Source organism: Pongo abelii, chromosome 13 (genome assembly GCF_028885655.2).
Source record: "Pongo abelii isolate AG06213 chromosome 13, NHGRI_mPonAbe1-v2.0_pri, whole genome shotgun sequence".
NCBI lineage: Eukaryota > Metazoa > Chordata > Mammalia > Primates > Hominidae > Pongo > Pongo abelii.
The window spans coordinates 83,120,798-83,264,976 of NC_071998.2; the positions used below are offsets into that span (position 1 = coordinate 83,120,798).

The 144,179-nt window shown below is 42.5% G+C and overlaps 1 protein-coding gene and 2 pseudogenes across 15 annotated transcripts; 1 reads left to right on the top strand and 2 right to left on the bottom strand.

Annotated features, from left to right (window-relative positions):
• Window positions 1-26,073: 26,073 nt before the first annotated feature.
• SPIN1 (spindlin 1) lies at window positions 26,074-114,933 on the bottom strand. 15 transcript variants are annotated; one of them, XM_054519456.2, is made up of 8 exons: window positions 113,807-113,945; window positions 83,863-84,036; window positions 76,651-76,860; window positions 69,413-69,553; window positions 54,911-54,959; window positions 41,148-41,401; window positions 35,302-35,535; window positions 26,074-29,689 (listed from the first exon to the last, which is right to left on the bottom strand). In XM_054519456.2, exons 3-8 carry the CDS (start codon window positions 76,700-76,702, stop codon window positions 29,490-29,492), a joined length of 930 nt encoding a protein of 309 aa, XP_054375431.1. In that variant the 5' UTR covers window positions 76,703-76,860; window positions 83,863-84,036; window positions 113,807-113,945; the 3' UTR covers window positions 26,074-29,489.
• LOC103891484 (heterogeneous nuclear ribonucleoprotein A1-like) lies at window positions 91,317-92,516 on the top strand (annotated as a pseudogene).
• A 13,015-nt stretch (window positions 114,934-127,948) lies between the features above and the next one.
• Window positions 127,949-128,033, bottom strand: LOC112135082 (small nucleolar RNA U3; annotated as a pseudogene).
• Between the last annotated feature and the right edge of the window lie 16,146 nt (window positions 128,034-144,179).

A 144,179-nucleotide genomic window follows, 5' to 3' on the forward strand; every position in this document is an offset into this window, starting at 1 on the left:
CCCAGTGAGAATTTATTTTATGTCAATCCCAAACACATAAGTAGGTAATAAACTTTGGTGGGGACTCTGCCCTTCTGAGCTCTCAGTCATGTGCTGTCTGTGAGGCTCTGGGGTGTTTTCTCAATGTGGCTTGAGGTCTACTGAACCCACACAGGACCCAGCAGGGGCCCCAGCCTCTCTGTGAAAGCCCGGGTCATGCTTGGGTTTGTGGTGTGAGCTCCTTCCCTGAGGGAGAGGCTCCCCGATCCCAGGATGACACAGGACAGGTGGGGACAGAGGACACCACACATAATAAACACACACACACCACACACAACACATGTGCCACACACCATACACAACACACACATACCACATACACACCACACACACCACACATACACAATATACACAACACACCTACCACACACACCACATATACACATATCACACCACATGCCACACGCACCACATACACATACCACACACACACCACATACACCACACACCACATACACCACACACCACATACACCACACACCACATATACCACACACCACATACACCACACACCACATACACCACACACCACATATACCACACACCACATACACCACACACCACATACACCACACACCACATACACCACACACCACATATACCACACACTACATATATATACCACAAACACCACATGCACCATACCACATATACACATACTACGTACACCACATGCATAATACCAGACACACCACACACACACACCCCTCGCACACTGCACACATACACTGGACTCACACCACATATACTGCACATAACATAAACACACAGCACACACCACACACCACCCAAACACACACACACCACACACCAGGAGCGGGGCCCAGGACCTGTCCTGGCATCCCTGTGGCTGCACTATCTCGCTAGTGCTTTGCCTGCACAGAATGTGGGTTCTTCAGCTGCCCTGTTGCTCACAGGGTCCAGCTTTCGAGTCTCCCACTGCAATGACTTTGTCAGCTGGGGTGGTGACTTTCCAAACAAGAGAATGGGTGGCCCAGTCCCCCACATTTGTGATGGCAAGTTCACATCCCCGTGAGGCCCTTGAATGAGGTGGCAGAGCACATAAAGGGTCCTCTCTGGCGGACACAACTGCACGGTGTGACATAGCGGGGACACCTGCATGAGAAGACCTCACAGGGAAGTCTGTTGGTGACAGAATGAAGACAAACACCAGTGTGTGTGCATGCATGCTGTGCACATGTGCCTGTGTTTGACAAGGAGGAGAGGATACAAGGACACGAGTACATATACATGACACACACACACCACACGTGACTCTTGCCTCCAGCGCTGGGTGAGGCCAGGCTCACCAGGCTGGCCCTACCCTTCTCCCGGCACTCTGTCCTTCTAACGGAAGCAGCTGCGGCTGCCTGGCCCAGGGCCTCTGCCCCTTCCCTAACCCACTCTTCCCGCTCCCTGGGCCTCACTGCAGTGTCCTCTCCACATGTGGATCTTTCTTCCCGGCCTCTGTCAGGCCGGTTTAGCTCAAATGGCGCCCTGTACTACTGGCACTCAGCATGTTTTGCACGTGGAGCGAAGCAGCCAAATCTCTATGTTACATGTATTTGTCTAAGGGTTCCCACGTGTGCAGCACAATGAGGAGTGTGACATTCATCCCCCCATGGCTCTGAGCATCACGAAGGGGCTGGTGGCTGTCACTAAGTGCTGGCCGGGTGGCCTGCTGTAGAGCCTGCGGTGAAAGCAGACGGGCCCCCCCTCCTTCCTCTGCCTGAGGACATCCAGGTAAGACCAGCTACAGAGCTCAAACATTTGAAATGACAGCAGTGAGGATGAAGCAGCCCACAGTCACCCAGGGCCTGAGTCAGGAAGATGCAGACACCCTCAGAGGTGAGAGCCTCAGACAGTGGCTTGGACATTCGTGTCTCTCTCAACTTTGCTGTTTCCAGAGAAACCGGCCTCAGCCACTCTGCAGTCCAGTCCTGCTGTGGCCCCATCCACACAGGCCTGCTTTGCTTCAGGCCTATCAATACATTGCTGCACTTAACTTTACCCCAGCTCCATCCTTCTCCCCAGTCCTAGAAGGGTTGTCTCTTCCTGTTTCCTAAAGATGCCAGAGGTTCTCTTAGTGAGCAGTCTCCCTCATTCTCACTGTAATGGGTCAATAAATCAGAGGACAGCCTTGTCCCAGAGCAAGCCTCTGGGGCTCCCAGTAAGAGTCTCGGCTCAGATGTCACCTCCCCAGGATGTTTGAGAACGCACATCCCAAAGTACCGTCCCCACCCCGGGCCCGCTGCCCTCCTGTCCATCTTGCTTGTGACTTGCTGACTTACTGTCTCCTTGCCAGACCATGAGCCTCAAGGGCCAGCCCACATCCCACTCACCGTGTACGCAGGACTAGAGCAGAGCCCAGCACACGGGAAGGCCCTTGTAAACCCGGAACTGTCGGTGGGCACATATGAGTGTAAATGGAGCAGTGGAGTGAGGAACAAGGGGAGGAGGTGTGGCCTGGGGGACACAAGGAGTATGGCAGCCTCCTGTGTGCTGCCACGGCTATCCAGGCCACAGTGTGAATCTGTTCAGGTCCCCTGGACACAGGCAGCACCAGGTCAGGATGCTGGCATGACAAAGGGGCTGCAGCCTTTGTCCTCCAGGCTAGATCATGGAGATCTTAAAAACTGAGAGATAATTGACACACTGTAAAATTCACCCACTGAGAGCATTATTCAATGGGTTTTAGTAGATTCACAAAGTCAGACTCCCATCACCACCAATGATCTCCAGAACATTTTCATAGTCCCCAAGAAAAACCCCAGACCCATTGAACAGTTACACTCCCTTCCCACCTGCCCCTCCCAGGCCCCGGAAACCACTAATCTACTTTCTGCCTCTACAGATTTGCCAGTTCTGGACATTTAATATCAGCGGAGTCATGAAATGTGGCCTTTTGTGACTTCTTTCACTTAGTACTTTTTTTTTTTTTTTTTTTTTTTTTTGAGACAAAGCCTTGCTCTGTTGCCCAGGCTAGAGTATGTATAGTGGCATGATCTCGGTTCACTGCAACCTCTGCCTCCCAGGTTCAAGAGATTCTCCCACCTCAGTCTCCTGAGTAGCTGGGATTACAGGCGCACACCACCATGCCTGGCTAATTTTTGTATTTTTAGTAGAGACAGGGTTTCGCCATGTTCGCCAGGCTGGTCTTGAACTCCTGACCTCAGGTGATCCGCCCGCCTCAGCCTCCCAAAGTGCTGGGATTATAGGCGTGAGCCACAATGCCTGGCTACACTTAGTACATTTTTAAAATGCATTTATTTTATAGGATGTATCAGAATGTCATTCCTTTTTATGGCCCAAATAATACTCCATGCTAGAGATAAACCACATATCCATTCGTCAGCCAATGGACATTTAGCTTGTTTCTGCTTTTTAGCTATTGCGGATAATGCTGCTGTGAACATTTGTGTGGATATGTCTTTTCATTTCCACTGAGGAGAAGAACTGCTGGGTCACATGATAATCCTGTGCTTAACTTTTTGAGGAACCTCCTGTTTTCCACAGCAGCTGCACCACTTTATTTTTATTTTTTGAATCTTTATTTTATTTTTATTTTTTGAGACGGAGTCTCGCTCTGTCACCCTGGCTGGAGTGCAGTGGCACAATCATGGCTCTCTTGCAGCCTCGACCTCCAAGGCTCAAATGATTGTCCCCCCTCAGCCTCCCTGGGACTACAGGCATGCGCCACCACACCCAGCTAATTTTTGTATTTTTTGTAGAGATGAGGTTTTGCCATGTGGCCTAGACTGGTTTCCAATCCCTGGGCTCAAGCCATCCACCCACCTTGGCCTCCCAAATTGTTGGGATTACAGGCGTGAGCCACTGCACCTGGCACAGCTGCACCCTTTTGCATTGCTTCCCACCAGTAGGGTAGAAGGGTGCCAATTTCTCTACCTCCTCACCAGCACCTGTTATTGTCTTTTTTACTAGAGTCATTCTAGAGGGTATGAAGCGAGTATGAATACATGTCTTTTGAGAGCAAATATATCTCTCCTCTCTATTATCCCAAAATTTTAAAAACCCTTTCAGTGACACATAATAATAAACAGATTCCAGCCGGGTGCAGTGGTTCACATCTGTAATCCCAGCACTTTGGGAGGCCGAGGCGGGCGGATCACCTAAGGTCGGGAGTTCGAGACCAGCCTGACCAACATGGAGAAACCCCATCTCTACCAAAAATGCAAAATTAGCTGGATGTGGTGGCGCATGCCTGTAATTCCAGCTACTTGGGAGGCTGAGGCAGGAGAATCCCTTGAACCTGGGAGGCAGAGGTTGCAGTGAGCCGAGATCATGCCATTGCACTCCAGCCTGGGTGACAAGAGCAAAACTCCATCTCCAAATAAATAAATAAATAAAATAAACAGATTCTAATGCCCCACAAGTGCTGTGGTTCAAGAGGTGTGGACACATGGGTGAGGCAGACCAATCCCTACTAACAGGATTGTGCTAGTTATTTACCATCCCTCTGCCTCAATATCCACATCTATAAAAAGGTGACAGTAATATCTGTTAAATGAGGAATTAATAAGATGACATACATAAACCATCCTGAAAAGTGCCTGCAAACAGTAACCTGTTGTTTCTTCTTACTATTAGTTTGGATAAGCTCCTATTAGCAATAGCGATACTTTTTTTTTTTTGAGAAAGAGTCTCACTCTATCACCCACACTGCATTCAGTGGTTGCAGTCATAGCTCACTGCAGCCTCGACCTCCTAGGCTCAAGTGGTTCTCCCACTTCAGCCTCCCAAGTAGCTGGGATGACAGACATGCAGCATCATGCCTGGCTAATTTTGTTCTGTTTTGTTTTTTGTAGTGACAGAGTCTTGCTATGTTGTCCAGGCTGGTCTTGAACTCCTGGCCTCAAGTGATCCCCCTGTCTCAGCCTCCCGAGTAGCTGGGATTACGGGCATGAGCCACTGTACCCGGCAGAGCAACTTCATTCGTTGCAGCAAATTAGAAACAGCGATCCACTGGCTATCATGTGATCTAATCAAGGGATAAATAAAACAGTGACAATCTTAAAGACAGCTGGCTGGGGTACAAGGCCCCAGTCAGAGACCCTCTTATATATGTGACTGACTTCGTGGCATTGCTGAGCAAGAGAAGCAAGATGGCCTGGACTGATCTGAACAGAAGCCACCGGAAAAGTCATACTCAGAGACTAATGGGAGAGACTGGAGGAGGCGGACCACAACCTTTCAAAGTGTGGGATTTACCATGCATACTAATGAGTATTAACACTTAGCTGCACAGCTTAAAGAACAGCAATAAACAGACGACCCCCAGGTTAAGACGCAGAGTGGCACCTTGCCTGAACTGACACAAGAGCTACTGGCCACACATGGCTATTTAAATTAAGTGAAATAAATCTTTTTTTTTTTTTTTTTTTTGAGACAAAAGCTTGCTCTTTCGCTGGGCCTGGAGTGCAATGGCGCGATCTCGGCTCACTACACCCTCTGCCTCTCTGGTTCAAGTGATTCTCCTGCCTCAGCCTCCTCAGTAGCTGGGACTACAGGCGCCTGCCACCATGCCCGGCTAATTTTTTGTATTTTTAGGAGAGACGGGGTTTCACCGTGTTAGCCAGGATGGTCTCAATCTCCTGACCTCGTGATCCGCCCATCTCGGCCTCCCAAAGTGCTGGGATCACAGGCGTGACCCACTGTGCCGGCCCAAAGTGAAATAATCTTAAAATTCAGTTCCGCCGTCTCATAAGCCCCATTTCCAGCCCTCTGAAGCCATGTGTGGCTCATGGCTACCATCCTGGGCAGCACAGACGAACATTTTCTCCACCGCAGGGAGCTCTATGGAGCTTCCTTAGATCCTCAGACCACAAGCTAAGTTCCGCCCCAACACACTCAGCCTGCCCCTTCTGTAACACGGGTGTGGTAACAATGCCTGTCAGGGTAAGGTGACTGTGAAGAATTTTATGCTGTATATAAAAAACATACACATGGACTGAAGTCCGTGTGTGCCTGTGTTCCGTGGTTCACTAAATTTGAGCTCTTACTACAATGAGGAGGGCATGACTTGGGCTCCTGCCCAGTGCCCTTGGGCAGGCACAGTTCTCCTTGAGTCCTTATTTTGTTGGGTGTTAGTAAGGTGTGCTCAGCTAAAGGGCTGAGGTAGTCTTTGGCTCCCAGGTGTTTGGAACGTTCCTGGCCTACACAGAATTTCTCTCCATCTTGGCTTCTTCCAAGAGGTGCTTCTAAAATTCCAAGCTGAGGCAGCTTGATCCTGGGGAGGTCCAGCCGGCTTGGTACTCACTTGGAGAGTGTTTATGAGCGGCACTGTCTTGATAGTAGCTATCTGCAGACAACACGAGGGAGGAAATTATAACCGAGGATAAGGTCCTATCCCCGTACGTATGCTCCATGTCAAGACATTTCTGTGCCCATCTCCCCTAAGTGAGAGTTTCCAAGCGTCTCTCTAGGTCCCCACACCCACAAATCCAAACAATGCTTTATTCTTAAGAGACTTTCATTCAAAGATACCCTGGTAGATTAGATTCTACTTCTTAACAGCAACTATCAAGTAATCATAATTCTAAGAATTTCTTTTTTTTTTTTTTTTTTAGACGGAGTTTCACTCTTGTTGCCCAGGCTGGAGTGCAGTGGTGTGATCTCAGCTCACCGCCACCTCTGCCCCCCAGGTTCAAGCGATTCTCCTGCCTCAGCCTCTATAATAGCTGGGATTACAGGCGCACACCACCACGGCCAGCTAATTTTGTATTTTTGGTAGAGAAGGGTTTCTCCATGTTGGTCAGGCTGGTCTTGAACTCCCGATTTCAGGTGATCTGCCTGCCTTGGCTTCCCAAAGTGCTGGGATTACAGGCATGAGCCACCATGCCTAGCAATTCTAAGAACTTCTTTGGATCAGTTATCAAATGGAGATTTAAAAAGGCAATCTCAAACTTATAACAAAGTCTCTGGGGGCGGGGGTGCACTTTCGGAGGCAGCCTCCCAATCCAGCACGGCTGCTGTGTATCCATTAACTGTTATTCATTACTGCTATAACCACAATTTCTCCAAAATAGAGAGGAAAACACCCCGCCTAGGCCAGACACTTGGCTTTATTCTTTGGCATGTAATTTAGATAAGAATATCACTGATACTTAGTGGGGCTAGCACACACACACAGACAGACATAAAATCAACCAAAGCAGGTCTGGAATGGCTGCTGCCTGAGTCTTCTGTGACACGGGATATAACGTCCGGGTTAAGGTTTTCCCTGTCAGAGGCAGACAGTGGCATCATTCTAACTGCCTTTTCCCTTGGCCTCAAGCCCATCTCACAGTTCTTCTGCTGTACAAAGAAAGTAACCAGTTCCCAAGCGCAGCCACTCCACCTTCACTGTAGTACAGGCATTCTTAAAAATTGAATTTGCACATGACACTACAGATTTTCAAATATATACAGAGCATTCGGGTGAAAGCACAGCTTTCACAACACAATGAGTGTGGTTGGAATGACCTTGAGTTGCTCTCCTCAAAAACTGAGAAAGGGCAAACATGGACACATAAGAATGGAGAGTGAGGCCCATTGGAGCCCCAAAGGCACATCTTCCCTTTAGATCTGGACCCCTGCTATCATTCTTGGGTGGATCTTGGAGAAAGATGCATGTCCCAAGCCTGAGAGGAGACAGGGCCCTGGCAGTCACTGCCTGTGGGGACAAGGCTGGAGCTGGCACTGGACTGACCGCTAGCTCACACAAAGATGATGCAGTCCATGGAAACAGTGGGAGGGCCTAGGGTGGCTTGTAAAGGACACCAAAAGGGAAATATAGAGGGGATCCCCAGTCACACCAGTAAAGCGAGAATATCCCTTGAATGACAGCAGTGGAATCTGACATGGAGAAACCTTGTGAACAAAAACACACACGGAAGGCATTGGAACAGCAAAAATAAGGTGCTCCCTCCAGCGAGGGATTCCAGTAGAGGAGACTCTTGAAACCCATATGAATTGTTATCCCAAACAGCCTCTGTAACGTCTCGCCTCCAGACTGTCCCTGCTAGCATCTGCTCCTGGATGGCATTCTGTTTCGCAAATGATTTTCCCTTTCCCCACCCCAGAGGCCTCTGACATGTTTGATTTGTTTCTCCCTCAAAGTCCAGGGACTTTGGCAGCAAAGGATTAAACATACCTTTTGCTTCCTTCTCTCATCCATGTCCATTTTGGACACGGGAAGGAGGCAGCACAAGGGAACGTGAAGAGCCAGGCCTGACTCTCGGGCGAGCCCCATGCACGGTCTGGTGTCAGTAGACGCACTACGGAGTGCACCCAGCCCCGTGCAGGACCTTGACGGGATATTTTCCCATATAAATTGACCCTGGTGCTGGGCTGACTTCTAAGATCGCCTCCATAGCTAATTTTTCTCAAAAAAACTTTCAAAACACCCCACAGAACCACAGATGTCAGAGGACCACCACTGCTTCTGGCCCTCCACACTGTCATCTGTGTGCTCTCACATTTGCTCCAGCCAGCACATTTCAAATCCACACAAACATGGTGCAGGGCATATATGCATGGAGCATGCACAAACGAGTTTCCTCCCATCCCCAAAGTGGGCTCTGGAAGGTTCTTTGGCAGAGCCGGTTTCTCACAGCAGTAGCCTGATTTTTTTTTTTTTTTTTTTAGACGAAGTCTTGCTCTGTTGCCCAGGCGGGAGTACAATGGTGTGATCTCAGTTCACTGCAACCTTCGCCTCCCAGGTTCAAGTGATTCTCCTGCCTCAGCCTCCCAAGTAGCTGGGATTACAGGTACCCACCACCACGCCCAGCTAATTTTTGTATTTTCACCATGTCGGCCAGGCTAGTCTTTGAACTTCTTTTTCTTTTTTTTGAGAGAGTGTTTCACTCTTGTTGCCCAGGCTGGAGTGCAATGGCATGATCTCAGCTCACTGCAACCTCCGCCTCCCAGGTTCAAGCAATTCTCCTGCCTCAGCTTCCCAAGTAGCTGGGATTACAGGCATGCACCACCATGCTGGGCTAATTTTGTATTTTTTAGTAGAGATGAGGTTTCACCATGTTGGTCAGTCTGGTCTCGAACTCCTGACCTCAAATGATCCTCCTGCCTCAGCCTCCCCATTACAAAGTTGGGATTACAGGCGTGAGCCACCACGTCCGGCCCGAATTTTGATGGAGGGAAATCCTGGTGAGACCTCTCAATAGTAACAAAAAGGGTGCTCTTGGCCACAGCCCGATGACCGAAGTCCACCTCCTCACAGTTCCCACCCTGAGGGCAGTGCCCTCCCTGGCACAACCAACTTAATTCCCAGCTAAACTCACCTAAAGCAGATTTCAGATACAGAACTACAGGGAGTGAAAATAAACTGCATGAGGGTCTATATTCAGTCAGCTTAACTGTTTTGCTTGTATTCTTGGGTTTTGGTTTCGGCCTTTTGCACTCTGGTCTGTGGGCCGTGTCTTTGGGATCTGCCTTTGTCACTGGCTAACCTTCCTTGAGACTGAGCCCTTCCTAGTCTCCGGGCAGGACCAGATTTCCAGCATCAGGAGGGCCTGCCCAGGGCCAAGGTACTTCGTTGAGCGCTTGGTCACTTGTGGGCCTTGCAGCACGGTCTCACTCACTCAGCCCTATCCCCTGCAGTGCCCACAGGCCGAGTGACAAGCTGCCTCCGGGAGCGCATCTCCGTGACTGTGCCTGGATGCCCAGCTCAGCCAGCACTTGTAGCTTCTTTTCTTGTGTTCCTGTTCTTGATTTCAGCCACTCCCGTGCTTTTCAACTAGAGCTTTGCAACTCATGACAACCTCCTCCTCAGTATCTTTTGGTTTTCACCATTTTCTTTCCTAAAAGGGAAACCTTTAGCTTTTCAGGACTTCAGCCCTGTCACTGGTCACCAGATTTTACCCGGAGCACCATGGCGATCAGGGCCCCCCTCAGGCATTCACCTCATTCAGACACAAGTGGATATCCTATCACACAGGGCACTGGGTCTAGTCCCAGGGCTTTGAATGCAAGCAACATGCCACCTGGGAGCTTGTTAGCAATACAAGTGCTAAGTCTCGGCCCGGTGGCTCATACCTGTAACCCCAGCACTTTGGGAGACTGAGATGGGAGGATCACCTGAGGTTGGAAGTTTGAGACCAGCCTGGCCAACATGGTGAAACGCCATCTCTACTAAAAATACAAAACTTAGCCAGGCATGGTGGCGTGCGCCTGTAATCCCAGCTACTTGGGAGGCTGAGGTGAGAGAATCACTTTAACCCGGGAGGCAGAGGCTGCAGGGAGCTGAGACTGACCCACTGAACTCTAGCCTGGGCGACAGAGCAAGACCCTGTCTTGAACAAACAAAAACAAAAAACAAATTCTAAGGCACCAGCCCACAACCACAATCATAAACTTCTTCCCACACTTTCCTTTTAGAATTCATGTCTCATCTCAGGAGCCTTGAACAGCTTTATTGAGGTGGACTTTACATACAGGTCATAAAATCACCTATTCTACTTATTTTAGTAAATTTTAACCACTCTTAAACATTCCCCTCATCCCAAAAGGGCTCCTTGTGCCCATTCACAGCTACTGTCCACAGCCAGCCCAAGTCCCAGCCCCCTGCTAATCCACTTCCTGTCCCTACAGTTTTCCCTCTTCAGGACATTTCATATAAATGGAACCATACAATACATGGTATTTTCCCCTTGGCTTCTTTCATCAGTTTTTGAGGTTCATCCATGTTGTAGCATGTACTTCGTCACTTTTCATATCTGAGCAAGATTCCATTGTGCATATATAACCTACTGTGTTTATCAATTCACCAGCTTATGGAAATTTGGGTTATTTCCAGTTTGGCACCAAGAATAGAGATACAAAGATCTATATGAACTACATGATGTAGCTACAAGTATTAGTTTACAAGTTTCCTACAGACGTATATTTTAAAATTCACATCGGTCTATTCCTACGAATATGGTAAATTTGTATTTACCATAGGAAATTGCCAAACTGCTATCCAAAGGGGCTGCAACTAGTTTCTCCACACCCTGACTGACACTTCTTACTGCCTATCTCTTTTATTATAGTCACCCTAGTGTGAGAGAAGTGGTATTTCGTAGTTTTAATTAGTATTTCTCTAATGGCCAAAGATGTTGAGCATCTTTTCAATGTTTATTGGCCATTTTATATCTTCTTTTAGATAAATGTCTATTCAAATCTCTTGTCTTTTACATGAATTACTTCTTGAAGATTTCTTCATATATTCTAGATATAAATCTTTTATCAATATGATTTGCAAATACTTTTTCCCATCTGTAATTTTTTTCATTTCTTTAATGGTGGCTTATGAGACACAAATTTTTAACTTAGATGAAGTCCAATTCATTAATTCTTTTTTTTTTTTTTTTTTGAGACGGAGTCTCGCTCTGTCGCCCAGGCTGGAGTGCAGTGGCACAATGTTGGCTCACTCCAACCTCTGCCTCGTGGTTTCAAGTGATTCTCCTGCCTCAGCCTCCTGAGTAGCTGGGATTACGGGTACCCGCCACCATGCCCAGCTAATTTTTTTGTATTTTTAGTAGAGACGGTGTTTTTCCATGTTCGCCAGTCTGGTCTCCAACTCCTGACCTCGTGATCCACCCGCCTAGGCCTCCCAAAGTGCTGGGATTACAGGTGTGAGCCACCGCGCTGGACCAATTCATCAATTTTACCTTTGAAAGATTTTGTGCTTTTTGGTGTCACACGAGAAATTTTTGCCCAACCCAGAGTCATGAAAATTCTTGCCCATGTTTTATTCTAAGTTTTAGAGTTTTAACTCTTACATTTGGGTATATGGTCCATTTTGAGTTAATTTTTGTGGAAAATATAAGGATCTAAATCCATCATTTTGCATGTGAATATCCAATTCTTCAAGGCTCATTTGTCGAAAGGGCAAATCTTCTCCATATTGAAATGCCTTGGCACCTGTGAGCAAAACTGATTGAGAATTAATCTAAGGGCTAATTTCAGGACCCTCAAATCTTCAATTGATATATATATATTTTATATATATATATATATGTCTATCCTTATACCACATTGTCTTGATTACTACACCTTTATAGTAAATTTCATCATTTGGAAATGCTCCAAATTTGTTATTTTTCAAGATTTTTTTTTTTTTACTATTCTGAGTGCTTTGCATTCCCATAAAAATTTTAGGATCAGCTTGTTAATTACTGAAAAAAAGCCTGCTGGGATTTTGATAGGGACTGCCATCTTGAGTCTTCTAACCTATGAACATGGAATGTCTCTCCATTTATGTAGTCACTAATTCCTCTCAGCAATATTTTGCAGTTTTCAGTGTATAAATCTTGCACTTTTGTAAAATTTATTCTGAAGCATTTTGATTTTTTTTTTTTTTTGAAATGGAGTCTTGCTCTGTTGCCCAGGCTAGAGTGCAGTGGCGTGATCTCTGCTCACTGCAACCTCTGCCTCCCAGGTTCAAGAGATTCTCCTGCCTCAGCTCCCCAAGTAGCTGGGACTACAGGCATACACCACCACACCCAGCTCATTTTTGTAGTTTTAGTAGAGACGGGGTTTCATCATGTTGGCCACGCTGGTCTCGAACTCCTGACCTCATGATCTGCCCACCTCGGCCTCCCAAAGTGCTGGGATTACAGGCTAGAGCCAACGCACCCGGCCCTATTTTGACCTTTTTGATGCTATTGTGGATAGTATTGTTTAGTTTTGTTTTCACAATTTATTGCTATATTGCATATAGACATATACAACTGATTTTTGCATATACATCTTATATCTTGCAACCTTGCTGAACTCATCAGCTCTGTTGTAGTTTTAGTAGAGACGGGGTTTCACCACGTTGGCCAGGCTGGTCTCGAACTCCTGACCTCGTGATCCGCCCACCTCGGCCTCACAAAGTGCTGGGATTACAGGCATGAGCCATCGCACTTGGCCTATGGATGTCTCATCAGGCTGAAAAAATTATCTTCTATTCCAATTTTTTTCCATTTTTATCATATGTGTTAGATTTTGTCAAATGCTCTTTCCCCATCATTTGAGATGACTCCTGCCTTCTGTCCTTTCATCTATTAATATGGTAAAATACATTAATTGTTTTTCTGGTATTAAACATGTCTCACCTGGCCATGTAGCTAAATCTTTCTATGTGTTATTTGACTTGTTCATGGTTTTTTGTAACTATTAATATTTTCATGAGGGATTTTCATCAGGGTAATACTGGTTTCACAGAATGAGTTGGTAAGTATTCCTTACTCTTCTGCTTCCTGAGTCTCTGAAAAATGGTATGTTTTCTTCTTTAAATGTTTGGCAGCATTCTTCTTGTTTCGTATGCTTTCGGGAATAAACCGGAGGTCATCTAAAAGTGACTGAGCTTCATTGCTGATTAAACTACCAACATCATTTGTACTGATGCCTGAAGGTTTTTCCCCATCAAGAACAGTCCCTTCTTAATAGCCAAAGGCAGATAAGGGTCACCTGGCTGGGGCTATAGGTAAAACTAAGCCTGGCTCATGAATGGGCAAGTCACAAGTACAGCTGGTCTTCCGCATCTGTGGATTCAACCAATCATGGATCAGAAATATTTGGGGAAAAAAAAACAACAAAAATAATATTCATTAACAAGTACAGTAGAACAGCTATTTATGTAGCATTTATACTGTATTAGGCATTATAAGTAATCTAGAGATGATTTAAAGTATATGGGAAGATGTCTGCAGGTTATATGCAAATACTACATCATGCTATATAAGGAACTTAAACCTACGTGGTTTTTGGCATCTGTAGGGGTCCTGGAAACTGAGGGACAACTGTAACACTATGTGCTGATAATCTCAGCAATCTGGAAGGCACATTCACAGAACTCCAAACTCAACAATTTTAATCAATCCCACAGTTCCAAAGTCTTTTAAGATTCATATATTGATATAAAACTTAATCTGCAGGTTCAAAACAGGAAGATTCAGGTCATTAGGAACATAAAATCATTTTCTCCTCATCCCTGAGATACAGCCTTGTAAATATTAGACAATAAAAAAACTCCATGACTTTTAACTATCTCTAAAATCTAAAATGGTAGTTCTTAAACCTGAGTGATGGTAGGTCCATGCCTCTAACATTACTTAAGGGTGGGGGGAATGTGCTTCTTAAACTGCAGTTTCCTGGGCCCTAATTTCAGTCTGGGTGAAGCCCAAGAATCTGTACTTTCAACACCCCTCAAACAGTTACTGTAGCTGGCACTCACACTGCATTCAGCACTCGCCTGAGGTGGGTTAAAAGTATCTGACCTGAGGACACCTCAGTACATAAGTCCTTAGGGTAATGAACTGCAACCTAACTTAGTATGTAACTAATTGAATGCCCAATTTAAGCATACAGTCATGCATGGCATAATGACATTTTAGTCAATAACAGACAGCACATAGACAGTGGTCCCATAAGATTATAATACTAGGCCAGGCACAGTGGCTCACGCCTGTAATCCCAGCACTTTGGGAGGCCAAGGCAGGCGAATCACAAGGTCCGGAGTTCAAGACCAGCCTGACCAACATGGTGAAACCCTGTCTCTACTAAAATACAAAAATTAGCTGGGCATGGTGGCACATGCCTGTAATCTCAGCTACTCAGGAGGCTGATGCAGGAGAATCGCTTGAACCTGGGAGGTGGAGGTTGCAGTGAGCTGAGATTGCGCCACTGCACTCCAGCCTGGGCGACAGAGCAAGACTCCATCTCAAAAAAAAAAAGAATTATAATACTGTATTTTTACTGCACCTTTTCTGTTTGGTGTGTTTACATACAAATACCATTGTGTTCCAACTGCCTACAGTATTCAGTACAGTGACACGCTGGACAGGTTGGTAGCCTAGGAGCAGCAGGCTATCCCAGGCAGCCTAGGTGTGTAGTAGGCTATAGCTTCTAGGATTGTGTAAGTATACTCTAAGATGTTCCTACAACGAAATATAAAATTTTGCAAAAAGTGTCCCCATCAAAAGTGATGAATAACATTAACAGTGCATAACAGTATATGTTTTCATACTTTTGTAAGTCTCAGACAATCATAGCAGCCAGTCAACACAGGTACTGTTTAAATTATATAAAAAGGTACACATCGAGTTGTTATCAATCAAGCTGTCTCTGTGTATCAGTTGTTTTTCTCTACCTCATTTCTGTTTTCTGTTCATAAATGCTGTCTGGCCATGTGACAGACGGGAGTTCTTTGAACCTATCCTGGTTTGGAGGGCTATCCAATTCTAAAATCATGAATAAATGCCTGTTAAGATCTAAGCTAAGTTTGTAATTTTGTCTTTAATGGCAGTAACAATCTCACATTCTTACTGTTCACTCTTAAAGACCATCCATCTCTGATGAGTAACAAACTTAATGTGCAATAAATTCCTATCTCTTGGATCTTTAATTTCTTCTGCCCCAGAGGAGTAACTTAATGGTGAGTTAGAAGCACAATGGCAGATACTGATGAACAAAAAGCAAACAAAACACCACTTTTTAAGGATCTAAGGTAGCAACTGAATTTTCTGGAAGGGGTTATTTGGGCTCATGACTTTTTAAAAAGTGTTAAGTGTTGATAAGGCAAGGGAAATAAAGGTATGAAAAGACTGGGAGGCCGGGCACAGTGGCTCACAACTGCAATCCCAGCACTTTGCGAGGCCAAGGCGGGCAGATGACAAGGTCAGGAGTTCGAGACCAGGCTGGCCAATATGGTGAAACCCTGTCTCTACTGAAAATACAAAAATTAGCCAGGTGTGGTGGCATGTGCCTGTAATCTCAGCTACTTGGGAGGCTGAGGCAGAAGAATTGCTTGAACCTGGGAGGCAGAGGTTGCAGTGAGCCAAGATTGTGCCACTGTACTCCAGCCTGGGCAACAGAGCGAGACTCTGTCTCAAAAAAAAAAAAAAAAAAAAGGCTGGGGAATAACTTGTATAAGGAGAAAATGGTCATGCCAGCCATCAGCTAATTAAGTTACATAATACCTAGCTAGTTGCTGACTCCCAACAAGCAACCTGAGGCTGGCCAACAGCTCTTTGCCCTGCAATCCTGTCTCCAAGAGGTGGTTAAAGTAGAAGCAGCCAATTAGACCCTGACCAGCCTTCCCTGCTACCACTCATTCTGCTACAACATTAAACCAGGGCAACCTCTGAGGCTATAAATCCAGCCTGGTCCATCAGGATTCAGATTTGGCTTTTCTTTCTGTACTGTGAGGCCCTTTTCCACAGTCCTGACCATCCACAACAGGAGCATAACCATGGAAAGGTCCAGCCTTCCGTTTATGACTCAATGGGCACCATTTCTCCCACTAGAAAGTAGCCTGAGGGGCGGCCAGGCAGCACGGGCTCCAGGACAAGCAGATATCTTGACTTTCTGAGGTGTAAGAGTCATCCCTGCATCCAGTTGACAGGAAATTATCAGTTAAGAGCTGCATTTCTTCACCAGAGACTATAATTCTCACTGGGCACCAGGCCTAGACTACTTCTTGGATCTTACAGAGGCTTCTGTAGGTGACACCAGCACCACTCAGGCGGCCTGTAACACCAATCATCACATCATAAGAAATGCTGTGCTTAACCAACTCAGCAGTCAGAGAACCACGATGGAGGGGACCTGGGGTGTCTTGATCAGCACAGCTGGAGGCGCCCCTTAACCACAGCCTGGGTCTCAGCCTGTGAAAGCCTGACATGGAGACCGACCTAAAGATTGACTCTGCTGAACTTGAGAGGAACTTGCTCAGAGCATTTCTTCTAATGCTTAAAGGTACCTTAAGGCACTATATGAATTAACTTCCTCATTTTTTCAATTAGGTACTGTCATACGTTTCTTTTTGGGGAATTTTCTTCTCAAACTCATTCAAACCCAGAATGTTTTCACTAGATAGTACTTCCCAAACACTGAACTAGAACTTAATCTGAAAAAAATTCTTCATGAGATTCTTAAAGTTGTTCCTTTAAATACTAAAAAAAAAAAAAAAAAAAAAAAAAAAAGCACAAAATTATACTATCACAAGAATCCTCAATAAAAGTACGACATTTTACTTTAAGACATTCTGTTTTTTACGAAGTGCAAAGGCAGTTGATATTATGGTTAGTTATAAAAGGAACTTTAAAGTCCCATTTTAATAGCTTCTTTCCCAAAATTTTATGAACACTTTTGAAATCCATTAAATCCCACAATATGCCCATCGGAAAGATAAAGCTGGTATTTTTCCCATGGAAGTAGAGCTCAGAACACGAGATTTTAAGTTGGTGATAAGTTGGTGATTCACCCAGATCCTTCAAGACGGTGTCCAACCAGAATCACATCAGCACCTTGTTCCCCTGTTCTAATTTGACACTGTAACTACAGCTATTTTTAAAGGGTAGAAAAAAAAACACATAAAAATGATCTCAGGAAATTTTATAGTATAAAGACATAGAAACTAGGAAAGTTTCTGGATATTTTTCTGTGGAATGGAAAGGAACCTGAAACTTAACCTTTCAATTCATGATAAAACTATAGAATAGTGTGCACATAAAACATAAGTAGTAACAGATACAATGCCTGACCAGCCAAAGGTCTTGACTGTAGCTAAATGAATCATGCTGGAACAAAAATCCTGTGCATTTGTGTTGTTCTGGGGCAGATGCAAAAACGGCCTTGGTGGATTCCAAAGTATTAACATTCTGTCTGCTAATGCTCAGCTAGGAGAATTACGACTGTAAACTGAGAATATGCTTCAATTTGTATTTTACTTTTTATTTTCTCTTCCTGAAAACTATAGCAAAATGGCAATCTTTAGACCTAAGCTCCTCAATGGATCATCACAGAACACAAGAACAAATGCCTTCATCAGCTTGATGTTTCTACTTCAAAGCCCAGATGTCATTGTTAGTTTTAAGACATAAACAGTGGAAAGTACCTAAACTAAGTGAGCAGCTGGGTGCGATGGCTCACGCCTGTAATCCCAGCACTTTGGGGGCTGAGGCAGGTGTATCACTTGAGGTCAGTAGTTCGAGACCAGCCTGACCAACATGGTGAAACCCTGTTTCTACTAAAAATACAAAATTAGCCGGGCATGGGGGTGCATGCCTGTAATCCCAGCTACTCAGGAGGCTGAGAGTCAGGAGAATCGCTTGAACCTGGGAGGCAGAGAACTGCAGTGAGCTGAGATTGCGCCACTGCACTCCAGCCTGGGCAACAAGAGTGAAACTCCGTCTCAAAAAAAAAAAAAAAAAAAAAAGCCCAAAAAAACTGAGCAATGGAAAGCTTATGACTAGTCACACTTAGAACAGACACAAATGATTTATAGACAACATGTTAGTGGCTGGGCGCAGTGGCTCACACTTGTAATCCCAGCACTTTGGGAGGCCAAGGCGGGCGGATCACTTGAGGTTGGGAGTTCGAGACCAGCCTGACCAACATGGAGAAACCCCATCTCTAATAAAAATACAAAATTAGCCAGGCGTGGTGGTGCATGCCTGTAATCCCAGCTACTTGGGAGGCTGAGGCAGGAGAATCACTTGAACCCAGGAGGCAGAGGTTGCAGTGAGCCGTGATTGTGCTATTGCACTCCAGCCTGGGTAACAAGAGCGAAACTCTGTCTCAAAAAAAAACGTTAGTGATTCAAATTATGTTGCTAGTTTTATAGGTAATGTACTGTCACTGAATGTGACACTTTGCAAAACTAAATTAATCTTTCCAAAGTGTTTTAAAAAAACAGGAAACCATACTGTTATTCTAGAGAAAGAAATCAGAAGTTCAAACATGTTAAGAAAATCACGCAAGAAAAGAAACCAAGGCACAGAGACATTTTAAAATACAGAACAGAACAGACTCCAAAATCTCTGCCTAAGGCTGATTCTTACCAGAATCTAAGTCCAACTGCCACCTGGCACAGTACTCCCTAAATCCCCCAAATCATAACCACCATATAAGTTCACTTACAGGCTTTTTTTTTTTTTTTGAGACAGCGTCTCACTCTGTTGCTATGGTGCCATCTCGGCTCACTGCAACTTCCACCTCCCAGGTTCAAGCGATTCTCCTGCCTCAGCCTCCTAAGTAGCTGGGATTACAGGCACCTGCCACCATGCCTGGCTAATTTTTTTTGTACTTACAGTAGACACAGGGTTTCACCATGTTGCCCAGGTTGGTCTCCAACTCCTGACTTCAAGTGATCCACCCGCCTTGGACTCCCAAAGTGTTGGGATTACAGGCGTGAGCCACCGCGCCTGGCCTGACAAATTTTTATAATGTAACAGTGACCACAAATTTTAGGAGCCATTTCTGCTAACTGCATCTCTGAGGATAGGTGGTGGAACACCATGTCAATTTACATTTATCTAGGAAGAAAGAATTCTTCAACATGACAGTTTAAAAATTTGTAATTATTCCTTTTGGCCCCAACCACCATCTTCCAGGAATTTGCCAAAATTATGAACACAAAAGGAAAGAGGAGAGGCACCTGATATATTTCCTCTAAACCTTTTAGAAAACCTGGAGTTGTTCCTTTGCCCACATACATGCGTATCTGTAAAGAAAAGTGATATTGTAGACATTAAGGGAATGGGTACTGTTCAAGAAGGAATGCCCACAGATGTTACCATGGCAAAACTGGAGCAGTCTACAATGTTACCCACCATGCTGTTGGTATTGTTGTAAACAAGGTAAGGGCAAGATTCTTAAGACAATTAATGTGTGTTATGTATAGAGTATACTGAGCACTCAAGAGCCAGGATAGCTTCCTGAAACTCGTGAAGGAAAATGATTGGAAAAAAGGAGGAAGCCAGAGAAAGGTGCCTGGGTTCCGCTAAACGCCAGCCTGCTCTACCCAGAAAAGCGCACTTTGTGAGAACCAATGGAAAGGAGCCTGGGCTGCTGGAACCTAGTCCCTATGAATTTATGGAATAATAGATGTTAAAAAATGGTAATTAGATGGCAAAGAACTTTCTAAGGACAAAATTATTTATATCCACTTTATCCCATAAAATATTTTAGGTGGGTTATGAAGTTATTTATATATACCCACATTTTAAAAATATACTAGAAGAAAATACACACTTTAGCTACTATCTAAATAGCATTGAAGCCAATTTAAGTTGAAACTGACTTGCTTATAAGTTACAATAAAAACTTGAAGACCGAGTGTGGGTGTCTCATGCCTCAAATCCCAGCACTTTGGGAGGCTGAGGTGGGAGGATGGCTCGAGGCCAGGAGTTCAAGACCAGCATGGGCAACATAGAGAGATCCTGTCTCTGAAAAATCAGCTGGCTTTGGCGGCACCTGTCTGTAGTCTAGCTACTTGGGAGGATCACTTGAGCCCAGGAGTTCAAGGTTACAGTAAGCTGTAACTGTACCACTGCACTCCAGCCTGGGACAAAAAGAGATCCTACCTCTTAACAAAACTAAAGTTGATAGATAAAACGTGAAATTCCAGTCTAAAGAAGTTTAATTAAACCTTCACCTGCAGGTACATTTTCTTTTTTTGTTTTATTTTTGAGACAGGGTCTCCCTGTGTTGCCCAGGCTGGAGTGCAGTGGCGTGATCTCAGCTCACTGCAACCTCTGCCTTCCGGGTTCAAGCAATTCTTGTGCCTCCGCCTCCTGAGTAGCTGGGATTAAAGGTACGTGCCACCACACCGAGATAATTTTGGTATTTTTAGTAGAGACGGGGTTTCACCATGTTGGCCAGGATGGTTTCCAACTCTTGACCTCAGGTGATCTGCCCACCTCAGCCTCCTCAAGTGTGGGATTACAGGCGTCAGCCATGGCGCCCAGTCAACAGTTACATTTTCTAGACTAGAAGTCTAGAATGTCCCTTAAATTGCTAATCCTTTAGGAAGGCAGCCTACTACCTTCACTTTCTCAGGACCAAAATATGCAAGTTTTCTTGCCATACTATTGACACCACTCACTCTCTGCTACATCACAAAGCTCCACATGGAAGAACATACAATGACCCACTTGCCTTTAGAAATCACTCCTGCAATCTTGATAAGTTATTTCTTTTGAGCACACATTAAGAGAATGAGATTCTGTTGGAATTGATAAAGCAGCTAGCTTTACTTAGAATGTGAGGACCAATGTTATAAATCCATACCAGAAACTGAATTAGTGATGCAATGTCAAAAAAAATTTTTTTTTTTTTTTTTTTTTTTTTTTGAGACAGAGCCTTGCTGTGTTGGCCAGGCTGGAGTGCAATGGTGTAATCTCAGCTCACTGCAACCTCCATCTCCTGGGCTCAAGCAATTCTCCTGCCCCAGCCTCCCAAGTAGCTGAGATTACAGGTGTGTGCCACCACATCTGGCTATTTTTTTTGTATATTTAGTAGAGACAGGGTTTCACCATGTTGGCCAAGCTGGTCTCAAACTCCTGACCTCAGTAATCCGCCCGCCTGAGACTCCCAAAGTGCTAGGATTACAGGTGTGAGCCACCGCACCCGGCTGTAACGTCCAAAAATTCAAGGTGAATTTTAACATCTGCAAATTTCTCCCCCTAGAAACACAATCAACTTTTAAAACTTTTCCAAAGACCAACTATTCCAGGTTATATTTGAAAGAAAAAGACTAATTAAATACACCACGCATCTAAGGCCTAAAGGTAGAAACAAATATAATGATGGTTACTTTTCTGTAGTATTCAACAGATAAACTTTACTGGGCACAACTGTCCGTTTTAAAAGAATGCAGCTTCCCTCTCTGCAGGAATACATTCTGAAAGCAGACCTGCTATTTAAGCCACTACTCATCTAGCCATGAGCTTAGACTGCAAACTCCAGCACCATATTTTACAAATGAACTAAGACGACAATTTAGTGTTCATGAACACTAAGACAATGCAAAAGCAAACGTAAAACACAGATTTGTCCCTTTGAACTGGGCGCAGTGGCTCATGCCCACTGCACTTTGGGAGGCCAAGGCGGGTGGCTCACCTGAGGTCAGGAATTCGAGACCAGCCTGGCCAACATGGTGAAACCCTGTTTCTATTAAAAATACAAAAATTAGCCAGGTGTGATGGCAAGCACCTGTAATCCCAACTACTCGAGAAGCTGAAGCAGGAAAATAGCTTGAACCCAGAAGGTGGAGGTTGCAGTGAGCCAAGATCACACCACTGCACTCCAGCATGGGTGACAGAGCGAGACTCCGTCTCAAGAAAAAACAAACACACACAGATGTGTCACTTTATTCATAAAAGTTAGATGTATAGTCTTCTCAATCACAATAAAGTAGAATATGTGAAACTTAACACTGCTTATTACGATTTTTATATACGCTGGAAGATGCTAGTGTTCTTAAAAAAATGTAACAACTAAAATCTTCCTAAAAACGAACATTATATAACAAGCAAAATCAACTGTGTGGAACTGAAAGTGTAATCTCAAACATCAAAAATAAAGCCAGCTGGGCGTGGTTACTCACACCTGTAATCCCAGCACTTTGGGAGGCTGAGGCGGGAGGAACACTTGAGTCCAGAAGTTTAGGACGAGCCTGAGCAACACAGTGAGACCCCTTCTATGAAAAAAGAAGAGAAAAGAAAAGAACAAAGCAAAACATTGTAAGGCCTTAAGTGACGCCCAATGATGACAGGCCAGCAGAACGGAGGCATGCCCTGTGCCAGGCATAGGCCTGCACTGTGCTTGTCTTTAACACACTGCTCTCCCCTACAGGACTGCTCTGAAAATGACCAGTTTTGTCCCTAGTAGCATCCATCAGATTTAGATTAAATTAAGAATCTAGTGGCTACTTGATTATCTAGTGGTTAAAGGTACTTTACCATAGTATTACAGAAAAACTGGAAGTAACATTTTGTTAAAACCAGGTCCCCAATAAATAAAACAGAGAGTAAACAAAGTACAGGATACAGACTGACTTTAGGAAAAAGAGCTACTGCTGATGTCATTTCTCTAATAGTCGTCAGACTTTTCTATGAGAAGGCCAGAGGCTCACACTTGTATATACAGTGTGCAGGTGCAGGGAAGACCAAGGAAAGCAGCTATCCAATTTTTTACAAAGCCATAGAAAGACAAGTTCGAGGAAAAAGCTTTAGAGTTATTTTCACAATCTGTATCTGAAGACAATTCACAATGCTGCCACTCAACCCTGGGTTGTTAACAACTGTTACTTACATTAACATCAAGGTGTTTTTTTTTTTTTGAGACACAGTCTTGTACAGACTCTGTCATCCAGGCTGGAGTGCAGTGGCACGATGTCGACTCACTGCAACCTCTGCCTCCAGGGTTCAATCTATTCTTCTGCCTCAGCCTCCTGAGTAGCTGGGATTACAGGCATGTGCCACCATACCCAGCTAATTTTTTTGTATTTTTAGTAGAGACGGGGTTTCACAATATTGGCCAGCCTAGTCTCGAACTCCTGACCTTGTGATCCATCCACCTTGGCCTCCCAAAGTCCTGGGATTACAGTAGGCATGAGCCACTGCGCCCAGCCCAACATAAAGGCTTTTAAAAGGCTTTCTGTCCTTTCACATTATAATCTGCTTCAGTAATTCCAACATAGAAACAGACAATTTTAAAGTTATGTATAATCTGCTTACCCTATTAAGGATTTTAGGTAGTTTGTGTGGTACATAAAGCTCTTAACTTTCCCCCCAGAAAGCATACATTGAAAATAATGAGAAAGAGGATGGTAAAAGCAGGGCCAGGAGTAAGCCTCCTCACTCACTGAACAGTCAACGTAAACAAACAAGTGCACAGCAAGGCCCCGCACCTGTGCGTCACCTCAGAGCTGGCAGGGGCCGACGCACCACTTGGTCCAGTGCCCTCACTTAAAAATTAGGCAGAAAGAATGCCAATGTCATGTTTAGGCAAACTTATGTGCCATGACATTATTAAAAAACCCTCTGCTACTTGGTTTACCAAAACCAATCATAAGGGCAGACAGAGACTCTAGGAATGGCTGGAGCAGTAACTTAAAGACTCAATGAATTCTCTCAACTCCCCATGCTGCCTAAAAACTTACCAGTATACGACACAGAACAAACTAATTACTATAAAAATTAAATATAAGATTGTAGATTACGAGCAAAACAAATCTAGGCTTTTTAAGTCTCCTTTGTGGTTAAAAAAATTAGGTTTATGGAGATATTACTTTCATGATATATTGAAAGTGTCTTTAAAATACAGTTATCTGGCTGGGTGCCGTGACTCACGCCTATAATCTCAGCACTTTGGGAAGCTGAGGAGGGTGGATGGCTTGAGCCCAGGAGTTCGAGACCAGCCTTGGCAACATGGTTGAAACTCTGTCTCTACCAAAAATACAAGAATTAGCCAGTCTCATAACCCAGTCTCAAAATAAATAAACAAATGAATAGATTTAAAAATTAAAATAAAGTATCTATATTCTTGATGAAAAATTATTAAAATTTCTTCAGCATACTTTCTCTCCAAAAAAGACATCATTTATTTATTTTTTTTTTTTTTAGTTATGGAAAAAATTTTTTTTTAAGTTCCGGGATACATGTGCAGAACGTGCAGGTTTGTTACATAAGTATATGTGTGCCATCATGGAGACATCATATATTTTTTAAGCACAAAAATAATTTTGGGTTATAATTCTTAGCATACAGAGACACAGATGCCTACATTCTAATGACTAATATAAAACCTTTTATTTGGCAATTTGGAAATAAACACTTTTTAGATATTAACTTATGAAATAAGGTTACAGAAAATTATTCACAGGAAATATTACACTATAGATAGATTACTCAAATCACTCCAGTGAAGTAATTTAATTGAGGTGTTCATAAAGCAGCTCAGAGTCTGGGCACAAAATAGAGATCTGAGTCTTCATTCCTCTATAATCCTGCGTGAGATACTCAATCTCTGCCTCTTCCTCAAAAGACTGTTAAGAACTAAACAAAATACTGTGGAAAGTGCTTGGCAAGGTACTTATTAAGCATTTATGAATGCTTTATTAGTATCAAATGCTTTTGTCATCACAGAGTTTAATTGTACCAAGAAAAAAAACAAAAATTATCCAACAGAGTGATGACTGCTTTAAATAGGGGAGTTGATTCATTAGTTTACAAATACTAGTTATCAAGTTTCAAACTTCAGACTAAACTTGCTTTCTTATACTTTTGGGGCAATATTTACAGAGCTGTACCCATGATAGATAACACAGACAACGAATAATCTACCTTCAGCAAGGAAGGTCAGAAAACCCAGACTCAAGAGGGGCACCTGTGCTTCCCAATGGCTCATTTCCTCCCTAAACTGCAGCCTTCTTCCACCAAAGCCGGACTAGACCCTGCCTTCAGTCCACCTCAGTAACCTCCATGGTCTTGGGGCATAGGCATTGCACTGACACAAACCTAGAAGCCCAGCGTCCCAAAGCCCAAGTTTGCATTCATCCCTCACCAAGTATCAACCATTCTCCCAAAGGCAGGTAAATATCCCAGACTTAAGCACAAGATCCTTTGGCCAAAAGGAACTAGGAAACATTAAAAAAAAAAAAAAAAAATCTTATTAAAGCATGCCATAAATTCCACTTTTTACCTCATTGATTAAAATAATCAAGAAAGATAAAACATACATAGGTGTTAATATTAGGCTGGTGCAAAAGTAACTGCATTTTTTGCCATAAAAGCAATGGCAAAACTGCTATTACTTTGCACCAGCCTATATTACTTTCATTTTTTTGTATCCTAGCATTGAGAAATAGTGATTTTTCACTATAGAATCCCATTGTTTATTATTTAAGTATAAGTAAAAGCATTATAAATATTCAAAGCAAGAATACATGTGAAAGTATAAAACACACATTATTTAATTATATTTAAAAGAATTTTTTTTTAAGTTTAAGATCTTGTAAGTTAAACTTTCTCAATGACAAATTGCAAACTTCAATATTTAATATATGTGTGATATTGATGACTGCCTCCTCTTCTTTCAGGTATTATTGAATGTTATCAATCAAATAAAAATTCTATTTCTTTCTGTTTCTATGCATATCTGACATTTACATGTGGTGAAAAGGTTACTTGGCCCAAAAAACTTTTCAGAATCAAGTTTAACACATCACATGTTGCTCATGAGCACAAACTTTACAGTCAGGAGTTGCACATAAAGGGTTTATTTTAAATGTTTTAAGGATAAGATAGAGTTACATCATAATTATAAAAATTACTTACAGAATTAACAGATTTATATTGTGTATACTTCTAAATGCAGAGAACAGGGAACTGTCTACACATTGTATAAAATAAAATTAAAATTAAAAATGAATTCAAGCTTGAAAGATGAGGTCATTTACCTAATTTTAAAATGTGAACACGAAGACCTCTGACCTATACACATTCATTCCAACTGCACTAATGATGGAAAAACACAAAGAGCGCAGCATTTCCAAGGAACCACAGACATTTCAACCATAATTATTTTGTTATAATAATTGTTCCTGTTTTGTCTTTGGAGAACTTTCATTTTTTTAAGACAATCAGCTTAAGAGTGTTTTCAGGCACTACAATTTGTGACAATCGGAACAGTCTTCTAATGGGTCTACAGTGTTCAGAGATTCAAGCCCAATGCACTTCGTGGTTTGGCACATAAAACGATAAAAGAAATGAAATCTGGTTTAGAAGTAACTGTGATTTTTTTTTTAAGAAAACACAGTCCCTTCAAATGCTGCATGACATTTACAACTAGAAAATCACCTTCTGTTGGCACTACATTTGCTTCACCAGTGCATTTTTATCCTAAAACCACTAAAACGGCACAGTAAGCAAATATACAGGAAACTGAAAACAAATAAAAATAAAGAAAACAAAAAAACCTAAATATCTTTAACATGCAATTTTAGTCAGTTACATTGAACATTCTACTTAGAATAGAGCATGCAAAAAAGGATGGTCTGCTTTTAAGATTTTTCTCTGAAGTTTTACGTGGCAGCCTGACATCACACACGCACGCACACACAATACAATAATACTAGAGCAGGTAAATGAGAAAGGCCGATAAATTTTATACATAGATTCATGTCTTGTGTTGTCACAAGTCCCATGATACTTTTGGAAATTAATGTTGAATTCCTGGAACAAGGAACCAACATTCAGATACCAGAAAAATGCAAGCAATGCATGCAGATCTGACACATGAGCCTAAAATGAAGCCCAAGATACAAGGGCTTGGGAGCAGAATTAGTCATAGCGTCATTACATGTGGTGTAAGCCACCAAAAGAAAGACAGAATGGGGGAAAATGGGGAGAAAATAAAACAAACCTTCCCTTTCCCTCAGCCCTAAAGGCAACAAATGAACAATGATTAAACTCATTGTCATCATCACCATCATCATGTTGCATTCATCTAGAAACTGGGAGACCATGTGGTATAAAAAAAGTCATTAAAGTTGCTTGCAGAAAAACCACAATGCAAGTCATTAAGTAATGCTAGAAATGTCTCAATTGACCCAACCCTCAAGATACTTCAAAATGTACTTTATTTTTCCACCCAAAGTTACCGAGCCAAGTTCTGCACAGTCGGTGCATGCTGGACACACTTGCAAACTCTTGCGCTGTAATGTCAGTCTGGACTCTAGGAGCCAGGCTCAGCTTTGAGACTTACATGCAGGGACTCTTAAGAGTCAACAGGAAAACACATAACAGATCTGCAAAATGACACCTGTTCACACACGAGAAGCACCTATGACTTGGGTATCACACTGCTTTCAGAAGCTTGTCCCTGGCTGCCCACAGTGAAGCACGAGGGACAGAGCGACTGCAGCTGTGGACAGAAAACTGAGGTACTGTGTTTACATGGTGAGTGGTCGTTACCATCCAACAGCACAAGGCACAAAAAATGGGCATCAAGCAAACCATGCATAAAGAGGCCTGGAAACCATCAAAAACAGCCACAAAAGAGGTCACTCGGACCTCTGATTCAAACTTCTGGTGTTTAAGTGACAAGCATGCACGTTTAGGCTCTGCCCAAGTATCAGGGAGGATTTCCAATCTCCACAAGAGACTGGTTTCACATATGGCCTTTCTCCTGGCTGTCAAACCACCAGGGTTCCTCCAAAACAAAATGAGAGCAGCTGTTTTGCTGATCAACCAATCACACTAGCAGTTCTATTTCAGTTTAAAACAACCTTGCAGGAATAAACCACATAAAGACTCCGTGGCTAAGGGCTGCTATTACTTACACCCACCAAGCGAACACAAACGGCTGGCTCTTCTATGGTAACGCTTCACTGGCATGCAAACCCCAAGGGGCCACTGAATGGAATGAATCCACATGAACAGCACACCTGGAGCAGGAACATGCACCCCACAAGAGGTGTCAGGAGACTAAGCTGCTATTTGTCTAGACATTCTTTGTGAGGAAAAGCCAGAGGTAGGCGGGAAGGGGTGGGTTGAAAGTTTCTGACCATAATCATACATTAGCAATAATAGTAATAAAACTTTAAAAGTCCCAGAGAGCTTGTCAGAAGGCAACAATGCCACTCAAAACATACTTCCAATATAAAAGCATTGTATTCTTCCAGAAACTTACCAAAAACACACAAACCAGTGATGGATTGTTGCCTTTTAAATCCATGTACTGAAATCCAGATTACTGATTTGTACACAATGGACCGTATGTGCTGTCCAAAATACACCTACATTACACTGTGTGGAACAAGGACCTGGGCTTTGCGAAAAAGAATTTATGACTAAAATGTAACCCAAAAAAAAAAAAAAAAAAAATCAAAGCTTACAATTAAAGGTAGCCTTTTACCCAGATTTTTCACCAGATTGTAAAATTCTAATATGGGTCATTAACTGTTCACAAGTAATTCATATTTGGACTTATGGTTTAAGGGCTCCAGATTGAAAAGGTGCTCTGAACTTCTGATTTTTTTTAAACAAGCTGAATGTTCCCATATGCTTCCTGTGCCCAAAGTTTACTTTTAAATAAAGAGCAGTGATATCATAACCATGACTGACTTGGGTAAAGCACTCCTGTTAAACTCAAGAAAATTATGTCACCCCCATCCTAATCCACAAAGAAAAGACTGCCAGTGGGGTGTGTGTGGTGTGTGTGTGTACACATGTATCTGTGTGTATATATTATATATGTATACACACATATAGATATAGGTAGATACAGATACATATATCTCAAAAAAGGCAATAACGAAAACATCAAACTATGCTTGCATTGTGGCGGCAGAATAAGAGTGTTAGGGTGAGGGGGAAAATGGTTAAGATCTATTACAATTTTAAATGACTATGATACTAGCTTAACTTTTACCAAACTTGCCTGTAACTCCCCTCGAAATAGACAGACTTCTTTTAAAAGAAAGGGGTTCTCCTTACACAAAATGCTTTGTGTTCACATCAATCTGTACTATTCAGAACAAAACCAGTTCTGCTGGCAGAGATTGTGGGTTCGCAGGGACATTTAAGCTTTCATTAAACTGGAAAGCAATCAAGTCTTTATGTCTACAAATAATACATTTCATAGTTCCACAAATTTGGCAGAGTTTGTGATGACATCTAGGATGTTTTCACCAAATCGTAGACATAAATATGGAAATCATCATCAAACTTGATGAAATAGACGGAGGGCTTGGCTTCTACTTGATGAATGACCATGCCAGTCCTTTTCGAGCCATCTTCTTTGGCATATTCCACTTGTTTGCCTACCAGGCTGTCCACAACTTCTCCTGGTTCCCTTTCTGCTGGAGGTGAATCATCTATATTAAAAAAAAAAAAAAAAAGAGAGAGAGAGAGAAAAAATTTCTAAGTCAATTTTTAGATATAAATCAACTCACATATTTATTTTCGTAACTAAAAAAAAATTTTAATAGCCTGAATTCATGATTATCTAGACCAGGAGTCAGCAAACGTTTTCGTAAAAGACAAGACAGTAAATATTTCAGGCTTAGGGGCATATGGTCTCTGTCCCAACTGCTGAACTCTGCCACTGTAGCACAAAAGCAGCCACTGATGATATGTATATAAACAGATGTGGCTGTGTTCCAATAATAAAACTTTTTTTCACAGTTTGCCGACCCCCATCTAGATACATGAACAATTCTGAAAATCATAACCAAAAATTTCTTTGGCCTATGTTTAATCTGTAGCTGTAATTAAATGAAAATAAGTTTGAGTGGCTTTGAAATATAATTTGAAAGCAGACAATTCCTACAGGGATTACTGAGAATATGGCACACATTTAAAATGCCTGAGTACCATTGGTTTTACTCTGTGAATCCTTAAAGCTTCTTCCCCCTCAACTTCACTGCATTTCACATCATCTTCCTAACTCAGTTCCAAAATTTAAGCTTTCCATGCTTTAAAAATCGGTGCTGAATGAACTTCAGCCCAGGACAACTACAAGGGAATCTCTGAGGATGGCACAGGCATCTGCACTGTTTAAAAGGTCCCCAAGATTAATGTACTGCCTCTACCCTGTAAGAAAACACATACAAACAGCAAACCATCACCACCAACAACAAAAAAACAAAGTAAAAGAAAAAAACGAGAGGGGGGGGTTTGCTAGGCAGTTATAATTCTATTTTAAGAAACTCTGCATGGGTTCTGAAAAACTCAAAGCTCTTTTCCTCGTAGTAGCAGGTGGCCTTCAGGTAGGGCAACCAGAGGATCCAGCTACATGCTACATAAGACAGTCCATGTTATCCTGGCACAATTGGTAGTAATGCCATTTTCCTCTCACAGGTATCCTGGTGTGGACCATATAATGTACATGTATTAATAGTAGTCTGCCTCTTTGGTTACAATAAATTCTCTCACTGAATGACAATCCAAAAACTGCTACTGTGATCTCTGGTACTAAGAGTCACAAGCAATAAAAATAAAACATCTGAGCATAATCAGTTCTTTTAAAAGAAACAAAGCAATATAAGCTGAACTCTTTTCTTTAAAAATTCTCTTCCCTTAAGCAGTATCATCATACTGCCATATTTTTGTGGCACGTTTACAAAGGAATTACAAATACACGATCGCACGTGAATTTTACAGTAACTCAGCTAACCAAGGGAGTCATGTAGAGGCCTGTTTTAGCATCACAGTGGGTATGCGAACAGGACCCTTTCAGAAATCATTAGATCAGAGCATCACCACTGTTTCTAAAGGTAATAAGCTTCCATAGCACGCGCACGTGCACACACACACACACACACACAAATATAAGTTTGGAGAATTAAAGGAGAGGGAAGATCAAAAAATGGCTAGGAAAAGCGATGCAGAATTGCAGACGCCCTTGCATTTCCTATGATTAAGTTAACAGTACTTGCTCTATTTATCTATAAAAAAATGTTCAAGTCACCTCATACAGGTTGGAGAAATGCTTTTTAAAGAAATGTTCTCATGACAAATTCCTGAGTATGTAATTTGCATTACCCCCTTTATAACAAATGTACACAATTTTTTTTTTCTTTTTGAGATGGAGTTTTGCTCTTGTCACCCAGGCTGCAGTGCAGTGGTGCAATCTCAACTCGCTACAACTTCCGCCTCCCGGGTTCAAGCGATTCTTCTGCCTCAGCCTCCCAAGTAGCTGGGACTACAGGCGCCCTCCACCACACTTGGCTAATTTTTTAATTTTTAGTAGAGACGGGGTTTCACCATATTGACCAGGCTGGCCTCAAACTCCTGACCTCAGGTGATCCGCCCACCTCGGCCTCCCAAAATGCTGGGATTACAGGCGTGAGTCACCATGCCCAGCCCAAAAATTTTAAAAATATGTTATCGAAGAAGTAGAAATTCAAGGCCAGATGAGCAAATTAGTATGTTAACTAACTTATTCATAGGAAGAATTTTTTTTAAAAAAGATGACTGACGCATGGCTAATGTACGGAGAGGGCCTACCAGTTACATCTGTCCAAGGCCAGAGATTCATGTGCGTGAAGAAAGGCCACTGAGTAATTTTTAAAGGAACAAGCTTATCCAAAAGTGAAATTAAGAAAACAATTCAATTCATACATACAATGGCATCAAAAAGGATAAAATCCTTAGAAGTAAATTTAATAAAAGAAATGTGGAGCCGGGCGCAGTGGCTCACACCTGTAATCCCAGCACTTTGCGAGGCTGAGGCGAGAGACACAAGGTCAGGAGATCAAGACCATCCTGGCCAACATGGTGAAAATCTATCTCTACTAAAAATACAAAAATTAGATGGGTATGGTGGCGCGCGTCTGTAATCCCAGCTACTTGGGAGGCTGAGGCAGGAGAATTGCCTGAACCTGGGAGTCAGAGGTTGCAGTGAGCCAAGATCGTGCCACTGCTCACCAGCCTGGCAACAGAGCAAGACTCCATCTCAAAAAAAAAAATAAAAGTGGCCAGGCGTGGTGGCTCACCTGAGGTCAGGAGTTCGAGACCAGCCTGGTCAACATGGTGAAACCTCGTCTCTACTAAAAATACAAAAATGAGCTAGGCAAGGAGGCGTGTGCCTGTAACCCCAGCTACCCGGGAGGCTGAGGCAGGAGAATCGCTGGAACCTGAGAGGCAGAGGCTGCAGTGAGCTGAGATCAAGCCATGAATTAGAAGACTTGTAAAGTCTTGTTAACATTGTTAAGAGGGCAATACTCTTCAAAACTGATCTACAAATTCGACATAGTCCCTGTCAGAATCCCAGGTGACTTCTTTGTTCTGGCAAGTTGATTCTAAAATTTATATGAAATTGCAAGGGACCCAGAATAGCCAAAACACTTCTGAAAAAGAAAGGAGGGGCTGGGGCACAGTGGCTTACACCTGTAATCCCAGCACTCTAGGAGACTGAAGTGGGCAGATCACTTCACCCCAGGAATTCAAGACTAGCCTGGCCAATATGGCAAAACCCCATCTCTGCTAAAAATACGAAAGTTAGCCGAATGTGGTGGCGCACGCCTGTAATCCCAGTTCCTTGGGAGGCAGAGGTTGCAATGAGCCGAGATCGTGTCACTATACTCCAGCCTGAGCAACAGAGTGCGACTGTCTCAAAAAAAGGAGGAAAAAAAAAAAAAAAGCAGGACTCAAACTTCTTGATCTCAAAATTTACCACAAAGCAATGTAATCAAGACAATGCAGCACTGACATAGCAACAGACGTACAAACTAATGCAACAGAATTGAGAGTCCAGAAACACACCCACATATCTGTGGTCAACTTTTTTGTTTTGTTTTGTTTTTTTGTTTTGAGACGGAGTCTCGCTCTGTCGCCCAGGCTGGAGTGCAATGGTGCAGTCTTGGCTCACTGCAACGTCCACTTCCCAGGTTCAAGCGATTCTCCTGCCTCAGCCTCCCGAGTAGCTGGGATTACTGGTGCCCGCCACCATGCCTGGCTAATTTTTAGTAGAGATAGGGTTTCCCCGTGTTGCCCAGGCTGGTCTCGAACTCCTGATCTCGTGATCCACCCACCTTGGCCTCCCAAAGTACTGGGATTACAGGTGTGAGCCACCGTGCAACAAGGATGCCAAAACCATTCAACAGTGGAAAGAATAGTCTTTTCAAAAAATGGTGCTTGGACAACTAGATAGGCAGTCACAAGCAAAAAAAATGAAGTTGGACCCTTAACTTGAACCACAAACAAAAATTAACTTGAAAATGCATCAAAGACCTCTAAGTAAGAGCTATAACTATAAAACTCTTAGAAGAAAACAGGGGTAAATCTTTATGACCTCAGATTTGGCAAAAGATTCTTAGGACACAAAAAGAGGTGGGGAAACAACTCAGATGTCCTTTATTGGATGAATGGCTAATCAAAATGTAGTATATCCATACAATGGAATCGTATTTGGCCATTAAAAGGAATGAAGTACTGATATATGCTACAGCGTGAATGAAATCTCAAAATATGCTAAGGGAAAAAGAAGCTAGCACAAAGGACCTCACACCATATAGTCCATTCATATGAACGTCCACAACAGGGAAATTTACACAGCAAGTATTACTGGTTGCTTAAGGCTAGGGGGTTGGAGGAATAAAGGACTGACAGCTAATAGATACAAGGTTTTCCTTTGAGGTGATGAAAATGTTCTAAAATCGACTATGGTGAGGACTGTACATATCTGTGCATATATTAAAAAGTACAGAAATGCACATTTTAAATGGACTAACTATATGGACTAACATGGCCGTAATGGCTCTCGCCTGTAATCCTAACACTTGTGGGAGGCCAAGGCTGGTGGACTACCTGAGCTCAGGAGTTTGAGACCACCCTGGCCAATATGGTGAAACCCCATCTCTACTAAAATATAAAACAAAACAAGCAAACAAACAAAAATTAGCCAGGCGTGGCGGTGGGTGCCTGCAGTCCCAGCCACTTGGAAGGCTGGGGCAGGAGACTCGCTTGAGCCTGGGAGGCGGAGGTTGCAGTGAGCCAAGACCACGCCATTGCACTCCAGCCCAGCCTGAGCAACAGAGCAAGACTCTGTCCAAAAACAAAAACCACAATAAAGCTTTTCTAGGCCTAATGAAATTAAGCCCAGGTCACATCCTCTTCTACCTTACCTGTGTGTCTGTGTGACCAGACTAGTTGTGGAAATAGCTAAATCATCTGTCTAAACACTGACTCTGTACTCCAGTTGCTACTGAAAAGTTAGCAGTCAACTGTTTTCTGAAACTGATGTTCTCTAAATCAGGAGTCCCAGACACCTGGGCCACACCGCACAGCAGGAGGTGAGCAGCGGCAAAGACAGCACTGCCGTCTGAGCTCTGCCTCCTGTCAGATCAGCAAGGGCATCAGATTCTCACAGGAGCACAAACCTTATTGTGAACTACACATGTGAAGAATCTAGGTTGTGTGTTCCTTACGGCAATCTAACGCCTCCAAAACCACCATATCCACACCCAACCCCCCAATCCACAGAAAACTGTCTTCCATGAAACTGGTCCCCGGTGACAAAAAGGCTGAAGATCGCTGCTCTGAAGTTCAAGTATTTACAGATGAAATAATCAATGTCTTGGGATTAGCTTCAAAATAATTGCACTGGGGGGACTGATAAAACTAGACAGGCTATGAGATAATAACTGTTAAAGCTGAGCAGGGTACATGGGGACATATTTTACTGATCCCTATTCCATCATGTTTTTAAATAAAAGCAAGAAGTAATATGTAGTATTGTTAGTAATTATAAAACAACTTGTATCTTATTACAGAAGCCAAGCAGAACTGATTATCAAATATTTTCTTATCTAAAATTCATAGCAACTGGATGAAAAATTTCAAAGGCTGTGTTTGTGCATGACTAAAAGAATAATCATATATCCAAAAATAAAAATGTATCTGCAAAAGAGCCAATCAAATATCTTGTACTAAAGTCCAAATCCCTTCTAATTATCAAAAGTAAAAGTTGCCAATATATACTTACTGGAATCAGGCATAATGCGAAGGTCGCCTTCTTTGTAATCGTCTAAGAGTTGGTACATGTACAAGACAGGGTCTTTCTCATAGGTAATGTAAAACCATGTGTTCATGACAGGTGCACGTGCTAAGACCATTCCCCTCCACTCATCTTTAGAACCATCCTCTGTCTCAAACATATGTTCCACTGCTTTGCCAATCATTGTGTCTGCCAAGTGTGCATCGCTGATTCGAGATGTTGCTGGGGATTAAAAAAAAAAAAAAAAAAAGTTGACAAAGTGTTTCACTGATTACCGACTATGAAGACTGAATTTACTAAAGAAGGCTACACCTGAAATTTTGTCCATGCAATGTATTAGCAAGCATCAGAATCTGGGAAAGCTTTAAAAAGCACAAAAACCAAAGACAAACTACTGGGCCCCAGCTCAGAGATGGATTCAACAGGAATAGAAGTATTTTGTCCCAAGTCAGTTAATTGAAAAAAATATAATTTTTTTTTTTTATTTTTCTGGACTCATCTGCTCTTGGTTCTGTACCCAAATCAAAAGTTTTAATTGTTCATTCAAGGTATAAAATATTTTTTGTTATTGTTTACTTAACAGTTAAATTTTGAGATAATTTCAGACTTACAGAAGAACTGCAAAAATAGTAGAGTTCCTGTATATGGTTCACTTTGCTTCTCCTGTATTAGCATCTTATATAACCACAGAACGTTTATTTAAAACTTAGAAAACCTATTCAAGGCACAGAGGTTTTTTTTTTTTTTTTTAAAGAAATTGGTGTTTGTTTTCCTTCAGTCTTATTTCCATCTTTTTATTAAGGCATAGGTTTTTACTCTCTTCCTCCTACAATCTTATTCTTCACTGCAATCAAAGTAATCGCTGTGTCACTGATACCACATTGTGTGATTTAAAATGTTCCCATGCCTTCCCTTCATAATTTGAAAAACAACCAAACTGCTCACCATGGCCCCCAAGCCCTAAGCCATCACGCCTCTGCCCTCAAGTTTCCCATCTTCTTCCTCATTACTCATGCCTTCTCTGCTCTTCTTCCTCTCCCATTAGGACACACTCTCCTCTGCCTGATAAGCTCTTCCCCATACCTTCAGAAGGCTGGTTCTTTTTGGGGTTCTCCTGACCAACAACGTAGCCCCACAAATCCCAGTCACATTACCCAATTTTACCTCTTAATAACATTCACCATGATCTAAAGTTATCCCACTTTATGTTATTTGTGTACTTGTTAGTTGCTTGTACATCCCCATGAAAGCAGAGACCTTCCCTTTCTCGTTTTATACCTAGATCATAGCAGGTCAGTATTTTGTATGACTTAATCAGATGCCCCATGTGGTTGGGAGCTCAGGTCTCTGAAATGATAGATTAATGGTCCTAGCCCTTAATATTTTTCAAAAGTGGTGAAAATTATCACCTTCATCTTTTTAATACTGGAAAAACTATGAAGGATCCCATTGGTTTTAAGACTTCTCCAGTCCACAATATTAGATAACTGTCTTTATACAAAATTAAAACAATTATCTTTAAAAAACAAACTAACAAAAAAAAACAATTAGAGACAAGCACGGTGGCTCACGCCTGTAATCCTAGCACTTTGGGAGTCCAAGGCGGGCGAATCACTTGAGCCCAGAAGTTTGAGGCCAGCCTGGGCAACATGACAAAACCCCGTCTCTACTAAAAATACAAAACATTAGCCAGGTGTGGCGGTGCAGGCCTGTAGTCCCAGCTACTGAGAAGGCTCAGGTGGTGAATCACCTAAACCCAGAAGTCAAGGCTGCAGTGAGACAAGATGGCGCCACTGCGCTCCAGCCTGGGCTACGGGAGTGAGACTCTGTCTTAACAACAACAAAAACAACAACAACAAACAATTAGCACTCCTATTTTCCTCATTCAACAGACTTCTATTTCTGTTAAATCAAAAGAAACAAAAAAGTTAGATTTTCCTGATAAATGTATTGCTATTTAATTTTATCAGCATACCCTAAACAATATGGTTGGTTTTAAGTACGCAGTAAGAAAAGATTACATAGAATTCCCCCCGTGTATGACACTAAAAAAACCCCACTAGTTTCTTAAAGCCAGTAGATCTCAGACTACTAGATCTCAGAACTCCATGTGCATTCTTAAAAATTACTGGCTGGGCACAGTGGCTCACGCCAATAATCTTAGCACTTTGAGCCCCAGGTAGGAGGACTGCTTGAGGCCAGGAGTTTGAGACCAGCCTGGGCAACATAATGAGATCTCATCTCTACAAAAAGTTAAAAATTAGCAGGGTACTGTGGTGAGTGCCTGTAGTCCCAGCAACTCGGGAGACTGAGGCAGGAGGACTGTTTGAGCCCAACGTGTTGAGACAGCAGTGAGCCCTGATCATACCACTATACTCCAGCCTGGGTGACAAAGCGAGATCCTGTCTCTAAAAAAATAATTAAAACAGAAATAGAAATTACTACAGACCTAAAAAGGCATCTGTTTACATAGATAATGCCTACCAATATTTACTACTTCAGAAAACGAAAAACAAATCTAGAAACATTTATTTAAAAATACCTATGTATCAATGTATTTTAAATTAAAAATAACTATTTCCTATCAAAATATATTAAGAGTGGCTTAATTTTACATTTTTGCAAATCTCCTAATGTCTAGGTTTTAAAAAGAACAAGTAGATTCTCATATCTGCTTTAGCACTCAATCTGTTATGATCTGCTCTTTCGGTTCATGTATAAAATCCAGCCTCTCAAAGATATGATACTGAAAAGAGTATTCTAATTGTCTTTCAGATAATTCTAGATATTCTTATATGAAACCACAAAATTCAACAGTTAGCTCCTTAAAGGTTAGTTACAATGCAGAATCTGAAACCATTAATAAATCTGTCATACTGTTACATTAAAACTCATGTCTCCAGAACATATAAAGAACTCTCACAACTCAACAAAAATCAAAATAACCTAATTAAAAAATGGTCAAAGGATGTGAGTAGATATTTCCCCAAAGATGATTTACAAGTGGCCAACAAGCACATAAAAAGATGCTCAATATCACTAATCATCAGAGAAATGCAAATCAAAACAAAATGAGGTATCATATCACACCTATCAGGATGACCACTATAACAAAAACAGTAAATAGCAACTGCTGACCAAGGGATGGAGAACTGGAACCCTTGTATACTGTAGGCAGGACTGGAAAATGGTACAACTGCTGTGGAAAACAGTAGGGTAGTTCTACCTAAGAAATTAGAATTACGATATTAAAATTAAAATTATAATTACCATATGATCCAGCAATCCCACTCCTGTGCCTATATCCAAAACAACTGAAAGCAGGATCTCAAAGAAATATCTGCATATCCATGTTTACAGGAGTGCTATTCACAATTTTACATGGTACAATTTTACATTCTACCAAGAGGTAGAAGCAATCCAAATGTCCATTAATGATAAACAAACTGTGGTATACAGATACAATGGAATGTTCTTTTCAGCCTTAAAAGGAAAGGAAATCCTGTCACACGTTACAACATGAACGAACTTTGAGGACATTATGCTAAGTGAAATAACTTACTCACAAAACAAATACTGTGTGATTCCACTTCTATGAGGTATCTAGAATAGTCAAATTCATAGAGACAGAGTGTAGAATGGTGGTTGCCAGGGGCTGAGAATGGGAGGAAAGGCATGTTGTTTTGTTTAATAGGTAGAGAGTTTCAGATTTGTAAGATGAGGAAGTTCTGGAGATCTGTTTCAACAATGTGAATGTACTTAACACACTACTGAACTGTACACTTAAAAATGGTTAGGACAGTAAATTTTATGCTATGTGTTTTTTACAATTAAAAAAAGTAGTTAGTCTTTCACTTTGAATAGCTCTTTCACCAACACATGATCTGGTACCATGCACTGCTCATAAAGAAAATATTGTGTTCACTAAGTTATGCAAATCTTCCAAATAGATACTGGGAAACTCCACTGTGTAACTGAGAAAAAAAGAGAATGAAAAGCACGAATCACAGCTTAACAAAATGAAAATATTTCTGACCTTGCAAATCTCCTGAATGGGCTTTAGAGAACCCAAGGGTCCCCAGACCTTGCTTTGGGAACCACTGCTCTGTGACATTACATGCATTCTGGCTGACTGACTTTTTTCTCCAACTTTAGCTTAAGAAAAACATAATTTTAATGATACTCTAATGTACTGCCTGAAGCAATTGCTTCCAACATAAAACGTAAGTGAAGAGCAAGTAATTTTTTAGACTAAAGTAGGTTGATGCCAAAGTAACTGCCGTTTTGGCCATTACTTTCAATTTCAGTGTCAAAAACCGCAATTACTTTTGCACCAACCTAATACCACAAATACTAAAATTAATAGCAACTATTAGCTGAATTAGGCACATGTACTGTTGATTTACAGAAAAGCTCTTGGGTTTCTTTTTATATTGCTTGAATGTTTACAAAATTACTACTGTTGGAAACAGAGATAATCCCAAACTACAAACAACATGGAACCCTTAGTCCCATCACCAGAGATATTGTACAGTTTCTATCCTTCGATGACAAAAGGACGAACAACCACAAGTCATGCAGCAATATGCAGGAACCTTCAAGTGAGCTACCTGTCATCTCAGAAGGGGCAGAGACTAAAATTCTGCTGTTAAGATTCTTAATATGTTAAAGTTTCTTATATGGGAAATGGATTAATGCCATGATCAAGAAGAAATGTAGGATGTGCATCAAGAGGAAGAGCAGGTGATCAGTCACACTTAAGAATAGATGAGAATGTTGAAAATAACAAAGATTTAAATATTACTTTTAGGAATAATAATAAAGATTTAAATTTAAAGAAAGATTTCTTTGAAAACTGAACCATATTTATACAGATGAGCAAAGATTTAGCATTTGATATCTAAAGAGAAGACTAAAACAAAATAACTTGCTACTAAGGCAGAATTAACTTCCTAAGGAAACTTGTTATATCTCAGGGACACAATGGCACAGTCTGAAGAAAAACAAAGCGAGGAGACTGAACTAATTTCTTCCTGTGACAATTTGATCCCAAAATTCCTACCTCCCAAGTCTAGATCTGCTGAAACTTTATTATTTAATGGTACAGACTTATAAAGACAATTCTAAAAGTATAAACCAGTATTTTAAACAAGAGCAGCATCACTGTAATAAGAAAATATTTCAAAATAAATACTTCAAAAAAAAGTAATATTTGTTTGGGTGTATCCCACCCTACTAATAAAATCGGTAATTATTATTTACCTTAGACCTTATGCCTTAAGGAACACTTGCAAGGCAAAACTGGCACTGCATGACATTTAAAAAGAGCCATTCATTTCCACAAACATTGTTCAATCAAGCTCTGTGTATAATAAAGATCACGTTTTGGTTGTTTAAATTTTGGCTCAAAGTACAATTATCATTTACGTTGTATACAAAGATACACTTTCACAGAAAGATTCTAAAGGCACAGCATTCTCTTATCTTTTGTATCTGATGAGATGAGATTAACACATAGGATATTTCAGCTACTGATAACCTTACCCATCAGAGTCCAGAAAACAGTGAGCAAAAATGTTAGAAATAACCATATTATAAATTATTACGTGGCAAACTTCTTGGGGGGAAAATATACATCTCTATATCTCTCACACAGTTCCTTGAACTGCTTAGGATCCATTTTTGTGGTTTTCGGTGATTTAATATAATGTTTATCAAGAGGGGTGCTTGTGTTCCAATAAAAGTGAAGTATTAATAATGTAAAATAATAAAAATGCATCCATTTCAATATCATTTTTAAAGTATATAATGCACAAATTATAAAAAGAACTTACCAACTCTATCAGGGAGGACTTCAAGCGCAGAAACTCTTTCATCTTTATTAAGTTCTAGTCCATAAACACAGTCAAATCCATCGTATTTTATAAGATACAAAGAAGGATTTACAGGCACCTGGTCCAGAACGGTTCCTTTCCACTGGGTAACAGGGCCATTCCCCTCTTTCCACCCATGCTGAATCCTGCAGCCTACGATGTTCCGCCGGGGCTGGGAAACAGGTTTGCTCGGACCCACACTGCTCCGATGTTTTCTGTATTCACACATATACACACATAAGGTATTATCTCAAAAGTATGCATGCCTAGATCTAACATAACCACTGGCTAGCATGATCTCATTACAGATGGTCCCAAAATATGTACAAATTCATGTTTGTCACATTCCTGCTTCAGGTGACTCAAGGTGGTTGTCTTCTACCCCTGTACCAGTGGTGGTGAGTGTGTAACATGGTATGTTAGTAATAGGAGCTTGTTGTGCACCTCAACTGCGTATAGGCAGAAAAAACCTACTAGTCGATAGCAACTTAAGCCCTACTATTAAGCATCAGGTTATCAACTTTCTGAGTTTATTTTAATTCAATCAACTCAAAATTATCCAAGTTAATTAAAGAAGGACTGATTCATGAAATACATGTTATCAATAATCACACAGGTATATAGCTTTATATAATATCTACTTCAAGTTAAAAAGAAATGTGTAACTATTCAATTTCACCCATTCCCCTGCCCAAATAATTCTGCCTGTACAGGCTTAACTAATAAAAATAAACTAGACAATTTTCTCTTAAACTGAAGTCCAGACTAGCTTATATCAATGCACTATAGAAACATTACTTGTCTAGAAAACATATAATCTTAAAACTGAAGTTTATAACAATGTAATATTAAAAATTATTGAAACATCAAACTACTTTTTTTCTGGTTTATTATTAGCAATTGAAAAATCTACATAGAAGGTTTATAAATAATACACCTGGCTCTTGAAATCAGGAAAAATCTTCATTTCACCTTGAAACCCTGGCTTCTTGGATGCAAGCTGAAGGCCAAAACCAAGATAACAGATGCTGATATATGCCAAGAACAAAAAGAGCTGAAAGGAATTCCCTTCCCACAGTTTTATGGGTATAAAGCTCTCATTTCGTACACCATGAATAAAAGTGATTAATATCTGACATATAACACAAACAAGTTTTAAACAACAATTTATTGTAGGTTGTAATAGTTAAAACTAAAATTATATATTTTCTAAATAGAAATAATTTACTCTAGACTGGTAACATAAATTTAGCTAAGTCAGACGGGAACAGGCCATAAGAGATTATAAGGAGTACTCGCCGCAGAAGGGAAGCTTCTCCCCTGGGGGTGAAAAACTAAGCAAGGGGGTCTGAACCTAACCAAGGAGACTGGGAAGGAGATTCACAGGGTTAAGTGGAAGACTGTAAGGCCAGAAAACCCAGGTCTGCCTAAGCCCCTTGGGACTGTGCAAAAACCCAGCAAACCTTCCTTCCAGAAAGACAAAGCCCTTCTGAGTACACAATCCTTACTGACCAGGACAGGACCACAGGGTGAGGAAAGCAGGATTCAGGCAGAAATGAGGGTGGCAGGTCTCAGAAAGTATGACAGAGGTGGCTACCCAGAGAGGTCTTAAGCTAGGAAAGCCTTCTTGGAATCCTCTCATTTACACGGGTCTGAAAGCATCATGGTTGGACAACATACGAAAGTATCTTGAGGAGGAAAAGGACTAACTATGTGACAGATGTTCTGACAGGCAGGAGCAGGCCTCAAAAACAGGCTCATTAAGTAGATGAAAACTACTATCTAACACTGAGCAAATAACAGAAACCATGAAATAGAAACTGTGATGATTAATTTTATGTGTCAACTTAACTGTGCCACAGAGTGCCCAGATTAAACACTGTTCATGGGTATGTCTGTGCATCTCAATCAGCAGACAGAACAAAGAAGATGCCGTCACCAATGTGGGTGGCCATAATCCATTCTGTCAAGGGCTTGAATAGAAAAAAGGTAGAGGAGGGAGGAATTTACCCCTTTTTCTTCCTGCTGGCCTGCCTGAGCTAGGACATCAGTCTTCTCCTGCCCTTGGACTGGAACTGACACCACTGGGTCCCCTGGTTCTAGACCTGCAGAATGAATTCCACTTCCAGCTTTCCCAAGGCTTGGCTTACAGACAGCACTCCATGGGACTTCTCAGTCTTCAAAATAGCATAAACCAATTTCCTCATAATAAATCTCCTTCATATTTTATCTATTTCCCAACGCTTCTATTTCCCTGGAGAACCCTAACGTAAGAACATATATCAGAAACAGAAAAGATAAGAAATGAGGTCGCTAGACAAGAGAAGATGTGAGAACTACCAGACAAACTAAAGAATCAATAATTTGAAATTTTTTTTCAGAAATTAAGACTAGAAGAACATGAGAAGAAACAGACACCATGGGAGTGTGTGAGGAAAGTGGATGATGAAAAGGGGACAGACGGGGACAAAAGTAAAAATAATTAAGAGATGGTAACAAATATTCCAACTTCTGTATAACAGAAGAACCTAAAAACTAAAATCAAAGTTCACAGAAGAGAGTACTAAAAATCGTAATTGAAGAAAACGTTCCTGAAACAAAACACTTGAATGTACTAATGCACCCCATGGGAAAACCCACAGTGACTGGCGCTAAGGCATATCCAAGTCAAATAAATGAATTTTAAAGAAAATAACACCCTTTGGGCATTTACACAAAAGGACCAAATCATGTGTAAGGGATAGACTCAGAATTTGACAGCAATACTCTATGCCAGAAGGCAACAGAGTAATAAACTTAAGGTTCTCAAGGAAAAGAAAATGTGAGCCAAGGATTTGTTCATCAGTCAAGAATGTACACTGACCTTCAAGTATAAAGGCCTCAAACAAAACTGTAACGAACATGTCAGAAGGCAGGGGATACTGTCCTTATAAAGTTACATGACCATGAGCTTCAGATAATCAAGGAACTCACAGAGAAGGTTCAGTACTGCACTGAGAGAAAGCAATGAATACATTTAACTGTAGAACAAAGGGCGGCAAGGAGAGACAATAGTGTGTAACCGTTATCTGTTCTGATATTTCAAATTTAACATAACTCTCAAAAACAGGAGGAAAGAATATGTAAAGCAGAATAAGTATAGTGAGTGTCTTATAAACTTAGATCAAAAAAGAATTAAAATTAGGATTGTAGAGAGACAGGAGATGACAAAGAGCTAAATTCAGTATTGTTCACAGTAAGGAACCAATATATATATATAACATAAAAATAAACAAAAAGTCTGTAACTTTACTACTCAGAAGTAGAAGAAAGTTGATTTCTAGACATCTGCATAATTTCTAGGAATATACAGTAACATCCAATTGGCCTCTATGGGAAAACAGCTGGTGAAGGAGATTACATTTCCACTTTAGAATACAAGAATCCTTTGTAGCAATACTTGTTTTCTTAAACTGACAACCAGTTACGTATCTTCTTTTGATTTCTAAGCCAAAGATCCAATGAGTTACTCCCTGTACAGGATCAGGCTTTCTTCATATTTAGTGCAAAGGCTAAGGTTAGTTCCCAAACCTCACTAAGGATAGAATTCAGTCATGTGTCCCATTTTGTAATTTACACAGACATTCCATGATTACTAACAAAATTATAAGCAAATACAGCATCTTCACCCATATGGTGCTTAACTTCGTGTGTCAATTTGGTTACACCACAGTAGTCAGATATGTGGTCAAACACTACTCTAGATGTCTCTGTGAAAGCATTTTTTAGCTGGAATGAACATTTGGATCGCAGACCATGAGCACAGCAGACTACCCTCAATGTAGGTGGACCTCATCCAAGAAAAAAACTGGCCTCCCAAGAGGAGGAAGGAATTCTGCCTCCAGACTGGCTGTTTGTGCTGCAGCTTCAACTCTTCCCTGGGTCTCTAGATGGCTTGCCTACCCTATAGATTTTGAACTTGTTCAGTCCCAACTGCATTAGCCAATTCCTTAATATAAATCTTCCCCGCTTCCCTCCCCATGTGTTTCTCTCTCTCTCTAGAGGCATGAAACTTTCTACCCTTGATTTTCAAGAAAACCAACATAAACGTGACCTATGACAGCAGAATTTTTCGTTTTCGCTGCTCCCTCCTACACCTGTTAGCAGCATTCCTCTGTAAATGGGAATTATCTGCAGTTGCTCCTGATAATGGCTAGAATCACATTTCAGAATAAGCAGTTTTCATACTAGACACCTCCAAGTAGCAAATAAGGTCTCCTCCCTCTTGAGCATTATACAAGGGGCTTGTATCTGGCCAAGAGTCCTCCTCAAACAGGACCTGGGGTCCTTTAATTCTGAGAATGCATATTCCTCCCTTTTGAACTGATTTTATTTCCTCATCTTCTTATTAAGAGTTAGCTTTTGCTGTGGTAAATGATACTACGAGTCTCATACTTAACATTTTGTTCTGTGTTGTCTACCTGTCTTTTCATTTCCTCACTTTCCTCTCTTCCTTCATCTGTGCCACTAGAATGATTGAAGTTTCTTTTCACTAAATAAAGCTTCTAATGCAAATGATGTACCTTGTTTCTAGCCTTCCAGCAATTATCTTTAACTTTCCATATACTATACCTAAACTTTCATTTTTCTATTAAAATCTATGATTAATCAAAACCTATACTTTTCATCCCCCAACCAAAGCAACACTAAAACCAAACAAGAAAAAATCCTTAGTAAAAGAAAAACTTAAAACCTTACCTGGCTAATTCTACTGCATTGCTGAAATGTAGACTTTTGTTACAAATTGGTATTTTTCATTTTGCTACTATCTTAGTAACTTTTTAATTTAGAAACAAGAAAGGTTTTTTGGTTGCTTTTTGCATAGTATTTTCACATTTTTTTCTCATGTATATTCTGTCTTTCTAGATATATCCTCTGGTAATTCTTTCAGGTAAAGTTCAGAAATACAAACTTGCTAGATTTTTGCAAGCCTCAAATTATTATCTTGCCCTTATCCCTGAATTGCCTATGTATACAATCAGGTTCAAAGTCTTTTTCCCCTCAGTACTTTGAGAGAAAAAAAAAACTTTCATTTTATCATCTAGAATTACAGACAATAGAAGCCAATCTGATCCTTGTTCCTCTGAGGGGCAATTTTCTCTTCAAGGTGTTTTATTTTATTTATTATTATTTTTTGAGGGAGTCTCACTCAGTCACCCAGGCTGGAGTATAGTGGTGTGATCTCAACTCACTGCAACCTCCACCTCCCAGGTTCACATGATTCTCGTGCCTCAGCCTCCCTAGTAGCTGGGATTACAGGTGTGCACCACCACACCCGGCTAATTTTTGCATTTTTAGTAGAGACAGGGTTTTGCCATGTTGGTCAGGCTGGCTCAAACTCCTGGCCTCAAGTGATCCGCCCCACCTCAGTCTCCCAAAGTGCTGGGTCTTCAAGGTGTTTTAGAATTTTCTTTGTTCCTAGATTCTAAAATGTCACAAAGACTTGTGACATGTGTTTTTAATTATCCCTCACAAGAAGTTGGTCAATCTAAAGAGGGCAAAGCAAAATTATCACCCATTTGTGGTCTGGATTATTCTCCTCCTCCACCCGCTTTTGAAATGTCATCAGACAAAGCTAGCACTTCTAGATCAATTCTCCATGATTCAACTGCCCTGTCATACTTTTCATCTTGAAGAAATTTTTAGCTCAATTGTTAGTGAATTAAGTAAACTCTACTTTCAGCCTGTTGAATATCTTGCATAATATTTTTAATGTCTTTGTCATATCTCGAATGGTTCTTCTTTTTAATGAACATGCTTTCTGATATCTGAAGATAAGTTTCATTTTTTCCTGATTCTTCTAGGAACTCTTTAGGATCAAGTCTCCTCTGTTTTCTACACACACATGATGATTCCTGGCTTGTTCTTCTGTTTTGACTAGTGACTGTCTTTTATGCGTTTAGTGCTCTAAGATGCCTCATGATTCTTGGTGTTCGTATTTGTAGATGCAAGTCAAGATGAAGTGGCATTTGTAGATACAGTGTATGTCTTCAGCTCAAGTCAGACTCTCTGGCCTCTGAGCAGTAAATGCAGGTTCTGATGACAGAAGCCACGACCCTGGTAGCTGCACAGAGGTTAAGAAGTGACAGGTATCTTTAAGTCAAGAGGAGGTAAGCTGAGCATCTTCTGTTCCAATGCCAATTCTGCACAATCAATTTTCTTACCCTTTTAATATTTGGTAACTGTACTTAAGCCATTCTATTGTCCAGCCCTTACTATCTCTGATTCTGGCAGTATTCTAAATCTAGTTTATTTACTTGTTGGCACCAGAGTTCCTCAGTGGAGTCTTGATATAAACTTGTTCCTATCTGCTTGAGATCTAGAAATTTCTTAGTGTTCTGGTCTGCCAGCAGGATGACCTTTTTATATTAACAGTAACAAAACTTAGAATTTTGATAATTTCGTCATAATTTTAGTACAAATTATGATGAAGTACTATTTTCTATCTGTGTATAAAGTGAATAAAACCTTTCTAGTCATTAGTTTGGCAGTATCTGTCCAAAGCCTTACCATTTGGAGTTTCCATTGTTCCGTGAGTCCTCATCTACAAATTTATCAAAAGAAAATAATAATGGATGTGCACAAAGATATTGCAAATACGGGAAACTAAACAAATAAAATGTTTAACAATAGGCCCCATTAATTTAAAAGCTCAGAGCGTTAGCTCTATGATGAACAATATATGTATTAAAAATCATGAAAAAGAATTTAAAGAACTGGGGTCTTGCTTTGTTGCCCAAATTGTCCTCAAACCCCTGGGCTCAAGCAATCCTCTTCCTTTATAGCCTCCCAAGCAGCTGGAACTACGTAGGGGTGCCTGCCACCATGCCCAGCTAATTTTTAATTTTTTGTACAGACAGGGTCTCTCTATGTTGCCCAGCCTGGTCTCAAACTCCTGGGCTCAAGCAAACCTCCCACCTTGGCCTCCCAAAGTGCTGGGAATTAGAAGTGTGAACCACTGTACCCAGTCTTAAAAACTTTTTTATTTTAAAAACCCACAAGTGTAAAAAATATGACATGAAAAATTTTTATACACAATCCTTACAGGTACATAGGAAAAAGTTTTTTAAAATATACATTAAATTATTAACAATCTCTGGGTGATGACATTGTAAATAAGTTTTCTTCTTCTCTGTTTACCTATGTTTTCAAAAATTTTCTACAACTTAAGTATTTCACTTTTGCAGCCACATAAAACGCAACTGTTTTTTCTGAGACGGAGTTTCACTCTTGTTGCCCAGGTTGAAGTGCAATGGTGTGATCTCAGCTCACCACAACCTCTGTCTCCCAGGTTCAAGCGATTCTCCTGCCTCAGCCTCCTGAGTAGCTGGGATTACAGGCATGTGCCACCACACCTGGCTAATTTTGTATTTTTAGTAGAGACATCATGTTGATCAGGCTGGTCTCAAACTCCCAACCTCAGGTCATCCGCCAGCCTTGGCCTCCTGAAGTGTTGGGATTACAGGTGTGAGCCACCACGCCTGGCAGAACACAGTTTTTAATTACTGCTACATTAATGCAATGCGTATACTAACTTGGCAAGAAATTATATATAAAAACAGATTTGCATATTTTAAGGATGGCAATTCCTACATTTATTTCTATTGCCTTTTTGTGATTCAAGAGCAATTCTTCTTTCAGAATGTAATTTTATTGTTTCCAAAAGAAAGATTAAGGAATATCTGTTATAGATACTATTTATGTCCAATTTGTTTAAAGGCAAAGGAAACAACGGTAATTTTCCCCTCAAGGCTGAAGGCAAAAAACAAGTAATTAGAATAATATACTAATTTTAAAATCAGGAGTCCAGCTTTCCAGTTATGGGGCTTCAATGCACAAGCTGCTCAGCAGCCAAAGTTCACAACGAAGAGTATTTAAACAAACCTAGACTGTGCTCACTACTAAGAGCACTGAAATATGGAAGCTATTAATAAATTTCAGTTCTTCCAACTAGTACCTACTTAAGACAGGTTTAGATACACTAAGAATATCTGATGTTTGATGTAGATTATTGAAGCTAGGTGAAGAATGCCAAGATTTATGATACACTACTCTATATTTTTATGTATATTTAAAATTTCCCACAGTAAAGTTATTTATATATTGAACAAGTTCCTAAAAGAAATTTTAATTTCTAATCACCTATTTCGAGTTCTAAAAAATAAAAAAAACACTATTAATAACAAAAGCTAAAGCTTACTTACATGAGTTGAAATAGTGTATATAAAAGCAAACCACTAGGAATTACTAGAAAGGGAATAAAATGACCAAACACCCTTTGGTCATATCTGGATCATTCAGTCTAAGAATATCCCAAATAGAGAAAAGTGATTAGCAACTTAAATGTGATTTAAAATGAAGGTTCTTTGAATATAGTGATTTTTATTTAAATACTCTCTGAATATATGTATTCTTAAAAGCCCTTCAATCTCTTATATTTTCTTGGGAAAGAGTCTAAAATATTCTTACTCTCACTTACCAGTTAGTAACATCCCCTCACAGAGCAATACTGTAAAACAAATACCAATTTGTTTTACATACTTCATTCAACCTAGGACATCTTGAAATGCAGCCAGAATTAAACATCTATAACCTCTTTTCTTGTTTCATAACTCCAGAAGCTATTTCTTGAAACAATTCCAGAAAAAAAAATAAAATGATCGAAAGGTATTTAGCATCATTAGGGATAAACTGGTATCTGTGTAATGGCTAAAAAAAACTTTTCTTGTAGTTTGAATGTGAGTAAATGGTGAACAATTACACAGCATTGCAACGACCTTTCATTGCCATAATTTTGTGTACTAATTTCCAACCACAATTTAACTTAGTTCTCCGATGTGCTTAAGATACCATTCCAGGGCGGGCGCGGTGGCTCCCGCCTATAATCCCAGCACTTTGGGAGGCCAAGGCGGATGGATCACCTGAGGTCAGGAGTTTGAGACCAGCCTGACCAACATGGAGAAACCCCGTCTCTACTAAAAACACAAAATCAGTCGGGCGTGGTGGCGCATGCCTGTAATCCCAGCTACTCGGAAGGCTGAGGCGGAAGAATCGCTTGAACCCGGGAAGCGGAGGTTGTGGCGAGCCGACTGCACTCCAGTCTGGGCAACAAGAGCAAAACTCCGTCTCAAAAAAAAAAAAGATACCATTCCAACAATGATTTAAGGCCACTGCTTCTCAAACTTCAGCATGCATGTGAATCATCTGAAGATCCTCTAATGAGATTCCCCAGACCTGCCCCCAAATCCTCTTGGATTCAGCAGCACGAAGAGGAACAAAAGAATTCCTATAAGCTCCCAAGTGCTGAATTGATGCTGCAGCCAATCCACGAACCATACCTTGGGTGGCACTGATACAGAACAAACACTATGTGTTCATGTTCCCAAAAAAGTAAACTGAGATCGTAGGAGACATTATGTACTCTTCTCAATACTTCAAAGAAGTTCTGAAAGTACCATCACTTTGTGCTGAAGTCATGTGTTGAAAAACCTTTTTAGGAGTGCAAAAGGCTTATTGGGAAAATAAAAAAAAATTTTTAAAAAGGAAAGGAAAGGGAAAGGGAAAGGAAAGGAAAAAGACCTTTCATCTTTTTACCTAGACTCCCTTAATGGCTTGAATTAACTCCTATTCCTAACCAGCATTTAAATACTAATCTTGGTAGCCAACATTTACAGACATCATACATGTTAAATTTTCAACAATCACAATTCTACCACATACCAGTAAATGCCTGTCATACACTGTATACTAGGTTCTAAGGATTAATTACTGATACTCTTGGTCTATTTGGTATTATAATAAAGCAATTCTCCTACTCTGGGCTACAGTAGATTTTAGAAGAAAAGACTGGTTAAATCAAAATAACTGTCTTTTTGCAAGATGCAAACCAGAAAGAGAAAAAAAACCTGCTTTGCTGGTAATTGTTATTCAATAAAAGTTCCATGCCAAGTACTGTCACTCCCCAGATTAAAATGTCAACAATAAAACAAGATAGACCCTAAAAAAGTCAGTTCTCCATCCACACATTAGCATGTTTCCTTTCACTACTTTGTCTACACACTGTGCACTATGGGAATACCAGAGATGTCCATGACAAACATTCAAACAGCTTTAGGGCCTCCAAGTGCTATTCTCATTGCTGGCATGAATGACTTACTGCAAGGTGATTAAAAAGCATTCAATGTTCTGACCAACTTAAGACTGTATACACCATGGTGCACACAGATGCCCGCACCAATAGTTACCTAGACTTCATGTCCACGACTGAAATAACCAATCTCTGAAAAGAGAAAACAAAACCTGAAGTTCAGTAAATATGGCGTGGTACTTAATAACATGGGCTCTGGAATCAGACTGTCCTATTTGAGTCCTAGCTCAATCACCTACTAGCTGGATGACCTTGGACAAGTTACTTAATCCCTCCACGCATCAGTTTCCTCATCTGCAGTAAGGGGTCACAGTTCCTACTTGACAGGGCTATCATGAAAACTACTTGAGAACACACCAGGGACAAGGAGGAGTACAACGACACTTTTGTCAGTGACTAGTATTTGTGTCTTATAAAATGGGAGGAAAGAAATCCCTGGAAATACCTCTATTTAGTGTTCAGTAGAGTCTAGTCCACTTTCTAAGTTAGTGAAAAATATACCAAAACCCAATCACCCCTTTCAACAGTAGCATGGAATGGAAATCTATTCCCTACTCAAATTGCAGGAGGGGGGAGGGAATTTACATTTGAAAACTGAAACGAAGAACCACTAGAAATAAACTTCTCTTAGACACTCCCCCAACTATATTTTCCCTCCAAGATGTACTTTTAGGCTGGGCACGGTGGCTCACGCCTATAATCCCAGCACTTTGGGAGGCTGAGGTAGGTGGATCACTTGAGGTCAGGAGTTCGAGACCGGCCTAGCCAACACAGTGAAACCCTGTCTATACTAAAAATACAAAAATTAGCTGGGCGTGCTGTGGCACGCCTGTGGTCTCAGCTACTTAGGAAGCTGAGGCAGGAGAACCAGTTGAACCCAGGAGGTGGAGGTTGCAGTGAACCAAGATTGCACCACTGCACTCCAACCTGAGCAACAGAACAAGACTCCATTTCAAAAAAAAAACGAAAAAAAAAAAAAAAGATGTACTTTTAATGCAAATGTTTGTCCCAAATCATGGACAACCCAGAAAGGTGTATCCACCAGTTTCACCCAAAACACCACAAGGTGCTTAGCCTATAGGAAAAAAACAAGCTTGCTTCTATTCTCTTAAAAAACAAAAACCCAGCTATATAATGTTTCCTGTGTGGTCTCAGTACTTCACACCAGACTCCTTGAACCTTCCTAACACCTTCAGGGACAGGTGCTGTTGCTCACTCAGTGCAGTTCTGTGACTTTTCCCTCAAGCAACCAGAGCTTCTTTCTCAGGCCCCCCATACTGACTTGGGAAGAGACAGAAGGAAGGCCACGGTCATTGAGCCCCAGTGTCAAGCCAGGTGGCCCTTATTCCTTACAACTCCCGTTGAGTCAGAAGTGGAAAAAGTGAAGGGGAGAGGGATGCTACAGTTCTGTGTTTTTTTATATTTGATTTCCATAAAAATTGCATTTTAGAAAGGAATCTATGCTAAAAAGCTGCAAACCTCATTGTTCTAGTCCAATACCTTGATTTCAGACAGGATTAAGCCAACCTTAGATACATTAAGGAACTTCCACAGGCCTAACAGCCAAGCTCCATCAGGCTTCCTAACTCCAAAACCAGCACCTGGGAGAGCCTGCCTCCCCACCAGGCAGCCTCTTCAAAGCTCCATGCAGCTATCCCTGCTCACTCCATGTGAAAAACATTAATAATCATCATTCGTGAATGTGGAAACTTCTGTTTCAGCCTTTCCTTCTACCCATCTTCAGATTCACATTGAGAATAGGCAAATGGGACTCACAACTTTTCCTTTCCATTTCTCCCTTTTGCTAGACAGTAATATGCTCAAGGCTTCCAGTCTTCAAGACAACTATGTATGCTTGTGAAAGCACTAAATCAAGGTCCCCAAATGTGGAACATACAGGATGAGAGATTTTTTCAGTTACTATGTATATGAACTTTAGGTGTTTCGTTTCTTATGCTTTAGGGAATCAAACCTACGAATTAATGAACAGTATTGCTTATTAGGATGAGGCAGATGGAATCTTTTTGCACAAAACGCATTATAATAACATGCCCAAGAGCTCAAACCTATTAATATCTGAAATCCTAAGTAAATGAACTTTTAATCATAGATGATTAGAAAACACGGAAAAATGATTAGAATGCACATTAATATTCTATAAGCCTTTAACTTAATTTGCAAAATCTATTTTGAATGAACTGTTCTGGTCTTGCAAAGTTAAGGTTTAACTTGCCTTTGTCCCCACTGTATTTAAGTTTTTCATCATTACCTAATATTTATGGCTTACACTTGTTTTTATTGTTATGTTTTATTTGTGGCAAGACACAGCTTACCATTATAGGAATGACATGATAATGAGCAGAAACATATCACTGGATATGGCAAAACCATGAAGATGATGAGCACACGGATAAAATTTGAGAAACTATTAAACCTCAGAGAAACAAGAACTTATGTAGCTTACCTTCACATTTTTACTTTCCAGGTAGTTTCTTAAGCTAAATATTACAAATATTTGTATTATGTATCACGTACACATTTTGGAGACTTTTGTTTGGCCCAATCACTAAGAATTACTGAAGGGCATTCATCCAGCCCTTCCTTGAGAGCCTCACATCCTCTTCAGCTATTACAGTGTGGTGGCTAAGGGGCATACACTTTCAATATAAATATTTTGGGGAAAAAAATGTTTTTAAGAGTGCCTCACATGATAGTCAAGGAGTGTCTTCTCCATATTTAATAATCTATGACTAAGAAGAGTCTCACAATCAGAACAGATTGTTCAAGTGACATTTCCATTTTGAAGTGGCATAGTTATCAGTATAGGATAGATAGTTGTGAAATCTATTAGATATAATAAAGTAAAAGTGAATATTATAACTGAAAACAATAGAATCTTAATTTTCTTTTTTGGAAGTAACTATGTCACACACACAAAAAAATTAGGGAAAAAAGTGGCTTCTGTAAGCTGGTATCTACAGAATTCAGGATTGAGAACACACTGTTGGTTTAAGTACATGGCTATTGCACTATCTTTTAACATGGATATGCTTCCCCTAAATTCATAAGCTTTTCCTTCATTTAAAAATGCTATAAAACAGTGAGCATGTGACACCATGCTAGGCAGGCCGTCCCAGCTTAAGACATGGTCTCTGCCCAAAAGGAGCTCCTTGTCAAACAGTGGACCAAGACCAGGAGAGGAAGCCTGCATGCAAGGCTCACACAGGCATTCTAAGGAGAGAAGAGGGAGAGGTTCACAATGCACCTGCCACACTTACCATAACAGTTTTCCTTCCATTGGCCCAGTTCCCAAAGGCTTTTAAAGGCTGAAGGGTAGACCTGGCACACTTCAGCCAGGCCAAGGGGAAGGGAAGAGACAGAGAAGATGACTACATACTATTTCCTCATCGCACACTACATCTCCTGTGAGATAGGAAGCCCTCGATCACAGGGGAGGGGGCCTTACCTAGGTGACCTTGTATGCTGCGTAACAAAAGGTCACAAAACACTATCTAGAACCAGTTTCAGAACTGCTTACTTGTGGGATGTCCTCTTCTTCATCATGTTGGCAGATACTCCAGCATGGCCTGTAAGAGAGATGCGTATACAGTCAATGAAAACCAGATAAAAGAATACCTCAGAATGCAGGAAATCTTAACTTCTGAAAAACTGCTATACAGAACATGAAAAGAAAATACACCATTACCAGCAAACATGTAAGAAAGCCATTTGTTTACTGAACTTCTAAAAAGGAGATACACACAAGAGATTCTTGAAAGACAAAACAGCAGAGACAACAGTTCTCTACCCCCTCAAATCAGCCATAAAAGCACAAAACCAGAATTGCATGGACAAGAACTACAAGAAAAACTAAGTGTCAGCCTGGTGTGGAGGCTCATCCCTGTAATCCCAGCACCCTGGGAGGCTAAGGCAGGAGGGTGGCTGAGGCCAGGAGTTCGAGACCAGCCTGGGTAACATAGCAAGACCTTGTCTCTACAAAAAAATAACAAGCCAGGTGTAGTGGTGTGCACCTGTGGTCTCAGCCACTCAGGAGGCTGAGGTGAGGGCAGTGCTTGAGCCCAGGAAGTAGAGGTTGCAGTGAGCTGTGTTTGTGCCACTGCGGTCCAGTCTGGGTGACAGAGGAAGACCTTTTCTCAAAAAACAAAAACAAACAAAAAAACCTAACTGGGCACAGTGGCTCACGCCCATAATCCCAATACTTTGGGAGGCCAAGTCAGGTGGATTCCTTGAAGTCAGGAGTTCGAGACCAGCCCGGCCAAGATGGTGAAACCCTGTCTCTCCTAAAAACACAAAAATTAGCCAGGCATGGTGGCGTATGCCTGTAATCCCAGCTACTTGGGAGGCTGGGGTGGGAGGATCGCTTAAACCCAGGAGGCGGAGGTTGCAGTGAGCCAAGATTGCACTACTGCACTCCAGCCTGGGCAACAGAGTGAGACACTGTCTCCAAAAAAAAAAAAAAAAAAAAAAAGACCAAAACAAGACTAAGTGACAATCCTAGCCATAAAGTCCTAAATGGTACAGAACTGTCTTACTGTCATAAACAACTGAAAAACAGGATGAAATATATGAAACACCTGGTTCCAGATGCTGGCCGATAGGCAGCACAGGTATGTGGGACCTAGGAGCAGAAAACACACACGAGAACCCTGCACAGGCCCTGACCTCATTCCTGGAAGCAATTTTTGGGCAATGGTGTATGAAGGCGGAACCAAGAACACCACCGTTTTACCATGTTGTGACTCAGTCTGGAGTTGGGAAGGGTGGGCTGGCTGGAATTTGTGGACTACATGTACATGTGGGCAAGAAGGGATCTACTCAGAAGGGAAGCTTGAAAAGTCTGCATTTGGGGGAGGATGTCTTAAGTCTGGCTAACACAAATCTGCACATAATTCTGAGAAGTCACAAAGGGACAGCTGTTCAGATTCCATTGCCACCTCTTAAACACTTGGGGCAATCAATAAAAATGGCAAAAGATGGCCCTAACTAGGAAATGTGAGGAAGCCTGGAACAAAAGCTCAGCACCTGCTTGCCAAAATAGACTCCAACACTCTCCAATGGGCATCAACAAAGTCCCAACACTCAACAACACAAGGTTTCAAATGTTCAACACCAACAAAAATTATTAGACACAAAAAAAAGTAGCAGATTGTAACTCCGTAAGCAAGTAGACTATGAATGAAATAAAGTATTTAGCAGGCAAGGACATTGATAACATTAATAAATATGTTAAAATATTTAAAGGAAAATAAAAATACTTAAAATACAAAATGGAAAATACAAAGAAAAATGAAATTAGTGAAAAATACATAATCTGAAATTAAAAATTCACTGAATGTGAGATACAAAGAGCAGTGACCTTAACACAAAGCAATACAAACTACTCAAAATAGCACACAAAGAAAAACCTGGAAGAAAGCAATGAGCACAACCTCAGTGACCTTTAGGACAATATCAACTGGCCTAACACATAGGAAAGTGGAATCAAAGACAAAGAGCAGAGAGAGGAATAAGGGGAAAATATAATGATACAAAGTTGTCCAGATGTGATAAAAAGTGTATAACCACAGAGCTAACAAGCTCAACAAAGCCAAAGTAAGATCAAAAACAAAGGAAACCACACCAAGGCAATTCTTCATCAAATTTCTAAAAACCATTGATACAAATAAGTTTTTTTAAATAGCCAAAGAACAGAAGATACATTAAATATAGGAAAACAAAAATAAAACTGGCCCCAAAATTGATGTCAGAAACAACGTAAGCCTGAAGACAGTGGAATAAATCTTTAAGGTGCTAAAAAATAGGGAAGCCGGGCCGGCGCAGTGGCTCACGCCTGTAATCCCAGCACTTTGGGAGACCGAGGAGGGCAGATCACATGAGGTCAGGAGTTCAAGACCAACCCGGCTAACATGGTGAAACCCTGTTTCTACTAAAAATACAAAAAATTAGCCGGGTGTGGTGGCGCACACCTGTAATCCCAGCTACTCGGGAGGCTGAGGCAGGAGAATCGCTTGAACCCAGGAGGTGGAGGTTGCAGCAAGCTGAGATTGTGTCACTGCACTCCAGCTTGGGCAACAAGAGCAAAACTCCGTCAAAAAAAAAAAAACAGCAAACCAACTAACCTACGGACTTAAAATACTATATCCAGCAAAAAATACCTTCCACTTGCAACACATTGATAATTAAACTAAATAGAAACAGTCTAATTGTACCAATTAAGACTGTAAAGGGAAAAGCCAAACAGACTAGCTTCAAGACAAACAATATTACCACAAATCAAAGGACAATTCCAAATTCTAAAAGTGAATTAATTAAAAAGCCATAATAATCTTAAATGCATATGAACCCAATTACACAGTAATGAAACACATGAAACAAAACTGACAGAATTAAAGACAAAGACATATCCATAATTATACTTAATTATACAACTCTCTTCTCTCAGCTGTTGATATAACAAGTGGATAGGAAAATCAGAAAGATACATCATGAATATGCCAATCAAAATAATAGAAAAATTAAAAAAAGAAATCAAAAGGAATACAGAAGAGCTGAACAACCAACCTTACTTAGTTGACATTTAAAGAATACTAAAAGAATGCCAAAATAGTTTTCCAAGTTCACATGGAAATACTCACTCAGATACATATTTCTGAATCATACAGGTCTCAGGCGGAGCATGGTGGCTCACACCTGTAATCCCAGCACTCTGGGAGAGACCAAGGCTGGTGGATGACTTGAGGTCAGGATTTCAAGACCAACCTGGCCAACACGGTGAAACATTGTCTCTGCCAAAAATACAGGGGGTAAAAAAAAAAAAAAAAAGCCGGGCATAGTGGTGGGCACCTGTAATTCTGGCTAAGGCAGGAGAATCGCTTGAACCCAAGAGGCAGAGGTTGCAGTGAGCCAATATCACACCACTGCACTCCAGCCCAGAGCAAGACTCCATCTCAACATCATCATCATAATAATAATAATAATAATAATAATAAAAGTCTCAATACATTTAAGACAATCTGAAATCAAACAAAAGTTTACTCTACTACCTTGGAGACTAAAACTGGGAGATGGGCCTGACTGCCAAGAACCGCTCTACCCACTTCACCCAGCACGTTCATACGCACTGAGACGTGGACAGAGGCTTGATAATGGCTAATGGGTGAAGAATTAAGTATGTGATGGCCTCAAATAGTGAAGACAAGACACAGACAGGAAGCAGGAGCAAGTCTACCTGAAGCATCCCTGGAGCATGTCTGGGCTTAGAGTAGACAAGGATGGAAGGAGGTAAGAAATGAAAAAAAAGAAAAGTAAAAAGTCTTTCAAGATCTGCTGGAATCGCACCCTTGTCAAGAACCCTTTTCAATACCCAACCTACACACAACCCCACACTGGATGTACTCAGTGCTGGGTTCCAGGAAAGGGTGCCTCAAATGCCAAACATCCCCCTATGTCTCCAGTCAACACTCCCATTTAGAAGAAACAGAATCTTGCTATTTATCACTCAAGAAAAGGGGCCGGGCGCGGTGGCTCACGCCTGTAATCCCAGCACTTTGGGAGGCCGAGGCGGGCGGATCACGAGGTCAGGAGATCGAGATCATCCTGGCTAATAACATGGTGAAACCCTGTCTCTACTAAAAATACAAAAAAATTAGCCAGGCGTGGTGGTGGTCACCTGTAGTCCCAGCTACTCGGGAGGCTGAGGCAGGAGAATGGTGTGAACCCGGGAGGTGGAGCTTGCAGTGAGCCGAGATCGTGCCACTGCACTCCAGCCTGGGCGACAGAGCAAGACTCCATCTCAAAAAAAAAGAAAAGAAAAGGTAAACCATTCATCATCAAAGAATTGAGAAAAATGGAAGTGACCACCACCAATATCCCTGAAATGATCTGAGATCTAAAACGATTATAAAGAATTGGCATCTCCAAAGAAACTGAAGATATTATAAAAACAGAATGGGGGCCGGGCGCGGTGGCTCACGCCTGTAATCCCAGCACTTTGGGAGGCGGAGACAGGCAGATCATGATGTCAGGAGACCGAGACCGTCCTGGCTAACACGGTGAAACCCCGTCTCTACTAGAAAATACAAAAAAAAGTAGCCGGGCGTAGTGGCGAGCACCTGTAGTCCCAGCTACTTGGGAGGCTGAGGCAGGAGAATGGGGTGAACCCGGGAGGCGGAGCTTGCAGTGAGCCGAGATCGCACCACTGCACTCCAGCCTAGGTGACAGAGTGAGACTCCGTCTCAAAAAAAAAAAAAAAAAACAGAATGGGAACAAGAGGCTATGAAAAGGGAAAGCAGCTCCTGAAAATTAAAAAATAAAAAGAGATTCTGGCATTTAAAAAGCTTGCAAGTTAATTTGTCCATAAAAAGCTAAACAAACTTAAAAAATCAAAAACTTCTTAGACTAGTCAGAGAATTGAGGTCACAAGACAAACAACTGTTCCCAAAACTGGAGAGGCAGGCGGAGATAGAGTCACAACTTACTAGATCAGAAACCTCCACACAGGAACCAGGGCCATGGTAAGAAATCCTAAACTGCAACCGACATTGCTAGAGGATCAGCATGGGCAGGTCTGACAAAAACTCCAGGGGTTGGGGGCTCTCTTAAGAGGACCCCTACACTTTCCTGAATTTTTCCTCTACAAGCTGGAGAAGTTGATCAAGCCATCCTGTCCCACAAGGGGTGGGGGTGGGGAAACTGAGAAGTACAAGCAAAGGTCACAACCCAGGGGTACAAGCCTCATGAAAAGACTGACAGGCAATCATAGGCCTACAGACTGCTTCCCCTCCCCAGTATACCTTACCACTACCTTGCTAAAGACCTATTACCACAGCTCCTGTTACCCAGACATCATCTGCACCTTTCAACAGGAAATCACAGGCTTATTGAAATGCAAAAAGCAGTATTAACAGAGAAAACAAGCATCAGAACCAGACTCAACTAAGCAGGGAATTACCAACTACATCTGTTAATTCCACCCAGACCAGGAACTTAAATGAACTATGATTAATATGCTAAATCTCTAACGAGTAATACAGACAACATGAAAGAATAGATGGACAATATATACAGAGATGGAACTTCTAACAATCAAAAAAAGCTACAGATAAACACTTTAACAGAAGCAAAGAATGCCTTTCAGAGACAGGCTTATTAGTAGACTGGACAAGACTAACCAAAGAACCTCTGAGTTTAATGGCATGTTAATAAAACTTCCAAAACTGAAAAGCAGAGAGAAAATCCCCGGAATATCCAAGAACTATGGGACAAGTACAAAAGGCATAACTTACACATTATGGAAATGCAAGTAGGTAAAGGAAGAAAGGAATAGAAGCAATGTAAAGCAAAGACTGAGATTTTTTTTTTTGAGATGGAGTCTCGTTCTGTCACCCAGGCTGGAGGGCAGTGGCACCGTCTTGGCTCACTGCAACCTCTGCCTCCCAGGTTCAAGCGATTCTCCTGCCTCAGCCTCCCAAGTAGCTGGGACTACAGGCATGTGCCACCACGCCCAGCTAATTTTTGTATTTTTAGTAAAGACAGGGTTTCACCATGTTGGTCAGGCTGGTCTTGAACTCCTGACCTCGTGATTCGCCCGCCTCAGCCTCCCAAAGTGCTGGGATTACAGGCATGTGCCACCATACCCGGCCAAGACTGAGATTTCCCAGAAATTAATGCCAGACACCAAACCACAAATCCAGGAAGCTCAGAGAATGCCAAGCCAAATAAATGCCAGAAAAAAACTACACCAAAGAGTATCATATTCAAACTGTAGAAAATCAAAGGTAAAGAAAAAAAAAATCTTCACCAGGCATGGTGGCCCACACCTGTAATCCCAGCACTTTGGGAGGCCGAGGTGGGTGGATCACTTGAGGTCAGGAGTTTGAGATCAACTGGCCAACAAGGTGAAACCCCATTTCTACTAAAAATACAAAAATTAACCAGTAATCCCAGCTACTCGGGAGGCTGAGGCAGGAGAACTGCTTGAACCAGGGAGGCAGAGGTTGCAGTAAGCTGAAATCAGGCCACTGCATTCCAGCCAGGTGACAGAACAAGACTGTCTTCAAAAAAAAAAAAAGGAAAGAAAAAGAAAAACATCTTGAAAGAAACCACCTTACCACAGAGGAATAAAGAATTACATGAGGTTTCTCCTCAGAAACCATGCAAAACAAGAAGATAGTAGAGGGAACTATTTAAAGTGTTGAGAGGAAAAAAACTACTAACTTACAGTTTTATATCCTGCAGAATTACTTCAAAGGGAAGGAGAAATAAAAGCCTTTCTCAGACAAACAAAAAGTGATGGAATTTGTCACCAAGCAGACCTGCCTTGTAAGAAATGTTAAAAAGAAGATCTTTAGAAAGAAGGAAAATTTAGCTGGGTGTGGTGGCAAGCGCCTGTAATCCTAGCTACTTGGGAGGCTGAGGCAGGAGAATTGCTTGAACCCAGGAGGCGCAGGCTGCAGTGAGCTGACATCGCATCACTGCACTCCAGGCTGGGTGACAGAGCAAAACTCCGTCTTAAAAAAAAAAAAAAAAAAAAAAAAAAGGAAAATATAGGTCAGAAGCTCAGATCTATATAAAGCAAAAACATTAAAGAAGAAATAAGTGAAAATAATATAACAACATATAATATACAATTATAATAAAAATATATAATAAAAAATATAATATAAAAACTTTTGTTTATTTATTTATTTATTTTTTAGACAGGGTCTCACTCTGTAGCCCAGGCTGGAGTGCAGTGGTGCGATTATGGCTCACTGCAACCTCAACCTCCCAAGACTCAAGCGGTCCTCCCGCCTCAACCTCACAAGGAGCTGGGACTACAAGAATGCACCATCATGCCTAGCCATTTTTATTTTTCATAGAGATGGGGTCTCACTACATTGCCCAGACTGGTCTCGAACTCCTGGGCTCAAGTGATCCTCCCACTTAGGCCTTCCAAAATGCTGGGATAGGCATGAGCCACAGCATACTGGCCTGCCCTGTTTTTCTTAATTGAGTAACAATGTGTACACACACACACACACACACACACACACACAACACACACACACAACACACAACACACACATACACACACACACGAATGGCAGCAATGATGATACAACCAGACTGGAAAGAGAATCAGGAATACAGCTAACCCTCTGTATCTATGGGGGACTGGTTCCAGGACCCCCTTCAACACCAAACTCCATGGATGCCCAAGTCCCTTATATAAAATGGTGTAGTATTTGCATCTAACCTAGGCACATCCCGTCCCATATACTTTAAAATCATCTCCAGATTACTAATAATGCCAAATACAAAAGTTATGTAAATCGTTACAATGCATCATTTAGAAAAAAATGACAATAATGTACATGTTTATAGTATAGGCACAATGATGTTTTTCTGGATATTTTCAATCTGTGTTTGGTTGAATCCACAGACGTAAAACCCACGGATACAGAGGGCCAACTAAATTTTATCGTCATAAAGTACGTGGCACTACCCCTAAAGCAATATAGTATTATTTCGAAGTAGGCTTGGTGGGGGGGGAGTTTTTTGTTTTTTGTAAGAAAACACAAAGGGGAGGGGAGGGGAGGGAAAAGGGAAGAAAGGGAGAGGCCAGGCGCGGTGTCATGCCTGTAATCCCAGCACTTTGGGAGGCCAAGGCAGGTGGATCACCTGAGGTTGAGAGTTCAAGACCAGCCTGGCCAACATGGTGAAACCCCATCTCTACAAAAATACAAGAAATAGCTGGGCGTGGTGGCACACATCGTGTAGTCCCAGCTACTGGGGAGGCTGAAGTGGAAGAACTGCTTGAACTCGGGTGGCGGAGGTTGCAGTGCGCTGAGACCACGCCACTGCACTCCAGCCTGGGCAACAGAGCGAGACTCCATCTCAGAGGAAAAAAAAGGTAGAAAGGAAGCGAGAGAGAGACACAGACAGAGAAAGAAAAGAAAGTAGACTTGGATTACTGGTAAATATATATTGCAAACTACAGGGCAATCACTAAAAAAGTTTAAAAACTTAACTGGCTGGGCACGGTGGCTCACGCCCATAATCCCAGCACTTTGGGAGACCAAGGTGGACGGATCGCTTGAGCTCAGAAGTCCGAGACCAGCCTTTGTAACATGGTGAAGCTCTGTCTCTATTTTTAAAAATTAAAAAAAAAATTAAAAACAAAAAATATCCTTGATATGCTAAGGAAGGGAAAAAAGTGGAATCATGTAAAATGCTCAATTGAAACCAGAGAAGGCAGAAAAGAGTGGAAAGCAAAAATTGGAAAAAAGAACAAGGGCAAAGAATAGATAATAGTAACATAAATATGACACGATATTACTCCACCTACATAATCATTTTCTATGTTACTGATCTAAATATACCAATTAAGACAGACTCAGAGTGGATCAAAAACAACATGCAACTTTATGCTAGATACAAGAAACCCATTTTAACTATAAAGATACACAGATTTAAAGTAAATGGATGAAGAAAAGATACAGCTTGCTACCAATAATCAAAGAAAGTGGGAAGCTATATTAATTTTAAAGAAAGCAGAATTTGGAGGAAGAAAAGTTATCAAAGATAAAGGGGGGCATTACATAAAACAAAGGTGTCAACTCTCCAAGAAAACAAAACAATCCTTAATGTGTATGTGAGGAAAAAAAACTGATGGAACTATAGGAAGAGACAGATTAACTCCACTGAAGGTTGAGTATCTCTTATTCAAAATGCTTGGGACCAGAAGTCTTTCACATTTCAGAGTATCTGTGTATAAAATGAGGTACCTTGGGAATGGGACCTAAGTTTAAACACAAAATTTATTTATGTTTCATATAAACCTTCTATATACCCCCTGAAAGTAATTTTATGTAATATTTTAAATAATTTTGTGCATAAAACAAAGTTTATACTCATTGAAGTATCAGAAAGCAAAGGTGTCACTAGCTCAACCCATGTGGACAATCTGTGTTTGTTATCATCATCATTCCTGACACTGAATTTATATGCTACCAACAGCAACCATTCTCTTACACAAATTCACACGTAAGTTCTTAACAGTAAAAAATAGAGCATACCATTAATACAGTGAAAAAATAATGTGTTCAGGATATCTAAGCAGCACAGTAGCAGCGCCAGAATATCTGTATCAGCTATTAACAGCAACAACAAACAACAGCTTGCCTTTACTCTCCACCTACAATTCTGTGTTTTGTGTGTTTTATTTTTTTAGGTGAGAAAAAAATATCAGAAGCAGTTGAGGGGCCAGGAAGTGGGTCCTTAGGAATGAGCAAGCATTCTACTGGATGGTTTTTTAAAGTGTTTCCTCTAGTCAACTGCCTCATGAACAAGTTTTTGTCTTAAAAGTCTCTCTTCGATCGTATAAATTGACATGGTTTCTTGTTGTGTTACAAATGCACCCTGCTCTAGTCCTCCAATAAGCCCATCACACATTTTCCCCATGTCATCAACAGGCACTTTTTCTTTAGTATTAATGTAATCTTCATCACCCAATTGTGGAATCACGTGAGTTACTCAAAAAGTTTCAGATGCTGAAGTATTCTGGATATTAGATTTTTGGATTAGGGATGCTCAACCTATATTATGGTTATGGATTTCAACATCCTTCTGTCAATAATGGACAGATCCAGAAGGCATAAAATCAGTAAGGATATAGATGAACTCAACAAGCACCATCAAATCTAGTTGACTATAGATCAAATCTAATCTATATATTTGATCTATAGTCAAATCTAAAGACTACTTCGCCCAACAGGAGCAGAACATAAACTCTCTCAAGTTCACACGGAAAATACACCAAAACAGACGACATTATGAACTGTAAAACAGTTTCACAAATTTAAAAGAATAAAAATCATACAGTGTATGCTGTCATACAACGATGTAATTAAACTAGAAATCAGTAACAGAGAGATGGCTGAAAAATCTCAAAATACATGGAGATTGAACAACATACTTCTAAGCACATGGGTCAAAGAAACTGCAAGAGAAATTTAAATATATTTTGAACTAAGTGAAAATGAAAACATAACTTACCAACATTCAGCAAAAGCAGTGCTTACAGAGAAATTTACAGCAATTAATGAATTAATTTATAGCAATTAAAAATCTTTGAGACAGGGTCTCGCTCTGTGGCCCAGGCTGGAGTGCAGTGGCATGATCTCGATGCACTGCAAATTCTGCCTCCCAGATTCAAGTGATTCTCCCTCAGCCTCCCGAGTAGCTGGGATTACAGGCACGCATCACCACGCCCAGCTAATCTTTCTATTTTTAGTAGAGACAAAGTTTCACCATGCTGGCCAGGCTGGTCTTGAACTCCTGACCTCTGCCCCACTCAGCCTACCAAAGTGCTGGGACTGCAGGCTTGAGCCACCACGCCCAGCCAAAGAAAGAGCTAAAGTCAATAACCTAAGCTTCTGTCTTAGGAAACTAGAAAAAGAAGAGAATATTAAATCCAAGATGAAGATAGGAAAATAAAATTATAAAAATTAGAGCAGAAATCACTACTATTGAAAATCAAAATCAATAGAGAAAAATCAATGAAACCAAAAGCTAGTTGCTTGTGGAAATGCAAAATGGTACAGCCGCTTTGGAAGACAGTTTGTCAATTTCTTGCAAAGTAAACATACGTTTAACCATAAACCAGGAGTTCTGCTCAATATTTATCCAAGAGTTGAAAATAACCCTACACAAAAATCTGCACACAGATATATATAGCAGCTTCATTCGTTTTGTTGTGTTGTTTCTTTCTTTCCTTTTTTTCTTGAGACAGGGTCTCACTCTGTTTGCCCAGGCTGGAGTGTGGTAGCATGATCAGTGCTCACTGCAGCTTCTCCCTCCTTGGCTCAAGCCATCCTCCCGCCTCAGCCTCCCGAGTGGCTGGGACCACAGGTGTGAGCCACCACGCTCCACTACTTTTTGTATTTTTTGTAGAGATAGCGTTTTGCCATGTTGCCCAGGCTGATCTAGAATTCCCCGGCTCAAGAGATCAGCCTACCTTGACCTCCCAAAATACTGAGATTACAGGTGTGAGCCACCACCCCCAGCCTATAGCAGCTTTATTCAAAACTGCCAAAATTTGGAAGCAACCAAGATGTTTCTTCAGTAGGTGAATGGATAAATAAACTGGTGCATCTAAACAGTGGAATATTATTTGGTGATAAAAAGAAATGAACTATCAAGCCATAAAAAGACACAGAGGAAATTTATGTGCATATTAATTACTAAGTGAACGAATCCAATCTGAAAAGACTCCACGCTGTATGATTCCAACTTTATGACGTTATTCTGGAAAAGACAAAACTAGGGAGACAACAAAAAATCAGCACTTGCCAGGGGTTAAGGGTGAGAGACAGAAGAACAATGGGAAAACAAGGGATTTTCAGGGTAGTGAAACACCAAGAATGAACCTTAATGTAAACTATGGACTTTGGGTGATAATGACATGTCAAAGAAGGTTCATCAACTTTAACAAATACACCACACTGTGAGATGCTGGGGCGGGAATGGGGCAGGGTGTGCTGCAACTTTGAGAGGGAAAGGAATATATGGGAACTGTTATTTTCCACTCCGTTTTCCTGAGTACCTAAAACTGCTCTAAAAAAATAGAGCCCGTTATCTCTTTGCAACTCTAAAACTGTAGAAAGATTGTAAGTTTAAAAACTGTTAGTCTAGACTTATTCTTCTGTCATCAACACTGAGCTAGAAAGTCAGGCACTGTGGAGCACACCTGTAGTTCCAGCTACTCAGGTGGCTGAGGCAGGAGGATCACTTGAACCCACGAGCTCAAGTCCAGCCTGGGCAACACAGTTAGACCCCATCTCTTTAAAACAAACAAAACTGGGCTAGAAAACAATAAGACAAGAGAGTAAGATTGTCAATATTGAAGCAAAATGATTTTGAACTCTGAAATTCATACCTGGGTAAATTATTAACTGACAGTATATACATTTCCACACATATATGGGCTAAAATTTATATTTCATACACATCTTCTTTGGAAGTTACTGAAGGATACCCTTCAGGAAATAAGAAAAGCAACATAAACACATAGGATCTGAGAAACCATAGATATAACCTAGAAGAGCAGAAGGTTCCAAAGCAAGACTTATGTGATATAGGCTGACAGACCCATACAGGTGGGAGTGAGAGACCAGGGACTCAAGGAAGGCTGTTTCCAAGAAACTGACTCCACACAACAGAAGTGTAAGAAGGTAAATGACCCCTATCACAGATTAAAGGTTAATAACACTGATGTAAAAAAACCTTATGCAAGTAATGAAGAAAAATAGATGTAATATCAGAGAAAGGAAGGCCAAGTAGGCCCTTACAAGCCAAGATCACAAATAAAACTGCACAGAGACACCATTTCTCACCCACAAGACAGACAAAACCACATATTTGACAACATATGTCACTGGCAAGACTGTGAGAAGAGAGAAACTCTTTACACATTTTATTGCTGGTAAGAATGCAAAATGGGCCTGGCACCACGGCCCACAAAGCTCAGGAGTTCAAGAACAGCCTAGTCAACATGGTACAACCCTAAAAAATACAAAAATTAGCCGGGCATGGTGGTGCATGCCTGTAGTCCCAGCTACCTGGAGGCTGAGGTGGGAGAATCACTCGAGCCCAGGAGGTCGAGGCTGCAGTGAACCATGATCGTGCCACTGCTCTCCAGCCTGGGTGACAGAGTGAGATCCCATCTCCAAAAAAGAAAAAAAAAAAAAAAAAAAGAATGCAAAATAATACAGAGTCGATGGAGGGGAATCTGGTGAGATCTCACAAAATTATACATGAATTTAAGATCTGACTCAATTCTATTTCCAGAAATTTATCCAGTGACACAACAGCAAGACATACTGAAAAAGATAAGCTTTTATTTATTTTATTTTATTTTATTTTTTTGAGCTGGAGTCTCACGCTTTCACCCAGGCTGGAGTGCAGTGGTGTGATCTTGGCTCACTACAACCTCTGCCTCCTGGGTTCAGGTAATTCTCCTGCCTCAGCCTCCCAAGTAGCAGGGATTACAGGCACCCACCACCATGCCCAGCTAATTTTTGCATTTTCAGTAGACGTGAGGTTTCGCCATGTTGGCCAGGCTGGTCTCAAACTCCTCAAGTGACCCACCCGCTTCGGCCTCCCAGAGTGTTGGGATTACAGGCATGAGCCACCACGCCCAGCCCATTGTAGCTATTATCTGTAAGAGCAGAAGAGTAGAAACAACTCACATGTCCAGTAATAATGGACACCAAATGAATATGGTACAGCCACACAATGGAGTACTATTCATCTGTAAAAAAAAAAAAATGAGGAAGAGCTCTACATACTGCTAGAGCTCTACATACTGCTTAACACACACTGTTAAGCAGAAAAAGTAAAGTTAATGGGTACATAATAACTGGATACTGTTATCAGTTTGTCACCAAAAGGGGAGTTATATCACCCATCACTGACTTTCCAGTGGAAAACAGAAGATTCTTTAAAATATATAGCTTTATTGTATCTATTTGTTGAAGAAAATAGAACCGTAATTTATAAAATAAACTATTCTATGACTCTAAAACAGTTAAACTATACTAAACCATAATATGCAAGAGAAACAAAATACAACCAAATCTGTTTAATAGAGGCTTACTCAGGCACATGCTCCAAAGTAAGACCAACTATTTTAAGTGAACTTTGTGTAGACTCAGATGCTCCAATGATAAAGACCAATGTCTGATCCAGCACCTCATTTGGATTAGAAATTCTAAACCAATCCCCATCTACATCATACTTCCTGACTTCCAACACTATGACTCACTCCTCCCCTTGAGTTCTCACTTAACTATCGATAGGTTCTTGGAAACTGAGACTTTACACAAAACAACATAAAGCAGGTCCTCAAACGCTGTCAGTTCAATGTTAAAAGTTGTTTCCTTATAACGTTGATGAGAAAAAAAAAAAAAAACTGGTTTTGTTTTCCTTGAAGTCACAGTTTGCAAGAACTTACGGATGACATTAAGTGAGGACTTACCGTATCTTTCTTTCTTTGAAAATTTCACTGAGAGTCCACCAAGGTGATACTCTCCTTGTTGCTCTGCAGATTTTATAAGCTCAGTTTGATATGACAGTCGTGTCTGGGGATGCAGCAGGTAAAGAAATATGACTATGTAAACTTAAAAGAGAAATAAGAAAATATGAGAGATGAGTGATCATCATCTATGGAGGACATCTGACAATCTATCTCCAAAGAAAACATTTCACAGACTCCCCAATAAGGCAGAAGTAGTCCAGGCAACAAGAGCCATTTCCTCACAGACAGCTTGCCATCATCTTGATGACTTCCTAGAGGATCATCCTACGATCAAGAGACTCAAGGAAAGCCTCCAAATGAAACAGAGACTAATAGCAGAGACACAAAGAAACTCGTAAGCAACAAGGCTAACACTAGAAAGGCTGTTTAAAAAGCAATTTATAAGCAGGCACAGTGGTGCATGCCTGTAGTCCCAGCACTTATGGAGACGAAGGCAGTGGATCACTTGAGCTCATGAGTTCAAGACCAGCCTGGGCAACATGGCGAAACCCCATCTCTACAAAAAAATACAAAAATTAGCAAGGCGTGGTGGCACTCACGCCTGTAGTCCCAGCTACTCAGGAGGCTGAGGTGAGAGGATCTCTTGAGCCTGGGAGTTTGAGGCTGCAGTGAGCCAAGATCATGCTACTGTGCTCCAGATTGGGTGACACAGCGAGACCCTATCTCAAAACAAACAAAAAGTAATTTATATCCCCAGAAACATAAGCTACGTCTATCTATGAAATAAACAAGTATGAGAATAAAAAAGCTGGGTGCAGTGGTACAAATGCCTGTATTCCCAGCTACCTGAAAGGCTGAGGTGGGAGGACCTCTTGAGCCCAATAGTTTGAAACCAGCCTGGATAAAAGAAAATGGGGGAGAAAGAGTGAAGGCACTTAGAAATTAAGTTGCTGACTGAAATAAAAAAAAAAAAAAAAAAAAACTGAAAAGGTGGGAAAATATAAAGTCAATAAGCTCCCCCAGAGAATGGGAAAATGAGTTGGGCGCAGTGGCTCACGCCTGTAATCCCAACACTTTGGGAGGTCGAGGCAGGCGGATCACAAGATGAGGAGTTCGAGACCAGCCTGGCCAACATGGTGAAACCCCGTCTCTACTGAAAGAAAAAAGAAAAAATTAGCTGGGCATGGTGGCATACACCTGTAATCCCAGTTACTCCAGAGGCTGAAGCAGGAGAACAGCTTAACAGGGGAGGCAGAGGTTACAGTGAGCTGAGATCCCACCACTGCACTCCAGCCTGGGTGACAGAGCAAGACTCTGTCTCAAAGGAAAAAAAAAAAGGAGCCGGGGTGGCTCACGCCTGTAATCCCAGCACTTTGGGAGGCAGAAGCGGATGGATCACCTGAGGTCAGGAGTTCAAGACCAGCCTTGGCAACATGGTGAAACCCTGTCTCTACTAAAAATACAAAAATTAGCCAGGGCAGTAGCGCGTGCCTGTAATTCCACTACTTGGGAGGCTGAGACAGGACAATTGCTTGAGCCCGGGAGGTGGAGGTTGCAGTGAGCCGAGATCATGCCATTGCACTCGGCCTGGGCGACAGAGCAAGACTCTGTCTCAAAAAAAGACTGGGGGGGGGGGGGGGGGGAGGCGGGGGCGCAGGGGAGGGTGATGGAAATCAATCTAAGAGGCCAAATATCCAAGTAGCATGCATTTCAGAGAGAAAGAAGAAAAACGGAGACGGTTAAAGAAGAAACATAAAATTCCACACAGTTACAGAATAAATCTGTTTTTTTTTTTTTTCTGGACAGTCTCTGTCTGGACAGGCAGGAATGCAGTGACACAATCACAGCTCACAGCAGCAACACCTGAGCTCAAAGTGATCCTCCCACCTCAGCTTCCTGAGTAGCTAAAACTACAGGCACACACCATCACACCCAGCTAATTTTTTGTAGAGAAGGGGTCTCACCATGTTGCCCAGGCAGTCTCACACTCCTGGCCTCAAATGATCCTCCTACCTCAGCTTCCCAAAGCACTGGGATTATAGTTTATGAGCCACTGTACCTGACCTAAAGGATTAATCTGAAGATTGAAAGCCTAGAACAATAAATGAAAAAGATACACACTAACAGGCATTATCATAAAGTTCCAGAAAACATAAAAAGCCAATTCTAAAAGTTTCCAAAGAACGGGGAATAAAACCCACTGGACACACACAAAGAATGAGAAATAAAAATGCCACTCAAAGCTGGGCACAGTGGCCTACGCCTGTAATCCCAGCACTCTGGGAGGCCAAGGCGGGTGGATCACCTGAGGTTGGGAGTTCTCAGTTAAAAATACAAAATTGTCTCTACTAAAAATACAAAATTGGCCGGGCATGGTGGGCATGGTGGCGGATGGTGGCGGATGCCTGTAATCCCAGCTACTAGGGAGGCTAAGGCAGGAGAATCACTTGAACCCAGGAGGTGGAGGTTGCAATGAGCCGAGATCATGCCACTGCACTCCAGCCCAGGCGACACAGCTCTCGAGACTCCATCTCAAAAAAAAAAAAAAAAAAAAAAGAGAGAGAGAGAGAAATATTTGTTAAATTTGAGTAGTAGGTACATGAGCATCTATGACTAATATTCCTTGTACCATCAATATGATTAAAATATATCATAAAAGGGGCCGGGCATGGTGGCTCACGCCTATAATCCCAGCACTCTGGGAGGCCGAGGCGGGCAGATCACCTGAGGTCAGGAGTTCGAGATCAGCCTGACCAACATGGAGAAACGCCGTCTCTACTAAAAACACAAAAAAGTTAGCCGAGTGTGGTGATGCATGCCTGTAATCCCAGCTACTCAGGAGGCTGAGGCAGCAGAATCGCTTGAACCTGGGAGGCAGAGGTTGCAGTAAGCCAAGATCGTGCCATTGCACTCTAGCCTGGGCAACAAGAGCAAAACTCCATCTCAAAAAAAAAAAGAAAAGAAAAAAATATATCATAAAAGGAAAATACTGCAACCCTTGCTAAAATACTAAAAATGGAAGCTAACACCAGGGGAAAACATGTGAAAAAAATTTTACCATATACCCTAATAGTACTTGTTACCCAATGTCATTAGGCATAAACTGCTACTTAGCAACCAGTTAAATTTCAACATAATCACAGATAAACGTAGTTATTTTCAAAATAGAAATTCCTGATATGTGAATGAGATTAAAAAAATATAAAATTATTACTTTCAAATATTTCCTCAATCATTCACCCTCTATGTTAAAGACAGGTACTGGGGGTCATGGCAGATGTTGGAAGTTGCCTACCCAATCTATTTACCACTGCAGCAGTTTTAAAACATAGCCACAAATTCTTTGCTACTTCTCCCATGAAGTATAGTGTCTATGCCCCCTCCCTGGAAACTTGGTGAGCCTTTGTGACTGCCTCAATGAACAGAATGCAGTAGAAGTGAACCTGTGTAAGTTCCAAGGCTAGATAAAGGCCACACAGCTGTGACAGTTTCTCTTAGGGATACTATCTGGAAGCCTCCATGTAAAGGTCCCCATAAGAAAAGAGATGCCCCAGGAGGCCAGGTGGCTAAAGCTCCAGGCTATTTAAGTCCTATCAGCCCATGTGAGTGAAGAAGGCTTTGAGATGATACCTGCCTGAGGGCATAGCTGAACTACCTAACCAACTCTGAAATGCCTACCTGGGCTTCTTGCTGCCTGAGACAAAATCCTTTTTTGGTGATTTTTCTTTCATTTGCAAATAGACACATTGGTAACTGATACAGGGACTTAAAAGCAGCAGAGCATTTGTCTATGCTAACAGGAAGAATGATTAAGACTCTATTTTATAAACAATACTGATCCTGGGGTCAGCAATCTTTCCAAAATAGGGTATACTTCTGTAATACTGTGAAATATATATATTTGGCCTTCCTCCTCCTCTTGATTTACAGCTTCCAATACCCTTGGAAACTCTGGAGTGGTAAGTGTCTTCTGTATGCTAATGGGATAACCAGAGACAGCTTCAGGATGGGGACTGGTCTCTAGTAGGACCAAAGCATGACTAAAGGATCAAGACTTTCAACCACCCACTGTTACGGGACAGGGGCTGAAGGTTGAGTTGATCATCAATGGCCACTGATGTAATTAATCATGCCTACACAATGCAGCTTCCATAAAAACCACAAAAGACAGGGTTTAGAAGAGCTTCCAGATAGCGCAACACTATCTGAAGGTTCCTGGAGGGGGGGTAGATGCACCAATGCCCCTTCCTGCATGCCTTGCCCTATGCATCTCTCCTTCTTCCATCTGGCTGTTCATCTGTATCCTTTGTAATATCCTTTATAATAAACTGGTAAAAGTTAAGTGTTTCACTGAGTTTTGTGAGTTGTTCTGGCAAACTAATTGAGCCCAGGGACAGGGCTGTGGAAACTCCAATTTACGGCTGTTCGGACCAGAAGTTCCAGAGGCCCAGATATGCATCTGAACTGGCATCATAAGTAGTGGTCTTGTGGGACTGAGCCCTCAACCTATGAGATCTGATGCTGTCTCCAGGTGGAGAGTATCAGAATTGGATTGAAGTGAAATGATGTCTGCTGCAGAACTGCTTGATTGCTGGTGGGAAGCAACTCCTCCCCTTCCCACATTTGGGTGACCAGAGGTGCTGTGTTGTATTGAATTACATAAGAGAACAGGTGGAGGCCAGGCACACTGGCTCATTAAGTGTAACCCCAACACTATGGGAGGCTGAGGCAGGAGGACCACTTGAGCTCAGGAGTTGAAGACCAGCCTGGGCAACACTGCGAAACCCTGTCTCTACAAAAAAATTAGCCAGGCTTGATGGCACACACCTGTAGTCCCAGCTAGTCGGGAGGCTGATGCAGAGACCACCTGAGCTCAGGAGTTCAAGGCCGCAGTGAACTATAATCATACTACCACACTCCAGCCTATGTGAGAGAGAGGGACTCTTGTCTCTTTAAAAAAGAGAGAGGAATAGGCAGGAAAAAACACTTTGGTCTTTCTTGTATCTTCTTACACAACATTAAAAAATAACCTCACGGACTCTTATGCTAAAATATCTAACACGCCAACTAGGATTTACACAGAACCTATTTTGTCTTTAAGCCTATGCCATATGCTATAAAAAAAAAATCAAAGAATAAGAAAATGTAATATCAAAGTACTTGTTAGGATTAACAATCCCACCCTTAAAAAAAATAAAATCTTTTGGTTTAGCTCCTTTAGTTACTTATATCATATTACAAATCACTTTACTCGGCCTGCTAGGTTCCTCACAAGATGATTTCAAAATCGATAAAGAAAATAGCAATGTTCACAGCCATGAAAAAGAATGAAATCATGTCCTTTGCAGCCAACAAGGATGCAGCTAGAAGCCATTATCCTAAGTGAACTAATGCAGAAAGAGAAAACCAAATACCGCATATTCTCACTCATAAGCTGGAGCTAAATCTTGGGTTCATGTGGACATAAATATGGAAACTATCAACACCAGGGACTCCAAAGGGAAGGAGGGACATAGCAAGGGCTGAAAAACTTCCTGCTGGAACTAGTATGTTCACTATCTGGGTGACAGGATCAATAGAAACCCAAACCTCAGCACCATAAAATATATCCTTGTAACAAACCTGAACATGTACCTCTGAATCTAAAATAAAAATGGAAATTTAAAAAAAGAATGAATGTTGAATTTGGAATGCTGTATGTTGTATATATATGAACTTTAGAAAAGGAATTACTATTTCAAATGACAGAGACCTGGGAGGTTTCACCAGTCAATAAACACTTGGCAGCAATTTTTTCAATTAATGAGAAGAAATAAAAATATCTTATTCTAAACATTATGATCAATAATAACACTATTAAAAGTGCCAGGCAACTACCTAAACATTTGACTCACATCTCATTTAGTCCTTAACCCCAATAGGTACATTAATAGTCCCATTTTTTGGCCAGGCGCAGTGGCTCACACCTGTAATCCCAGCACTTTGGGAGGCCGAGGCGGGAGGATCACCTGAGGTCAGGAGTTCAAGACCGGCCTGGCCAACGTGGCGAAACCCCATCTCTACTAAAAATACAAAAAAATTGGCGGGGCATGGTGGCTCATGCCTGTAATCCCAGCTACTGGGGAGACTAAGGCAGGAGAATCGCTTGAACCCAGGAGGCAGAGGTTGCAGATCACCTGGAGCCAAGATCGCCTGGGCGACAGAGCGAGACTCCGTCTCAAAAAAAAAAAAAAAGAAAAAAAGTCCCATTTTTTAAGATGAGAAAAACTAAGGCTCAAGAGGACTAAGAAATGTGTCCATCTTTATACAGCTAATAACGGCTAGGATTCTGAGTAATCTCTCCTATGCCTTAAACTTCAGTCATCACCAACTCAAATTAATCTTACTGACAAATATTAAATATTTAAATGAATATTATCTTTATAAAAAAGAAGCTAAAATAAAGATAAAGGGTACTTAGAAATCTTAATTCTTGTGGTTTTTCTACAACAGAACTCCAAATACTGTAGTAAATAAATAGAATAAGTTGTTCTAAATCACTTAAGTTTGTACTATTAATAATAATTTTTATAGAATAATTCTGATTCATTTGTCAAAGAACCCTAAACTGTTCTTTTTCAACATTCCAATATATGTCTGAAATGGAGAAGAATGCTTTTCAAGTCCCAAAGAAAGTATGACTTACCTATTTTATAGGGTATTCTATAAGATTTTGTTTATCTTTATTGGGGCGGGCGCGCTAAAAATCAGGCAAAGACTAACTTCTATTCGAGTTATACTAGCTATGTGCCACAAAAATAAGAACGAATGTAATTTTTATTAGAATTTCCACACCAGTAAACTTCTTTCAAGTAAACACAAGAAATTCCAAGTTTATCTTTCTTCCTAAAAGCTGCTCTCAGTACACTAAATCTCACTAAATCCAACTCATGTCACCTCACTTTAACTCTTCCGGAAAAAACTCCTTTTACTATAATCTTATTAACAGATATTTACAATTCATTTGCTAAATTTACTAGACATTTATAAGCTGCTAGAGGATTATACAGAAATTTCATGTGACTACCTCCCTTTCAAGAAACTTAAATCTGCTTCTTAATATATGCATATGTGTATAACATACTAGAAATCACAAAGTTTTTCACTAGCTATTATGTGAAAGTACCCAGTTTTACACTTGTTTGAAATGAATTATATTAAAGTATGTATTTAAATATGTGTAGAACCGCAATGCCTACCTGCATCAGCTCTGGACCGCTGGCCAGGTGTCTTTCCGAATGGGGTCTTCATTCATCTGTATTTAAGTGAGCAGCGGAGCTGCTGGACTAGGGTGAAAATTCAATATTCTCCAATTTGAAACTTTTCACAGAATGTTAGTGTTCTGGTTAATCCACCATCCAAATGTCTCTTTTACGAGTTCAGCAAAAATACGTGAAATCACAAGTACTCTGTAAAATAGTGAAACAGTTCATTACTAGAGCATCAAGAGAGCAAAATTTTGCCTAGTGAGCCATTAAACATAAAATCTTAAGCAAAAGTATTAGCTAAAGTGCATTTTGTCCCAAAGCAATTAACTTTATTTCCTAAGACCTGGGTTCTTAGGACATGACAAAGTAGAAAGGAGAAAAAGAGGTGATAGACTCTTTAAAAAAAGAAGCCTGGGACATGTGCAAGACCCAAAAGTGAAACTCTTCCAAGATCAACTGGAACACAATACAGCTGCTGTCTGGCATCCCCATTATTATCCTAAAGCACCCTGCTGCTAGAAAACAGAAAAGGGTGGACGCTGGGATTTCACAGAAGATTTAGACAGCATGGCCCATCTCTCTAATGGGACACAAAGAACCAGAGTATGGGGGTGGGAGACAGGGGTGTGAGGTCACTGGGGAGGCAGAGTGGAAGGACAGCATGGGGGCAGCACAGGAAATCATGTTCAAGACAGAGTAAAAGCGAGGCTGAAGATCAGTAGGCCAGGGTCTTGGGCAAGAGAAAGAATTATAGCCAAACACGTCTCTGCATTTCCCTTTCTGCTCACAAGCTTCCAGAAACTAAAGAAAAAGGTCGAGAAATTTCAGCGGAGCCTCAAAGAAGTTCCTCACCCATGCAAATGCCAAAGTCATTTTATGGAAGCAGTGTATCTTTTTTTTTTCTTTTTTTTTTTTTTTTTTGAGATGGAGTCTCGCTGTGTCACCAGACTGGAATGCAGTGGCGCAATCTTGGCTCACTGTAACCTCCGCCTCCCGGGTTCAAGCAATTCTGCCTCAGCCTCCGGAGTAGCTGGAACTACAGGCGTGCACCACCATGCCCAGCTAATTTTTGTATTTTTAGTAGAGATGGGGTTTCACCATGTTGGTCAGGATGGTCTCAATCTCCTGACCTCGTGATTCACCCGCCTCGGCCTCCCAAAGTGCTGGGATTACAGACGTGAGCCACTGCGCCCTGCCAGAAGCAGTGTATGTTTTAAACCAAATTTAGTTCCTAGAGATATAGCAGGTCTGTCTCACCACTCAATGATCTAGAGAGACTAGGCCTAAGATGAAGGCTATCAGGACAACTGGTTGCTTACTCACCTTTCCCTGACAGCCTATCCAGCTGCCACATCAAATCTCATATCCCTCTTTTCCCTCATTAAACTCTCTTCCCACTCAGACCTATCGAATGCGCCCCTATTACTCTCTTCCCCCAGCTTGCCCAAACCTCTCCAGAAGGTAAAGTCGTTCTTCAGCAAAGTGCAGTCTACTTTGACCACTTTGACCACATGACCCTACCACCAATAGCTCCCCCAAAAGATGGTTGTTTGTATTTCTCACCGCACACCCTGACACAATCTCTCCTACCCCAATCCTCACCCTAGAAGCACACGCCATAACACTAGTCATAACAGCTATCCCTTTTTGTTACTTTTCTACCTGTGAATCTTCAGTCATCTGCACACATTTGTTGAAGATTACGGTATCGGCTTTACTTCTTTTCCTCCATGATCCCATCAACATTCTTGACATCCTCAACATCCACACATATGATCCATTCAACCTTCCGCCTGGCTCTTAAGACACCCTCCCTTCAAACCACTTACCCTACACTTCATCTATTCTCACAGTCCCAACATAGACCTTTTTATCAACAATAACTGCAATAATCCCAAAACCTTTATTTCAAGTATCTCATACTCAAAACCATCTCTGATCATTCTAGTTTTCTTACACTGACACTCCCATTCCAACAATTCTTTGATGCAACCAGTACCAATGTACAGCTTTACTGTTTTTCCAATATCGCATTATCTCCCTCAGGGACTAACTTCCCTCATTATTCTGCTTAGATTTTCATGGATGGTCAATCACATCATGATGATTATTATTCCATTGCTTTTCTCAATTTTCTTCCCTTCTCTTGTCACTGTTGTATGGCAAAACCCTAACCCAAATCCCTTCCTAGAGTGCTTACAACATAAAGTGGTTAAACATGAATGAAAAACATACAAAAATTTCACTTCAAATTTGTAATCTCGTATCTCAAGTGTGCATTCAACAATACTACCCACAGCCTCAGCAAATAGGTTTGCTATTGGCTAGGAAAACAGAAGCAAAGAGAACTACTCAACTACTCATCACTTCACTACCAAATTGACTAACTGATCAGTACCCTTTGTCTCCATAATAAAAGATGCACTATCTCTGAGCCACATTCAACCCTATCACTTGCCTAATCAATCCCATCCTTTTTCTCTGTGTACATTTACCACTAGCATAGTCCCATCAGCATACAACACACGATGTAAAGGCCAGGCACAGTGGTTCACACCTGTAATCCCAGCACTTTGGGGGACCGAGGTGGGCAGATCACCTGAGGCCAGGAGTTCGAGACCCGGTCTCTACTAAAAATACAAAAATTAGCCAGGTGTGGTGGTGCATACCTGTAATCCCAGCTACTTATGAGGCTGAAGTAGGAGAACTGCTTGAACTCGGGAGGCAGAGGTTAGAGTGAGCCGAGATCGCACCACTGCACTACAGCCTGGGTGACAGAGCAAGACTGTCACAAAAAAAAAAAAAAAAAAAAAAAAACCCACAGACCATAATGTAGTATTTCCCAATTTTAAAAAACATCCCATGACTCCACTCCCTTTCTGTGCTCTTTAGAGAACGACTTCAAAGATCAAGAAAAAAAATTTTGCTTGACCCACTGCACCCAGCCAGATTAAAGAAATTTTAAAACTACATAAAATCAATTTATCCTAACAAATTCAATCAAATGAAAATTTTAACTTACTGATATTCTGAAGTACATACTCTCCTATCAGATTTAAGCTTATCTTAGCAATATTTTCTGCTGTTTTCCACTTCATTAAAATTTCAAGTTGAACTTGTTAATAAACTAAAAATTTAAGACAGGAGTAGAAGGAAGAGTTGCAGTGGGGAAAGGATACATGGTGGCTATTTGAATAATATTAGAATGCAAAACTCCAGATAAGAGTCCTTCCCTCAGCTGGGTGTGGTGGCTCACGCATGTAATCCCAGCTACTAGGGAAGCTGAGGCAGGAGAATCGCCTGAACCCGGGAGGAGGAGGTTGCAGTAAGCTGAGATAGTGCCGCTGCACTCCAGCCTGGGCGACAAGAGCAAGACTTCGTTTCAAAAAAAAAAAAAAGAAAAAAGAGTCCTTCCCTCATGTTGAGATGCAATCTTAAAAAAAAAAATGAAATTTTAGAGTCCTTTCTCTTTTTTGAGTTGCAAGTAATAGTTCAACCATCTAATCTTATCCTAACTCCTGTTAAGACCAGAAAGAAATGCAGAGACAGATCAAAAGGAAAACACTAATGAGTGCTAACTAATGAAACCCTGGTTTTAACAGCTGCCACGTAAGGCTTTCAAAATTCAGATGAACTAGAGCTTTTCTAAAACAAATCCCACTCTCCTTTGACTGGAAAAGGCTAAACTTAATTTGCTCAGGTTTTTTTAAAGATATACTATCTTTTCCTTAAGTTATTCTACTAAGTGATTAACTTTGTAAATGAAAACTGAAGGAAAAAACTGAAGGAAACAAAAAAATTTTAGATTCAGAGTTAGCATTATTTCTAGGTTAGCAGAACCTTCAAGTGTTACGGAAAATATTGTCAAATGGAGCTTAATTATAAGGCCATTAAGAAGAAGGTCCTGCATTCAGAGAGACCCATCAATAGTTGCTAAAACTATCAAGAGAAAGGTTGCCAGAGAACAGTAAGTGTATGGTATCAAAACAAGTAACTCCACAGGTTACTCGTTAATTATAAAGGGGAAAATGTTGTTGCTTTACAATGGAGCAATCTTGACCTTTCACTACAACGGAATTGAAAGATAAAACAATTTGGCACCATTAAAAAGGAATCAACCTCGCTTTATCCACTTCTTAATGTGATATGACGCAAAGCAGACTACATCACTTATAAAATACTCTTGTCAAAAATGTTGTACCTCCAGGTGAAATGTGGCAATATAAAATATATTTTTAAAAAATCTAGTCAAGCTTTTAGATCGAATTTCTAGTTTACAGAAATACAGGTGATACAGAAGCAACTTAGCCAACACCATGAGGAAACAGACAAATTAGAAAGGGTGGACTTTGTACATGAAAAGTGGGCCATACTCTTCAAAAAGTCAGTGTCAAAAAAGAAAAATGGTACACATACTGCTCTAGACTAAAAGAGACTAAAGACTCAACAATAAGACACAATGAATAAACCCTAAACACACGGTTTGTTGGCGGCGGGGGGAGGGGGCTGGCGAAAGCTACAAAGGACACTTAAGGCCAGGCACAATGGCTCACGCCTGTAATCCTAATCCTTTGGAAGGCTGAGGAGTGGATCACTTGAGCCCGGGAGTTCAAGTGATCAACACAGTAAGGATAGCTGTGTGTGGTGGTGCACATCTGTAGTACCAGCTACCAGCTACTCAGGAGGCTGAGGTAGGAGGATCACATGAGACCAGGAGGTCAAGGCTGCAGTGAGCCATGATCGAGCCACTGCAGTGAGCCATGATCGAGCCGCTGCAGTGAGCCATGATCGAGCCACTGCACTTCGGCTTGGGCAACTGAGTGAGACCCTGTATCAAAAGAGAAAACACACACACACACACACACACACACACATTTAAGACAACTGGGGAAATTTAAATGCAGACTAAATATTAGATATTGTAAGATTATCATTAAATTTTAAAAGCACAACAAAGACATTGTGGTTATGCCTGAGAATATATTCTTTGGAAACATGCTGAAATGCTTGAAGAGGTAGACTCACAATTTCTGTAAGTTAACTTCAAATAATTCAGGGGAAGAAAACAATACATACATGAGGGTTAACATAAATATCAAAAGACAAAATTACAATAATGTGGTTTAAGGATCTTAAACAGCTTTATTTACGATTCTAGAATCAAGCAATGCTTTGTTCCATAAACTAGAATGAGCATTCCAATGAGCAGAGCAGAGGCTACATGTACAGACAGAACAGGCCTGAAGAAAGCAGAAACAAAGAACTGTGAAAATAATTCAAAATCAAATCTGCTGGAAGTTTTAAAATTATTTTCAGCCTTAAATGTGATAATGGGACCTGAGTCACATGACAGGCAGCTTCAGTCCTCTGATAATGAATTAGCCTCTTTACCTACACTGTTTTGTAAAATGTTGGAAAAGACTAAAGGGCTCCAGAGAAGACCCCCATCCCTCTAAACTTAATCTTCATTGTAGATTAACTTCCTTCTTTTACACAAAGACCTCAAGACTACCACACTAAGATGGAATGTTAAATAAACTCTTTTAAATTGGAAAAGGAAAAGAACTGTAACTAATCAAACTGCTATAACTCATAAACCAACCTTGTATGGAAAATGTGGCAATCCTGTTAAATTTGTTTTCTGCCTACATAACCAAGACCTTAAACTTTTCAGCTTCAGAGGACTGGCTGGCTCCATTCCTCTGGATTCTGTGCTACCCAGTTGGCTACTCTCAGTTTTGCACTTGAGTAAAACTCTTTTGTTTTTGTTTCTGTTTTGTTTTGTTGAGACGGAGTCTCGCTCTGTTGCTCAGGCTGGAAGTGCAATGGCGCGATCTCAGCTCACTGCAACCTCCGCCTCCCAGGTTCAAGCTATTCTCCTGCCTCAGCCTTCCGAGGAGCTAGGATTACAGGCATGCGCCACCACATCCAGATAATTTTGTAATTTTAGTAGAGACAAGGTTTCTCCATGTTGGTCAGGCTGGTCTCAAACTCCCAACCTCAGGTGATCCACCTGCCTCGGCCTCCCAAAGTGCTGGGATTACAGGCATGAGCCACCGTGCCTGGCCTGAATAAAACTCTTTTAAACTTGACTGTGGTCCTTTTGATTATTTCAGGATGGCAGAACAAAAAGCAGATTAGTCATTTCAAAGTTACTTTCCTTGTAAGGAAGGAATGAAAAAACAGGACAACAGAGAAATCACTGATTGGGAACTGCATTATCATGCCAACTGGAACTGCCTGGTTTGAGAAATTAAGGCTATTCCTCTCTCCTGATTTCTGGAAAGGTCCAATAACACCTCAGTTTGGTAGTCTGGAACCTCAGCATGAGTGGCTCGATTTAGATTTTAGTCTGGTCTATTGTGGCCCAGTGCAGAAGATTAGCTCAAAACAATGGCACCACCTACAATTTCTATTCAACATGAACATGGCAAAATATTTTTTAACGTAGGTGAAGAGAATATTAGTGTTCACTGTTATTCTTTGAACTTTTACTTCAGTTCAAATTTTTCATAAGAAATTAAGAGAAAAAAAGATGCTGGATTTTCCTTTGCTAAGTCCATCTTTATTAAATATAGTTAAGTATTCTTATAAAGTTTCAGTGCCGCAAAATAAATAGCACTCGAATATAAAATTTTTTTTTCTTCTCAGCAAGGCAATTTACTTCTATAGAAGGGTGCACCCTCACAGATGGAGCAATGGTGAGCACACTACCTGCACAAGGGAGAGTAAGGGGTTCTTATTCCTGACGCATGTGGCCCCTGCTGCTGTGTTGTTTCCCTACTGGCTAGGGTTAGACTGCACAGACTAAACTATTTCCAATTGGCTAATTTAAAGAGAGTGACGGGGTGAGTGGTTTGTCGGGAAAAATGGTTATGACAGAACAGGAAATGAGAATGAGTCAGGGTGGAGAATGAGTCAGGGTGGAGCAGGTAACCAGAATGAGCCAGGGTAGAGCAGGTAATCGGAATGAGGGTAGGAAAGGCTGCTTTAAGAGGAAGTTAATTTTAAAAGTAGAAGGCAAAGAATTGAACATACTGACATATTGATTCTTTGAAGAGAAATTCAGAATTCACATCTAACAGTATCCAGGCTTGCAATTTTACTAATCTTAAAAATGTGTCATGAACTTAAATTCTGAAACTCAATATTCTCATTCTATTGTAATCTCAAAGGAGATCAAAAAATTCTCCAACTACTTACCAGAAAAATGACCGTTCACTGAGCACTTGCTATGTGTCATGCACTCCTCACAACCATGAGGAAGATATGCACTATAACTATTCCATCTTGGAAATTGAAAAACTGCAGCACAGACATTAAAATAACTTGGTCAAGGTCACACAGACTGCAACTAGCATTGTCGAGATAAACTTCCTATTTAAAAATAAACACATAGATTGCTTCAATAAAGGAATAGGGTATCACGAAATCAATGACAAAGTATTGTCTCCAAAAAGGCTAAAACATGAATATTTCAACATTTCAGACATAAAAGCAGTAATTCTCAGGAAATAGAGTCATATCAAAGTATTTGTTTCCTGCTGCTATCACTCAACAGTGCTATTTATAAAAAGAAAATTGACTCCTAAAACTGTTTAAGCAAAAATACTAAGTTCCCAAATCTTAACACCAGGACCACTAAAAGTATACAGGAGCACTAATAGTGAAACACGTCAAGTGTAAACTGAAGCTTGGGCTGTCAACAAGTTGTCTTAAAACTGTTGCCTTGGTATGCAACAAGATCTAAACAAAAAAGAAAAAAAATTGTTGTCACACAAGGTTAAACATGTGAAGAAATATATACTTTGTTCTTCCATCTCCTAGCCCCCAAATTCCTAAAACTCTAGGAATACCAGTGTCTTTTTTATGCTAATGAGATGAATGATGTCTAATGGCTTCTGGACAGCCTCAGGAAGTGGTTTGACTGCCAGGGGAACCCACCAGTGGTTAGAGGGTTGGAACTTTCAGCCCTACCCTGGGAAGGGAGGCGGGTAGAGGAGACGGCTAAAAGCTAAGCTGATCACCAGTGGGCAATGACATAATCAATTATGCCGGCTTACTGAAGATTACAGAAAAACCCAAAAGGACAGCTGCAGAGAAACTTAAGGTTAGTGAACGCATGGAAGTACTGCGAGGGTGATGAGCCCAGAGTAGGCAGGGAAGTTCCACACTCCTCCTTTGCCTTATGCATCTCTCTTCCATCTGGCTGTTCCTGAGTTGTATTCTTTATTATAAAATGGTAATCTAGCCAATACACTGTTTCCCTGAGTTCTCTGAGTGATTCTAGCAAATTACGAAACCTGAAAGACGAATCACAGGAGCCTCCAATTTATAGCTAGTGTGTCAGAAGCACGTAACATAACCTGGACTTGGCTGGGGTGTGGTGGCTCATGTCTGTAATCCCAGCACTTTGCAGGCCAAAGCCAGCGCATCACTTGAGGTCAGGAGTTCGAGCCTAGCCTGGCCAACATGGTGAAACCCCATCTCTACTAAAAATACAAAAATTAGCTGGGCATGGTGGCACGTGCCTGTAGTCCCAGCTACAGGGGAGGCTGAGAAAGGAAAATCGCTTGAACCCGGGAGGCGGAGGTTGCAGTGGGCCGAGATCACACCACTACATTCCAGCCTGGGCGGCAGAGTGAGAACTCCATCTCACAAAAAATAAATAAGTAAATAAATAAAATAAATAACCTGGACTTGCAATTGGCATGAGAAGTGGGGGCAGTCTTGTGGGATGTGATGCTATTTCCAGGTGGATACTCTGAGAAGTTAAACTGTAGGACAACCAACTGGAGTCATCAGAGAAAATGAGACACAGATAATGTAGGGAAAACTCACACACATTTGATCACAGAAGTGTTGTGCTGAGTATGAGCATAAAGAATAAGAATTTGTTTTTCCTTTATAACATAGTGGGGATTACATAAATTATCACAGACATACGAAAAAAACATATAGCTAAAATCTAAATACAGAGCATAGATATTAGATATGAAGGGCTAATTAGCTTTCTTAAATATGGCATGTACTTACAAAGAATAACAACCTTACTTTAAGTAAGTGTCATGATGTCTGCAATTTAATGCAACTTTCAAATGGTTCAATAATAAAAAACAGTAGAGCAAAATGTAAGCAAATTAAAATCTTGATATCAGGTAGACAGGCTGGGTCACTCTGCTATAGTTTCAACTTTTCTATGTGTAGAAAATTTCATTTAAGGCTGGGCGCGGTGGCTCACGACTATAATCTCAGCACTTTGGGAGGCCGAGGCGGGCAGATCACCTGAAGTTGGGAGTTCGAGACTAGCCTGACCAACATGGAAAAACCCCGTCTCTATTAAAAATACAAAATTAGCTAAGCGTGGTGGCGCATGCCTATAATCCCAGATACTCGGGAGACTGAGGCAGGAGAATCGCTTGAACTCAGGAGGCGGAGGTTGCAGTGAGCCGAGATCACGCTACTGCACTCCAGCCTAGGTAACAACAGCGAAACTCCATCTCAAAAAATAAAGAAAAAGAAAATTTCATTTAAAAAGTTTAGGAAAAAAACAGCAGGGGAAAGGAGTAACTAAGTATAGAACTAGCAGCAGCATCACAAGAGTTTACCAGTTAAGTTTGTAACTAAGACATTATTATTAAAAGTAGAGAAATGCCAGATGTGGTGGTATACATCTGTAGTTCCAGTTCAGGGGGCTGAGGTGGGAGGATCCCATGAGCCCAAGAATTTGATGCTGCAGAGAGCTATGATCAAGTCACACTGCACTCCAGCCTAGGTGACAGAATGAGACCCCCATCTCTAAAAATAAATAAAACGAAAATAGAGTAAGAAAGGATGGTTTAGCAGAAAAGAAATTTAAAAACAAAAAAGAGGAAAAGACAGCAAAATATCTGCAATTCCTGAATGTAGATGTTGAGTACAGATATTAACTGCCTGTTTCAACTTTTCTATGTTAGAAATGTTTCACAACAAAAATTTAGGGTCAATGGTTTTAGGTTTTATAGTTCTGGAAAGAAAAAACACTCAGAGTACAACTCAAAACCTTCCTAGGTAACTACAAGAATTTATTAGACATTCTTGGGCCGGGCACAGTGGCTCGTGCCTATAATCGCAGCACTTTGGAAGGCCAAGGCGGGCGGATCACGAGGTCAGGAGATCGAGACCATCCTGGCTAACACAGTGAAACCCGATCTCTACTAAAAATACAAAAAAAAAAAATTAGCCAGGCATGGTGGCGGGCGCCTGTAGTCCCAGGTACTCAGGAGGCTGAGGCAGGAGACTGGCATGAACCCAGGAGGCAGAGCTTTCAGTGAGCCGAGGTTGCACCACTGCACTCCAGCCTGAGCGACAGAGCTAGACTCCATCTCAAAAAAAAAATTATTAGATATTCTTATTTAAAATGTTACAATGAGCAGGGTGGGGCTCACACCTGTAATCCCAACACTTTGGAAGACCAAGGTGGGAAGATCACTTGAGTCCAGGAGTTCCAGACCAGCCTGGGCTACACAGTTAAGACCTCACTGCTATAAAAAAATAAAAATAAAAATTAGCCAAGTGTGGTGGTGCATGCCTGTAATCCCAGCTAACTGGGAGGCTGGGGTGGGAGGATCACTTAAGCCTGGGAAACAGAGGTTGCAGTGAGCCAGGACGGCGTCACTGTACTGGGTGACAGAGCAAGACTTTTCTCAAAAAATAAATATTACAATAGATGGAACTTAAGGACAATGTTCTAGGGGCCTCTGGTGTAGGTTCTGCCTTTAGCTAAAACTTCAAAGACTAAAATAAAGGGCTCAATCCTTATAAGTATTGCTAATTACACAATGTTCAGCTACTTAAGGATCCTGGCAAAGCAGCTATCATATATACCAAGTAGATATCTGAAGGCCTTCAGAGCCCAAATTCTCTTATCAATATAAAAATTATTAGGCCAGGCGCAGTGGCTCACGCCTGTAATCCCAGCGCTTTGGGAGGCTGAGGCGGGCAGATCACAAGGTCAAGAGATTGAGACCATCCTGGCTAACACGGTGAAACCCCATCTCTACTAAAAATACAAAAAATTAGCCAGGCGTGGTAGCATGCACCTTTAGTCTCAGCTACTCGGGAGGCTAAGGCAGGAAAACTGCTTGAACCCAGGAGGTGGAGGTTGCAGTGAGCCGAGATCATGCCACTGCACTCCACCATGGGTGACACAGCGAGACTCCATCTTAAAAAGCAAACAAACAAAAAAAAATTATTAAACACCCTAAACCACTAAATATCTAAACACCAAGTTTTAATACAAGTGTAATACGTGATCAAAATTTATAAGGATCATGGATTTGGACAGGAGAAAATATTTTTTCTTCATCTTTCCTAACCTCTACCTGAAGTACAGCACTTCCTTCTATCATGAATGCATGCAACAAACCACAGTATTAGTAGTAGTGCTTCCAACTTCTCAACAATAGAAATCACATATATTTCCATCCCATTGCATTTGTTGTAGCCCAAAATACCACTTAAACTCATCAACTGACACTTGACTAGATTTGCCACCAGGACAGAGCACATAGTCTTCTCATGCAGGCGCTCAGGCACAGCTCAGGTCAGCCACGTGATATCACTAGGCCTGGTCCTTAGGCATCAAACTGAAAACAGAATTGCTGACTATGGTATACAAACAGATTGGATGGCCTTTGTCCCAGCTCCAGTTGGTGCCCTTTAAATCCCTGAAATGTCCTGAGAGGGACAGGGCATCTCCGTGATTCACGGTGAGCACCTAGTTTATGCTAACAAGATCTCAGGATGTGGGGGTGGGGGGCTGGCCAAACCAGAGAGACCAACCATGGCATTAGAAGGTTGGGGCTCTGAGCCCCAGGACAGAAGCCCAAAGTTCAGAGAAGGGAGCTAGAAATTGAGTTCAAGCTCCAAGGCCAATGATTCAATAGATCATGCTGATGTAATTAAGCACCAATAAAAACTCTGGACACAGAGGCTCATGAGCTTTCCTGGTTAATACTCTGTGCGTGTAGTCACACATGGAGACACCAAGATGATCCACCCTGTCTCCATAGGAGGGCATGAACACTTCGTATCTGAGACCTTCCCAGACACTGCCCTATATGTCACTTCTTATGGTTGGTCCTATTTTGTATTTTTTTTTTTTTTTTTTTGCTATAATAAACTATACTGGACTTTCTTGAGTTTTGTGAGTCATCCTAACTGAATTATCAAACTTGAGTGTGATGGAAACCTCCACATTTGTACTTGGTCAGAAATAAAAGTAACATGGGAGCCCCTGAAGTTTGCAGCTGGTATCCAAAGTGAGGGCAGTCTTGTGGAAACCTATTAACTTTGATCTAAGTCGAACTGTATCGCAATCATACATCTACAATGCTCACTAAAATTCCCCATCAACAATTATTTGTTGATGAATATATAAAAGGAGGTAAGCCAAAGACCACCCCACAACTGATTTGTATTAAACATCAAAACCTTAATTTTGGCCCGGCACAGTGGCTTACACCTGTAGAGTGTGAGGCCTTGGGAGGCCAACACTTTAGGAGGCAAAGGCAGGTGGATTGCTTGAGGTCAGGAGTTTGAGACCAGCCTGGCCAAAATGGTGAAACCCTGTCTCTACTAAAAAAATCAGCCAGGTGTGGTGGTGCGCACCTGTAGTCCCAGCTACTCAGGAGGCTGAGGTAGAATCGCTTGAACCTGGGAGGCTGAGGTTGCAGTAAGCCAAAATCACACCACTGCACTCCAGCCTGGGCGATACAGGGAGACTGCCTTTTAAAAAACAAAACAAAACAAAAAAAACCCACCTTGGCCAGGCAAGTAGCTCACACCTGTAATCCCAACACTTTAGGAGGCCAAGGCAGGCAGATCACCTGATGTTAGGAGTTTGAGACCAGCCTGGCCAACATGGTGAAATCCCATCTCTACAAAAATTAGCCAGATGTGGTGGCACGCACCTGTAGTGCCAGCTACTCAGGAGGCTGAGGCAGGAGAATCGCTCGAACCTGGGAGGCAGAGGCTGCAGTGAGCCAAGATCGCACCACTGCACTCTAGCCTGAGCAACAGAGCAAAACTCTATCTCAAAAAAAAAAAAACTTAATTTTAATATCTTAAAAAACAAAATCTGAATTATCTATATACCAACAATATTGTCTTGTCACTTAAATTACCTACAAAGAGGCCGGGCACGGTGGCTCACGCCTGTAATCCCAGCACTTTGGGAGGCCAAGGCGGGCGGATCACGAGGTTAGGAGTTCGAGACCAGCCTGGCCAACATAGTGAAACCCCGTCTCTACTAAAAATACAAAAATTACCCGGGTGTGGTGGCATGCACCTGTAGTCCCAGCTACTAGGGAGGCTGAAGTGGGAGAATTGCTTGAACCCGGGAGATGGAAGTTGCAGTGAGCTGAGACCGTGCCATTTGCACTCCAGCCTGGGTGACAGAGTGAGACTGTCTAAAAAAAAAAAAAAAAATTACTGACAAAGAAAGACATCATAGTCTTCTGTTTCACAGGGTAGTAATATTTGTATAACTTAAATATAATTGGTTTCTGTTGTGATCCTGTGTATTTCATTCACTGTGTTCAGAAGATTCTGAAAAGGCATCCATAGGTTTCATAAAACTGGCAAACGGTCCATGGCACAACCCCCTCTGCCCAAAACTATGGACAACAAGCAGTCTCTCTGGGTCTTTGATGGGTTTCTGAAGGCCATCCACAAGGATCAATATAAATGGCCAACTCTTGGTAACAATGGACTGGTAATTTAAACAATCCTCCCAACAGCTACAAAATTAAAGTAAAATTTACAAGGATATCCCTAGTAAGAACTATCAGAAACCAGAGTTTCTTAGAGAAATAACCAATTCCAGATGAGGAGAAGGATATTAGAGGAGCTTGGAATATCTTGTCATACGAGAAGCAAGGAAGCTCTAGCAACGACTACTGGAATTGTGTTAAGGAAACAAACGGGTTATTTTTCGTTTGTTTTTTTTTTTTTTGAGACGGAGTCTCGCTCAGTCGCCCAGGCTGGAGTGCAGTGGCATGATCTCAGCTCACTGCAAGCTCCGCCTCCTGGGTTCACGCCATTCTCCTGACTCAGCCTCCTGAGTAGCTGGGACTACCGGCGCCCACCACCAGGCCTGGCAATTTTTTTTGTATTTTTAGTAGAGACAAGGTTTCATCGTACTAGCCAGGATGGTCTCGATCTCCTGACCTCGTGATCCGCCCGTCTCGGCCTCCCATAGTGCTGATTACAGGCGTGAGCCACCGCCCCGGCCTCAAACGGGGTTGTTCTGAACTATTTTCTTGACTTCTGTATATAACTGAAAACTACCATGAGAAAAAGTTGAAAATAGGCCAGGCACAGTGGTTCACGCCTGTAATCCCAGCACTTTGGAACGCAAGGGAGGGAGGATTGCTTGAGCCCAGGCGTTCAAGACCAGCCTCAGCAACATAGGGTGATCTCATCTCTACTAAAAATTTAAAAAATTAGTCAGGCAAGCCGATGCATACCTGTAGTCCCGGCTACTAGGGAGGCTGACACAGAAGGACAGCTTGAGCCCAGGAGGCCAAGGCTGCAGTAAGCCAAGATCATGTCACTGCACTCTAGCCTGGGTGACAAAGTGAGATTCTGTCACCAAAAAAAAAAGCTTTCTGCCCATGGATGACGCCGAAGCATCATTAAAGTCTCTCTTCTCCATGCCATCATGTCTAAGTCACAAGTCTCCTAAAGAGCCCGAACAGCTGAGGAAGCTCTTCATTGGAGGGTTGAGCTTTGAAACAACCGATGAGAGCCTGAGGAGCCATTTTGAGCAATGCGGGACGCTCACGGACTGTGTGATAATGAGAGATCCAAACACCAAGTGCTCCAGGGGCTTTGGGTTTGTCACATATGCCACTGTGGAGGTGGAGGATGCAGCCATGAATGCAAGGCCACACAAGGTGAACGGAAGAGTTGTGGAACCAAAGAGAGCTGTCTCAAGAGAAGATTCTCAAAGACCAGGTGCCCACTTAACTGTGAAAAAGATATTTGTTGGTGGCATTAAAGAAGACACTGAAGAACATAACCCAAGAGATTATTTTGAACAGTTCTGAAAAACTGAAGTGATTGAAATCATGACTGACCGAGGCAGTGGCAAGAAAAGGGGCTTTGCCTTTGTAACCTCTGACGACCACGACTCCACGGATAAGACTGTCATTCAGAAATATCATACTGTGAATGGCGACAACTGTGAAGTTAGGAAAGCCCTGTCAAAGCAAGAGATGGCTAGTGCTTCATCCAGCCAAAGAAGCTAAGTGATTCTGGAAACGTGGTAGTCGTGGAGGTGGTTTCGGTGGGAATGACAACTCTGGTAGTGGAGGAAACTTCAGTGGTCATGGTGGCTTTGGTGGCAGTGGGGATGGCTATAATGGATTTAGTAATGGTGGAAGCAATTTTGGAGGTGGTGGAAGCTACAATGATTTTGGCAATTACAACAATCAGTCTTCATTTTGGACCCATGAAGGGAGGAAACTTTGGAGGCAGAAGCTCTGGCCCCTATGGTTGTGGAGGCCAATACTATGCCAAACCATGAAACCACGGTGGCTACTATGGTGGTTCCAGTAGCAGCAGTAGCTATGGCAGTGGCAGAAGATTTTAATTAGGTGACAAAGCTTAGCAGAAGAGGAGAGCCAGAGAAGTGACAGGGAAGCTACAGGTTAAAATAGATTTGTGAATTCAGCCAAGCACAGTGGTGGCAGGGCCTAGATGCTACAAAGAAGACATGTTTTAGACAAATACTCATGTGTATGGGCAAAAAACTCGAGGACTGTATCTGTGACTAATTGTATAACAAGTTATTTTAGTTTCTGTTCTATGGAAACTTTAAAGCATTCCAACAAAAGGTTTTAATGTATTTTTTTTTTTTGCACCCATGCTGTTCATTACTAAAGGTAATAGTCTGATCATGATGCTGAATAAATATCTTAAAAAAAAAAAAAAGTTGCACACACACACTAAATACATGCATGAAAGCATCAAATAACTTGAAAAATAGTAAGGTATCAGAGAGACAGGATCTAGAGAGGAAAACCCTACATTTATAACCACTTTGGTCCCTGAGAGCAATTGCCAAGTTAAGGACCAGCTGAGAACTTGACAGCTTGGTAAGATTAGGAGAAAAGAACTAAAATTCAGAAAATACCAAAGGGGATTACAGAGGGACTGGTAAACTCACCTCCCTTCGAGTTGGAATCCTGAATTGCTGAACTTAGGAAGCAAGGGAAAAGGGAAGCAGCCAGGCTCTAAGACGTGTAGCTCAATTTCTTTTTTTTTTTTTTTGAGACAGAGTCTCACTCTGTTGCCCAGGCTGGAGTGCAGTGGCGCAATCTCGGCTCACTGCAAGCTTCACTTCCTGGGTTCACACCATTCTCCTGCCTCAGCCTCCCGAGTAGCTGGGACTACAGGCGCCCGCCACCACGCCCAGCTAATTTTTTTTTGTATTTTTAGTAGAGACGGGGTTTCACCATGTTAGCCAGGACACTCTTGATCTCCTGACCTCGTGATCCGCCCGCCTCGGCCTCCCAAAGTGCTGGGATTACAGGAATGAGCCACCGCACCTGGCCGTCATGTAGCTCAATTTCAACTCATCTTTATCCCTAAAACTGAACCAAGGTGATCCCAGACTGCCTATTCCCTAACATGCCTGAGGTAGAAACAAGCATAAATCCTCTCTGGATATATCATCCTAGACCCCAAATTATTCAAACGATATTTATAATGTGATCTACTAGATGTGCACATGTGTGTATACACACACACGCAGAGCCAACAAGGAGACAAAATAAATAAAAACCAGCAGGAAAAAAAACAAGAAAAAAAAAAGCAGGCCGGGCACGGTGGCTCACACCTGTAATCCCAACACTTTGGGAGGCCGAGGCAGGTTGATCATGAGGTCAAGAGATCGAGACCACCCTGGCCAACATGGTGAAACCCCGTCTCTACTAAAAATTAGCCAGGCATGGTGGCAGGCGCCTGTAATCCCAGCTACTTGGGAGGCCGAGGCAGGAGAATCGCTTGAACCCGGGAGGCGGAGGTTGCAGTGAGCCGAGATCGTGCCATTGCACTCCATCCTAGGCAAAAAGAGTGAAACTCTGTCTCAAAAAAAAAAGGGCCAGGCATGGTGGCTAACACCTGTAATCCCAGCCCTTTGGGAGGCCAAGGCAGGTGGATCACAAGGTCAGGAGTTCAAGACCAGCCTGCCCAACATGGTGAAACCCTGTCTCTCCTAAAAATACAAAAACTAACGAGGACTGGCGGTAGGCCCTGTAGTCCCAGCTACTCGGGAGGTTGTGGCAGAGAATTGCTTAAACCCAGGAGGCGGAGGTTGCAGTTAGCCAAGATCGCACCACTGCACTCCAGCCTGGGTGACAGAGTGACACTCCATCTCAAAAAAAAAAAAAAAAAGAAAAGAAAAACAAACCAAAACAAAACAAAAATATCCAGGATGACGCATGACAAGGGTAAGGGACTGAGAAGGTCTAAAGTGTTTAAATGGGCTCTCAGAAGGTGGGGGGAAGGGATAAAGGAGGAATAGCAGAAATAGTTGAAAAGATAATGCCTGTCAACTTTTCAAAACTAATGAAAGACATCCCATCATGGGTTCAATAAAACCTAAGAATTCCAAGCAGGATGAATAAAGAAATATATAACCAAACACATCATAGTAAAACTGTTGAAAACCAAAGGCAGAAAAAAAAACATAAAGCCTGGAGTACCAAGAGATTTGAGGCTGGGCACGGTGGCTTGCACCTGTAATCCCAGCACTTTGAGAGACTGAGGCAGGCAGATCCCTTGAGCCCAGGAGTTCAAGACCAGCCTGGGCAACATGGCGAAACCCTACCTGTCTGTACAAAAACTACAAAAAATAGCCAAGCACGGGGTGGCTCGGGCCTGTGGTCCCAGCTGCTCAAGAGGCTGAGGTAGGAGGATCATTTGAGCCTGGGAGGTGGAGGCTGCAGTGAGTCGAGATCGTACAACTGCACTCCAGCCTGGGTGACAGAGCAAGACTGTCTCAAAAAAAAAAAAAAAGAGAGAGATTCCAGTCACAGGAGTGATTTTTAAAACTGACAGTTTACCTCTTATAAAAAAAAATGAAAACTGAAGATACAATTCAATAGCTTCTTTTTTTTTAATTAAAAAAAAAAAATTAGAGATGAGGTCTCACTATGTTGCCCAGGCTGGTCTCGAACTCTTGAGCTCAAGTAATCCTCTTGCCTTGGCCTCCCAAAGTGCTGGGATTACAGATGTGAGCCACTGCACCTGACCACAATTCAATAGCTTATTTTAACACCTTAGAAGAAAACTGACAACTTAGAATTCTGTACACATCAGTAGTATCCTTCAAAAAGGAAGATGAAGCCGGTGGCTCACACCTGTAATCCCAGGACTTTGGGACGCCGAGCAGATGCATCACTAGGGATCAGCAGTTCAGGACCAGCCTGGGCAATATAACAAAACCCTGTCTCTACTAAAAATAACAAAAAAATTAGCCAAGTGTGGTGGTGCACACCTGCAGTCCCAGCTATTCGGGAGGCTGAGGCAGGAGAACGGTTTGAACTGGGAGACAGAGGTTGCAGTGAGCCGAGATCACGCCACTGCACTCAAGCCTAAGCAACAGAGTGAGACTCCATCTTTTTTTTTAAAAAAAAAAACAGGAAGATCAATTTGAGGCATGTCTAGACTAACGTAGGAAATTCACTACGTTACACAAAAGGTGGGAAGCATAAAGGGTGTTCTTCGGGCAGAATAAAATGTTACAAGATGGAGGATCTAGTTAGGAAATGAAAAAGATAAATTTTGTGGGTAAATCTAAATGGCTATTGAAAATACAAATTAATCCCGTCTTAAGATAAAATACAGACAAAATTAAAACAACACAATAATGATAATGTGAATAAAAATGAGCTAAACAGAGTATCCAGGAGAGGAGGAAAGTATCAAATAATATTAGATTTTGATAGTAAAAGATTCACGTTTAAGTAACTTCCAAGTTAGAAGAGCAGAACAAACATAAAAAATAAGCATCTAAAAGAAGGCAAGAAACGACAGGAAAAGGTAAAAAAACAGGTTTGACAGGAGAAAGTACTGATTAACAGATTGAACCTAAATATCAGTTACTTTGTCAAATGCCAATAGACAGATGCTCTAATCATAAGAAACACACAAGATTTTTTAAAATTCTAGTATATACTGGCTGGGCACAGTGGCTCACGCCTGTAATCCCAGCACTTTGGGAGGCCAAGGCGGGTGGATCACAAGGTCAGGAGATGGAGACCATGCTGGCTAACACGGTGAAACCCTGTCTCTACTAAAAATACAAAAAAATTAGCCGAGCATGGTGGCGGGCGCCTGTAGTCCCAGCTACTGGGGAGACTGAGGCAGGAGAATGGTGTGAACCCGGGAGGCGGAGCTTGCAGTGAACCGAGATTGCACCACTGCAACCCAGCCTGGGTGACACAGCGAAACTCCAACTCAAAAAAAAAAAAAAAAAAAAAAATTCTAGTATATACTGTTGGCAAGAAAATCTTTCAAAACTTAAGCACAGTCATGCCCCACACAGAGACGTTTCAGTCAATAATGGATCACATATACAATGGTAGTCCCATAATATTATAATAGAGCCAGGCACAGTGGCTCACACCTGTAACTCCAGCACTCTGGGAGGCCAAGGTGGGCAGATCACTTGAGTCCAAGGGTTGGAGACCAGACTAGGCAAGCGGCAAAACCCTATCCCTACACATACACACACACACACACACACACACACAAGCCAGGCATGGTGGCACGCTCCTGTAGTCACAATTACTAGGGAGATTGTGTGATGATCACTTGAACCCAGGAAGCAGAAGTTGCAGTGAAAGGTGGGCAGATCACTTGAGTCCAAGGGTTGGAGACCAGACTAGGCAATGTGGCAAAACCCTATCTCTACACACACACACAGCCAGGCGTGGTGGCATGCGCCTGTAGTCACAATTACTAGGGAGATTGTGTGAGAATCACTTGAACCCAGCAGGCAGAGGTTGCAGTAAGCCAAGATCACACCACTGCACTCTGGCCTTGGCCAGAGCGAGACCCTGTCTCAAAAACAAACAAAAAAAATTATAATGGAGCCAAAAAATTCCTATTGTCTAATGATTTCATAGCCGTGTTTGTGGTGATGCTGGTGTAAACAAACCCACTGCACTGCAAACAAAACTACTGTGTCCAAAGTCATATAAAAGTATAGTACAGGCTGGGCACAGTGGCTCACGCCTGTAATCCCAGCTACTCAGAAGGCTGAGGAAGGAGAATCGCTTGAACTCGGGAGGTGGAGGTTGCAGTGAGCCGAGATCCTGCCTCTGCACTCCAGCCTGGGAGAGACAGCGAGACCCTGTCTCAAAAAACAAACAAAAAAAAGTATAGTACACACGATTACATACAATACACTGTACTTGATAATAAACAACTATGTTACTGGTTTATTTATTAACTACATGTTTAATCATTATTTTAGACTGTACTCATACTTATTAAAAAGAAAAGTTAACTGTAAAACAGCCTCAGGCAGGTCCTTCAGGAGGTACTCCAGAAGAAAGCACTGTTATCATAGATGACAACTCCATATGTGTTATTGCACCTGAAGACCTTTCACCTGGACAAGGTGCCGAGGTGGAAGATAGTGATACAGATGATCCTGAGTATCTCGGTTTTTTTTTTTTTTTTTTTGAGACGAAATCTCACTCTTGTCCCCCAGGCTGGAGTGCAATCGCATGATCTTGACTCATTGCAACCTCTGCCTCCTGGGTTCAAGCGATTCTCCTGCCTCAGCCTCCCAAGTAGCTGGGATTACAGGCACCTGCCACTACGCCCGGCTACTTTTTGTATTTTTAGTAGAGACAGGGTTTCACCATGTTGGCCAGGATGGTCTTGAACTCCTGACCTCAGGTGATCTGCCTGCCTCAGCCTCTCAAAGTGCTGGGATTACAGGCATGAACCACCGTGCCTGGCCAAGTCTCTTAGTTTTTAACAAAAAGTTTAAAAAGTAAAAACAAAAGTAATAAATTTTTAAAATAGAAAAGGCTTACAAAATAACACAGAGAAAGAAAGCATTTCTATACATCTGTACAATGTGTTTGTGTTTTAAGCTAAGTACTATAAGAGTCAAGAAATTTAAAAATTATGAAGTTCATAAAGTAAAAAAGCTACACGGTCTCTAATATAGATGCAAGAAAAAAGTGTCTTCGCTGTCTGACTGTAGCAGCGAAGACTGGATTGAAGAATTGGGGGGTAGGGGAGAGTAAGCTAAGGTTAATTTATTATTGAAGAAAAATTTTTCTATAAATTTAGTGTAGCCTAACTGTACAGTGTTTATACACAGCCTACAATAGTGCACAATAATGTCCTAGGCCTTCACATTCACTCACCACCCACACCCAGAGCAACTTCCAATCCTGCAAGCTCCATTCATGGTAAGTGCCCTAATACAGGTGGACCATTTCTGTATCTTTTATACCAGGTTTTCACTGTACTTTCTCTGTGTTTACATACATAATTACTTACTATTGTGTTCCAACTGTCTACAGTATTCAGTTCAGTCGCATACTATACAGGTTTGCAGCCTAGGAGCAAATAGGCTTATACCATTTAGCCTAAGCATGTCAAAGGCTACACCATCTAAGTTTTGTGCAAGTATGCTCTATAATGCTCACCTAACAACGCATTTTTCAGAACATATTCTCATCATTAAGCAACACATGCTTGAAAAATAAGTAAGACTGAAATTAAAGGGTAAAAAAGGATATACCCTACACATACTAACCAAAGGAAAACACTGCAGCAACATTAATATCAAGCTAAATAAACTTTACCTCTAATAATACTCGCCCCTTAAAAAGAACGCTTAATAGTGGTTTTCTTTTTTTCCCCCCCACTTTGAAGACAGGATCTTACTCTGTCACCCAGGCTAAGTGCAGCGGTACGATCAGGGCTCCTGAGTGCAGCCTTCACCTCTCAGGCTCAGGTGATCCATCCACATCACCCTCCCAAGTAGCTGGGACTACAGGTGTGTACCACCACGCACAGCTAATTTTTTTTAATTTTCTGTAGAGATGGGGTCTTGCTATGTTGCCCAGGCTGGTCTCAAATTCTAGACTCAAGTGATCCTCCCGCCTCAAGCCTCCCAAACTGCTGGGACTACAGTGATTTTAAAAGACCTGGTTAATATATAACTCTAAATACCAATGCATCTAAGAACACACCCTCATAAGATAATGTATAAAGCAAAAAGTATCGGAACTAAGGAAAAACTGACAAATGCAAAATCAAAGTATTAATACATCTCTTTCAATAACCAACAGAACAAGCTGAAAAGCTTCTGCACAGCAAAGGAAACAAATGACAGAGTGAAGAGGCAACCTGTTGAATGGGAAATGATGTGTGCAAACCGTTCATGACAAAGGACTAAAATCCAGAATATGCAACGAGCTCAAATAACCAACAATTAAAAAAATAATAATAATAATCCCACTAAAAAGTGGGCAAAGGACATCAAAAAACATACAAATGGCCAAATGAAAAAATGCTCACATCAGTAATCATCAGGTAAATGCAAATCAAAACTACAATGAGATAGCACCTTACCACAGTTAGGATAACTATTAATAAAAACACAAACAACAGAAGATCGCAAGGATGCGGAGAAAAGGGAACTCTTATACACTGGGAATGGAAATTAATAAAGCCATTATGAAAAACAGTATGGAGATTTCTCAAAACACTAAAAATAGAACTACTACATACTTCAGCAATCCCACTACTGGCTATTTATCCAAAGGAAAAGAAATCAGTATTATCAAAGGGATACATACACTCACCTGTTTACCACAGCACTATTTACAAAAGCAAAGATATAGAATCAACCTAAGTATCCATCAATGAGCAGAGAGATAAAGAAAACGTGGCATATATACACAATGGAATGCTATTCAGCCAGAAAGAAGAATAAAATCATGTTTGCAGCAACATGGATGAAGCTGGAGGTCATTATGTTAAGTGAAATAAGCCATGCCAGGCATAGAAAGACAAATAACACATGTTCTAACAAATACATGGGAGCTATAAAAAAAAAAAAAAAAAAAAAAGTTGACCTCATGGAAATAGAAAATACAATGACAGGTATCAGAGGCTGGGAAGGGTGAGAAAGAGAAGTTGGTTAATGGGTACAAACATACAGTTAGAAAGTTCTAATGTTCTATAGCAGAGTAGGGTCACCATAGTTAGCAAATATATACCGTATATTTCAAAGTAGCTAAAAGAGAAGTCTTGAAATGTTACCAGCACACAGAAATGATAAATACTCAGCCAGGCGCAGTAGTTCACACCTGCAATCCCAGCACTTTGGGAGGCCGAGGCAGGCCGATCACCTGAGGTCAGGGGACCCAGACCAGAATGGCCAACATGGTGAAACCCTGTCTCTACTAAAATTACAAAAATTAGCCCAGCATGGTGGCGCACACCTGTAATCCCAGCTTACTCAGGAGGCTGAGGCGGGAGAATTGCTTGAACCCAGGAGGCAAGAGGTTTCAGCAAGCCAAGATTGCACCACCGCACTCCAGCCTGAGCAACAGAGCGAGACTCCATCTCAAGAACAAAAAGATAAAATACTCCAGGTGATGGATGCTCCAGGCACCCTGACTTGATCATTATACATTCTATGCATGTAACAAGTATTCATATGCATCCCATAAAGATGTAAAATATTATGTATTAATAAAAGGAAAAGATTGTTAGGAATTTAGCAAAGTATTTTTAGGCAAAGGCTTAAAACAGATACATAACATCTCAACATAAGCAAGAACATACAGTTCCACAACTTGCTTCTCTTATTAAATGTTACATTTTTTGTGTAATACAGTAGGCCCTTGGCCTCTTATCCCTTGAGCTCCACATCTGTGGATTCAACTAACCTCAGATTTTCAACATTTGGGAAAAAAATGATGGTTTCATCTGTACCAAACACATAAAGTTTTTTCTTTGTTATTCCCTAAACAATACAGTATAACCATTTGTATAGCATTTACACTGTATTACATACTATGAGTAATTTAGAGAGTAAAGTATACAGAAAGATATGCATGGATTATACGCAAATACTCCACCATTTCATATAAAAAACTTGAGCATCCATGGATTTTGGTATCCATGGGTGGGGTGCAGGTGGGGGGGAGGCAGGCGGAGTGTGGGTCCTGGAACCAATTCCCTGATATGGAGGAATGGCTGTATGAATTTTTTTTCCTATGAACCTCTTATTGTTAACAGTGGCATAATATTCCAGTGTATGGGTATAATGGTCATTTACTCTACCTTAACTCCATTATTGGACAGTTGTTTCTAATTTTTCTGGATCACAAACACTGATATAATGAAAAACCTTACACATAACATATTTGTATACTGTCCAAATTCATCTATACAATAAAATCCTAGCAGTGAAACTGCTGGATCAACAGAGCACATGCATTTTAAATTCTGTTTTAGTGCGGCCATCCTCCAAAAAGGTCCTAGCAAAGTACAGTTCCACCAATGATGCAAGTTATTTAAGGGCTATGCATTTAGGTGAACCTTTCCTTATGAACTAATATTTTATTAGAGTCTCGCTCTGTTGCCCAGGCTGGAGTGCAGTCGCACGACCGTGGCTCACCGTGGCCTCGAATTCCCCCGCTCAACTGATCCTCCCACCTCAGCCTCCTGAGTAACTGAAACTACAAGCACAAGCCACCACACCTGGCTAATTTTTTTTTTTTTTTTTGAAGCGGAGTCTCGCTCTGTCACCCCAGCTAGAGTGCAGTGGCATGATCTTGGCTCACTGCAACCTCTGCCTCCTGGGCTCAAGCGATTCTCCTGCCTCAGCCTGCCGAGTAGCTGGGATTAAGGCACGGGCCATGATATCCGCTTCATTTTTGTATTTTTAGTAGAGATGAGGTATCGCCATGTTGGCCAGGCTGGTCTCAAACCCCTTATCAGGTGATCTTCCTGCCTTGCCCTCCCAAAATGCTGGGATTACAGGTATTAGCCATCATGCCAAGCCAAATATAGACTCTCATACAAGGTGAGTGAGTGGTCAGTGGAGTTCCTTGTTAGGCCGGAAAAAATCTAATTGAGGCATCAGGCCTTGTGGGATGGGCCTCAGTCAATCAACCCAACTGTTAAAGAGTCCTTTCTGTCCCCTTGAACTATAACACTGAACCCAGAATCTCTGCTTAGTGAGCCCATATCAATAAATTCTGCCTGATCCAACTTTATGTTCCTTCCACTGTTATACTACACCCCTAAGATCCATTGCCACAAATCAAATACTCCTCCAGGCTCCTGACTATATAGTGGCAAAAGTATACAATCTTTTAGAGTGTAGCATACCTTTCTCATGGGTCACCTCACTCTCTGGGGCCTGCTGCAACTACAGTCCAGCCACAGATCTACAAGAAAGAAGGATTACGGGGCAGATTCTGAGGAAGACAGTACCGTGCTGGGCAACTACCCAAAGGGAGGCCAATTACAGGTTTTTCAGGCAAACGGAGATTAAGTTCCTCTGGGAAGAGTTGGAAAGGCTGCTTCTCCGGGAAAGGCAGCAGAGCAGCATTTAAGGATTTAAGGTCTCCAGCTTAAACAGAATCTGACAATATGCCTCCAATCCAATTTTCAGGATTCCATTCCTACCAATCAATGATCTCACCCACAAATTAGAAATTACATTTGCATTTTTAGAGCAGTCACAGAAACCTTCAGGTCCCTTACGTGTAACCTGAGCTAAAAATTTAAAAGCCTGAGCTGATCATTCTGCTTTGTATGGTTTGAACTTGGCTGAGCTGAACTACATTCCCCAGAATTTCCTTTCCTTTATGTTTCCAACTTGCGTGGCTCACAAGAGATTCTTGTGCAGCAATTGAAGGGTGCAGAAGATAAAGCAACCATCCTGCAGCTTGCACACACTGTTGCTGCTCATCTTCTGACTCACCCCATTCATGTGAGGCAGTGGTTGGCCTAGAATTGCAGCTGCATCCACTCCACCTTCCTCTGGGTTCTCCTTAAGCCTCTCTGCCTCCTGGGCTACATTTGCCAAGGATCCAACTCTTACAGGCCACCCACACAAGCAGGAACAAAGGCAACTAGAACTAGCATGGTTTCCATGTACCTTGCCTGTGGCTTCCTGTGTCGTCTTCTTCCCCACTTTACATCCATCTTCCTTTCTCAAATGACTGCCCTGTGGACTTCAAACTCCAGCATCAATCACAAAGACAACAGCCTGACAGAAACTGCTTAACGGCTGGGCACGGTGGCTCACACCTGTAATCCCAGCACTTTGGGAGGCCGAGGCGGGTGGATCACGAGGTCAGGAGTTCAAGACCAGCCTGGCCAACATGGTGAAACCCCATCTCTACTAAAAATACAAAAAAACTAGCCGGGCATGGTGGTGCACGCCTGTAATCCCAGCTACTCGGGAGGCTGAGGCAGGAGAACTGCTTGAACCCAGGAGGTGGAGGTTGCAGTGAGCCAAGATTGTGCCACTGCACTCCAGCCTGGGCAATAGAGGGAGACTCTGTCTCAAAAAAAAAAAAAGAAACTGCTTAGCCAGCTCCTCCTACACTGTGTGAACTCAAATCACTGTAACAAATGCCTTAATACATACACACACATATCCCATATACGTTTTTCTTTATCCATTCTAGGGGTTTCATTTTTCTAAACCTTATGTGATCCTGAAAAAAATATTACAATTAAAAGTCAACAAGGCCGGGCATGGTGGCTCACGCCTGTAATCCCAGGGAGGCCAAGGCAGGCGGATCACCTGAGGTGGGGAGTTCGAGACCAGCCTGACCAACACGGAGAAACCCCGTTTCTACTGAAAATACAAAATTAGCTGGGCGTGGTAGTGCATGCCTGTAATCCCAGTTACTCAGGAGGCTGAGGCAGGAGAATTGCTTGATCCCAGGAGGAGGAGGTTGCAGTGAGCCAACATCGCGCCACTGCACTCCAGCCTGGGCAACAAGAGCGAAACTCCGTCTCAAAATGAATAAATAAAAGTCAACAAATTGTTACTTAATAATCACTGTATGACAAATACCTGTGCAGACAAGACATTTAACCAACTGGACAGCCTCAATTTCCTTATTATTTAATTCTAGCTACTGCACAGGGTAGCTTGAGCCCTCACAATTCAGACACTGAGCTAGATACCAGAAAAGTAATTACAGGCAAAAACAGGAATGGTTCTGCTTTCATGAAACTCAGCCTTTGTGGGAAAACTAAAATTAATTAAATCACATAAACTAATATAACACTGTAATTCTGATAAGCACCAAGAGGACTTGACTGCAGAAAGGTCAAGAAAAAAATTCAAGAACTTCAGACAGCCGGACACGGTGGCTCATGCCTGTAGTGCAGTGGCACAGTTGGGAGGCTGAGGCAGCACTTTGGGAGGCTGAGGCAGGTAGACTGCTTGAGTCCACGAGCTCGAGACCAGCCTGGGCAACAAGGCAAAATCCTGTCTCTACTAAAAATACAAAAATAAACTAGCCAGGCATGGTGGCACATGCCTGTAGTCTCAGCTACGCGGGAGGCTGAGATGGGAAGATCACCTGAGCCCGGGAAGGTCGAGGCTGCAATGAGTCAAAACTGTGCCACTGCACTACAGCCTAGGCAACTGGAGTGACACCTTGTCTCAAAAAAACAACTTCAGGCCGGGCACAGTGGCTCACACCTGTAATCTCAGCACTTTGGGAGGCAGAAGAGGGCAGATCACTTGAGGTCAGGAGATGCAGACCAGTCTGGCCAACATGGTGAAACCCTGTCTCTACGAAAAATACAAAAAAATTAGCCAGGCATGGTGGCACGCACCTGTAGTCTCAGCTACTTGGGAGACTGAGGAGGGAGAATTGCTAGAACCTGGGAAGTGGAGGCTGCAGTGAGCTGAGACCGCACCACTGCACTCCAGCCTGGGAGACAGAGCAAGACTGTCTGGAAAAAAAAAAAAAAACTTCAGACAACTGATGCTTGTTGGAGTCAGTGATGAATATCAATACAGTCCAATCTCTTTATCTTATGAAAATGTGCAAGCACGCACACAGAAAATTTCATTTAAAGTGATGCTTGAGCCAAACTCTAAAGACCAGGAATAACTGTTAACAAAGAAAGGCATTCCAGGCAGAGGAAAAGAACAAGTGACAAGATTCCTGGTGGAGAAGATGGTGAGCACAGGAGAATGAAGGAGGCCCCACACAACTGGAGCAAAGAAAGCAAGGGGAAAAACAGTACAAGATGAGGCTGAGGCCCAAAAGTAATTAGTCATGCACCACCTAATGACGTTTCTGTCAACACAACAGACCACATATACCACACTGGATCCATATTATGAGGCTGTTTTAAGCTAAGTGTTATTTAAAAAGACAAAGTTAAAAAAAAAGTTAAAAAGCTTATTAAGTTAAAAAATTACCATAAGCTAAGGTTAATTACTGAAGAAACTTTTTATAAATTTAGTGTAGCCTAACTGTAGTGTTTACATACAGTCTACGGTAGTGTACAGTAATGTTCTAGGCCTTCACATTCACTCATCACTCACTCACAGACTCAACCCAGAGCAACTTCCAGTCCTGCCAGCTCCATTCATGGTTAAGTGCCCTACACAGGCATGCTATTTATCTTTTATACCACGTTTCTACTGTACTTTCTCTGTCCTTAGATATGTTTAGATATATAAATACCTACACAGCACTGTGTTCCAATAGTCTACAGTATTCAGTTCAGTCACACACTGTACAGGTTTGTAGCCTAGGAGCATTAAGCCATATTACATAGCCTAGGTGCCTAGTAGGTTGTTCCATATAAGTTTGTGTAAGTACACTCTATGAGGCACACAACGAGGTTCTCTGAATGTATCCCATCGTTAAGGGATGTAAAGCTGTATGTACACCAACTATATATATGCCCTTGAGGCTACGTTATAAACTTTTGTCCTTAAGGCACTGGAAAGCCATTTAGAGTTTTTTTGTTTTGTTTTGTTTTGTTTTCTGAGACGGAGTCTCACTCCGTTGCCCAGTCTGGAGTGCAGGGGTGTGATCTCGGCTCACTGCAGCCTCCGCCTCCCAGGTTCAAGCAATTCTGCCTCAGCCTCCTGAGTAGCCGGGATTACAGGCATGCGCCACCACACCCGGCTAATTTTTGTATTTTTAGTAGAGACGGGGTTTCACCATGTTGGCCAGGCTGGCCTCAAACTCCTAGCTTCAGGTAATCCGCCCACCTCGGCCTCCCAAAGTGCTGGGAGTACAGCACAGGTGTGAGCCACCGCGCCCGCCTGGCCACCATTTAGTGTTTTAAGTAAAAAGCTGACACGGTCAGATCTGCCTTTTAAAAATGTAATTTTTTTTTTTTTTTTTTTTGAGATGGAGTCTCCCTGTCACCCAGGCTGGAGTGCAATGGCGCGATCTCAGCTCACTGCAACCTCCACCTCCCAAGTTCAAGTGACCCTCATGAGGAGTAGCTGGGATTGCAGATGCATGCCACCATGCCTGGCCAATTTTTGTATTCTTAGTAGAGACGGGTTTTTTTGTTGTTGTTGCTATTGTTTTTGAGACGGAGTCTCCCTCTGTCGCCCAGGCTGGAGTGCAGTGGCGCAATCTCAGCTCACTGCAGTCTCTGCCTCCCAGGTTCAAGTGATTCTCTTGCCTCAGCCTCCCGAGTAGCTGGGATTACAGGCATGCGCCACCACGCCAGGCTAATTTTTGTATGTTTAGTAGAGATGGGGTTTCACCAGGTTGGTCAGGCTGTTCTTGAACTCCTGACCTCATGATCGGCCCACCTCGGCCTCCCAAAGTGCTGGGATTACAGGCGTGAGCCACCACACCCAGCCTGAAAATGTAATTTTTTTAGGCTATATTGATGCCTGATGCCTGTAATCCCAAGATTTTTGGGAGGCCCAGGTAAAAGAACTGCTTGGGGTCAGGAGTTCAAGATCATCCTGGGCAACACTGTGAGACCTCATCTCTACAAAAAATTAAAAAGTTTTAAAAAGAAAATGTAAGGTTTTGACACTAACAAAACTACAAATGTGTTTACCTTTCATCCTACAATCTATCTTAAAACTGTATCTGCACAAATAAAAAACAATATACCCACAAGGTTATTCATTGCCGCAATATTTATAACAGCCAAGAGAATATAGACAACCCAAATGTTCATCATTAGGAGATGAGTTGCAAGCACGCACTTCTATGAAGCGATCTCCAGAATAAATTAAGTAAAAGGAAGCAGAGCAGTGTGCATAGAACGGCAGAGCAGTGTGCACAGAACACTGCCTATTTTGTAAGAAAGGGAAAGAAAAATATACACATATGCTTACATTTGCAAAAATGAAGTATCAGAAAAATAAAGCAGAAACAACTGGGGCAGGAGAGAAATTCGTGGAGGAACAGAATTAAAGTGAAGCTGTGAACATAACTTTTTTAACTACATAAATGTTCAGATTTTTTAACTACATAAATGTTCACATAAATGTTCTACATGTTAAAAAATACATTAAATAGGCCAGGCGTGGTGGCTCACGCCTGTAATCCCAGCACTTTGGGAGGCCGAGGTGGACGGATCACGAGGTCAGGAGATTGAGACCATCCTGGCTAACACAGTGAAACCCCGTCTCTACTAAAAATATAAAATATTAGCCAGGCGTGGTAGTGGGCGCCTGTAGTCCCAGCTACTCAGGAGGCTGAGGCAGGAGAATGGTGTGAACCCAGGAGGCGGAGCTTGCAGTGAGCCGAGATCGCACCACTGCACTCCAGCCTGGGCGAAGGAGCAAGACTCCGTCTCAAAAAAAAAAAAATACATTAAATAAAAAACTAAAGCAATTCTTAAAGGAAGAATTTCAGGCAAACCAAATTAATTATCAAACATATAACATAATCAGAGAAAATCTTTTCAAATGGCCTTCCGAATTAGAATGTCAACTGTACATGCTTATGCGGATACATTTTAAGAACAAAAAGAACCATAACCAAACATAAACCTACAGTTGCTTATTAGTGTTATTTTCAAACTACTACATTTATACTGTAAGATAATGTAATTATATTAATGTTGCTAAAAATGTAAATTTTCAACGTTAGAGAAAAAAGGATAAGCTCATAGTAAAAACTCTGTGATGTTAAATTCGAACTGGAAATACCAATATAAAAATCAAAATCTGTATGCTTCCCATGGCTGTCCAATAAAAGCATGGGCATTCTAACAGTAAGAACATATAACACCCAGGTTTCTGTATCTAAATTCTACTCCTCAATAAAGCAAGCTGAAAGACACGGTTGATAGCTTTTGGCAGGAAAAGCACAAAGTGAACCTTAGACATCTTGTGTCAGAAAGCAAGAAACGCTTCAGAGATTACGTGTCATGCCAAAGGAAAGAGAAGCAGGTTGAAAGGACCTCAACATGTCCAAGTTGTGAAAAGCTAAGGAAAAACAGTGAGTATTTGATTAAAACACACTGGATAAAGCCAGACATGGTGGCTCACACCTGTAATCCCAGCACTTTGGGAGGCTGAGGTGGGAGGATCACTTGAGATCGGGAGTTTGAGACCAGCTGCACCAACAAGGTAAAACCCCATCTCTACTAAAAATACAAAAAATTTGCCAGGCATGGTGGTGCATGCCTGTAATCCCAGCTGCTTGGGAGGCTGAGCCAGGAGAATAGCTTGAACCCGGGAGGCGGAGGTTGTAGTAAGCCAAGGTCACACCACTTGCACTCCTGCCTGGGTGACAGAGCAAGACTGTCTCAAAATTTAAAAAACCAAAAACACACATTGGATACATAAAAATCCATGGGTCTACAATGATGCTAAAGAGAGAAAGAAAAAAAGAAAGTAATTCAAACCCCTCCCTCCAAAAAAAATCAGGTCTGGAGAGATGGCTGACGCCTGTAATCCCAACACTCTGGGAAGCCAAGGCGGGCGGATCACAATGTCAAGAGATTGAGACCATCCTGGCCAACATGGTGAAACCCCCATCTCTACTAAAAATACAAAAATTAGCTAGGTGTGGTGGCACATGCCTGTAGACCCAGCTATTCGGGAGGCTGAGGCAGGAGAATCACTTGACTCCCGGGAGGTCATGGGTGCAGTCAGCTGAGATTGCGCCACTGCACTCCAGCCTCGTGACAGAGGGAGACTTCGTCTCAAAAAAAAAAAAAAAACCCCCAAAGCAAGAAAAAGGACATTCTTTTCTCTCCTTATTGCCTGTGTCAGGTTAAGTAACAGTAATTCAAATATATGATATGATTTGTTAAATCATTTGCAGACAGGCCCAAGCATAAACAACTACAAAGAAATATAACCTAGTTTAAAAAAAAATTTGCCTATTTTGTTAACACGCTACTATAATCTAACATCTCAAATGGTATAAAGATGCCTTACTAGTCTTTTCATGTATTCTCTCACCATTTGGATAAAATAATACTTACATTGAGTAAATTCTTCCTCCTCCCCTCCCTTCAGGAAAAAAAAAAAAGCACATTTAACATAACATTAAATATTCCGAGTTCAGACCAATACCCCATGCCTTAAATGACTTCACCAGCTTCTCTAACAGGCTAGACTCTGGAGATTAAAGATCCTACACGGGCAGATTCCTCCAACCCACCTTTCATACTGTTCTAAAACACAGGTCCAATCCTGCCCCTGCTTTCAATGGCTTCCCCCTATCTACAAATTCAACCTTAATGTTATATGCAGAATTTAAAATGTGGCCCCCAAATTCATCCCTAGACAGATCAGCCACAGGAAAGAAACTACAGGTGGTGTAGGCAGTGGTTACATCATCATCATCAACTGGGCATTTACTGTATACCAGGAGCCTATGAATCATTTTACTTCATTTAAGCTCACCCCTAATGAGGTAGGTGTTCTCGTTCCCTGCTATACATAAACACACTCACAAAGGAGGATAGATAGAAGATGGTAGGTAGGTAGATAGAAAAAGAAAGAGGAAGGAAGGAAGGAAAGGAAGGAAGGAAGGAGAAGAGAGGAGAGGAGGAGAGATAGATAACAAGGGGCTAACTTTTGGCTGGGATTGAAATCCCCGATGGCCTCTTTAACTCTTTTCATGCCTCTGTTCCTGCTTTCCCTTCCATCCAGATGTCTTTCCTCTCCCATTCTGATAATCTACAGAATCACCTTCTCTTCCCAGATAACCTTCAGCACAGAATTCCCTCATTATATGCATGTGTATCTCCTCTATCAGACTATAAAGTCTGTAAGGATACACCTGTGTTTATATATTTAGCCAAACACGACTTGTTCTATAAAGGGTTTATGGCAATTTTAACGTTATGAACAGGCTCCCAGTAAAGACATAATTTAACATTAAATTGGACTGACTACTGATGCACAACTAAGCCAACTGTTTACCTCAACATTAAAAAAATGCTAATAACTACAGCAAAGTTCAAAAGTAGAAAGGAGAAGGAAATCAACATCTACTGGCGTCAGCTGCTGTATTTCAGGAACTGTACTGAGAATTCTATAAATCCATTTCATGTAATTCTCAAAACAGACTTACACCATAGGTTTTATCCCAGTTTATAGCTAAGAAATTCAAGGTTTTAAAAGGCTTTGCGGGTTGGCTCTTTCACCAATATTTGCTGGAGTTTGGGTTTTCAGGCTCGAAAATAGGTCATAGATTTCTTTCCAGGATACCTTAGATTTCTTTCCAGGATACCTTGTAGCAATTTGAGAGCTGGCATCACTTTCCGCTGGGTCCCAAAGATCCAGATAGAGCTTAGTGCTGTTGACTAGACCACGGCTGGACCCACCACAAAAGTTTAACCCAACCTTGACCCCAGCATCTTCACAAATGCTCAGTGAAGAAAATCCCCAGGACGACTCAAGGGCCTCTCTTCTGCTCAGAGATGTCAATAAAGAACTTTAGTAGCGTGACTTTCAACCCTAGTACCAAATTCCCTTCCCTTCTACCAGAAGATTCATCCCAACAACTGGATAGAAGAGAAACGACCCTCCAGGACATCAGAGATGGCTTGCCTTAGGAGTAGAAGTAAGAACGCTGCTACCTATGCAGAAAGGAAGTATGGTGAAATTGAGATACCTGTTACTCAACAGATGTTCTTGGCTTGAAAAACTAGTAGACACTGGGCAAAAGGGAGAGTTCAGAATGAATCAAGAAGGGAACCATTCAAATGTGGCTGCAGTTTCTGTTATCATAGATAGCCTGAGAATGCTAGAACGGGGAATCATGACACCAAGCCAATTCAACCATAAACTGTCATTCTTGTACTTTTTTTTCTTGCTGGTAATTTTATGTATTAGGTTGAGAAAGCTAATCTATGTTAGAACAGCCTGTATACCAATAATTTTGATAAACAGTTCTGTGATTTTTTGGGGTATATTTTCATTTCTACCATGACACCAATAATTTATAAGAGATCTACGTAGCTTGAATGTATTTGGGTCACATCAGGGAGGAGAGCTAAAGTATGCTGAAGTTACTCAAAGAGCCAGTAGGTCCTAAGTGTCCTATGTGTGTTAGAAGCCTGAAGTCAGTGAGATGAAGCCCAACCCAAGAATTGAAGTAAAGCAACGTGTGGGGCAAGAATATAAAGAAAACACTGGGTAGTTTGGCAAGAGCATAATTATTAAATTTTCTGGTTTTCAAAAATGTGAGCTCCAATAAGAGAACCTTTAATGTGCTATTTTTGCAATTTTCAGTAACAAATGTGTATATAAAGAAAATAAAACTGACATATTTGAGTAGCTTTAAAAAAAAAACTTTTTTTAAAAAAAGGCTGCATGATGAATCAGTTATGTGGCTTTGGACCAGTAAGGAGTCAATTTCAACCCAGATTGTTCTGACTTGGAAGGCCATTGTGACTCCATGTCTAACTCCAGAATATTGTTTTCACAATACCATAATTATCTTCTAAACTGAACAAAATACTTGCACGAAATAGTTGATTCTCTTCTTCCAATTTCTTTTCATTCATGGAAAGGGAAAGGAGACACATTGAATTAAGCATCCAACAAATATAAATACAGCATTAACATTTAAATGTTTTCTCCGCAAACATTTTAAAGGATAAACCAAAAGAATATATATTGAATATACTAGAAAAAAGATGCTAGCAATTAAGGAGTGCAACCAGTAACGTTGTAACTATGTGCAATCAGGTAAGTCACTGGAAGTGAAAACCACCTAAATTTCTGGCAGTTAAAGCCAAATTAATAACTCTCATCAATATGATAGCCAAATTTGAGACACTACCCACGAAATGCAGAGGGGCACACATCAGGCACATCAATATTGTGACCCCTCAGTTCACAAGTAAGGGAGACACACAATTATCTGAGATATACTGTAAGGACACCAATGACCAACATATGGCATCGCAATGGCTGTTCCAGGGAACATCCATTTTCACTGTTTCCTGGATTTCAGGCATAAAAAGATGACTGAAGACATATACTGGCCCTTTTGCCTTGACCCAATTCATAACCATTGTAAAAGTAATCATTTCGCTACTCAAAAGATTATAAAGAAACTCTATTTTTCGTAAGAATCTACGATCTACTACCTATAATTCTGGCATACACATACTTTACAACCTTAATATATAATTATCAAATCTGATAACGAACGTTCTGTAAATTACCAGGTACTACAATATTTTGGTGTTTGCCTTTTAACTAAAGCTGAGGGGGGAGAGTGGGGAGATTGAAAGAAGCCTCATTTCACCTGCCCTTTCCAAAATTTCACTTCAAAAGAGTGTTAAAAAACTCACTATATCCAGGTATAAATCTCCAAGTTTAATTTTCACTGCTTAACAAAACCGATGCAGAAAGCAATTACTGTACCCTCCATCAATCCTTTCGGATTGCATAGGATTCCTTCCAGAAAATTCCAATAGCAAAAAAGTTAAGACAGGTATTCGCGTTTTGGTACGTGTGTCGTCTCTGGCACAAGTCATGTACAGTGAAATCCTTTAAGACATTTAAATGTTCCTGGTATTGTTTTGTGATTAACGTGATAAAATAGCCAAACAATCCTATTTACCAAGAGTGAAAACACTTCCACCACGTACGGAAAATCTCTCCAGAACACAAAATCTGATTCAAAAATTATAAGTAAAAAGAGAATAAATGTAAAAACAATTGCATAAACAAACTTTGAAATGCGTATACGATGACATTACTCAAGCCATTACTCAAAACGAACCTCTGTAAAATCGAGAACGCACAATCAATGCAATAAGATGCTCGAGAAAGCCAAACCCGAGGCGCTGCGCAGTTCCCGCATCGCACAATTCATTTCAACACATTCCTTGACGAATACACCCAAGGTCACTCACGATGGAGAGGAAAAGTGCCTGTCTCTCTCCAAAGCACGCAACCCGTTCGCCGCGCCCCCACGGAGGGCGGCGAAGAGACGGCGCATCAGGAAAGGGGCTGCGCGGGCGCGAGGACTGGCCGGTGGGCGTTCCGGCGCCGCGAACCGCGGAGCCTGCAACTTGCAAGGTCCGCGGCCATCCCCCGGGCCTGAGAGGGGTGGCCCCAGGGCAGGCCCGCGTCCCCGGGGTGACCCGACCCGTCGCGCCGGGGTCCCGCCCCTCCCCCCGCCCCGCCCCCGTCGCCGGCCCGGGATTATGCAACGTTCCCCCTCCCCGCCTGCATTCTGGCGCAGCGCCCCCTCCCCGCGCCCGACTGCGCAGCGCCGCCGCCCCCTGCCCGCCGGCCTCCCCGCCCGGCTCCAAACAAAGCGCGCGCTAAGGGGCCGGCGGCGGCCGGGGAACTGGGGACAGGAGGGTGGCGGCCATGTTGGCGGGGGGCGGCGGGGATGGGGGGACGAAGGAGTGGGGGCCGGCGAACAAAGGAGCGCGCGCCCGCCCCGAGGCCCAGGCCCGCCCCGCCCGGGTCCCCGCCGCGGCCCGGCCGGCAGGGGGCGCTATGCGGGCGCCGCCCGCTGGACAATGCTCCGCCGGGCCCCGCGCGGGCCGCGCTCACCTGCGCCCCCGGGCAGGCCGCCGCACCGCTGGCCCGCCCGCAGCCCGCACCCCCTCACGACCCACGCCCGCCTTGCGCGGGCCTCACCTGCTGGCCGCCGAGGCTGCAGTCCACAGGCCCACGGATTCCGCCGTCGCTGGTTCGCGCTCCCGCCGGCCCCAGCCCGAGCCAGACGGCGCCTCCCCGCCCCCGCTCCCTCGCCGCGGACGCCGCCCGCCCCCCAACAGTCAGGGCGCACGCGCACTGCGCCCGCCGAACTGCGACGGCCGCGCCGCCCCGGCGCCTGGCGCCGACGGCCGACTGCGCAGGCGCAGTGGGGCGGGGCGGGGCCGGCGGGGGCGGGGCCTGGCCCCTCTCACCTGGCTGGCGGCAGGGCGGGGCTCGAGCCGGGGACTGCCAGGTGCGCGCCTGGAATGGGCGGCGGTAGGCGCGCGGAGCACAGGATCCTGAGGGGGCGCAGCTTTTCCCGGAAGGCAGGCAGCCTGATAAGGGCTTCGTTTTTGCGCAGTAGGACGTTGAGGAAAGGACAAGCCCCCTTTGTCCTGGGACGTAAGCCGCAAGTCGTCCTAAGTGGTGCACACCGCGAAGACTGAGGAAACTGGATCACAGGGCTGGGCCGTGAGCCTTGAACCTCGGAGAACGTCGCTTTACTGCTCTAGCGCGCCGGTTCAGGGCCGCGGGACGCGAGCCCTTTAAGAGGATGGATTTGCTTCCTGTGACTCCCTGGAAGAGACGCCTTCACCACCGCACTGCGTAGAGGCCGGCGTCGTCTCCGGCTCACCCCGCTTGCTGCCTCCCCGCACAAAGCCCAGCCCAGGTAGCTCAGGTTAGCTGGAGCCCCGGAGCCTCACCTACAAATACCTGGTCCGGCCTAGGTTGTGTGGGGACGGGATGTGGCTTCTGCAAGCCCAGAAACCTGTTTCCACTCCCCCACCACAAATGGAACTCACCCAGCTCTACTCGCAAGGTTAGGAGCCAAAAATTCCCATGATCGCACGCGAATTCATTTGACTTCCGTTTCAGTTAAGATGCCTTTTCAGCATTTTGTTGCTTGTTTGCAGGAGAAGGGAGGGAGGTAGGATCAAGAATAGTTTTTACTCCTGCAGAGTCGAGTGCGGGACTTGGAGGCTGAGTCCAGGCGCTCTCCCCTCCCCGCCAGCCCCGTGTCCTGGAGCAGGTCACTGACCCGGTTCCTCGAGTGCGACAGCGCAGCCTCATCGTAGTAAACCGCCTCCCAAAGCGTTGTCAGATCAAATTTCAGAACATGTTACTGGAAAGCACCTTGAGCACTCTAAACTGCAGCACAGTTATTAGTTAGCAATACTCTTTGGGGTTTCATTGGCACCTTTTCTAACAAATAAGATTGATAGATGCCTGCTCAAACAAATTGAAGTGCTTGTCTCAGATGTCTCAGATGACACACTTGGCAGGCATGGGACGTTCACAGGCCAACTAGAGGGCTAATTTCAAAACTGAGGTATAAAAAGTGTATCGCTGTACTTACAAGTTACCAAGTGTTGAGAAATTACTCACTTTCATTTGTGTATTTAATGTTTTTTTTGTTTTTTTAGACGGAGTCTCACTCTGTTCTCCACGCTGCAGTGCAGTGGCATGATCTCCGCCCACTGCAACCTCCGCTTCCTGGGTTCAAGCAATCCTCACATTTCAGCCTCCCAAGTAGCTGGGATTACAGGCGTGCACCACTATGTCCAGCTAATTTTTAAAAATATTTTTAGTAAAGATGGGGTTTTGCCATGTTGGCCAGGCCGGTCTCAAACTCCTGGCCTCAAGCAATCCGCTGGCCTCGGCCTCCTGAAGTGCTAGGATTACAGGCGTGAGCCACCGCGCCTGGCCTGTTTAATGTCTTATAGTGGGGTCATCTCGGAAACAAAGAGGGATGGGAAGAAGGTAGGTGCCAGAAGTCTGCTGGTTGGAAGATTTCATCTCATTGGTGAGATCCCTGGGTTTCTCCACCTCAGCACTGTTGGCTTTTGGGATGGGATAATCCTTTCATGTGGGTTCTGTTCCATGCTTTGTAGGATGTTTGACAGCATCCCTGGCCTCCACCCACGAGATGCCAGTAGCACACACACTTCTCCAAAGTTCACAGAAAACGTCTTCAAAGTCAAATATGTGGCCCCACCTCCATCTCCATCCCCCAACCCCTGATTTAAAATTTGCGATCAGTGATGATCACATTGGGAGCTATTGAGAATACACAGGACTGTGGCTTACACCTGTAATCCCAACACTTTGGGAGGCTGAGGCTGGAGGATGGCTTGAGCCCAGGAGTTCGAGACCAGCCTGGGCAACATAGCAAGACCCCAACTCTAAAACAAATAAAATTTTTAAGAATTTTAAAAAGGCCAAGAACAGTGGCTCTCACCTGTAATCCCAGCACTTTGGGAGGCCGAGGCAAGTGGATCACTTGAGGTCAGGAGTTTGAGACCAGCCTGGCCAACACAGTGAAACCCTATCTCTGCTAAAAATACAAAAATTAGCGAGGCATGGTGGTGCACGCCTGTAATCCCAGCTGCTCCAGAGGCTGAGGCAGGAGAATCACTTGAACCCAGGAGGCAGGGTTTGCAGTGAGTCGAGACTGTGCCACTGCACTCCAGCCTGGGTGACAGAGTCAAACTCCATTTCAAAAAAAAAAAAAAAAAAAAAAAAGAATACACAAGGTTGTGGCTCATGCCTGTAACACCGGCACTTTGGGAGGCCAAGGTGGGAGGATGGCTTGAGCCCAGGAGTTCAGGACCAGCCTGGGTAACATAGCAAGACCCCAACTGTACAATAAATAAATAAAATTTTTTAAAATTAAAAAAAGGCCGGCCGGGTGCAATGGCTCACGCCTGTAATCCCAGCACTTTGGGAGGCCAAGGCAGGCAGATCACTTGAGGTCAGGAGTTCTAGACCAGCCTGGCCAACATGGTGAAACCCCATTTCTACTAAAAATATAATAATTAGCCAGCCGTGGTGGCAGGCACCAGTAATCCGAGCTATTTAGGAGGCTGAGGCAGGAGAATCGTTTGAACCCAGGAGGCAGGGGTTGCAGTGAGCCGAGATTGCACCACTGCACTCCAGCCTGGACAACAAGAGTGAGACTCCATCTCAAAAAAAAAAAAAAATTAAAAATAAAAGAATGCACAGTCCAGTAATGTCACCCAGCCCTATATCAGTAAAGGTCACACTCTAGAGTGGTACATATCTCCGCTGCATCTAAGGCCTTGCTAATTAGCTCATTAGAATGTCACAAATGGGTTTTTATATTACCCATGTATAGCTGCCAAAAATGTTTAAGTGAATCTAATCAGAGTTGGAAAAAAAAAATAAGAAAAATCCAGGTTGGAAGGCATTCAGCAAAACAATTTCCCTGCACTATACTCTTCAAAAAGTCAAGCTAGGGTATTGGTCCAGACAGGTAACACAACTGGGTCGGTCCTTTAAGTGACCCCTGATGCAGCACTGCATTGAAGGCAAAAAGGCTGTGAGAGAGATTTGAGGGACAGCTGGGGAACTTTGTAGTTATATATGGACTATATATTAGACAGTATTATTGTATCATCATTAGATTTTTCAGTGTGACAGTAGCTATTTACAAGAATGCCCTAGTTCTTAGGATGTTAGTGCTGAATCGTTAGACAAGAGACCTGATGGCTTCAACTGACATATAAATGCCTCAGAGACTGATGTATTTTATATGGAGGTAAAGCAAATGTAACAAACTGTTAATAGTTGGTGGATCTAAGTGATGAGTCTAGGTGTGTTCATTGTGCAGTTTTTTCAACTTTTCTGGAAAACAAACTTCAAAATAAAAAATTGGAAAAACAGAATTCAAGTTAATTTATGAATTTCTAGGATACTAAGACACATTGATTCAACTTGCCAGGCAGCTCCTGCTGTCCTCCAACTTGCTAATGAAATATTTTGAGAAACTTAACCTATATAGCAAATTTCTTTTATTTTGCTTTTGTTATATTTTGGAGAAGGAGTCTTGCTATTTCATCCAGGCCTGGCTTGAACTCTCCATCCTTCACCTTGGCTTCCTGAATAGCTGGGGCTACAAGCATGCACCACCAACCCTGGCATATAGTTAATTTCTTTGCAGTTTCTCAACCATACTCAACTTCTAGAGATTGGATCAGAGGTTCTACATATATTTTTCCTCCTATAGCAAGCTTATTAAATACAAATTGGCATGTTAAAAACCTTGGCCGGCTGGACGCGGTGGCTCATGCCTGTAATCCCAACACTTTGGGAGGCAGAGGTGGGCGGATCACCTGAGGTCAGGAGTTCGAGACCAGCCTGACCAACATGGTGAAACCCCTTCTCTACTAAAAATACAAAAAAATTAGCCGGGCTTGGTGGCAGGCCCCTGTAATCCCAGCTACTCAGGAGGCTGAGACAGAAGAATCGCTTGAACCTGGGAGGCAGAGGTCGCGCCGTTGCACTCCAGCCTGGGCAACAAGAGCGAAATTCCATCTCAAAAATAAATAAATAAATAAATAAAAGCCTCGGCCTATACTAGATGTATTATTTCTTTTAACTCTGGGTTCCTGGGCCCCTACTTGGGAGGATTTCTGCCCCAAGGATGAATATGCTTGTGATTTGGAGTGGAAGAAGGAAGAGATACCAAAGGCATGAGGGGTGGTTATATCTACGGTGAACCTTAATATGTTCATCCCACTGGCACTGATGTAATAATTGGAAATTGACCCTAGGGATCCTTTTCAAATTAGTATATTTATTATAGAATTATTCAACACAGCGAAAAGTATTCAGTATCCAATATATACCCCAAGCACATGGATAATTATTTGATTGGCTTAACCTCTAGGTGGGTGAGCTTGAAGATCCACCTTTAGGAAAGGATGCTGTCTCCCCAGTGGTTGCCTGTGTCATACGCAGATGGGTCAGGCAGCGGTCATCCAGCTAGGACTGCTCAGGTTCTCCCATTGACTGAATAGTAACATGTTGGCCCTTAATATGATTGAGGTTCGTGCTGGTTCTCCCGCGCACACTCATGGCTATAGATTTATGGATGTGCTGATTAGGCAGCTCTAAATGCTATGGTTTGAATGTTTATCTCCTCCAAACTCATGTTGAAATTCAGTCCCCAATGTGGCAATATTGAGAGGTGGGGTTTTTAAGAGGTATAGTCCATACGTGGATTAGTGGATTAATGGGTTATTATGAAAGTGGAACTGATGGTTTTATAAGAGGAAGAGAGACCTGAGCTAGCAAGTGAGCTCACTCAGCCCCCTCTCCATGTGATGCCCTGCACAGCCTCAGGACTCTGCAGAGAGTCCCCACTAGCAAGAAGGCCCTCTTGAGCTTGGACTTCCCAGCCTCCATAACTGTAAGAAATAAATTTCCCTGGTGGCCGGGCATGCTGGCTCATGCCTATAATCCCAGCACTTTGGGAGGTGAAGGAGGGCGGATCACCTGAGGTCAGGAGTTCGAGACTAGCCTGGCCAACGTGGTGAAACCCCGTCTCTACTAAAAATACAAAAATTATCTGGGCATGGTGGCACATGCTTGTAGTCCCAGCTATTTGGGAGTCTGAGGCACGAGAATCACTTGAACCCGGGAGGTGGAGGTTGCAGTGAGTCAAGATCATGCCACTGCACTCCAGCCTAGGCAACAAAGTGAAACTCCATCTCAAAAAAAAAAAAAAAAGGAAATTTCTTTTCTTTATAAATTACCCAGTTTCAAGCAACAGAAAATAGACTAAGACACCTAACATGTGAATCCCGATAAGATGGTGGCCTCACTGAGACAGAGGCAGCTCTTCTGTGGTGGATGTGATGAGGCACTGGGGCCAGATCTCTGACTGAGAGCCACAACTGATACAGGCTCCACATGAGGAAGTGTGGAGTCCATCCAGGCTGTCGGTCAGAACCGAAGTCACCAGCACCTGCCTGGATGGTCAGCATTAGGACCAGAGGACGGGAACAAATAAGGAAAGCACAAACAGAGACAGGGTCAGAAACAAACTGAGCACAAACAGCCCTGCTGGGAGCCTCTCTGGGTGTTGCCTGCTCACCTGGGTTCCAGGAGGCTGGCAAGGGTGGGAGCATGCTCCATCCCTCCTCTAGCCCTCTGTCACATTATCATAGTCTTGTAAGCTCCCAGAGCATACATCCTTTGCTCTATTCTCTGCCGTATCTCCACTGCCTAGACAAAAGTCTGGTGAGAGTAGGGCATCAATAAAGACACTATAAGGGTGGGCACTGTGGCTCACGCCTGTAATCCCAGCACTTTGGGAGGCCTGGGCAGGAGGATTGTTTGAACCCAGGAGTTCCATACTAGCTTGTGCAAGTTCCATACCGGCTCAGGGCTTACTGATGGTTTAGAGCCTGTGGATGTCTTCCCCATGTTCACGCTACAACTTCAATACAGAAGTTATTCTTCCACAGGAAGTAATTGGTTTAAAAAAAAAAAACCCAGGTGGTCTGTGGAGTAGCCACACCCAGTCCTAGGCCCAGCCCCCATCCTCCGACCCTTTCTCCCACTATCCCATCACTTTGCTAGAATGTGAGTCTTGAATGGTGGGGGCCTGTTTAGTTTACTTCTCAGGAAGCCCTCAGACTACTGGACTCCACACCCAAGCTTCTTCCTGATAAAGAAAAATATCAGACAAGATAAGTTTAACAGAGTTTATTTGACCAAAGAACAGTTCACCAACCATGCAACCCTCAGAACAAGAAGGGGTTTCGAGAGCTCATCTCTGCAATGTGGGCAAATGAGTATTTTGGATGGATATGTTGAGAATAAACCTTTAATAGATTTATTCTGAGCCAAATATGAGTGACCATGGCCCGTGACACAGCCCTCAGGTGATCTTGATGTTAGATATGAGTTCTAAATTTCTTTTCAAACAGTCAGTATATCAGTATGTTCAATTCTTTGACTTCTACTTTTTAAATTAACTTCTTCATGAATCAACGTTTTGATTCAAGCGATTCTCCTGCCTCAGCCTCCCGAGTAGCTGGGATTACAGGCATGCACCACCACACCCAGCGAATTGTGTATTTTTACAAAATTAAACTTCCTCATAAATCAACCTTTTTCGATTACCTACTCCACCCTGACTCATTCCGATTACCTACTGCACTCTGACTCATTCCAATTACCTGCTCCACCCTGGCTCATTCCGATTACCTGCTCTGTGATAACCATTTTTCCCACCAAACCACTCACCCTGTCACTCTCTTTAAATTAGCCAATTGGAATTAGCTTAGCCTGTGCGGTCTAACCCTAGCCAATAGGAGAACGACACAGCAGCGGGGGTCAGGAATAAGAACCCCTTCCCCTCCCTTGTCCAAGTGTGTGCTCACCATTGCTCCATCTGTGAGGGCACACCCTTCTATAGAAGTACCTTGCCTTGCTGATAATTAAAAGAAAATTTAATATTCGAGTGCTGTTTCTTTTGTGGCACTGAAACTTTATAACACTGAGAACATGTGCCCAAGGTGGTCGGGGCACAGCTTGATTTTATATATTTTAGGGAGGCACGAGACATCAATCAAATACATTTAAGAAATACATTGGTTTGGTTCTGCAAGACGGGACAACTCAAAGAGGGGGCTTCCAGGCTATAGGTAAATTTAAACATTTTCTGGTTGACAATTTGTTGAATTTATCTGAAGACCTGGGATCAATAGAAAGGAAATGTTCAGGTTAAGATAAAGGATTGTGGAGACCAAGTTTTATCGTGCAGAGGAAGCTCTCAGATAGTAGACTTCAGAGAGAGCAGGCTGTAAAATGTTTCTTACTGGACTTAAAGGGTGCCTGGCTCTTAGTTGATTATCTCCTGGATCTGGAAAGGAAGGAAGGTAAAAAAATAAAAAAATAAATGAATAAATAAAAGGGGGAAAGGGGATTCTTTGTAGAATGTGGATGTTTCCTATAAGACATGACTTGGCAGGGCCATTTCAAGATATGGCAGAGAAACATGATTTGGGGTAAAATATTTTGATTTTCTTCCTTGTTATGCCAGAGTCAGATTGGAAAGTAAGTCACGATATACAGGGTTAAATAAAACCCATCCGATATGATTTGTAGGGCATGATTCTCCAGACCCCTTAGATAGGAATTTGGGCAAGATAAAAAATCAGAGCTTAATCCTTAGGTAAAAGGATGAAGAAAGCAGAAACAAAGAACAAAAAGCAAATTGGTACGTTCAAAGTTGCTTTCCTTGTAAGGGTTGAAGCAGAGGAGACTCCCTTATCAAGCCAGCTAAAACTGGCCTGTTTGGGAATCTGACTTTTATCTCTCTCTCTCCTGATTTCTCAGGTCAGTTAACTTAGTTTCAGTTTGGTGACATCAAACTTTAGCAGGAGGGACTCCATCTTGCTTTGGTCTGTTGGAGCTGGCGCAGGAGCTCAGTGGAAATCAATGGCCTCCTATAAATGTTATTTACATTTCTATTAAAGGGAGAGGGAGCCAATGGTGGAGTTCAGCACGCGCCACCCCAAAACATGTCTGTAGGAGACCAGTATATTGCCATTCCAAATAAGCCTCTTTGACAAACGATTACTTTCAACTGGTGATTTTGGGAAACAGCAGACACAGGAGAAGCTCTGAAAACGGTCAACAGTTATCCTTTTGTAAGAGAAACTTATTCTATAAAGAAAATCTGCATTTGTAATGGTGTTTTCCTCTCTATGCCAGGAAGAAAAGGATGACTAAATCACTGCAAATTCTTGATTTATTTTATTTTATTTTATTTTATTGAGACAGAGTTTCGCTCTTTTTGCCCAGGCTGGAGTGTAATGGCATGATCTCGGCTCACCGCAACCCCCACCTCCTGGGTTCAAGCAATTCTCCTGCCTCAGCCTCCCGAGTAGTGGGGATTACAGGCATGCACCACCACGCCCAGTTAATTTTGTGTTTTTTTTTTTTTAAGTAGAGACAAGGTTTCTCCATGTTGGTCAGGCTGATCTCAAACTCCGGACCTCAGGTGATCCGCCCGCCTCAGCCTCCCAAAGTACTGGGATTACAGGCATGAGCCACCATTCCCGGCCTTGGAAACTCTTACTAATGCAAAAAGCACAAGCTCAATCTGCATCACAAACCTGGCTTTTGTTTACCCTGCACCTCTTGGCCAGGTAGTCCTAGCAGAGGATGAGGGTGGTCTGGCCCACACCTTTCATTATTTGTATCAGGGAATGATGGTACATAAGTCTGAAGCTAACTCTTTGAGATCTACTCTTGAGATTGTCTCATTTCTCTCAGTTATCTCCCTTGTATTTATAAGGTAGTCATGTTAATAAACTTGTTTGCTTTTCTCTTGTTAATCTGTATTTTGTTCTAGCAGTCCATCTCAACGAAGAACTCAGAGAGGGTTGAGGGAAAATATTTTTTTCTTTCCCGAACTAGCCTGCCACTGTCCGCTGGAAGCCAGGCGGCTGTGGGACTACAAGGGGCAAAGATAACCCAGGAACTGTGTCTCTCGGAAGGCACCTCCTCTCCATACTCATTTATACTGTGGCTTAATGCCATGCTCCTGGAGCCTCAGCAAAATCACAAATTGTAGTGCCATGCCCTTCCAGGCTTCTCTCAAACAACTGTCCCTGTATGTATTAAAAAAAAAAAACAGGCCAGGCAAGGTGGCTCACAGCTGTAATCCCAGCACTTTGGGAAGCTGAGGCGGGCAGATCACCTGAGGTCGGGAGTTCGAGACCAGCCTGACCAACATGGAGAAACCCCATCTCTACTAAAAATACAAAATTCGCTGGGTGTGGTGGCACATGCCTGTAATCCCAGCTACTCGGGAGGCTGAGGCAGGAGAATCGCTTGAACCTGGGAGGCGGAGGTTGCGGTGAGCCAAGATCGCACCATTGCACTCCAGCCTGGGTGACAAGAGTGAAACTCCGTGTCAAAAAAAAAAGAAAGAAAAGAAAACCAGAACAGCCCTTCCATTCCCTGGTTCAGCAGATATCATTATTCATTAGCCTCTGGAGGGGGCACAAAGTGTATATCCACAAGAACATTTACACATCACGGGGTTGGGGAGCGGGGAAACATCACATGGTGCTCAGGAAATGTTTACTGAATGAAGGACTTGAAGAGAGAAACAGCAGGAGCAGAGTTCAGCCATCTGGTCAACTTACGGGCTTCTTTCCATTTCCCTTGGCTGACTCCCCACCTCCCTACAGGTCATTTTCTGCACAGCAGGCAAATAAATGCTTTTAAATGTCACCTCCTCAGAGAAGCCTCCCTGACCACCCACACAAGTAGATTGCCCACTATTATTCCCTTTTGCTTACACCGTTATTGTTTCTACTTGTAGCAAGATCCTTTTTGTAACTGCATAGGTATCAGTTTGTTTACTTTTGTATCCTCTGTTCTCCTACCCCATTATCAAGTCCAGAGGGCACAACAAACTCTTGTTTTCATTATCAGTATACTCCTAGAGCACGGTAAGGGTTCAACAACTGTTTATTATGAATAAACGCATGACGTGGTCAGGGAATACTGGGTCATGTGGATTTATTAGGACCCAGGGGTTGTGAAGCGCCAGGATATTGGGGGAATTTAAACTCTCCTTGCCCATTCTTACAGAGTTATGTCAAGGATCAAAATAAGTTCTATACAGAACTACACTTTTATAAAGGAGTTTCACCGTACAGTTGGAAACCATTTAAGTTGTTCGGTCAGGTTTGTGGGGTAAACGTTGCTGAGTCAATCTGGTGCTGTCTAGAGGAAAATGTAGAGGAGGAATTTTGAGATACAGAAGACCATGGAGAAGACTCTTGTAATAAACTTTTGGGGACAGGATTTGACCTGATGGAGCGCTCATGAAAAAGATAGCGTAATAATAATTGTCAGGCTGGGTGCAGTGGCAGTGGCAGGTACACCTGTAATCCCAGCACTTTCGGAAGCCTAGGTGGGTGGATCACCCTGAGGTCAGGAGTTCGAGATCAACCTGGCTAACATGGTGAAACCCCGCCTCTACTACAAATACAAAAATTAGCTGGATGTGGTGGCAGGCGCCTGCAATTCCAGCTACTCAGGAGGCTGAGGCAGGAGAATCCCTTGAACCCAGGAGGTGGAGGTTGCAGTAAGCCGAGATAGCATCCACTGCATGCCACCTGGGTGACAACAGTGAAACTCCATCTCAAAAATAATAATTGTCAAACAGCAAGTAAACTGGGTACTTGACGATCACGGATAATTATTTTATTGGGGAGTGGGATGATGGTTATGTTGAGAAGGAGGATATTTTATAAATGTTTATAAAATGTATATGTTTATAAATGTATAACCACCTAAAATGTTTACCTTGACTGCTGACTAGACAGAGTCAATTTATCAAGACAGGGGAATTGCAATAGAGAAAGAGTAATTCACACAGCCGTATGGAAATGGAAATTTTATTATTACTCAAATCGGTCTCCCCAGGCATTCGGGGATCAGAATTGTTCTTTTTTTTCTTGGTTTGGAGTCTCGCTCTGTCTCCCAGGCTGGAGTGCAGTGGCGCAATCTCAGCTCATTGCAAGCTCTGCCTCCCGGATTCCCACCATTCTCCTGCCTCAACCTCCTGAGTAGCTGGGACTACAGGCACCCGCCACCGCACCCGGCTAATTTTTTTGTATTTTTTTAGTAGAGACGGGGTTTCACCGTGTTAGCCAGGATGGTCTCAATCTCCTGACCTCGTGATCCGCCCGCCTCAGCCTGTCAAAGTGCTGGGATTACAGGCATGAGCCACCACACCCGGCCTTTTTTTTTTTCCTCTTTAAGACATAGTTTCGCTCTTGTCACCCAGGCTGGAATGCAGTGGCACGATCTCGGCTCACCGCAACCTCCACCTCCTGGGTTCAAGCGATTCTCCTGCCTTAGCCTCCCAAGTAGCTGGGAATACAGGCGTGTGCCACCACGCCTGGCTAATTTTTGTATTTTTAGTAGAGACCGGGTTTCACCGTCTTGGCCAGGCTGATCTCGAACTCCTGACCTCATGATCCACCCACTTCCGCCTCCCAAAGTGCTGGGATTACAGGCGTGAGCCACCGCACCCAGCCGGGGATCAGAGTTTTTAAGAATAATTTGATGAGTGAGGGGTGGCGCCAGTGATTTGGGAGTGCTGATTGGGTCAGAGATGAAATCATAGGGAGTTGAAGCTGTCGTCTTGTGCTGAGTCAGTTCCTGAATGGAGGCCACAAAATCAGATGAGCCAGTTAATCAATCTGGGTGGTGCCAGCTGGTCCATCAAGTGCAGGATATGCAAAATATCTCAAGCAGTGATCTTAGGTTTTACAATAGTGTTGTTATCCCCAGGAGCAATCTGGGGAGGGTCAGAATCTTGTAGACTCCAGCTGCATGACTCCTAAACCATAATTTCTAATCTTTTGACTAATTCGTTAGTCCTACAAAGACAGTCTAGTTCCCAGGCAAGAAGGGAGTTTGTTTTGGGAAAGGGCTGTTAACATCTTTGCTTCAAACTATAAACTAAGTTATTCCCAAAGTTAGTTCAGCCTACCCCCAGGAATGAACAAGGACAGCTTGGAGGTTAGAAGCAAGATGGAGCTAGTTAGGTTAGATCTCTCTCTCTCTCTCTCTCTCTCTCTCTCTATATATATATATATATATAAATATATATAATTATACTTTAAGTTCTAGGGTACATGTGCACAACGTGCAGGTTTGTTACATATGTATACATGTGCCATGTTGGTGTGCTGCACCCATTAACTCGTCATTTACATTAAGTATATCTCCTAATGCTATCCCTTCCCCGTCCCCCCACCCTACGACAGGCCCTGGTGTGTGATGTTCCCCTTCCTGTGTCCAAGTGTTCTCATTGTTCAGTTCCCACCTATGAGTGAGAACATGCGGTGTTTGGTTTTTTGTCCTTGCGATAGTTAGCTGAGAATGATGGTTTCCAGCTTCATCCATGTCCCTACAAGGACATGAACTCGTCATTTTTTATGGCTGCATAGTATTCCATGGTGTATATGTGCCACATTTTCTTAATCTAATCTATTATTGTTGGACATTTGGGTTGGTTCCAAGTCTTTGCTATTGTGAATAGTGCTGCAATAAACATACATGTGCATGTGTCTTTATAGCAGCATGATTTATAATCCTTTGGGTATATACCCAGTACTGGGATGGCTGGGTCAAATGGTATTTCTAGTGCTAGATCCCTGAGGAATCCCCACACTGACTTCCACAATGGTTGAACTAGTTTACAGTCCCACCAACAGTGTAAAAGTGTTCCTATTTCTCCACGTTGTCTCCAGCACCTGTTGTTTCCTTTTTAATGATCGCCATTCTAACTGGTGTGAGATGGCATCTCATTGTGGTTTTGATTTGCATTTCTCTGATGGCCAGTGATGATGAGCATTTTTTCATGTGTCTTTTGGCTGCATAAATATCTTCTTTTGAGAAGTGTCTGTCATATTCCTGCCCACTTTTTGATGGGGTTGTTTTTTTCTTGTAAGTTTGTTTGAGTTCTTTGTAGATTCTGTATATGAGCCCTTTGTCAGATGAGTAGATTGCAAAAATTTTCTCCCATTCTGTAGGTTGCCTGTTCACTCTGATGGTAGTTTCTTTTGCTGTGCAGAAGCTCTTTAGTTTAATTAGATCCCATTTGTCAATTTTAGCTTTTGTTGCCATTGCTTTTGGTGTTTTAGACATGAAGTCCTTGCCCATGCCTATGTCCTGAATGGTATTGCCTAGGTTTTCTTCTAGGGTTTTTATGGTTTTAGGTCTAACATTTAAGTCTTTAATCCATCTTGAATTAATTTTTGTATAAGGTGTAAGGAAGGGATCCAGTTTCAGCTTTCTACATATGGCTAGCCAGTTTTCCCAGCACCATTTGTTAAATAGGGAATCCTTTCCCCATTTCTTGTTTTTGTCAGGTTTGTCAAAGATCAGATAGTTGTAGATGTGTGGTATTACATCTGAGAGCTCTGTTCTGTTCCCTTGGTCTATATCTCTGTTTTGCTACCAGTACCATGCTGTTTTGGTTACTGTAGCCTTGTAGTATAGTTTGAAGTCAGGTAGCGTGATGCCTCCGGCTTTGTTCTTTTGGCTTAGGATTGACTTGGCAATGTGGGCTCTTTTTTGGTTCCATATGAACTTTAAAGTAGTTTTTTCCAATTCTGTGAAGAAAGTCAATGTTAGCTTGATGGGGATGGCATTGAATCTATAAGTTACCTTGGGCAGTATGGCCATTTTCACGATATTGATTCTTCCTATCCATGAGCATGGAATGTTCTTCCATTTGTTTGTATGGGTGCTCTACACGTTCAGAGAAACTTCTTTAGTAATGAACTATAGAAATGATCCCTGAAAGTATAGTCTTAGGTTAGATCTCTTTTACTGTCTCAGTTATACTTTTTCAATGGCGGTTTCAGAATTCTGAAGACAAAGTATGAGTATTTGTCTTAATAGATACAACACCTACACAATGATATCATCTACACAATGATATCAAAATTTTAGATCTTTGCCAATTTAGTAGGTGAATTTATCATATCCTGTGGTAATCTGGATTTGCATTTATCTTATTAGTATAGGAGAAGTTGATCTCTCTTTTCATATATTTTAAAGTAATTTGTTCCTAAGGAATCCTCTAAAAAACTCTTAGAACTAACAGGCCAGATGTGGTGGCTCATGCCTGTAATCCCAGCACTTTGGGAGGCCGAGGCAGGCGGATCACCTGAGGTCAGGAGTTCGAGACCAGCCTGACCAACATGGAGAAACCCCGTCTCTACTAAAAATATAAAATTAGCCGTGTGTGGTGGCGCATGCCTGTAATCACAGCTACTCAGGAGATAGTGCCATTGCACTCCAGCCTGGGCAACAAGAGCGAAACTCTGTCTCAAAAAAAAAAAAAAAAAAAAAAAAAAAACTCTTAGAACTAATAAATGAGTTCAGCAAGGTTTTAGGATATATGATCAATATACAAAAATCAGTTGTATTTCTATACAGTAGCAATGAACAAACTGAAAATGAAGTTAAGAAAACAATTCTACTTATAACAGATTCCAAAAGAATAAAATAATGTTGAAGGTAATTAAAGGCCAAAATAAGTTAAAAAGCATCCTATGTTCATGCATTGAAAGACAAATTCATAGAGACAAATTATATTGATGCCTAGGACTGGGGGGAATGGGGAATTGAGGGGTAATGGCTAAGGAGTACACGGTTTCTGAAACTGCCTTTGCAAAATTACTTAAATGGCTACCAGACGTTATTCCAGAGGTCACAAGATTAGCAACTTCCCCAATTATTCCTGTAAATAACATCACTATGTAGAGCCTAAGATTGGCATTTTGAAATGTCTTTCCAGACTTTGCATTTTTTACTACTAGATAGTCCCACCCAGGCCCATGACTCAGCCAGTCCTGGGGCACCCACCAAGAAGCTGACTCAGACATAAGGATCATTTTCCATACCCCTATGATTGAATCCTCAACCAATCATCAGCACCTATACCCTCACTCCCTGCCCACCGAACTATCTTTAAAACACCCTAACCTTTAAGCTTTTGGTAATATTGATTTGAGTAGTAACTCCGTCTCTCATGTGATGTGACCAGCCTCACATCAATTAAAGTCTTCCTTTACTGCAATTTTGTGGTCTCAGTGAATTATTATAATTTTGTCTTTGCAATTGAAACCACCTTTGTAAAATTATGACTGAGACAGTGAAAGAGATCTAACCTAACCAGCTCCATCTTGCTTCTAATCTCCAAGCTGTCCTTGTTCATTCCTGGGGGTAGGCTGAACTAACTTTGGGAGAAACTTAGTTTATAGTTTATAGTTTAAAACAAAGACCCTAACAGTCCTTTTCCCAAAGCAGACCTCCTTCTTGCCTGGGGACTAGACTGCCTTTGTAGGACTAATGTTAGCCATAAGATTAGAAATTATGGTTTAGCAGTCATGCAGCTGGAGGCTACAAGATTCTGACCCTCTCTAAGTTGCTCCTAAGATCAGTGCTTGAGATATTTTGCAGACCCTACATTTGATGGATCAGCTGGCTCCACCCAGATGAATAACCTGGCTCATCTGATCTTGTGGCCCCCAACCAGGAACTGACTCAGTCCAAGAAGACAGCTCTCACTTCCAGTGATTTCATCCCCTACCAATCAGCACTCCCAGCTCACCGGCTTTTCCCAACCCACGAAATTGTCCTTAAAAACTCTGCTCCCTGAATGCTCAGGGAGACTGATTTGAGTAATAATAAAACTCTGGTCTCCTGGACAGCTAGCTCTGCATGAATTACTCTTTCTGTATTGCCATTCCCCTGTCTTAATAAATCGGCTCTGTCTAGGCAGAGGGCAAGGTGAACACGCTGGGCAGTTACGCAATGGGCAGGAAGAACTTGTCAGGTGCTTACATTTCTTTCTGGAGTAATAAAAATATTCCAAAATTGATTATGATAATAGATGCATAAGTATGAATATATTAAAAGCTGAATTGTATGATTTAAATGAGCAAAGTATATAGTACATGAAATGTATCTCAAAAAAGCTGTTAAGAGAATAAAACAAAAAAAAATTTGAAATTTATTTCTTGTAAATTGTCCATGTTGTGGTCTAATCTATTTGGATTTTTGTCTTTTTTCCTTGATTTACAGGAACTCCTTACATGTTGAAGAATATTAGTCTGTTGTCACATATGTAGCAAAAATTTTAACCAGTTTTTTATTTCGGTTTTTATTTTGTTTATGGTACTTATTTTCCCGCAGCGGTGCAATCATCAGCTCACTGTGTCCTCAACCTGTGACTCAAGCGATCCACCCACCTCAGCGTTCCAAGTAAATGAGGTCTCAGGCACATACCATCATCCCTAGCCAATTTGTTATTTTTTGTAGAGAGGAGGTCTTGCAATGTTGCCCAGGCTGGTCTCAAACTCCTGAGTTCAAGTTATCCTCGTGCCTTAGCCTCCCGAAGTGCTGGGATTACAGGCATGAGCCACCATACCTGGCCTAAAATTTGTGTATAATCAAATTTGGCACTATTTTCTTACATGCTTCTTTAGTATTTACAATGTTTAGAAACATCTTTCCCATACTAAGATAATGCATTTTTTTACTCTCGTGTTCAGAAACATTTGTTTGTTGTTTAAAAACTTCAAATTATAGAATAAAACCTTAAGCACTGGAGAGGATTAATTTTGATTTTGTCTTTATTTATTTATTTCTGAGACAGAGTCTCTGTCGCCCAGGCTGGAGTGCAGTGGCACACGATCTCAGTTCACTGCAACCTCTGCCTCCCTGGTAAAAGTGGTTCTCGTGCCTCAGCCTCCCAAGTAGCTGGGAATACAGGCGCACGCCACGATGCCTGGCTAATTTTTATATTTTTAGTAGATACGGGGTTTTGCCATGTTGGCCAGGCTAGTCTCCAACTCCTAACCTCAGGTGATCTGCCTACCCTAGCCTCCCAAAGTACTGGGATTACACAGGCAAGCCACCAAGCCCAGCCTGTCTTTTTTTTTTTTTTTTTTTTGAGATGGAGTTTCGCTCTTGTCACCCAGGCTGAAGTGTAATGGCACAATCTTGGCTCACTGCAACCTCCTCCTTCTGGGTTCAAGCCATTCTCCTGCCTCAGCCTCCCGAGTAGCTGGGATTACAGGCATGAGCCACCACGCCCAGCTAACTTTTGTATTTTTTAGTAGACGGGGTTTCACCATGTTGGCCAGGCTAGTCTCAAACTCCTGACCTCAGGTGTTCCACCCTCCTTGGCCTCCCAAAGTGCCGGGATAACAGGCGTGAGCCACTGCACCCGGCCCACCTATTTTGTCTTTAAACATGTTTTTCATATGGCTCACAATGTCGAATAATCAAAATATTCCACTTTCATTCTCTATCAAGTGTAAATGTTAGTTTATATAGCCAGCCCACAGATAATTTCCTTAAAACAGAAGACAAGCTTTCCAAAGGGTTACTAGTTCTCCATGTGCATCTGTGTTTGAGACTGTTCCTGTGTGTGAGAGAGACCAACCAATCCCCTCCTCCCCTGGCCAGATTTGCCCTGAGGGTATAAAGTGTAAGTGCTCACTTCTTTGATATGAAAACCATAAATCACCAGCGTGTAATGGAATAGATTAAATCTAAGAAACCACAGTGCTTTCAAACAGTGACCTTGGGGGATAGTTACTTTCACAGTTTTCCTCCAAGACTAGGTCATCTACTGATTATAGTCAGAGTGTACATGATAAGTGCCCAGCCTCAGTGGGGGTGCTAGGCCTGCCCACAGCCTCTCTGGGTGTCACAATGAGTCTGAGGGCTGCATAAAGGCTGGGGCACAGACAGGGGAGCCTTGGCATTCCAGCAGATAATACACATCCCGGATAATACTTAACTAATGTTCCATTATTGGAACTCTAAGCTTGTGGGAGTTATTTATATCCTACTGTGCAAGATCATTGCCAAGATCTGACTTTTCACACACAAAAAATTGCAACCTCCGGCATAAATGAGTTAAGAAGGTGTAGCCAGGACAGAAGTGACACCCCAAGACTCAGCCAACACACTAACTCCTAGAGAACAAACATTCTCATGCCCTGATCCAAAGCCCTCCACCTTTCATGGCATCACCAACTTTCTCCTGCCCAGGCAGAGGAAGGGATCTTTATCATAGGGGGCAGGAGAGCGCTGATCTCATCCAATCTTTCCATATTCCTAAAGTAAATATATCTTTAGAGATTTGACATTTAAGAGAAAAAAAAAAAGAAAAGAAAAAAGAAATTTGGCATTTGAGTCTCAAACAGACCTTGCAGACTTCAAAACTTTGTTGTCTCAAACTAAAATCTCTGCCTTGAAACCTCAGAACCCTATTTTGCAAACCAAAGGCCAAGAATTGTGTTCGTTATCTTCAGTCTTCTGATCATCCTTTGAGGCAGGAGTGTTGAAATGTTCTACACAGATGAATTCCAAGTGTGTTCGGGCAGTTAAAAACCTGTTGAGCATGCCCACATGTGAATGTACCACATGCGTGCACGCATGTGTGTATGTGTGTGTGTATGTAGCTGTTATCTACATATGAAAAAATGGCCCAAGTTTAGCTGATTTTTCTATGCCTTAGTTATCAATTAAATATGTCAACATTGTCATCACCTCTCCCCCTCAAACTACATGATTTAGAAATTATTGCTTCAGATTCCTGGGTTGAGAGTGAACCACTGCAGAACAAGGAAATCTGGGGGTTCGTGGTGGGAATACATCAGTGGGTACTTCCCAGATCATCTGCACAAAAGGAGCCATGCCTAGCCAGAGGACTTGGGGTGATGTTGTGCTAATGATGATGTGTTAATAGAAGTTGAAGACTTAGAGGCCTCCCAAAGTTCTGGGATTACAGGCGTGAGCCACCACCCAGCCTGCTGGTTTTTTTTTTTTTGAGACGGAGTTTCGCTCTGTCGCCCAGACTGGAGTGCAATGGCGCGATCTCCTGCCTCAGCCTCCCAAATAGCTGGGATTACAGGCGCCTGCCACCACATCCAGCTAATTTTTGTATTTTTAGTAGAGACAGGGTTTCACCATGTTTGCCAGGCTGTTCTCAAACTCCTGACCTCAGGTGATCGCCCGCCTCGGCCTCCCAAAGTGCTGGGAATACAGGTGTGAGCCACTGCGCCCAGCCCTGCTGTTTTTACAGTTAAATGCGAAGGCTTTTATAAGAAACCTACAAGGCCTGGGCATCTCATTTGAATAAGGTGCAAATTTCTGGTAGCTCCACCCCATCTTCCTAATGTGCACATGGACCCTTAGTTTGAGTTACTCCATATTGCTTTGTTCCCCTTACTGCCTATGTGTCAGGGGACAGAATTTTCCATTGCGGGCATGTCACTTATATATCCTTTCTTTTTTTTTTTTTTTGAGATGGAGTCTTGCTCTGCCGCCCAGGCTGGAGTGCAGTGGCGCAATCTAGGCTCACTGCAAGCTCCACCTCCCAGGTTCACGCCATTCTCCTGCCTCAGCCTCCCTAGTAGCTGGGACTACGGGCACCCGCCAACATGCCCGGCTAATTTTTTGTATTTTTAGTACAGACAGGGTTTCACCGTGTTAGCCAGGATGGTCTTATATCCTGACCTCAGGTGATCCACCTGCCTTGGCCTCCCAAAGTGCTGGGATTACAGGTGTGAGCCACTGTGCCCAGCCTATCCTTTCTTATCTATGCAGGCATGGGCATGTCTTAGGCAAACCCTCTATGCAAGTTCCCTTATCTGTGCCTGAAGCTTGATTTTTCAGGCTGTTCTTTTGTATGAAAGAATTCAACCAAGGACCCACCCTAACTGCCTGCCTCACTGATTTCTACCTTTCTCCTGTCTCACTGAGTTTACAAGTGTGAGCCACCATGCCCAGCCTTATATCTCACTTTAAACAGTTTTATTTGTTTGTTTGTTTGTTTGTTTTGGAGATGAGGTCTCACTCTGTCACCCAGGCTGGAGTGCAGTGGCAAGATCTCAGCTCACTGCAACCTCTGCCTCCGAGACTCAAGCCATCCTTCCACCTCAGCTTCCCCCTGAGTAGCTGGGACTACAGGTGTGTGCCACCATGCCTGGCTAACTTTTTTTTTTTTTTTTGTACAGACAGGGTTTTGCCATGTTGCCCAAGCTGGTCTCGAACTCATGGACTCAAGCGATTTATCCACCTTGGCTTCCCAAAGTGCTGGGATTATAGGTGTGAGCCACCACATCTGGACTGCAATTTTATTATATTGTGCTTTGGTGTAATTTTCTTCATTTTCCTTCTGCTTGTGGTTGTTGGGTTTTCTTGGCTATCCCTCCTTCCACCCCATCTCTATACATCTGGACCTCAAATTACAAATATATTAGGCCATTTGATGTTATCCCACAGCTCACCGATTCATTTTTCAGTTTATTTTTCTTTGAGTCTCTTCCTCAAAGACTATTTCTGGGTCTCCATGTTATGGTCTGTTTCATTTTGCCTGGATTCTATTGCTACATCTTCCAATTCACTCATCTTTTCTTCTGCCTTGTCTAAGATGCTGCCATCTCAAAAAAAAGAAAAGAAAAGAAAAGAAAAAAATATATATATATGCTATCTGCCATTTTGTTATTGCTGTTGTTGTTTTGAAATGGAGTCCTGCTCTGTTGCCCAGGCTGGAGTGCAATGGTGCGATCTTGGCTCACTGCAACCTCTACCTCCTGGGTTCAAGTGATTCTCGTGCCTCAGCCTCCTGAATTGCTGGATTACAGGCACATGCCACCACTTCCAGCTAATTTTTGTATTTTTAGTAGAGACGGGGTTTCACTATGTTCCTCAGGCTGGTCTTGAACTCCTGACCTCAGGTGATCCACCCGCCTGAGCCTCCCAAAGTGCAGGGATTACAGGGGTGGGCCACCATACCCAGTAATTTTTGTTGTTGTTGTTCAGATGGAGTCTGGCTCTGTTGCCCAGGCTGGGGTGCAGTGGCGCCGTCTGGGCTTACTGTCACCTCCGCCTCCAGGTTCACGTGATTTTCATGCCCCAGCCTCCCAAATAACTGGGACTACAGGTGTGCGCCACCACGCCTAGCCAAGCTTTTGTATTTTTAGTAGAGATGGGTTTTACTAAGTTGGCCAGGCTGGACTCAAACTCCTGAACTTAAGTGATCCTCCCACCTTGGCTTCCCAAAGTGCTGGGATTATAGGGGTGAGCCACTGTGCCCAGCCATGGACAAGTTTATTTCTTCCTTTCAGATCCATATGATTTGTATGCCTTTCATTTCCTTTTCTTGCTTTATACACTGCATAGAACTTTTAGCATTATGTTGAATAAGACTGATAAGAGCTGATATCCTTTCCTTGTTCCTGATATTATTTTTTTTCCTTGTCCCTGGTCTTAAAGGGAAAACATTATGTCTTCCACTATCAAGTATGTTAGCTGTAGGTTGTTTGTTTGTTTGTTTTGGAGGCAGGGTCTCACTCTATCACCCAGGCTGGAGTGCAGTGGTATGATCACAGCTCACCACAGCCTTGCCTCCCAGGCTCAAGTGATCCTTATGCCTTGCAAGAGCCACCATGCCCAGCTAATTTTTTTTTATTTTGTTTTTTGTAGAAACAGGGTCTCTCTATGTTTCCCATGCTGGTCTTGAGCCCCTGGACTCAAGAGATCCTCTTGCCTCAGCCTCGCAAATGAGCCATCATGCCTGGCAGCTGTAGGTTTTTTGTAGATGAAAGAAGTGTTTTTTTCTATTCCTTTTTTTCTGAAAGTTTTTATCATTAATGGATGTTGAATTTTGTCAAAAGCTTTTTCTGCATCTATTGACATGATCATGTGATTTGCTTCTCTTTAAGCTGTTAATATGATAGATTACGCTGATTTTGAAATATGAAACCATGCTTGCATCCTTGGAATCAACCCTACTCAGATATGTTGTATAGTTTCTAAAAATATATTGTTGAATTCTATTTACTAATATTTTATTAAGGAGTTTTGCATCTCTACTCATGAGGGATATAGGTTTGTAGTTTTTTGTTTTAATTAATTCATTAATTTTTAAATACAGATGGGATCTCACCAGGTTACACACGTTAGTCTCTGGAACTCCTGGGCTCGAGCAACCCTTCCACCTCAGCCTCCCACAGTGCTGGGATTACAGATGTGAGCCACTATGCCTGCCCTATTTTTAAATATTTTCTCTGATTTCGGCATTAGGCGGATATTAACTTCATAAAATGCGTTGGGAAATATTCCCTTCTCCTCTATTTTCTAAAAGAGATTGTGTACAACTGGTGTTAACTTTTTAAGCATTTGGCAGGAGTCTCCAATGAAACCATCTGGCCCTGAATTTTTCCTTTTTGGAGTTTTAAAATTATGAATTCAATTTCTTTAATAGTTATGTAGCTATTCAAATTATCTATTTCATATGTGTGAGTTGTGGTAGTTTCCTTATTCCTCATACTAAGTACAACTGACAGTCCTGGGTACTATATATGAAACAAACATCAAGACTTGAAGGACAGAGAACAGCAGACTGACTAGGAACTTCAGGACCACAGGGATGACTGGGTGGTGAGTTCCCTGGATTTTCTTTTTGCCTCATAGTCAACAAACTATTATTTAATATTTAAATTTATCCAAACTTTCTTAATTTTTTTGATACAATGTTATATCCAAGAAATGTATGTATTTGTCTTTAGTTTAACCACATTTAAATAACTCTTCTGGGCTCATGTACCACGCCAGGTATCCACACTACACAAAGGTCTTGAAACTACGTTTGCAAAACTATCACTGAGACAGTGAAAAAGATCTAACTTAACTGACTCCATCTTGCTTCTAACCTCTAAGCTGTCCTTGTTCATTCCTGAGTGTAGGCTGAGCTAACTTTGGGAGAAATTCAGTTTATAGTTTAAAACAAAGACGAAAACAACCCTTTCCCAAAACAAACCTCCTTCTTGCCTGGAGACTAGATTGCCTTTTAGGACTAACATTAGCCACAAGATTGGAAATTACCATTTAGGAGTCAGGTAGCTGGAGGCTACAAGATTCTGACCCTCCCTAAACTGTTCCTAAGATCAGTGCTTGAGATATTTTGCGGGCCCTGTACTTGATGGATCAGCTGGCACCACCCAGATCAATAAACTGGCTCATCTGATCTTGTGGCCCCCAACCAGGAACACACTCAGTCCAAGAAGACGGCTCAGATTCCCTAAGATTTCACCCCTGACCAATCAGCACTCCCGGCTCACTGGCTTTCCCCCATCCACCAAGTTGTCCTTAAAAACTCTGATCCCTAAATACTCTAGAAGACTGAATTGAGTAATATAATACAGCTCTGGTCTCCCTCACAGCCAGCTCTGCGTGAATTACTCTTTCTGTTTTGCAATTCCCCTGTCTTGATATATTGGCTTTGTCTAGGCAGCGGGCAAGGTGAACCCCACTGGGCAGTTCCAGTCTCCCTCTCCCTTTTTTTTTTTTTTTTTTGAGACAAAGTTTCACTCTTGTCACCCAGGCTGGAATGCAGTGTCATGTCTTGGCTTACTGCAACCTCCTCCTCCCGGGTTCAAGTGATTCTCTTGCCTCAGCCTCCTGAGTAGCTGGGATTACAGGCATGTGCCACCACACCCGGCTAATTTTTGCATTTTTAGTAGAGACAGGGTTTCACCATGTTGGCCAGGCTGGTCTCAACTCCTGACCTCAGGTAATCCGCCCGCCTCGGCCTCCCAAAGTGCTGGGATTACAGGTATGAGCCACGAGCCACTACGCCCAGCCTTTTTTTTGCGGGGGTGGGTGGGGGGGTGGGGTGGAGTCTCACTCTGTCGCCCAGGCTGGAATGCAATGGTGCAGTCTGGGTTCACTGCAACCTCCGCTTCCTGGGTTCCAGCGATGTTCCTGCCCTCAGCCTTCCAAGCAGCTGGAACTACAGGCACCTGCCATCATGCCCGACTAATTTTTGTGTTTTCATAGAGACAGGGTTTCACCATGTTGGCCAGGCTGGTATTTAACTCCTTACCTCAGGTGATCCACCCGCCTCAGCCTCCCAAAGTGCTGAGATTGCAGGCGTGAGCCACCGCGCCCGGCCTGTCCAAGATTTTGAGACAAAGTCTCACTCTTGTCCCCCAGGCTGGAGTGCAATGGCATGATCTCGGCTCACTGCCACCTCCGCCTCCTGGGTTCAAGCAGTTCTCCTGCCTCAGCCCCCCGAGTAACTGGGATTACAGGCGCCTGCCACCACACCCAGCTAATTTTTGGGTTTTTAGTAGAGACAGGGTTTTACCATGTTGGCCAGGCTGGTCTCGAACTCCTGACTTCAGGTGATCCACCCGCCTTGGACTCCCAAAGTGCTGGGATTACAAGCGTGAGCCACCGTGCCCGGCCCTGTTGAAGAGTTTTTATAGCACTTAATCTTCAGCTCATCCTCTTCCCAGAGGTGGGAAGGTGGGGCTGATCGTTCCCACCCTCTAATCACATTTTTGGTCTTTCTGGTGACCAATCCCATCCTGAGGCTAGCATAGCAACCCCACTGTGAGTCACCTCATTAGCATAAATTCCGGTGTGAACAAAGGCTTATTATGAACAGCAAAAGATAGAAGTGTCTCCTAAGAAATTCTAAGGGGTTTAGGTGCTCTGTGTTAGGAACCAGGGACAAAGACCAGGTATATTTCATTTATAACATAATTATAAGGCCAGGCGCGGTGGCTCACGCCTGTAATCCCAGCACTTTGGGAGGCCGAGGCGGGCAGATCACAAGGTCAGGAGATCGAGACCATCCTGGCTAACACGGTGAAATCTTGTCTTTACTAAAAATACAAAAAATTAGCCGGGCATGGTGGCATGCGCCTGTAGTCCCAGCTGCTGGGGAGGCTGAGGCAGGAGAATGGCGTGAACCCAGGAGGCGGAGCTTGCAGTGAGCCGAGATCGCGCCACTGCACTCCAGCCTGGGCGACAGAGCGAGACTCCGTCTCAAAAAAAAAAAAAAACATAATTATAGTTTCCAAGAGGAGACATCATGCCATGGGGATGGGGTGGGTAGGTGGGAAGGTTATGGATGGGGAAGCATCAGGCTCAGTCAGGAGGAAGAAAGAGGAGGGTAAAACTGTGGGTAAGTTTATTTATCAAAGTTTGCATAGTAAGGAATGGGAGAGACAGCAAAAGCAGGTTTAAGATTGGCTAGATTGCATAATGTCAGTGGCCCCTGGGGCTCAGGGGCTGTCTCTTAGTTGTCTGATACCTGGCTCTGGGGTGGTTAGGGCAGGTGTATGGTAGCCCAGAGTGTGGAATCCCCATAGAGGAGGTGATTGGGGCTCTGAATCGGCTGGTTTTGTCTACTAAAATTGAGGCTGTTGAGACAGAAATAATTTTACAAGGGATTATTGAAAGCTGAACATGAGGACTGGCCCAGGAAGACCCACCAACAAACTTGCAGTTGTTCTGGAGTCTGTCACTAGGTGAAAGGTTTTGTTTGTTTTTGTTTTGCCTTTTTAATTTTTTTTAATAGAGACGGAGTCTCGCTTTGTTGCCCAGGCAGGTCTCAAACTCCTGGCCTCAAGTGATCCTCCTGCCTCGGCCTCTCAAAGTGCTGGGGTTAACAGGTACGAGCTGCCACACCCCCCCCATGGTGAAAAGTTTTGTTTTGTTTTTTTTCTGAGACAGAGGCTTGCTCTGTCGCCTAAGCTGGAGTGCAATGGCACGATCTTGGCTCACTGCAACCTCTGCCTCCCAGGTTCAAGTGATTCTCCTGCCTCAGCCTCCCGAGTAGCTGGGATTACAGGTGCCCACCACCATGCCCAGCTAATTTTTGTATTTTTAGTAGAGACGGGGTTTCACCAGGTTGGCCAGGCTGGTCTCGAACTCCTGAAAAGTTTTTTATAGGAAAGTTTAAAAGAAGGGAGGAGGACTTCTCATACTGGAGTTGTTCTCTTTTCATAGGTGGGTACAATACAGAAGTCGTGATCATTAGCTACAGATTACATCATGTGGGCTAAAAAATGCCTACATGCAAGACAATCAGTAGAACTTCATGCTTCAGCTAATCTTAAAATAAATCAGCGTCCTATTCAGTGTCAGCAGGCTATGCATTCATCAGTACATCAATAATTTGCAGTACTTTCAAAAGGATTCTTTACTCAGAGACAGAATGTCACCATCAAGTCACAAGATCTTCCCAAGGGGGATTAATTTGTAAGCCTGCTTACTTCTAAGGTAAACTGTCAAATGTGACCAGAAGGTTATCAGTTTTTATTTGAAAAGTGTGATCGGCCTGGTGTGGGGTGGCTCATGCCTGTAATCCCAATACTTTGGGAGGCCGAGGTGGATGGATCACTTGAGGTCAGGAGTTTGAGACCAGCCTAGCCAACATGGTGAAACCCAGTCTCTACTAAAAATACAAAAAATTAGCCAGGCATGGTGGTGCATGCCTGTAATCCCAGCTACTCAGGAGGCTGATGCAGGAGAATCGCTTGAACCTGGGAGGCAGAGGTTGCAGTGAGCCGAGATCATGCCATTGCACTCCAGCTTGGCCTGGGCAACAGAGTGAGACTTTGTCTCAAAAAAAAAAAAAAAAAAAAAAAAAAAAAAAAAGAGGCCGGGTGCAGTGGCTCATGCCTGTAAACCCAGCACTTTGGGAGGCCGAGGTGGGCAGATCACCTGAGGTCGGGAGTTCGAGACCAGCCTGACCAACATGGAGCAACCCCGTCTCTACTAAAAATACAAAAATTAGCCGGGCATGGTGGCGCATGCCTGTAATCCCAGCTACTCTGGAGGCTGAGGCAGGAGAATTGCTTGAACCCAGGACGGGGAGGTTGCAGTGAGCCGAGATTGCGCCATTGCACTCCAGCCTGGGCAACAAGAGCGAAACTCCGTCTCAAAAAAAGAAAAAAAAAAAGAAAAGTGTGGTCACAGGAGGATAGGAGGTAGACTCCTCCTGTATGGGGCTTGGGGACAACAAGAGAGGTAGGAGGCCAAGGTGAGGTGACACAAACATAATATCTGGTTGTCTAGAACAACGCATGTCTGACATATGCAGATGTTAAACACAGGTTTACAGACACTAGAAACATGGGTGATACATGTAAACATATATTATCACTACAAATGATAAGTGCTGTATTAGTATGTTTTCATTCTGCTGATAAAAACATACCTGATACTGAGAAGAAAAAGAGGTTTAATTGGACTTATAGTTCCACGTGGCTGTGGCTGCGAGGCCTCAGAATCATAGTGGAAGACAAAAGGTACTTCTTACACGGTGGCAGCAAGAGAAAATGAGGAAGAAGCAAAAGTGGAAACCCCTGATAAACCCATCAGATCTTGTGAGATTTATTTACTATCATGAGAATAACACAGGAAAGACCAGACCCCATGATTCAATTACCTCTCCCAGGTCCCTCCCACAACAAGTGAGAATTCTGAGAGATACAATTCAAGTTGAGATTTGGGTGGGGACACAGACACACCATATCATTCCACCCTTGGCCCCTCCAAATATCATGACCTCACGTTTCAAAACCAAGCATGCCTTTCCAACAGTCCCCCAAAGTCTTAACTCATTTCAGCATTAACCCAAAAGTCCACAGTCCAAAGTTTCATCTGAGACAAGGCAAGTCCCTTTCACCTATGAACCTGTAAAATCAAAAGCAAGCTAGTTACTTTCTACATACAATGGGGGTACAGGTATTGGGTAAATACAGCCATTCCAAATTGGAGAAATTGGCCAAAACAAAGGGGTTACAGGGCCCATGCAAGTCCAAAAACCAACAGGGCAGTCAAATTTTAAAGCTCCAAAATGATCTCCTTTTATTGCAGGTCTCACATCCAGGTCACCCTGATGCAAAAGGTGGATTCCCATGGTTTTGGGCAGCTCTCTGCTGTGGCTTTGCAGGGAATAGCCTCCTTCCTGGCTGCTTTCACAGGCTGACATTGAGTGTCTGTGGCTTTTCCAGGCACACGGTGCAAGCTGTCAGTGAATCTACCACTGTGGGGTCTGGAGGATGATGGCCCTCTTCTGACAGCTCCACTAGGCAGTGCCCCACTAGGGAGTCTGTGCTGGGGCTCCGACTCCACATTTCCCTTCTGCACTGCCCTAGCAGAGGTTCTCCATGAGGGCCCCACCCCTGTAGCAAACTTTTGCCTGGGCATCCAGACATTTCCATACATCTTCTGAAATCTAGGTGGAGGCTCCCAAACCTCAATTCTTGACTTCTGTGCACCCACAGGCTCAAAACCATGTGGAAGCTGCCAAGGCTTGGGGCTTCCACCCTGAGAAGCCACAGCCTGGCTCACGAAACTACTTTTTCCTTCTGGGCCTCTGGGTCTGTGATGGGAGGGACTGCCATGAATGTGTCTGACATGGCCTGGAGACATTTTCCCAGTGGTCTTGGGGATTAATATTAGGATCCTTGCTACTTATGCAAATTTCTACAGCTGGTGTGAATTTCTCCTCAAAAAAACGGGTTTTTCTTTTCTACTGCATCATCAGGCTGCACATTTTCTGAACTTTTATGCTCTGTTTTCCTTTTAAAACAGAATGCTTTTGCTGGCCGTGGTGGCTCACACCTGTAATCCCAGCACTTTGGGAGGCCAAGGTGGGGGATCACAAGGTCAAGAGATTGAGACCATCCTGGCCAACATGGTGAAACCCCGTCTTACTAAAAATACAAAAATTAGCCAGGCGTGGTGGTGCGTGCCTGTAATCTCAGCTACTCAGGAGGCTGAGGCAGGAGAATCGCTTGAACCTGGGAGGCGGAGGTTGCAGTGAGCCAGGATTAGACCACTGCATTCCAGCCTGGCAACAGAGTGAGTTTCCATCTCAAAAAAGAAAAAAAAAAGAATGTTTTTTAACAGCATTCAAGTCACCCTTTGAATGTTTTGTTGCTTAGAAATTTCTTCCATCAGATATCCTAAGTCATCTCTCACAAGTTCAAACTTCCACAGATCTCTAGTGCAGGGTAAAATCCCACCAGTCTCTGTTCTAAAACATAACAAGAGTCACCTTTGCTCCAGTTACCAACAAGTTTCTCATCTCCATCTGAGACCACCTCAGCCTGGACCTTATCATATCACTATCTGTAGGGACCAGCCCCACAGGGTCGGTGGGTCTCTCCCTGTGTGCGGTGACGAGAGAGTGTAGAAATAAAGACACAAGACAAAGAGATAAAAGAAAAGACAGCTGGGCCCGGGGGACCACTACCACCAATGCGCGGAGACCGGCAGTGGCCCCAAATGTCTGGCTGCGCTGTTATTTATTGGATACAAAGCAAAAAGGGCAGGGTAAAGAGTGTGAGTCATCTCCAATGATAGGTAAGGTCACGTGGGTCACGTGTCCACTGGACAGGGGGCCCTTCCCTGCCTGGCAGCCTAGGCAGAGAGGGAGAGGAGACAGAGAGAAAGACAGCTTACACCATTATTTCTGCATATCAGAGACTTCTAGTACTTTCACTAATTGACTACTGCTATCTAGAAGGCAGAGCCAGGTGTACAGGATGGAACATGAAGGCGGACTAGGAGTGTGACCACTGAAGCACAGCATCACAGGGAGACGGTTAGGCCTTTGGATAACTGCGGGAAAGCCTGACTAATGTCAGGCCCTCCACAAGAGGTGGAGGAGCAGAGTCTTCTCTAAACTCCCCCGGGGAAAGGGAGCCTCCCTTTCCTGGTCTGCTAAGTAGCAGGTGTTGTTCCTTGACACTTTTCGCTACCGCTAGACCACGGTCCGTCTGGCAACAGGCGTCTTCCCAGATGCTGGCGTTACCACCAGACCAAGGAACCCTTCTGATGGCCCTGTCCAGGCATAACAGAAGGCTCGCACTCTTGTCTTCTGGTCACTCCTCACTATGTCCCCTCAGCTCCTATCTCTGTATGGCCTGGTTTTTCCTAGGTTATGATTATAGAGCGAGGATTATTATAATATTGGAATAAAGAGTAATTGCTACCAACTAATGATTATTGATATTCATATATAATCATATCTAAGATCTATACTGGTATAACTATTCTTGTTTTATATTTTATTATACTGGAACAGCTCGTGTCCTCGGTCTCTTGCCTCGGCGCCTGGGTG

Excerpts from the sequence above, each read along its gene's own strand:
- SPIN1 (XM_054519458.2), bottom strand. The coding sequence starts at position 76,702 with ATGAAGACCCCATTCGGAAAGACACCTGGCCAGCGGTCCAGAGCTGAT. Across the intron at positions 41,402-54,910 it reads AAGAAGAGGACATCCCACAA|AAAACATCGGAGCAGTGTGG; the intron begins GTAAGCAGTTCT and ends GTGTGAATACAG. Across the intron at positions 35,536-41,147 it reads AGTCCTCCCTGATAGAGTTG|CAACATCTCGAATCAGCGAT; the intron begins GTAAGTTCTTTT and ends TTTAATCCCCAG.